The 138,287-nt window shown below is 34.7% G+C and overlaps 6 protein-coding genes and 1 pseudogene across 18 annotated transcripts; 2 read left to right on the forward strand and 5 right to left on the reverse strand.

Annotated features, from left to right (window-relative positions):
* The first annotated feature begins 9,806 nt into the window (after window positions 1-9,806).
* On the forward strand, window positions 9,807-33,398 carry LOC117916759 (serine/threonine-protein phosphatase 6 regulatory subunit 3-like). 4 transcript variants are annotated; one of them, XM_034832927.1, is made up of 19 exons: window positions 9,807-10,140; window positions 11,903-12,006; window positions 12,227-12,313; window positions 12,406-12,481; window positions 12,579-12,653; window positions 12,752-12,805; window positions 14,196-14,255; window positions 14,376-14,492; window positions 15,296-15,390; window positions 15,761-15,966; window positions 20,197-20,294; window positions 21,683-21,786; window positions 21,901-22,087; window positions 22,454-22,576; window positions 23,132-23,214; window positions 25,454-25,595; window positions 25,690-25,719; window positions 25,928-25,998; window positions 32,291-33,398. In XM_034832927.1, the coding sequence occupies exons 1-19, from the start codon at window positions 10,102-10,104 to the stop codon at window positions 33,114-33,116; spliced, it is 2,577 nt and encodes an 858-aa protein (XP_034688818.1). In that variant the 5' UTR covers window positions 9,807-10,101; the 3' UTR covers window positions 33,117-33,398. The 4 variants fall into 4 exon arrangements, with proteins under 4 accessions (XP_034688818.1, XP_034688819.1, XP_034688820.1 ...); XM_034832928.1 differs by having other exon boundaries at window positions 32,294-33,398; XM_034832929.1 differs by having other exon boundaries at window positions 21,901-22,066.
* Window positions 33,399-33,577: 179 nt separating this feature from the next.
* Window positions 33,578-34,742, forward strand: LOC117916760 (annotated as a pseudogene).
* Window positions 34,743-47,260: 12,518 nt separating this feature from the next.
* On the reverse strand, window positions 47,261-51,984 carry LOC117916451 (auxin response factor 18). 3 transcript variants are annotated; one of them, XM_034832499.1, is made up of 6 exons: window positions 51,738-51,974; window positions 51,516-51,620; window positions 50,203-51,396; window positions 48,057-48,964; window positions 47,818-47,883; window positions 47,261-47,539 (listed from the first exon to the last, which is right to left on the reverse strand). In XM_034832499.1, the coding sequence occupies exons 3-6, from the start codon at window positions 51,280-51,282 to the stop codon at window positions 47,458-47,460; spliced, it is 2,136 nt and encodes a 711-aa protein (XP_034688390.1). In that variant the 5' UTR covers window positions 51,283-51,396; window positions 51,516-51,620; window positions 51,738-51,974; the 3' UTR covers window positions 47,261-47,457. The 3 variants fall into 3 exon arrangements, with proteins under 3 accessions (XP_034688390.1, XP_034688391.1, XP_034688392.1); XM_034832500.1 differs by lacking the exon at window positions 47,818-47,883 and having other exon boundaries at window positions 51,516-51,980; XM_034832501.1 differs by lacking the exons at window positions 47,261-47,539; window positions 47,818-47,883 and having other exon boundaries at window positions 48,113-48,235; window positions 48,325-48,964; window positions 51,516-51,984.
* Window positions 51,985-60,828: 8,844 nt separating this feature from the next.
* LOC117916152 (GATA transcription factor 8-like) lies at window positions 60,829-67,010 on the reverse strand. Of its 5 annotated transcripts, none has more exons than XR_004651517.1 (5): window positions 66,833-67,010; window positions 65,657-65,905; window positions 62,785-63,975; window positions 62,646-62,682; window positions 62,434-62,545 (listed from the first exon to the last, which is right to left on the reverse strand). XR_004651517.1 is itself a non-coding variant. In XM_034832036.1 (5 exons), exons 2-3 carry the CDS (start codon window positions 65,879-65,881, stop codon window positions 62,812-62,814), a joined length of 1,389 nt encoding a protein of 462 aa, XP_034687927.1. In that variant the 5' UTR covers window positions 65,882-65,905; window positions 66,833-67,010; the 3' UTR covers window positions 62,434-62,545; window positions 62,646-62,682; window positions 62,807-62,811. The 5 variants fall into 5 exon arrangements, 4 of the variants coding, with proteins under 4 accessions (XP_034687929.1, XP_034687927.1, XP_034687928.1 ...); XM_034832036.1 differs by having other exon boundaries at window positions 62,807-63,975; XM_034832038.1 differs by lacking the exons at window positions 62,434-62,545; window positions 62,646-62,682 and adding an exon at window positions 60,829-61,557 and having other exon boundaries at window positions 62,807-63,975.
* Window positions 67,011-69,416: 2,406 nt separating this feature from the next.
* LOC117916151 (protein-tyrosine sulfotransferase) lies at window positions 69,417-110,116 on the reverse strand. 4 transcript variants are annotated; one of them, XM_034832032.1, is made up of 13 exons: window positions 109,854-110,116; window positions 108,832-108,903; window positions 108,355-108,553; window positions 108,159-108,230; window positions 105,861-106,149; window positions 104,253-104,393; window positions 93,005-93,109; window positions 92,744-92,891; window positions 81,762-81,817; window positions 81,585-81,665; window positions 81,350-81,469; window positions 70,888-71,022; window positions 69,417-70,267 (listed from the first exon to the last, which is right to left on the reverse strand). In XM_034832032.1, the coding sequence occupies exons 2-13, from the start codon at window positions 108,878-108,880 to the stop codon at window positions 70,124-70,126; spliced, it is 1,539 nt and encodes a 512-aa protein (XP_034687923.1). In that variant the 5' UTR covers window positions 108,881-108,903; window positions 109,854-110,116; the 3' UTR covers window positions 69,417-70,123. The 4 variants fall into 4 exon arrangements, with proteins under 4 accessions (XP_034687923.1, XP_034687922.1, XP_034687924.1 ...); XM_034832031.1 differs by having other exon boundaries at window positions 108,832-108,907; window positions 109,854-110,115; XM_034832033.1 differs by lacking the exon at window positions 109,854-110,116 and adding an exon at window positions 109,694-109,808 and having other exon boundaries at window positions 108,832-108,907.
* A 1,809-nt stretch (window positions 110,117-111,925) lies between these two features.
* On the reverse strand, window positions 111,926-119,920 carry LOC117916150 (protein ENHANCED DISEASE RESISTANCE 2). The gene is made up of 21 exons (XM_034832030.1): window positions 119,469-119,920; window positions 118,843-118,917; window positions 118,663-118,716; window positions 118,508-118,573; window positions 118,364-118,425; window positions 118,029-118,159; window positions 117,909-117,955; window positions 117,737-117,834; window positions 116,925-117,020; window positions 116,759-116,823; window positions 116,596-116,667; window positions 115,909-116,055; window positions 115,491-115,801; window positions 114,867-114,930; window positions 114,560-114,735; window positions 114,036-114,137; window positions 113,885-113,935; window positions 113,631-113,774; window positions 113,121-113,216; window positions 112,629-112,730; window positions 111,926-112,379 (listed from the first exon to the last, which is right to left on the reverse strand). The coding sequence occupies exons 1-21, from the start codon at window positions 119,619-119,621 to the stop codon at window positions 112,287-112,289; spliced, it is 2,205 nt and encodes a 734-aa protein (XP_034687921.1). The 5' UTR covers window positions 119,622-119,920; the 3' UTR covers window positions 111,926-112,286.
* A 14,894-nt stretch (window positions 119,921-134,814) lies between these two features.
* LOC117915913 (UDP-xylose transporter 1) lies at window positions 134,815-137,365 on the reverse strand. The gene is made up of 8 exons (XM_034831654.1): window positions 137,118-137,365; window positions 136,638-136,758; window positions 136,213-136,397; window positions 136,038-136,105; window positions 135,801-135,933; window positions 135,492-135,653; window positions 135,125-135,397; window positions 134,815-135,034 (listed from the first exon to the last, which is right to left on the reverse strand). The coding sequence occupies exons 2-8, from the start codon at window positions 136,756-136,758 to the stop codon at window positions 134,930-134,932; spliced, it is 1,047 nt and encodes a 348-aa protein (XP_034687545.1). The 5' UTR covers window positions 137,118-137,365; the 3' UTR covers window positions 134,815-134,929.
* Between the last annotated feature and the right edge of the window lie 922 nt (window positions 137,366-138,287).

Below are 138,287 nucleotides of genomic sequence, written 5' to 3' on the forward strand. Positions count from 1 at the left end.
CTCATCGGCCTTTGACAATGTTTGAAACCATTCTAGCCTGTCCTCGAGGCAGTTTCAAGATAAAATCTAAATATGAAATTCAAATCATTACGAACATACATATTTTCATTACATTTAAGTTACAATAAGCAATCAAATCCCTATTGAAATAGTTGAGTAAAAATTGGAGGTAAATGAAAAGATTAAATTTTCAATTATATTGAGAGTATGAGTATTTTCATTCATTTTTATAGGTTAGTAAGGACAACTTCAATCAAAATATGAAATCAAAATCAAGTTAAATATTAAATTTTCATTATTTTAAGTATTTCCAGTTATTCGTATATGTTTGTGGGGGCAGTTTCGATCCAATTATGAAATCAAAATCAAGTTGTCAACATTATATATTTTTGTTACATTAAGTAATTAAAACCCATGAATTAAGGCCCTAATGAAACAATTGATGGAATAGAAATTAAAGATGCAAAAAATTAAATTTTCATTTAGGTTAATTATTAGTATTAATAAGAGTATTTTTAAAGATAAAAATGTGAAAAACACATCATACTTTTGTAGGTTGTATAGATATAGATATATAGCGAGAAAAATGAGTTTGAAAGGTTTAATGTTTGAATAAAGGGGCTTTGTAGAGTCGCAGCTGCTATTATTGCGTTTGAACGGAGGTGACATTTTCCATTCAATATCGTGGACTATAACAACCAAAAGTGACATCCAACGGTATCATGATTATCGCTTGGGAGTAATCTCTAATCCTCTCAATCCCCGCCATTGGACGGTGGAGGATGGATGCCAAATTATGTGTGTGAAACCAAAGTTCGTCAAAAGATTTTTCAATTATATGTATATTTTTTAAAATAAAAAAAAATGGTAGTTATAAATCTATTTCGAAAATATAAAATTTTATGTTCACGTTGAAATCATCTTTTAAAAAAAACGATTTCTATATGAATTTATAAATTATGTTTACGTTCAAATTTTATTTTAAATATTTTTATAAACTACTTTTATATTAAACGATATTTTTTTTTTTTATGTAAAATCATTTTTTGAAAAAATAGATTCTATAAATGCCATATTTTTATAAATGTCTCACAAAATATTATTTTTAAAAATAATATTATATGAAGATCCTTGTGGTTCTATATAACCAAGATTTGGAATGAAAAAATTTGACAAATAATCGGCTTTTGCTTAGTGCTTTCAAAGAATTAAATATAACATAAAAAAAAAATTCTTAGTACTTTATGTGAATCAAGCATAGCATATGGAAAATTTGGCATGTGGCAAGTATACTGTGTGGCTAAAATCATTTAGATTAATGTTTAATGAGCAAGGTTGACAAAAAAAAAAAAAAAAACAGGCAGAGAACAAGTCACAAACTCCCAAATCCATAAACAATGAAGAAACCCTCAAATTTGTGTTCTCATTTTTTTTTTTTTTCAATTTCCTTCTCCAACTGAGAAATTTGATGGCGACAATGTTGGTGATGGTGGCTATTGCAAGCCGAGTTTCATATGAAACAACAAAGATAGGTAAATATGTGTGTTTGTGAGAGAGAGATCAGAGAAGTAGGAGAAAGAGGAAGAGAGAACCGTAAATTCTATAGAAGTAGCAACCATGAGAACCGAGAGAGAGATATTGTGGGTGAGATCATGGGAGAGATGTGGGTGAGATCATGGGAGAGATCTCAGAGGACGATGAAAATGAAGGTGGAGAAATAATTTGGGGATTAGGGTTGGTATGCAAAAGGTTTAAAAGGTAAAAATTTATTTTAAAAAAAAATTATATTAAAAATTGATACAAATTTTTTTAAATTTAAAATTACAAAAATTAATTTAAAATTTGATACAATAATTTTTTTAATATATTTAAAATATTAAGTTGATAAAAAATATTTTAAAAAAATTATTTTACAAAAAAAAAATAAACATATGAGAAAGGCTTTAAAAATATAGATTAAATCAAATTATTTTTATGTTTAAAACACATCTATTATTTTTATTTTAAAAATTAAAATAATTGGAAAAGATGTTGGAGGGATAAGGTTTGGTAGAAAGTGGGAAAAAAGAGAGAGAGAGAGAGAGAGAGAGAGTTAAGAAAATATCAAATAAATATATTATTAAAAACCATAAATCTTTGAATTAATAATATTTTTCATATTTTAAATGATAAAATATGTCTTATTTTACATAATTATCAATATTTTCTTTTAAAAATATTTACTTGCAATGTTCCTACAATTAATTTAAAGTGCAAACAAAAGTTTTAAATTTGAATTATAATATTTTATCTTTTTATTAAAAAATCTAACCATTTATTGAAGAGGATTACCTTATTGTCAATCCTCGTTTATTATGATATTTAATAGTTTATTATTAAAATATTTCATCTTCTTATTTATTGTAGTTAAAATAAAATAAAGACAAAATCAATATTTAAAATAAGATCAAATTTTAAAATAAAATAAAAAACTAAAAATGTAATTTGACACCTCATCCAAATTCCTCATCCTCTTATTATCATCTTTTGTTGATTTTTTATTTATTTATATCTTTCTTCATAATTCGAGAAGAGTTACGAAAAAACACTCAATTAAAAAGAAAAAAACCAATTTCCAAACATGTTTTTTACTTTATTAGTTATAAAACACATTTTTCTTAACTCAACAAAACATGTTTTTTGGGCTCTTGAGAACAAAGACTATTTTTTAAAATTCAATTCCGAAACACAATTCTGTTTCTAAAAATAGTAAAAACTGTTTTTCAAAAACACCAACCAACACAGACGCTTTATCTTTTATACTTACTTTTTCCGGTTTGCTCATATGCGTCTATTTGTTTATGGTGATTTAGGGATTGTTTGACAAACGTTTATAAAAATAGTATTATGTTCTTTATAACAAAAAATAGGAAAACACATTTGATAATAAAAAAATAGAAAATATGAACATGTTTGGTAACTGTTTTAAAAAATAATTTTATTTTATCAATAATAATAATAATAATAAGCAAGAAAAATCAATTTACAACAAAAAATAGAAAATATTTTTTTTCTTAAAAATAAAAAATATTTTTTAGTTGTTTTTACTTATTTTATAATGGTTGTTTTAAAAATAGTTATACAAATATAGAAAATGATTAAAAACAAAACTTTGCGTATGAAAGTTATTTCTAAAACATAAAAAAAAAACATGTTAAAAATATTTCAAATTTTCATACAAACATTTGTTATACCAAACATCAAATAACAGTTGTTAAAAACTATTTTAAAAAATGGTTACCAAATAAGGTATAATTTTCTATTTTAAAAAATAGAAACCAAATTGTTTTCAAATAACATCTTTTATTTATTTTCACTTGTTTTATAAAAGTGTTTTTAGATAATATTTTTTTAGTTATTTTTAATTGTTTTTACTTATATTTTGGGGGTTGATTTATAAAATAATAATATAAATATGAAGAATGATTATAACTTTCTAATAATAGTATAAAGAATAAACTAGTTAAACCATTCAAAATAAATGTATTTTTTTCCTCTCTTGAAGGAAAAAAAATGATAAATATGAATATTAAATAAATTTTACTGTATTTATTAAATAGACTTTACTTATTTTCTCAAAACACGCTCAAATATAATTTAAAATATTTCAAATTTGTTGTTAAGAAAAAAAAAAAAACTAAGTAAGAGAGTTCCAAATGGACCATAACCGTTCATCTTTGTTCTAAATCCAAAAAACACCATGAGACTTATCTCCTACCAAAACCAAACTTCTCTCCATAAATATTGTAAATAAACCAGACTCTTCTCCATAAATATCTTAAATAAACCATATTCCATGGTTAAGATTGATAAACATCAAATTGATGGATCATGGACGATGCGTCGAACAAGATGGAGGATGAGGTACGTGAAAATTAATGTAAAAACAATGTTTCAACGGATGATGTTATCATCTATGGTGAGGCCTCATTGACCTTTAATGTTTAAGATAAGTAGTTTGTCTCATCGGCCTTTGACAATGTTTGAATCATTTCTAGCCTGTCCTCGAGATAGTTTCAAGATAAAATCTAAATATGAAATTCAAATCGTTATGAACATCCATATTTTCATTACATTTAAGTTACAATAAGTAATCAAATCCCTATTGAAATAGTTGAGTAAAAATTTGAGGTAAATGAAAAGATTAAATTTTCAATTATATTGAGAGCATGAGTATTTCCATTCATTTTTATAGGTTAGTAAGGACAACTTCAATCGGAATATGAAATCAAAATCAAGTTAAATATTAAATTTTCATTATTTTGAGTATTTCTAGTTATTCGTATAGGTTTGTGGGGGCAATTTCGATCCAATTATGAAATCAAAATAAAGTTATCAATATTATAGATTTTTGTTACATTAAGTAATTAAAACCCTTGAATTAAGGCCCTAATGAAACAATTTATGGAATAGAAATTAAAGATGCAAAAATTAAATTTTCATTTATGTTAATTATTAGTATTAATAAGAGTATTTTTAAAGATAAAAATGTGAAAAATAGCTCATACTTTTGTAGGTTGTATAAATATAGATATATAGCGAGAAAAATGAGTTTGAAAAGTTTAATGTTTGAATAAAGGGGCTTTGTAGAGTCGCAGCTGCTATTATTGCGTTTGAACGGAGGTGACATTTTCCATTCAATATAGTGGACTATAACAACCAAAAGTGACATCCAACGGCATCATGATTATCTCTTGGGAGTCATCTCTAATCCTCTCAATCCCCGCCATTGGACGGTGGAGGATGGATGCCAAATTATGTGTGTGAAACCAAAGTTCGTCAAAAGATTTTTCAAATTTTTTTCAATTATATGTATATTTTTTTAAAAAAATGGTAGTTATAAATCTATTTCAAAAATATAAAATTTTATGTTCACGTTGAAATCATCTTAAAAAAAAAACGATTTCTATATGAATTTATAAATTATGTTTAAGTTCAAATTTTATTTTAAATATTTTTATAAACTACTTTTATATTAAACGAATTTTTTTTTTTATGTAAAATCATTTTTTGAAAAAATAGATTCTATAAATACCATATTTTTATAAATGTCTTACAAAATATTATTTTTAAAAATAATATTATATGAAGATCCTTGTGGTTCTATATGAAGAAAATTTTTCTCAGTACTTTATGTGAATCAAACATAACATAAGGAAAATTTGGCATGTGGCAAGTATACTGTTTATCTAAAATCATTTAGATTAATGTTTAATGAGCAAGGTTGACACAAAAAAAAAAAAAAAAAAAAAAAAACAGGCGGAGAACAAATCACAAACTCCCAAATCCATACACAATGAAAAAACCCTCAAATTTGTGTTCTCATTTTTTTTTTTTCCAGTTTCCTTCTCCATATGAGAAATTTGATGGCGACAATGTTGGTAATGGTGGCTATTGCAAGCTGAGTTTCATATGGAACAACAAAGGTAGGTAAATATGTGTGTTTGTGAGATAGAGATCAGAGAAGTAGGAGAAAGAGGAAAAAAGAACCGTAAATTCTATAGAAGTAGCAACCATGAGAACCGAGAGAGAGATATTGTGGGTGAGATCGTGTGGGAGAGATGTGGGTGAGATCATGGAAGAGATCTCGGAGGACGATGAAAATGAAGGTGGAGAAATAATTTGGGGATTAGGGTCGGTATGCAATAAAAAGTTATTTAAAAAAATTATATTAAAAATTGATACAAATTTTTTAAAATTTAAAATTATAAAAATTAATTTAAAAATTGATACAATAAATTTTTTAATACATTTAAAATATTAAGTTGATAAAAAATATTTTACAGAAAAAATAAACATATGAGAAAGGCTTTAAAAATATAGATTAATTTAATTATCAAAATATTTTTATGTTTAAAACACATCTATTATTTTTATTTTAAAAATTAAAATAATTGGAAAAGATGTTGGAGGGATAAGGTTTGGTAGACAGTGGGAAAAGAGAGAGAGAGAGAGAGAGTTAAGAAAATTTCAAATAAATATATTCTTAAAAACCATAAATCTTTGAATTAATAATATTTTTCATATTTAAAATGATAAAATATGTCTTATTTTACATCATTATCAATATTTTCTTTAAAAAATATTCACTTGCAATGTTTCTACAATTAATTTAGAGTGCAAACAAAAGTTTTAAAATTGAATTATAATATTTTATCTTTTTATTAAAAATTATAACCATTTATTGAAGAGGATTACCTTATTGTCAATCCTCGTTTATTATGATATTTAACAGTTTATTATTAAAATATTTCATCTTCTTATTTATTGTAATTAAAATAAAATAAAAACAAAATCAAAATTTAAAATAAGATAAGTGTTCGTAACCGGTCCATTAGTTAAACTGTTTAATAGAGTGGACCGGACCAGAAATACGACGGTTGAAATACTTGTCGGTTTTTAAAACATTGATAAAAATAAATAAATTTTAACTTTTTTTAACATGTAAATTAGTATTTTTTTAATTACATGTATACATTAAATACTCGATTATGGATAAAGTATTTTAAAATACATTGATTTTCTGTAGATAATTAGATAAGTGTTTTAAGTTTCGAATTATTTTTAAAAATTATTAAATTAATCGATAATAAAGTTATATAAATTTTTATTCACAATTTTGTGATATTAATTGAGTCACTATTTTAATTTCAATTTATTTCTAAAAATTACAAGACTCATTATAAATTCAACAACTCATTAAATCATATTTAATTTGGAGTTTATTTGTTTAGTGAAAAAAATATGATTTTGTATAAAAATAAAGAATAAAATTATTCTAAATTAATTGTTGTCTATACATTTATGGTATTAATTGAATCACTATTTAAATTTCAAGTTATTTTTAAAAATAATCAAGTTAGTAAATCCGTCACATTAAGTCTAACTTGGATTTGAAGTTTATTTGTCTAGTAAAAAAAAAATGTAAAAATATGATTCTATAAAAGAAGAAAATCGCCAAATTATTAAAAATGAATTTTGGTCTATTACTTTATGGTATTGTTGAGTTTTATTATTTTCTAAAATTGATTAAATCAATTTTTGAATTTTAAATTATTTTTAAATTTTAATAAATGTTATATATCAAAAATAGAACTTGATTTGAAATTTATTTGTTGAATTAAAATTTTAGAGAAGATAAAAAAAATTAGAAAAAATGGGTAGTTCAAATGAATATCATGTTTGAAGAATTTTTTTGTATGGAAATTGGGTGGGCCATGGAGAAAGAAGAAGAAATATATTATGTTTAATTTTATGGCTTTTTAAATTTCTCTATTGTTTTTTGTTTTAAAAAAAATGATAAAAACAACTTTTATTTATTTTTAAAAAACTGTTTTTTTATTTCATTTTGTTTTTAGAATTTGAAAATAGAGAACAACGACCCAACTGTGCTACTACTTTTTAAAACACAATTTTTTTTTTGTTTTTTTCTTTTAAATTATTTTTAAATCACATCGCAAAATATGCTCTTATCTCCCTTAAACTTTTATTATTATTATTTTTTATTTTTTATTTTAGGAAACGCATAAATTAATCCCATAGCCACCCGTGTCACGACCTGTTCAAACCGCACGTGAGCTTAGAAAAGGCGCAAGTTCGTCACACAAGGCTCCCAATCATTAAAGAGTGAAGCTGTGAAGAAATAGAAGTAATGGGCAAGGAGTCATTTGTCCGGTTGAAGATTACATAGTGGCTATTTTTATTGTTTCTTTTTGTATCAAAGGATAATAATTAATAAAAACTTATTTAGGTATCACGTATATTTTCCATTACTAAATAAGAACTTATTTAGTGCATTTATTTAATATAATAATTACTCTATTAAAGGAACATATGAATTAAAGTTTATTACAAATAACAAAATATAATTTCATAATTTTACTTTTTTAACTTCATTTATTAACTTATTTTTTGTTAGACTTCAAATTTTGTCTCTCTTTTTTTATTTAGAGTATGTTTGACAATCATTTAAAAAAATACTTTTAATTTTTATAATACTTGAAAAATAAAATTAGAAAAACCAAAAACACTTTTCGAAATTCAAACATACTCTTATTTCATAATCATGCCGACTTCTTGACTTGCACCATAATTAGGCTCATGTCATTTATAGACATCACCTAACTTGTGTCAAAATTAATTAAGTTCGACTCTTTTAAATATATATTTATTACCATATTATTTTTGCATTTTAAATGTTAAAAATAATATATTTTTGATTTGACTGTGATCAAATTTTAAAAATTTATATATTTAAAAACTCTAAATACCCCTTTGGAGGGAAGAATAATATTAGAGAGTGACCATGAGTCTCTTTTGGTAACTATTTTTAAAAACATTTTTCTATTATATATATAAAAAACACACACATTACTATTAGAAAACAAAAAAATATTTTTTATTTTTAAAAAATATAAAACATATAGGGTTGTTTAATAATTGTTTTTTAAAATAGTTTTTGAAAACAATTTTTAAAAATTATTATTTAATGTTTAGTAAAACAAAAGGTCCTTTTGGTAACATGAAATGTTAATATTTAAAAATAAATTTTATATTTTAATTTTTAATTATTATCCATATTTATATAATTATTTTTTAAAATAGCCTTCAACAAGTGGAAACAACTTAAATACACTATTTGAAAGCCTTTTTTTTTTTCAATAATAGAAATTTGGTTTTTGTTTTTTGGTTGTCAAATATATATATTTTTTAAAGAACAAAAAATTGTTTTTGAAAACATGTATTAAATATGGGTCATAGTATTCTTAGATAACATATTTTAAATATTTTTAATTGTTTTCACTGGTTTTTAAAGTCCTATTTTAGGTTTGTTTTGAAAAATAATTATATAAATATGAAAATTGGTTAAAAATAAAACATTTTAAAAAACAAAACGCATTAAAAACATTTCAAGTTCTTAAACATATGTTTGTTTTACAAAACATTAAAAAACAAAATTTAAAAAATATGTTTAAAAATTATTTTTTAAAACTGTTTCTGAAAACAATTACCAATCACGTTGTATTTTAACATTTTGGGATAAATTAAAAATAAGAGGATTAGACATTATTTGGTAACTATTTTCAAAAATAGTTTTGAAAAACAATTTTTGAAAATTATTTTAGGATGTTTTGTAAAACAAATGTTGGTTTAAAAACATGAAACGTCTTTAACCTATTTTTATATTTTTCAAATAGGTTTTAAAAATAACTTTTATTTATGGTGTTTTATTTTTATCTATTTTCATATTTGTATAATTATTTTTTAAAACATAATTAAAAAATTAAAAGATTTTCTCTACAATATCATATTTTTTATTTTAAGATAAAAAATTTTATTTTATTATTTGATTGCTAAACAAGTTTTCCTATTTTTTTTAAATAATAAAAAAATATTTTTAATAGTCCTAGACTTAGTTTGATAATCGTTTTAAAAATAGTTTTGAAAAACAATTTTTGAGAATCAAATAATTTTTTTAATGTTTTATAGAACAAATATCTCTTTAGGTACTTGAAATGTTTTTAGTCTGCTTTTTTATTTTAATTTTTATATATAATGTTTTATTTTTAATTATTTTTTAAAACAATAATTAGAAAACAAATGAAAAGAACGAAAACATCATATTTTTATTATTTTTGAAGATAATGACCAAACTGGTCCTCGGTTTTTGTTATAAAAATATTGAATTTTAAGCGAGGGCTTTAACAATACGAAACGAACGTTTTTAGAAATTTAGTTTGTGAATTCCGGACCACATTTGTACTTTTGCGCCCCCAACCCACATCATTAGCCTTCATTTTTCAGCTGCGATTTTTTTGAAGCCCTTTCTCTCTCCTCTCTCTCTCCTCTCTCGATCTCTACGGCCTCGCTCGCCTTCGATCTCAGAAAATTAGGGTTTCCAGCACCATACACCTCGCAGTAGCTGCTGCTGCTCTTTTCTTCGAACTCCACTTCTCTCCGCCTCTCATCCACACCTTGATTCCAAATTCCACTAGGGTTTGCAGATCTGCGCAGCTCCGTCTTCTTTCTCTACTGTATTTGTCGGTTTTGTCTCTTTTCGTCATGTTTTGGAAACTCACGGCTCTCTCTACCTCCTCTCCTGTGAGTGTTTCTTCGCCCAATTTCCGTTCTTCTTCTTTTTCCTCGTTTTTAGCGAGCTTTGATGCCGGAAATGGGCTTGTTTTGTATTGACTATTGAGGCTGTTGTTTTCTTCAATTCAGTGGAGTGGAATGTATTGTTGCGGGTTTTTGTTTGATTTTTGTACTGAAAATGGCAGTTATCCACGTTTTCATTCGTTGAATTGTTGTGTTGTGTTATTTTGCTGCTCCTGCTGTTCTGTTCTGTGTGATTTGGTTTTGGTGGATCAAGGTGGTGCACTGGCTTTGGTTCCTTAATTTGTCGACGGTGTATTCGAGTTGATAATCCAAAGTCTTTGCCATAATTTTTTTTTCTTTTAATTTTTTCTGAAGGGAAAGTTAGTTTGTAAATGTGTTTTGACGATGATATGCTAAGTGTGAGAAATGTTCGTGAATTGTGCTTGGGTTATTTAAATCAGCTACTGTTTTTTCTCTTGAATTTTTTCCAGCAATTAAAAAGGGGGTTTGCTTTGGGGGTCTTTGATTCGCTTTACGGAGGTGGGGTTTAATTGATATAAATGTGATTAGATTGGGAAAGACTGATTTGTTCCTTCTCAAAGCATGGTTCTGAGAAAGTGGGAGAAAAGAAAAGAAAATTAACTTTCCCTTTTTCAAAAGGTTGTTCCTGTTTTGGCATCTCTGGAAAATGCTAGACTCAACTCAGCTGATCATATTGTTATGCCTATCTCAGTCGATAGGTTGTTTTAGCATTCTCACAGTCTTTGACAGTAAAAACTATAATAGAATTTTAATTTCATTTGTTTTCCCACTTTTTCTTAGCAATGGAAATTATTCTTTTGTTCTTTTGTATTCAGATGGTTTCTCCCCTAATACACAATATTTGCTTAATCACAGTTCTTTGCAGTCCATTTACTATAGAAGTTACCGTGGAATTCTTTAGAGGAATGTTCCAATAAAAATTGTCTCCAAGGGTGACTTCCTAACAGGAAAATGGTAGCAAGACTGAAAGAGTTTCACCGATTTGAAAAGAATGCTATTTATTTATATCAAAATTTTATTAGTCCCGCAGATACATATAATTCAGTAGAATATGTGAGTGGTTCATCCACATTGATTAATGGTTTTACCAACTTATATATATTCACAAATAAGTGAAATTCGATTTCTTGATCTACGTCAATGGTATGCATTCATGTGAGTGGGAGATAGAAAATGTTTATTGTAGTTCAATTATCAGCTCTACAGCTGACTCTAAGACGAATCCAGAGAATGTTTGCTATCCTGACATTTTCTTGAATTTCCTGAATGAGGGGGAATGGGGAGAAAGTGCCATTTTGGAGTTCTATCAACAATTTGCTTGAGTTGGTAGGGATCTGGTATTTTCTAAATCATTGTGTGAGGTCTTTTCCTGAATTATAAGCTATATTTATTTATTTTTATGTTTTTAACACGAGGTCTAGTTGGTAATATATATCAGCTGCTTTCTGAGTTTGAATTTGGAGTTTCTTGAACTTGATTGAGAGTAATCTGTTAGTGCTTTTCAGGTTATGCATCTTATCAATACCATGCTAAGTTGTTTTGATAATTATAAGCATCTCTTATGCTTTAAAATGTTGTGATTCGTGATTGCATTTTTACTTTATGGAAAAAAGTTGAAAGATTATTAAATCTTGGATTTCTTACTTGCTTTTTTTTTTGTTCTGACCTAACCTTTTATTATTATGCCCTTCTGTTTTATTCTTAATTTTTTTCTTATTCTCTTTAGGTGGAGTCAGTATTAGACAAGGAAAATTTCACTTTGGAAGAGCTTCTGGATGAAGAAGAAATAATCCAAGAATGCAAAGCTTTGAATAGTCGCCTCATTAATTTGTAATTCATCTTTTCCTTGTCATTTTCAGCTTGCTTTTGTCCCATTTTGAACAATTTCTATCTTCTTCATGTATTCATTGCTGCATGTTACATGTTTCCTGCTACCAAATTTTTCACATGTACTTGATTGGTAGTCAATGTATATCATGTGACTGTAGATTGTATGTAGAATAGATAGAAACCAATCCTGAAAAGTAATATTAAAATTTTCTATTTTCAGTCTACGAGACAGAGCCCAGGTGGAGCTGTTACTGCGGTATATTGTTGAAGAACCTCCTGAGGATACTGAAAACAAAAGAGCGTTCAAGTACTTCATTCTGACTTTACACAGAGCAAATAATTTTTACAATCAATTTTCTTTCAAAATTCTTCTAATGTTGTTCTTGTTTCATGGTTTAGGTTCCCATTTATTGCCTGTGAGATATTTACTTGTGAAATTGATGTTATTTTTAAGACTTTAGTGGAGGAAGATGAGGTACTGGCTTTGTTATCCAATAAGATCACATATTATCTATAGTTGTGAAAGTTGATGTGGCAAATTCTAATTTCATATGCTTATTGAACAATTGCAGCTAATGGACTTACTTTTCTCTTTCCTGGAACCAAACCGTCCTCATAGCACCTTGCTTGCCGGATATTTCAGCAAGGTTGTTGTATGCATTGAAGATATTGTAATTTTGGTTTATCTGCATGATTGGCTTTTGGTTAAACCATTTCCTCGATGTAACTTTTGGCTGTATTCTAGGTTGTTGTGTGCCTTATGCTACGGAGGACTGTCTCTCTTATGAATTATGTTCAAGTAAGTAAATTATTCTACTTAATTCTAATTTTAAACGCTCAACATTTGCTTTTTTTGTTTGTATGTGTGTGTGTGTATTTACAGATACATATATGTGATAAACTAGAAACACACACTGACAAAGATTAGTATGCAATTATAGCTTATATAATCAAGATTGATTTAATATGTGAAATATATGGGGATGCCTTAAGAAATAGGGAAAAATCCAAACATTTGTGCATCAAAAGAAGTCATAACAATGACATTTAGGCATAATTCAACCACATTCTCTATATAAAACATTAGTAAAAAGAATCAGTCCCCAATCCATTATAAAAGAAAGAGATGCCCCCCCCTTACCAAACCCCACCCCCTGCTGCCCCCCAGTTTGAGCCAACTTTAATTGGTTTGTTAAGTGAGATATTCTCCTCCTCTGATATCTCACACTTTAACCCTAATAAAAGACAAGAATTAGTATGTATGAAAATTGAATCTTGTGCAAATGGAAGTATTCTTTTGTCTCTTTATTGTGTACGTAAAAGAATTACACTTCTGTCACAGCATGAAGGGGAACAAGGTTTGCTGAGTAGCCATGAAATATTGATAGAGTGGATCCACTAACAATGACAACAAATATTTTGGATCCAAGACTCCTCTATTAAGAGTCATACAATGCTAACTCATCTCAGGTTGTCAAGAATGAGGGGAACTAAATCTTAGCCACTTGATGCCCTTCCAGATTTGGAAAATTCTTTTTTGCACTGGGTATTTTTTTTCCTCCTACTGAAAACTCCATATCGTTATATGGAGCAACTTGATTTGGAGCCCATCGAGCCACTTTGTACTGTAATACCTAGAAAACGAAGCAAAACTATTCCCTATAAGAGTAATAATGTTTTACTTGAAATGCGGATTCTATTAATTGATGGTCATAACGTCATAATTAATATGGAAAGAGCTGGGAGTAATGGAATGGATGGTTGGGTTTTGGCTCTTAATCAGCCACGATGTGAGATGTCCTAAGACCGATTCTTCTTTTTCTTTCTTCTTTCATGCCTACATACACCTTTACTTATGGTGAAGTCATGGCTCATCAATATTGACAGTCCTTAACATCTTATAGATGGCTTGGAAAGGGAGGTGGATAGTTAAATCTATTTCACCACTAGCCAAAATTTGTTTTTCTGACATAATCTTCTCTAAACAAAATCCATTTGTCACCAATCTTTAAATTCTAGAAATAGTGCTTTGTGCTTTTAGTGTAGTACTTCTTGCATTGTTAACACAGAAATTTATTCCAAACTAGCTTGTTAATGTTCAATAGGCACACAATGGATAATTTACTGGTTTCACTCCTCATTTCCTTTCTAAAACTACTTTTATTTATAATCTAGTTGGTTTTCCACAGGCTCATCAGAATGTTTTCCGCCAACTGGTTGATTTGATAGGAATTACATCCATCATGGAGGTCAGTAACTAAGATTAACTGTTGTTTTAAGCGGTAGTCTCTCTATTGCAAGATCTTGGATATGATATATATATATATATATATATGGTTAATTTGTTTCTTGATTATCACTCAATGCAGGTTTTGGTTCGGCTTGTAGGAGCCGATGATCATGTGTATCCCGATTTTATGGATGTGATGCAATGGTTAGCTGAGAGCAACTTACTAGAAATGATTGTGGATAAATTGAGTCCATCTGTAAGTAAAAATTGCATTATGAGTTTATATTTGTAAACCTTTCTTTGAAAAATAAAGAATACTTGTTGGGCCCTTTATTTAGGGCCTTTTTATACATCTTTATTTGTCTATCAGAAAAGGAAAAAAAATTATGGTTACTTGCTGGAGAAGGAGTTCTCCATGGCCATCTATATTTTTCTGTTTGCATTGTAGCTAGTTTTCTACATGTTTAATTATTCATATGCTTGAATATTTGTTATCTTCAGATGTGAACCCATTTTGATGTTTGATGAATTTTGACATTGTTATGTGTAAATTTCAAATATTCTTAATTTTTGTCCACCCTGGGAGAGGAAGTATCTTTGTGTATTTCCGTACAGAGCTTTTATAACTTGCTTTGTTTGTGCCTATTTGGATTTGTATCTTCAATCTGGATGGCCAGAAGATGAATCGGATCTTTTTGGGAAAAAAACAATTATCTAGTATACCAATACCATATAATGAGTCTGAGATCAGTGAAGAGAACTCCCAAAATTTTGAAATTAGTTATGAGCTGCTTTCCCCTATGCTGGCCAGCAGAATTTGAAACATAATCAGTTGGACAGCCTTCCGGAATGTTTGGGAAAATATTTTTTAAAGTCATTTTCTAGCATGTAGATGTGATCATGAGGGTACATTTTGTTGCCTTTATTGGGTTTTTGTCACTTGAGGTTGGAAGGCTTGCTAAAAATGAGTTTTGAAAGAAAGTAAATTAGTTTTTGGTTCCTCAGGTCTGGATATTTTACAATAAAATTACTTGACAAGTTTCTTTTTTAATGGATCAGAGCCCTCCCGAAGTTCATGCTAATGCAGCAGAAACACTGTGTGCTATAACTCGAAATGCTCCATCAGCTCTTGCTACAAAACTTTCCAGCCCAAGGTTTGAAGCATCTTGTGTGCTTGTGTACCTTTTTTTTGCCCTCTTTGTCTCTCCTCCCTTTCCCATGTAAACTAGTATTGCTTTGTCACTTGTTTTAGGATAGTTCTATATCCCATCCACTTTTGCCTCTTCTACTTTAAATTATGATATCTTCAGTTATGCATGAAGACACATGATTAAGTGGATGATGCAAATATGGAGCAATGATGGACTACCTTTTGTTTTAATATAAAATATATATTCTTCTCTAAGTGTATCTTTCTTGTATTTCATGGGCCACTATTTTAGCGCCTCTTTTTAATAAAATTACTTTTCTTTACTTATAAAAAATATGTATATATTCTTCTCTAAGTGTGTGTGTTTTCTGCAGTTTTGTTGGAAGGATATTTGATCATGCATTGGAAGATTCACATTCAAAATCTGGCCTTGTCCACTCATTGTCTGTTTGTATTTCTTTGTTGGATCCGAAAAGAACAGTTTCTTCTCCGTTCATTCAGTCTATCCGGAGTCAGCACATGTATGAGTCACACATCCCCGTCAACCCTGAGACTGTTGGCGCAATGCTGCCTAAACTTGGTAAGAATGGAATATATGTTGTCATAGATTTGTCCCATCACATTGAAGTAGTTATTTCTTCTTTTGGATTTTTTTGTCAGTCATGTCAAATATGAATTTTGTGGAAATAGCATATGCATTTATACTTGTGCCTTGTAGCTATCACATAACCTCTCCCGCTAGAACCGTGAATCAAGTAAGCCTGGGAACTCAAACCTGAGACTTCTGGGTTGGAAATAAAGGCATCTACCAATTAAGCTACACATGAGGTGCTGGTGATAATGCCACAGAACTCTTACACACTGCAGTGGACCATCTATTTGTATTTTTTTTTTTGGGATGAGTAAAGCAAGAGAATATTTTAAATAAGAGATGCCAACGAAGCACCTACACAGGTAGTATAAAATGGACGCCCCATGGCAACTCAAAAAAAAAAAAAAAAAGGAGAAAAAAAGAGGGGTAACAAAAAATAGTGCCCTCCTCAATATGAGCCCAATCAGTCCACCAAATCTACTACAGATGAGGGACTAGAAGCTAAAAACAACTTAGACCAAGCTCAAAGATTACAAAGAAAGGAATGTTTTAGTCTTTGAACAAAATGCTCCTCATTCTCAAATGATCTACTGTTTCTTTCCTTCCAGATCATCTAGAATAAACATAAGGGAGCAGTCCGCCATGCCTTATTTCCGCTTTTTACCCACAAGAGAGCCATGTCAACCTAATAGTGTCTCTCTAAGTGAATTGGGAAGCACTCAGTACACATCAAAAAGGGAAAACAATAGATGCCACAATACCCTTGTCTTGATGCAGTGGATAAGGATGTGATCAATAAACTCTTCCTCTACCTAACAATGGAAACATTTGTTTGTTAAGGACAATCCTCTCCTCTTTAAATGATCTAAGGTTAAAACCTTTGCCCAAGTAGCCTCCCAAGCAAAAAAACCCACCTTCATCTGACCATCAAATTTTTGTTGATGTGAAATGGAGATGCCTTATGATATTGAATCTTTGTTGTTTTCTTTCATCTATATAGAAAAGAAATATCAGGTCTGATAAAAAAAAAAAAAAAAAAAAAAAAAAAAAAAAAAGAAATATCAGGATATCTATATCTTTAAAATTTGATAATAGTTCCTTATCTTGGTATTCAGTATGTGCTAAAAGGTTTCTTGTTTTTTTCATTTTACATGTTTAAATAATGATCTTGGTTTCTTATTTTGTTTTATTTTCATATAATTTACCAAATTCTATTTTTTTCATTTATCTCGCATAAAATTTATGAGCTATTTTATATGTAGATAGATTTCAGGTGATATATGGTTGAACCTCACTTGACGGTTCTCAATATTGACATTTTTTTTCAAGGTTGTATCATTTGCGAGTCTAATGACTTATTGCACATCTTTTCAGTCATTGACTATTGTATTAATTGACTGTTCGTATCAGTTGTATTTTCTAATCAGAAACAAACAACTTTCTTTCAATCAGAAACAAACAGCTTTTATTTTATAGAAAATGAATGTCATAGTACAAAAGAGTGGATGGCTGCCCTTCTAACACAGTCAAGCAAACAGTACAATGTCAAAGGAAAAGAAATCACAACAAAACTGAAGTTTTTCAGTCACTGGGAACATAAGCTGGAGCATGGAATGGAGATGACAAACATACAAGAACGTTGGAGAATTCCCTGTAAGGGTTAAGTCCTCTTCTTTGAAGGAAATTGCCCCTCCCTCACCTTTTAACCCCCACCCATTGATAGGTACACAAAGAGGCAAGTCCACTACACATTTCTAACTATGTAGCACACTTGCAGGGACATGGGACATAGTCATGGTCATATGCTATGATAACACAGACCCTTCAACTTCACCCATCGTATCTGTGTCAAACATGGCATGCTGTGAGTGCTGATATGAGATCCCTATCAGATACTCCTTTGCTTTAGATCTAGCTATTTGATTTTGATTGATTAATTTTTTTACTTTCAACTTTCTAAGTACACAATTATATTGAAAAAAAGTGTCTTGCTGGAAGTGATTTTTTTTTTTGAAAAATTAATAAAAGATAGAGATAAACGAGTTCTTATTAACAGGTTCTTTGTTTTTATTAATATTTAATTCATTTTTCTTTCTTTTTTCTTATATGCCATATTCATGTGTCTATATCTGTTATTGAGATTATGTATCCTAAAATTTGTAGGTATAAAGAATTGTACATCTAGGTGCATACCCTTACCTGACACCCAAACCCAAATCCATGCATGGTCATATCTTATATGCTAGCTATATCCATAAAAAAATCTTACATGCCAGCTATAGGTTTGACTAATGTGTATAATGTAAGTTTTTTTTTGAATCACGGACACATCTAAAGAGTGTCTGTCAGATTCCTCATAAAGGAGTTTTTAGTGCTATGTAGCTTTTCTACAACTCATGCCTATGCAAAGTTGGTCTAAATGGTCTGGCAAGGAGAATAGATTAAAGTTAAATGTGCTGAAATCTTTTGTCTCAATTCCTTTCTTCTATTTTTTTTTTTTTTATCAAAAACAAAATATATATTGATAATAGTAAAGTTGAAGAGAAGGATGAGAGGTCCTTTCCACAAAGTACAAAACTTGATCAAAGTAAGACTAAACTCCTCCATTGTACTAGGAGAAGTACTGATATAAGCATGTACACAATATATCTCAAAAACCAAAATCAAACTCTCTTAAACATTATCTACCCCTTTCGAATTACCAACTGAAAGCCAACTAAGTAGAATGACAAAGTGGAATTCCTCTAAAAGTGACAGTACAAGAAGCCCAAAAAGAGGTGTAGAAATGAATAAGATCCTATAACATCCCTTCTGTTCTGTGCTTTTCCTCAAAGATCCTAGTATTTCTCTCTTTCCACACAACCCACAATATAGTGATGCATGCAATTCCTTTCTTCTATTATTCCTGGAAGAATATTCTTCCTGCGACCATTATTTCTTTTTATGATTTAGTGAGATGTCTTTTTCCTATGTAAAAAAGAATAGGAAAGTCAAATCCAATCTACTCCTTTATGCATTGATTTATCCCTTCTTGGCCAATTATTCCAATGTGTTTAAAGTTCGAGACTTGATGCTACCTTGCAAATATGGAGAATGCATCTGATTTTTTAAAGTGACAGTGGTGATAATCTGATTCATTACATTAGATAGCTGGGAGAGGTTTAGGAGTCTCATACCCCACCATAACTCTTTCTAACATAACCCTCCATTCTCATTCTTGAAGATTAGTATAGTTGGTCACAGGAATGCAACGGTTAATGAGATGTGGGACCCAAGCCTTGGTCAAGGAGGTTGGAATCTTAGATTTCATAGAGATTTTAATGATTGGGAGCTGGACTTGATTAGAGGATTGCTTAATATGCTTAGGGACTTTAGGATATCTTCAAAGGAGGACTCAGTGCTATGGAAAGGTGGGGGTCATGGCAAATATGGGGTTAAGGATGCCTACAATGTGCTGGCTGTTCCCAATGCATGCGCCTTTCCGACTAAATGCATTTGGGTGGACAAGGTCCCAACCAAAGCGGCCTTTTTTGCATGGGAAGCTGCGTGGGGGAAGATTCTCACCTTGGATAGGCTTCAAAAGCGGGGATGGAAGCTCCCTAACCGCTGTTTTTTGTGTGGTTGTGAAGAAGAAAATGTAAATCACATTCTTTTACATTGTATAGTGGTAAGGGCCCTTTGGGAGATCGTCCTTGCCCTTGTTGGGGTTCAGTGGGTGTTCCCAGAGTTAGTTAAAGAGGCGTTATTCAGTTGGAGGGGCTCTTTTGTGAGGAAAAAAAGGAAAAAGATTTGGAATTCCATCCCGTTGTGTATTTTTTGGACGGTATGGAAGGAGATGAATAGATTAACTTTTAGGGGGAGTTTTTTAGATATACAGAAACTCAAAAATTCTTTTGTATGTACCTTGTGGAGTTGGGGCTAGGGTGTATATTGGAGAGGAGTCCTCTTCGCTCTTAGGCTTTTTGGAGTGGCTAGCGGCACTTAAGGGTGGGTGAGGGTGCTTGTTTTTTGTGTTCTTGTTTTAGACTGATTTGTATACTCCTTGTATGCTTTGTGGCCTTTGCCCTTTAATATATTTGTGATTATCTATCAAAAAAAAAAAAAAAATACCAGATGGAAAACCCTTTATATGCAATTCTTACTTTGGGACTGGTAATTTATATCTGAAATTATTCTTTGACAGCAATTGCTATAAGAACTTTGAATCTTCTGGTGCAGGTGATTTGCTTATGCTTTTGAATGTGTCATCTGATGAGAAAGTTTTACCCACAACGTATGGTGAACTGAGACCACCTCTTGGGAAGCATCGGCTGAAGGTTGGATTATCTGACAGAGATGGCTTCCTTTCATGAATTTATTTTTTTTGTGCCAACATTTATAGAATTGCTTTGATCTGAAATTAACCAATTTGCAGAGAATTTTATCATGAATAAGATATTTACATAAATGTTTATTGAGACCATCTTGTAAAACTGATAAATTTGGAACAACAGAGTTGGTTTTTATGTCCCTAGACCACATTATATGTTCACAGATTGCTTCAGAGTTCCTTCAGTCTATCTTATTTTTGGAACTAAACATGCTATTTGACCATAAATAAGACATGCAAGACAAAGTTGCTCTAATCCTGTCTTTTAAACTTACTGAATTTAGACCAGCAGAATTCAATGTTTTTTCATTTTTTATTTTTTATTTTTATTTGATTGGAAACAAAAATGTATTAAAATGGACAAAGCAAATACATGAGAAGCATGTGAAATCCTCCCCAGATTTACGAAAGTTAAACAAAAAAGAAAGAAAGACCTACTCTAGTACACTAAGAAGACCTATACATCGATGTGGAACCAAGGAGAAAAATCAGTACAAAACCTCTCAATTGAATAATCATCTTAACAACCATGGTGCATAACAGCATCTTGATCAGAGAGGATCAGTGCAAATCTTCTCTCCTTATTATTCAAATCCTTATGGCTTACACATTGAATGCCAGTCGAGTTGAATAATATTGAGAGTGATGCCCTTGAATGCTGTGGTACAAGAGGCCCAAAAAGGTGAATAGAAATGAATTAGATCCCAAATTGTCTTTAGAGTCCTTCACTTGTCCTTGAAAATCCTAGCATTTCTTTCCCTTCTTACAAACCATATTAAAAAAAGACAAGTGATTTGCCACAGGGCTTTGCCTTTGATGGAGCTCCCCATACCCTATATGAGATGGTCATCATATCTCATATGCTCCTAGGAGGAATCCAATCCAAACTAGCTAATCCGAATAGCTTTGTTGTAGCATGTCATTAGTGTTCATCTTCTTATGTGCCACTAACCAAGCAAAGGGTTGGACCTTAGATGGGACTTTAGATTTCCATAGAAATTTAGCTATGGAGAAAGGAATTGTGTCTGTAGGATTGGGCAAGGCTAATAGCAAAAGACTTTACCAAAAATAAGCCGGTGGAAGACAATGACCAAGCTCTTGTATTTGGAACAGATGGTGACAAGAGTACATGGGTGAGAGGAACTCGAAGTTGTGTTTCTGTGGCCCATTATAAAGCTTTTTTTTAGTTTTTCAGCTTTTTTAGTTTTTCATGATTGTCTCAAAGTAGGTTCAGTGTTTGCAGGAATAATTCTTTCAAATTTGGTTTTCACTGAAAGAAAGTTGTTGATCACCTTCTAATCTTGTTTTCCTTACATGGTTCTGCTATGATTTTAGATTGTGGAGTTCATTGCAGTACTATTGCGAACTGGCAATGAAATTGCAGAGAAGGAATTAGTCAGCTCTGGGACCATTCAACGAGTCCTCGATCTCTTCTTTGAGTAAGATTTTTTCTTCACTTTGTGACTTCTGAATGAATGATTGACTTTTCATTGTTGTGATTTTGGTTAAATATGATCAATTTCCAGAAATTTATTTGGTTTAAATTCATGCAGGTACCCATACAATAACTCCTTGCACCATCATGTAGAAAGCATTATATTGTCATGCTTGGAAAGCAAAAATACTATCATTGTCGATCATCTTTTCCGAGAATGTGATTTGATTGGGAAAATTCTTCAATCGGATAAACATCCCATTATTTCTGGCAATCTTAATCAGGTAGCTAGATGCATTAATCAGGTAGATGCTCATGCTTTGGTGTATGTTATTGTAAGATAGTGTATGCCACTTTGTCACAAATCTATTCCCTTTATCTCAGTAAATCTTTTGGAAGTTAAGGGTCAAGAACTTGAGACAGGAAATATCCCTGGAAAAGAAATGTTCCCCAAAATTAAAAAGGGACCAAGATGCTTGACATTCTGTATGTGGCTATTACAACCAACTTCAAGTCACTTCTTCGGCTACACTGAAATGAAGAATTTTTTTATAACCAATTTTGATTTCTTTTAGGGCATCTTTCAAGTTCATTATTCAATTATCTGTTATCTTTTTATCACTGATTAAACTAAAAAACTGGGATAAAATGAAATTATATTGATCATGCAGCCCACTATACCTGCTGCTGGAAGAAATGCACCACGGGCAGGAAACCTTGGACACATTACAAGGATTTCTAATAAGCTTGGTCAGTTGGGAAGCAGCAACAGTCGCATTCAAGCCTTTCTCCAGGTTGGCAATAAGCTGGAAAAATTATACTGTGATTTTTCTCTTTGACTTTGAGAACGGGTATTAACAAATGCATGGTACTCGTATTTCTGAAAGTTTAGGTACTTGTTTGAATTTCAAGTAGCATATGAAATTTCAGGATTTCTTAGTTAAAATTGTCTAGATCACTAGAATTTGTGCTTTAAAGCAGTCTTCCTTTTCAGACCACTGGGAGAAAAACTACAGAGCCACCTAGCTCATCCCTAACAGTGCTATCATTCAAGTCCTTATTTCCCTACAGTCATTTGCAAGAGATGGATGATAGATTGCCTGCTTTTGATTCCATAGCCCAGAATTTGTTATGTTCTTGTGTGCTGGCAAATTAGAAGTCCATCTGAGCTGTTTGCACTCTGTCTTACTGCATATTTTCTATTTGTCATTGGCAAGATTTTGAATTTGAAATTAATTTTTATTCTTGTCAAATTAAGCATGTGCTTGTGGGAGTTGGAAAGTAATTGTCTGACTTTGATCTTTAACATAGTTTTATTAATACAACTTTGATCCATTTATTCTCTCCAGGAAAATAGTGAATGGAATGAGTGGCAAACTACTGTCCTACAGGAGCGCAATGCTGTTGAAAATGTTTATCGATGGGCTTGTGGGTATGCGCCATGTCTTATCTTTATCCTGTATATTGTATATTAGAGGAAAATGTGATTAAGGTGACAGTTTGTAGAAACATATATTCAATGTTATTGACTGCAAAAATATATTAATAATTGTGGTCAAGTTCATGACTTGATTCTGGGAGAGAATCTTTCAGCCATGAGATTCCAGATGGATTCTCCTTCAACTAAAGGGGATTAAAAGACCAGGGTCTTTTTTTTGGGACTGGTTAGGAAAAGGTAAGGGAGTTGTTTTAGTTTTGTTGTGTGGAACCTCTTTTTCAGATTGACATTTACTAGGTAAAGACATTTAAATGCTTCAGATTGCATGGAACCTCTTTTAATTCAGTCATTTTATGTTTATGAGCATTGTTATTATCTTTTATGATTTCATTGTCTTTAACTTTAATTTCATTTGGTAACGTCATCATTCTCATATCCATCCAAGCCATCTCTGTGTTTTGATGGTTGGGTCACAGCAATTGGTTGGATAATGATTTCTCTTGGTTGACTTGGGTCTGGTTAGATAGAGAAATAAATACTAAAAGCTTCAATATAGTAAAAGTGTGAAGTTAGCGAGTACTGGTTTGGCTTTCTTTTCTTGAAATAAATACAAATGAATGGTTTTATGTTCTGATCTTGATGGTTGGATCAATCCAGCCTCTTCAATGGTCTAACTGGACAGCTTTGTTTTCTATAGCCACTGATATAGATGCACGAGGCTTTCTTTAGGAGACTGCAGGGTCAGGCTATTAGTAGGGAAGTAGAGGACCACATACCATTGTTGAGTTTGAAGAGAATTTCTCAGTTAAATTCCTCTCCTCCTCTTTGTCCAAAGGAAGAATGGAGGTTTGGCTAAGCTGGACTGGGTTCCTCGTGGGAGTAGTTGTGAGATGATGATCATTGCACATAAGGGATTGGGAAACTCCAGAAGAGGATTGGTACTATGGCAAAATGCTAGAATTTTTGAGGATAAGGCAAGGACTTCAGAGGTTCCTTGGGATACTATTCATTTCCTTGCTTCCTTTTGGGTATCTTGCACCACAACTTTCAAGGGCATTCCCCTTAATGTGATCCAACTTGATTGGGTGTTGGTGTGTAGGTCCAAAGGTGTGGGCTAGTAAGGAGAGGTGTTTTGTGTAATTACCTTAAGAAGTATAGGTTTTTTTAGTATTTTGGAGATGCCATTTGTTTTGTTTTTTGTTTTTGGGAGGATTTCTCATCCTTCCTTTGTACCTTTTATTCCTTAATAAATATATACTTTGTTGTTTCTTATCCAAAAAGAAAAAAATTGAAGAATGAAGGTTTTCCCTTCGAGCATGGTTTGGAACTCTTGGGTTTTGTTAAGGGTGTATTTTTTTTTTTTTTTTTTTTTTGTGGAAGTAGCATAGGGAAGAATTTTTACGTTGGAGCAACTAAAAAGGAGGGGATAGAAGATGATGAACAGTTGTTATCTTGCAAAGAAGAAGAAGAAGAAATGATGGATCACATCCTTTTTCATTGCCCAAAGGCAAGTTATCTTGTGGCAACTCATTTATGTCCTATTTGGAATAATGTGGGTGATGCCTTCCTCAGTTACAAGCATTCATTTGGATTGACATTGGATCTTTTATTAGGAAGAAAAGAAAGAAAGCTTAGAGAGCGGTTCCCATGTGTTTATTTTGGACCATTTGAAAAAAGAGAAATATTAGAGCTTTTGAAAGCATGGAAAATGCTGATCAAGCAGTCAAACATTTCTTTATGTATAATTTCTTAGGATGGGTTAGTGTACATAGGTGATCTCACTCAATGTTCACGTTCACGGTGGACTTCATTGATTGGCTGAGCTCTAAGTAGGGAGAAGGTATTGTTTTTTGTGTCTCTTTGCTTTGCATGACCTTTTGGTGTGTTTATATACACCTTGTATACTTTCATGCGGTCTTTTGTTTGGTTCTTTTAGTAGATTTGATCTTTGCCTATAAAAAAAGGGGTTGGGGTGGCGATGTGGGGGGTTTCAGGTTCAAGTTCTTACATGAACCAAAAAATGTTATATAAGAAATAAAAAGAATTGAAGGAAAAAGATGAACTATCCTCCAAATCAAACACAATGCAGGTAGTCCTACTGTGTTTTCCCCTTGGCTTCTTAGACTAACCTTTTATTTCCTCATTTGTTCCTTCAACCTTAGTTTCTCCTTGTTTTCCTTTATCATCATACTCCTGTTAATGATCATAAAAATGTTGTCTTTGGTATGTGCAGCCGCCCAACTGCTCTGCAAGACAGGACAAGGGATAGTGATGAGGATGACCTTCATGACAGAGATTATGACGTAGCAGCTCTAGCAAATAATCTAAGCCAGGCTTTTAGATATAAAATATATGGGAATGAGGATGGTGAAGAGGTATTGGTTGTTTCTATTCATTCATATTATGTAGGTTTATTCCTTTTGTCCCTGGACTTTTTAACATGCTAGATTATGGTTCTTATCATATCAGGATCATGGAGCTCTTGATCGAGATGATGAGGTAATACTTTCTGTTATTCTTTTTAACTAAATGAATTCGTTGTTGTCTTGTTGATTTAAAAGAACTTGTTGGGTGGCTATATAAAGAGTAACATGGATAAGCAGTGAAGGAGAAAAAGAATGGAAATCTTTTGAACTCTGTCTCTTTTATCTTTTTATATTTTAATTTATAGGATTTGATCCTACAAAAATGTGTTAATAAAATGCAGGATGTCTACTTTGATGATGAATCTGCTGAAGTAGTGATCTCATCCCTGAGACTTGGTGATGACCAAGGGAGGTTAGTTTTTGAGCCATTTCAATACGATAATAGCTGTTGCATGAAAAAATATGGATCCTGAATACATATGAGCAATTGGTTAAAAGGGAAATTTTTTGTTTTCTAGCAAGAGAGTGGGTGCCATATGATGGCCCCCCTAAACTTTGCCTGGCTTGTGGTTTTCTTTTTGGAATAGGGAATTCCCTTTTTATCTTTTATTATTAGAGTTTACGTTGTGATCCATGAGGTCTGGGTGGGACCTGCTACATGGTTTCCCTCCTGCAGTTCTCAAGGTGCTAGGTCCACTGCCACCACTCCAGGCTGATGAAAACTTTAGATTTCTTGCTCAAGTATTAGTTTTTTAACATCCTTGTTGCCCTGACAACTCTGGGAGAAAATATTTAAAGCATTATTGATTGAGACAAACAATATTAAAATTCTATTTTGATCCTTTGAGCTGACATGCAAGTGCAAACAACTTCGAAAAACTGAAATAGAAGTTCAAATTTTTACAAAAAATGGCCACTTTATTTTTGTAGGTGTGTACAAAAATTCAGTACCTATTCTTTTGTATGTAATTTTTGGTTTTGGACTAAGTCGATTGTAGATGAAGGACTCTTCCTTTAATCAGCTTTTTTGATTGGTTGGGTTCTAGATGAGGGCTGGTGATTTTTTGGTATCCCCTCTTCTTTTTGTTCTTGCTTTTTGGCGCTTCTTTTATACCCCTTGTATGCTTTGGGTCAGCCTTAAGGCGCCCTTTCTTCTAATATATTTTTTTTCTGTGCGTTTACTTATCAAAACAAAATTATTAAATGACTCAGTACCTTGTTGAACCTGTTTTGGTGGGTAACATGTGTCTTTTCATTAGAATGCTACTTACTAGAACCAAAAAAATTCAGTGCTCCAGGCCTGATTCAAACCCAACTTCAATCCTACACTACCTTTGAACAAGAACATAAATTTGGGAACATTAGTCATGAATATGGCAAATTAGGAAACATATGCCCTTGGGTAAGCCATCAAAAGCAGTTTTGTTGGTAATATCAGCAGGATGTTATTGTTAATATTTAAAACATTTCTTCACGGACAATATATTTGAGCATATAGTTTCTATAGCCTGTAGCTTATTGCAGTCTAATTTCAACTTTAATAATCCATAAGGCTAGTGCTGAACCATCATGAGTCTTCTTTTTGTTTTTATTTATTTTTAATCAAAAACAAAATATGCATTGATATGGTTTAAGAGTACTTGTGAAGGATGATGAATCCTTCCCAAAATTACAAAAACTGATCAAAAGAATAGGTGAGTGAACCTTCTCCAATATGGTAAGAAAACCTCTACATTGGTATGATACTGCATGAGATATACAATATAAAGCAACTCCTCACTTCTTGCGGTTAAGACATCTTCTCCAAAATGAAACTGAATCAATGCTCCTTGCCTGGCTATCCAAAATGTTTTGATGGTTCACACACCGATTACCAATCAAGCTGGATAACATCAGAGAAATGCCCTTAAATGTTGTAGTAGGTGTTTTTGTATACTTTGTGTGTATTGAGCTATGCCTCCTTTAGGTGCTTTTAATATATGTTCTCTTTTGCCTATAAAAAAAGTGTTGTAGGAGAGACCAAAAAGTGGAATAGAAATAAATTAAATCTCATAGTGTGTCTAAAGTCCTTGCCTATAAAAAAGTGTCTTTAAGGTTCTCATTAGTCTTTAGCTTTTTGCACTTGCTCACTTGTTTAGTGTATGAAGTTTTGTTTGAATAATATAATATGCTTTTTATTATCAATTAGTATATTTACACATATCTTTTTGACCTGTATACTCTTCCGCTCTTTTTGTGCTTTTTTTTAATACAATTTCTTACTTATAAAAAAAATATTTATATATATATATATATATATATATATATATTTTTTTTTTTTGATTGGTAAATAGCAATACATTAAAAACAAGACACTCCAAAAAAGCGCTCCAAAGTATATAGGAAGTATACAAAGAATGCCTAAAAGTGCCTAAAAAAAGAGCAAGGGACCAAAAAGAACAGCACCCCTCAAACAAAGCCTAACCAATCTACAAAATCCACAAAGGAAGAGGGGCCAGAAACTAAAAATCCCTTAGCCCACGCCTAAAGGCTACAAAGGAAATAACATTTACACTTTTGAACCAAATGTCCTTCATCCTTGAAAGGCCTACTATTTCTTTCCTTCCAAATTGTTCAAAAAAGGCACAAAGGGGTTGCTTGCCGCACTTTTTCCTCTTTGTCCTCACAAAAGCTTCATGCCAACTTAACGTCTTTCTAACTGAAGACGGAAGCACTCGTAGTATCCCAAACATAGAAAACAACAAGTGTCTGAGACTCCTTGCCATTTTGCAATGCAAGAGAATGTGATCAAGAGACTTCTCCTTTAAAAGACACAAATAACATCTGTTAGCTAAAGGTCTCCTTTGAATCTGATCCAAGGTTAAGACCTTATTCCAAGTAGCCTCCCAAGCAAAGAAGCCCACCCTCAGCAACACCCATGGGTTCCAAATTACACTAGAAGGAAATTCCCCTTGCCTTTCCGGTTCCAACGCTTTGTAGAGAGATTTTGATTGTAAATTTATCATCCTTCGACTTAGTCCATACCCGCCTGATCCCCGACATCCCTATACACCCTTCTTTCTTGCAATCTTTGAAAGAAATGCTTCACATCACCACCTCCCAATCGTTGAACCTCTTAGTGGAACAGGTATCCTAACCTCCCCCTCCAGAAAGGTTCCAAACATCTTCCGCCCAAGCCTCCTTGGATGAGGAAATAGCAAATAAGGAGGGAAAAGTGGTGCACAAAGGAGCGTTGCCACACCACCTGTCATTCCAAAATCTAATCCTCCTCCCATTACCCGTAAAAAAGGCCAAATTGCCACCCATCACCTCCCATTCTCTTTGGATGGCTTTCCACAAACCAACCCCAAACCTTTCCCTCACTTCACAAGAACGCCATAAACCCTCTTCCTCCCCGTACTTCCCATAAATAACTTGCCTCTAAAAGGCTTCCCTCTCCACAACAAAACGCCAACTCCATTTTATATATATGGTTATAATTTTATATTTATTTTCAAACCACCTAAAAGACAAAAAAGGAAGAGGAAAAGAAACTTTTAGTCTCTGTTTGGATACACTTTCTGTTTTTTATTTTTAAAATTAGAAACTTCGATATACAAGTAGAGCATCTTTTACAAAAAGTATAGATTTACCTTATGCCTTTAAAATTACTTTAAAAAATTTTAAAACTTGAGGTAGTAAAATTTTTTTGATACCTCAATTTTTTAAAATAGTTTTTGGAACCATTGCCTTTTCAATGTAAGTCTCTAAGAGTTCTTATATTTTATGTAAAAGTTACTACTATTTTCTAATTTTAGAAGTGTATCTAAATGAAAGCTTAAGAAATTCTTCAATAGAAGTAGGAAAAAAGGGTGATGTTAGAATATCAACAATACTTCCCTTGGCACTCTTTAAGTGGCCTTTTGGTCTTCTTAAACTACAAAATATTGTACTTCTTTATTTGGTGAGTTGGAAGTTGACTTTTTTATGCTTGTAAGCACCTAACCTTAATAAAAACAGTTTTGAAATTTTCTCTTTTCTAGTTTCGTTTTGTCCATTAGTTTTTATATCAATTTTATGAATTTGGAAACGGGAGCTTAAAACCTTAGGGTATGTTTGGTTAATGGAAAATACTAAGGAAAGAAAAAAAAATGTTAAGGAAAATGATTTTCTTATGTGTGGTTTTATCGTGAAAAAATAAGAAAGAAAACAAAGTATAATTAAAATTTATTAAAAATTTATACATTTTAAAATTATTTAATTATTACCTAGAAGAGGAAAAATAAATGAAATAAGTTCGAAGTAGCATGTAAAAATAATTTATTGATTTTAATATTTTTTATTTATTTTCCTTCACTTTTTCTTCTACTTTTTCTCTCCATTTTATTTCTTTCACATTTTCCCTCAAATTTTCCCGGACCCAAACATAGCCTTAAGGATGGCAGATTCTAGGTTGCAATAGGATTTACAACATCCACTTTCTGGCCTTGTTTGATTTGTAGAATAGCCAAGATAGATAGGAATTATATTTCTTGAGAAATTTATCCTTGGAACCCTTGTTTCAATAGACCTTTCAACGACTGGGAGTTGGAAGAAGTGGAAAGGCTATTTTGTTGCTTGGAGGGGAAGACGGTTAGGGGGGATGAGGAGGATAAGGTGAAGTGGATGGCATCAAAGGATGGGGCTTTCTCGGTGAAATCTTTGTATAGGACCATGCAGCCGGGGTCTCTTGCTTTTTTCCCTTCAAAAATTATTTAGAACTCTTGTGTGCAGCCCAAATTGAGTTTTTTTGCGTTGGAGGCTTCTTGGGGGAGAGTTCTAACCTTGGATCGCTTGCAAAAGAGAGGTTGGGTTATGGCAAATAGATGTTTTCTTTGCCATAAGAGTGAGGAGACAATTGACCACCTTCTTATCCATTGTGAAAAAACGAGGAAAGTATGGATGGTGTTCCTTTCCTTTTTTGGTGTTTCGTGGGTTTTCCCCTGTTCGGTCAAGGAAACCCTTTTAGGGTGGAGGGGTTCTTTTGTGGGAAAGAAAAGGAAGGTGACGTGACAATTGGGACCGTTATGCTTGTTTTGGGTTATTTGGAAGACTAGAAATTCAATTGCATTTGAGGATTGTTGGCTGTCCATTCAAAGGCTGAAAGTATCTTTTGTGTATTTTTTGTGGTCGGAAACCAAATTATGGATAAAAGATGGTCCTTCGACCTTAATAGGTTTTATAGACTGGGTGTGTATGCGTTAAGGGAGAGGTTTCTTTGTTTTGCCTTGTACTTTGATGTTTGGGCCCTTTTGTAGGGGGGTAAGTCCCTTTTTACTATGATTTGGTGGGTCGCTTCTTTAGCGCCTCTTTGCAATACAATCTTATACTTATTGATCAAAAAAATGATTTGATGATTCCTGTCCTTGCAAATGGTTAAGATAAGTTTTAAAATAATAAAAGATCCATTTTTGTTTTAAGTATTTGGATAGTCTAGAAATAAAAATGAACTAATATGATTAATCTACAATAGTATTCCTTCAACTCAATCTGATATATGGATTTTTAAACTATAATACATGCATTTTAAAATATGAAGTTCTTAAAATACAGAAGAAACTTATTAAGTATTATTTTGTTAATTTTAAAATCCATATGGTCCCCATAAACATTTTGTTATTTTTGAAAAACATGATTATGCTTGATGTTCTTCTATATAAAATATAATTATGGTTTATATTTATTAGATTATATATGATAGAAGATATTTTATTATTTAAAATGAAGATTAAGATGAGAAATGGTTTAATTTATATTAATTTATCTTGAATATATAATCTTCCATAAAATTTAGGATAGATAATAAAAATACTGGTGATATTCATATTAAACAAATGAAGTAACTAAAGATTAAAAGAAATAAACAATTTATTAGGTTACAAACACATTATTTCTTTGAAGATAAATATTTAAGATATAGTTGAAATTAGGTGTTTAATTGACATTTTATTTATTTAGGCTTAAATGAAGGATATGCTGATCATTGCAATTTATCATAAAAGAAAATTAGGTGAATGAGAGTATAGTTCCCAAGGAGCATAGTTAGTTTTCATCACTCATGTTTTGTGGGTGATATGATAAAGATTTCTAGGGGAATTTGTTTAAGATGGAAATATGACACCTATTTCCAAGCTTTGATTTAGTGAACCCAATCTACATGTGGCACTTGCTAGTTTTGGCATTATATTGTGGCAATATTTTATCTCATTGAAAATTTGTGAGCTTCACTTTGGTTCTGCGTGTTCTATTGGTGATGCTTGTTGTTTTGAGCACTTATTCTATGTTTGGTTCCAATAAAGTATCAAGGAAAAGAAAAAAAAAAAGAAGGAAAATGGTTTTCTCATGTTTGGTTTTACTATGAAAAGTACAAAAAAAAAAGGAAAAAAAAAAGAAGCTTATGTATTTTGAAATTACTTAATCTTTATACAAAAGAGTTAAAATAAATGAAATGTGTTTGAAGTAGTATATAAAAATAATTTATTGACTTTAAATATATAATTTATTTTCTTCTATTTTTCCTTTCTATTTTCATTTCCTTACATTTTTCCTCAAATTTTTTGGGAACCAAACATAGCCTTTATTGATTTGGTTTTTTTTTCTTTTCCTCTTCCTTTTTTCTTTTTCCTGTGACATACAAAAGAACATTTTGAAGATGTACAAATACTTGTATGCTCTCTTTGTTGCAGCAGTTTGTTCACAAATTCCAACTGGTTTGCATTCCAAGATAACAGAATTGATGAAACACCTGTAAGCACCTCGCCCGCAGAGATGATGGATGAAGTCAACTTGAATGGGACTACAAATGGTGGTAATAGCAGTAGTGATGATGAGGTAGTGGTTGGAGAGGATGAGGAGTTGGCTGAAAGCAAAGATTCAATTAATGGCACTTCCAGTTCTAACATAGACTTCCTGAACGGATTTAATAGTTCTATAAATGGAGTGATCAACACACAGAATGAGAAGCCAAGTGCTTCTGGTGATTTGAGTTTCTTCCAATTTGAAACAACAGACAATGACGACCAGTTTGGAGATAGGCCTTTACCTGAATGGGTGGGATGGGGAGAATCAGCGGATTTGCAGGTTGGTGGGTCAAGTTTGAATCCATTTGAGGATGAGAATGGAGACACTGATGTTACCCATCCTATTCCAGCTGAGGAAGCGGTGCTGAATGTTAATTCATCATCACATGGAGAATTGGTACTTCCCAATGGCTCCCCAACCGCTACGGGCAGTGAAGGGTCAGGAGGGTCTGGTTCAAGTCAGAGAGGTGCCACTGTCCCGTCTTTGTTTGAAGAAGATGTTGAATTTGTAGGCGTGGAATTAGAGGGTACTGAGAAGGCAATGGAACAGGCTCTGAAGGAGGGGATTGTTGGGGAGGCAGGGCCACTGAAGAGGAACATTATTGCAAAAGTGCCAGAAAAGGAGAATTCTGATGACGGAGGAGCTGGGATGAAGGAGTTCAATGATGCAAACTACTGGAGGGTTGATACAGAGGTTGCTGTTTTGGAGTGATGAGCGGGTTTATCCTGGTGGGGTTGAAACCTGGTAGTAGATCCCTGCAGCCAAAGATCCCATTTTTTGGTTGGCAAGAGCTCCGCAGACATATGTACAGTATATTTTTGTTTCAAGATGGGGAATGGATGGTAGGTTATGGTTATTATGGGCTATTAATTGTTACTCTGATTGTTGTTTATTATTCAAGGTTTTGTTTCTTGCTGTTACGGATTTGTGGGGTTTACCCTGTGCATCATCATATTTTATATTTTATTCTGATGGGAGTCAAAATTTTGTTCATTTCTCAGTTTTGTGACACAGGCCTTGCTATTATAGCACTTGATTGATTGAAAACTATATTATCGATCTCAGACCTTCAACCTCAGGGCATTTGGCATTAGTTTTGATAAGTTGGGGTGTATTGATTCGCAATAGAAAGTTGTTTTGGTTAACTTACAATCAGACGGCTTGGATGTAAAATATGTTATGACTTTGTTACTAAGAATGGCTGCCCTTCTTCCCTTGCATGATGAATGTTGTGCGTAATGGGTGTGGATGGAGTGCCTTGAGTTCAAGCTGAGATACGGAATCCACCTGCTTCTCTTGGTCTTGCTATTTCTTCTTGTATGAGATACGGAATTATTTGATTTGAACAAATATTTGAGTAGTCTAACATTGGAGGTAAGATTTGAAACAATAATATATCCTCAATGAAATTATGCATTAAATTAAAGAGGGGAACAGGGGTGTAAGATCAAATAAACTGAATTAAACATACAGGACGAGGAGACGGAACTGGAAGTGTGAAGTGACCGTATCACCCTTGGGTGGAACCAAGTAAATTATCAAATTCCTTTTAGGCATTGGCAAGCAGTGGTTGAAGATGACAGAAGTGGTGTTGAACGACAGGCTAGGGGGAGAAGGTGCGAGTGAAGTGCAACGAGGACGACACAATCGGAGATATGAAGAAGCTGGTGCCTGGTGGCTGCTCAGTCGGGAACCAGGGCCGACAAGATTAGGATTCAGAATCGATACACCATTTCTAAGGATCACATCACTCTCAAGGACTAGGAGATTCATGATGGCATGGGCCTCCAACTCACTACAATCAGTATCTTCTCTGTCTCCCCCACTAAAACCCTAGGGTACCGTTCTTTTCAACTTCTCCCTTACTTTGCATGTTTCACATGTTTCCATAATTTCTTTAGCTTTTTGGAGGTTGATACTTGTGTTGGAAGCTCCAGATTGTTTACGCCCAAGTAAGGTCAAGTGGACAGTGTTGGCTTGTTTCTAGATGTGATTGCTTGTGTATGTGTGCGTTTCCTGATATGACCACTTTATATTGCTTGTTTGTCCCAGGAATTAACATCTGATCTTGCAATGTCCTTGCTTTGCTGTCTCCCAGTTCCAACCATAAGGGTTCTCTGGTATACTCCTGACACGGACTCAACATAATGTAGGTGTGGGACCTCTTGAATGTTAAGCTGCAAGCAGCTAATATATCTCACTAACTAATTTTTAAGTCCCTCCTCCATGTAAAGTTCCATAGTCCTATTACCTTCTCATAAATTGTACAAGTGTTCATGAGATTGATTTTTTTTTCCCAATCAATGATCTTTGAGTTACTTTTATGCCTCTGCATCATCTCTAATTTGCCACTCCAACTCTCTTCCCTTCAGTGGACCTTACTGTTAGATTATTTGCTCTATAATATTTAATCAATCAATGAATTCCTCAGACTTGAGGCTTCCATGACTTTAGGGGTATGGTATGGTATGGATGTAAGGTTCCCATTGTTTCTTATTCCTCACAATTGGGCATCTTCGTGAACCTAGTGATGAAAAGGATTTCTGTGAAGGTGTCAATTTTGGAACTCTTCTTCTTGCACGGGTCCTCAGAACCTCACACCTCAATCCAACAATATGAGCGTCAAAGTAAAGTAACCATGTAAAGAATCAAAGAGAAATTAAGTAGTTATAGGACTTCCCACAGATGAGTTAATCCTATTACAAGACTTCTTACAAAAGATACTTAATCTTACTGTAAATTTCGGACCACTTGAAAATAAAACAGGAGAATATTTATCCTAAATAACCAAAAATAAAATTAAGAATGGATCTGTATTTTCTCTAAGTTGGGATCTACTGTTAAATATTTGGGTTGATTTCAACCTTCCTTAATAGAGAGCCAGACCTTTCCAGGTGGTTCAACACCCTCAAAAATTCACTTTCGTGTGCCATGGCTGCATTAAATACTCAAATTTTATATATTTATTTATTTATTCATTCAAACTTCATCTATCCCTTTGGATGGGTTCTTGAGGGGTTTGTAACTCCATGACCCTGTTAATTTTACCCTCTCTTAGTCTTGTGTGGCCAAAACACCTAGCCCAAGTAAAGGACATGTAAAGTTCACACGTCTTAATCAAGCTAAGCAAGTTGCATATGGTGCTCCTTTGGTACCTGCATCTTCTAGTTTCATCCATTGTATTTGTATGGACATGACATGATATGAGTGTTGGTATGAGATCCTTATATGATACTCCTATTTTGCTTTAAAGTTAGTTATTTGATTTTAATTAATTTATTTCTATTTTCAACTTTCTTAAAAGATAAGGGTTAATTTCATTTGTTTTCCTCGAAATTTTGGTTAAATACACTTAATCCTTATTGGTTTAAAATTTCATCAAATATCTCCCTTATTTTTCTCATTTGTTATTTTCAGTCACCTCCTCTCTTTTTAAAAAATAAGTATTATTTTCGGTCACCTCTCCTCTTATTTGATGAAATTTCAAATCAATGAGGGTAAAGTGTATTTAGTCAAATCCTGAGGGGATGTGAGTGAAATTAACCTTAGGAGATAATTATATTAAAAATGTGATTTTGTTGGTAGTGTATTTTTATGAAAATATTTGGGAATAAAAAACATATGATAGAGATAAAAGCAAAAAAAAAAAAGAAAAAAAAAGAAAAAAAAAAAGAGTTCTCATTAAATTTTTTTTATATTTATTTTATTGATATTTAATTAAATTTTCTATAGTTTTTCTTTCTATTTTGTTGTATCCAAATGTTCATACCCATTGTTGAGATTTTTTAGTCAAAGCCTCATATCTTAAAATTCGTAGGTATAAAAGATCAAACGTCTAGATACATATCCTAAGCCTATGCAACATAGGTTATCATTACAAATATTGTAGTCCAGTACTAGTGTTAATGTTGAGTTCTACAAAGAGCCATCAATGAAGTTGATTATTTAGGATAGATAAGTAAATATGTAACCAAAAGAATGTTAGGAGAATTTTAGATGATAAAGGAATTGAGTATCTTTGAATTGTTGGTAAATGTCTTAAAATAACATGTGGGCTCCAAAATCTCCTTGATGGGATGTTTCTAGAATTTGCTATAAGGGTTACTTATAGCCTCATTTGACCATAGTTGGGTCAACTAGGTTGACTACAACCATGGTCGAGTTGTTAAATATCATCGTATGATTGCTTATTTGCCTTACACGCGAACAATGGGAATTTTCATGGAAAATTCTGATGTATGCCTTTAGATATCTGCAGGGAGTTGAAGGACAATATTAAAACGTACGTTTTTATTGGGTTCAACTTCAAGTATGTAGAAATCCACCTTAAGTCCAAGAAGGCTTTGGGAAGGTAATAAACCTATTGACAATACCTTTTTAGGGATTGAACTTGTCGATAAGGACCACATTAAGAAACAACATTTTTGGTGTTGCTATAGGTCTCGTGTTCTTGTTTTCTCTTTAGTAAGATGAGATGAGTATGAGCAATGCTCAATTTTTGTTTGGACTGAGATTCGTACCATGTTATACTTGTCATGTGGTGGGAGCCTTTGTCTAAATAAAAAAGGGTATATACCTCAACCAAACAAATTATTTAAAATGAGAAACAAAAAAGCTAGAAATCAATTGACTAGCTCCACCTCATGAACCTCCTCTTAGCTTTCATTGAAGACTTGAACTTTATTGTCGGCCTTCTCCATAGGAACCTCTGCCTTAGTGTCGATCTCTTATTTTATTTTTGGTATGAGAGGGGTAGGGTGGTGTCTTTAGCTTTGGAAGTTGTAATAGTGTCATTGCAACACTTGGATTTTTACGCCTCCTATGTTGCAGGTATTTGGGTGCATAAAACACGAGACTGAATGTAGGGCTTGTTGGAATTGGGTTTGGGTGCCCAAATGGTCTGACCCAACATGACCCAATATTTCAAAAGTGGAGGGAGTAATTCCTAGGAGTTTTTTCAAGTACCCAAAAATTGCTACTGAAAAGAAGATAAATAAAAAAGGGGAGTAAAGAACATTTAAAAAAAAAAAAAATAATAGAAGAGAGTTTTCTCTCTAAAGGTCCTCTCTTGAAGTTTTTCGGTTTTCTCCATAAAAACAAAGGTCATGGCTCTTGTACTATGAATATCTTGAGTGATTCTCATATTCATAGTTCAATTCATGATTTGGGACAAAAAACTTACCAATGAAACAATCAAATTGAGATTCTTGGGCATCTCTTAAGGTAATCCTATTTTTTTTTTTCTTTTAACCGTAGGGCCTAATAGCTGAAGTAACTCTAACCATAGAAGGCTTACTTGCTACTACCCCATGGCTGAAATTGTTGTAAGGCAAGCGAGCCTGCATCACAGCTGAAGCTAGCATCCACACCACCTTGGATTGTTCTTGAAAGTGCCTCGTGGAAGTGGAGGGCTCCGTCTCCATCCCCTCCCTCTTTCCCCTAGGTCTCCAAGGTAGCCACTAACTCTTTTCATCATTGCCTGATAGGTTCACCATGAAGTTCTTGTGGTAGTCCATGATTGACGAAGTTTGCTTCTTCTTAGGAGGTGAGGCGTAACTCTCCTCTAGCTTATTACTCCTTTGTTGGCCTCGACCTCCTATGTTTGTGCCTCTTGGTACCTAGGCAAATCAAGCATCTTAAACTTTCTTTTTTAATTAAAATAAAAAGATAAATTAAACTAAAATGCTTGAAAAAGGAACACCGAAGTACATAGCTTGTGGATATTCTTAGTAGGTTGCCACTCTTAGATAGCTTGCACCTTCTATGGATCCATGCAAATTTGATCCTCCTCAATGAAGTGGGTAATAAAATGAATTCTCTTTCGGGGTACACATATAGCACCAAAAGACAAGTAAAACAAAAAAGGCAACAATAAACCACCACCCGATACAAACCCAACACCTTAAGTAGTTCTAACTTCTTTAATTTCCTATCAAATCTTGAGGCGGATGTAATCTTCCTCCTCTTTCTATGTTCTTGGCCCTCACCTCTTTTCTAGCCTTCATATATTTGAGGAGAGCCAAAATCTTCACCTCTTAATCTAAAACCAAAACTTCATGGGAACTTAAAAACCATTTCTTAATCACACTTTCAATGCCTTGTCTCTTTTATGCTTGATTGATTGTAATTAGCCGAGCACTCTAACTTCCACAACTCCCTATCAAAATGAGAGGCAAAGGAAGGTCTCCTCTTCTTGCTTAAAGTCGCCACCCTATGACCTTTTTCGGCTTCCATCTTTGTCAGTGGGGACACAATTTCCTTTTAATAGCCATTCACCAGCAAACCTAAAAACTTGTTGAAGGAGTCAAATTTCCTAAAAGACATATTCAAGAGGCTCCTATCTCCTAACGTGCTTTCCATTCAAAGACTAAAAGGTTCTTTTGTTTGCTTTCTTTGATCAGAGTTTAGGATTTTTGTAAATGATAGTCCTTTGAAGCTAGTTAGTTTCATTGATTGGTTGAGCTCTCATTGAGGGTGGGGTTGTTGTAGCACCTCCTTTTTTCGGCTTCTTTTTTGTTTGAGTTGTTTAAGAGTGGGTGTATTTATTTTATATACCTTGGGGCGCCTCTTTTTAATATATTTATCAAAAAAAATCTCGCATAGTGCCCTGATTGGGACTGTCATTTCTTGAAGCCACTTTCTCACTACTAGATTCTAGGTTTGCACTCTTGGCATCTTTGGAATGACGCTCCGAGAAGTCCATGACTAAGTCCTTGCTGGTGATCATTTGCAAAGGACCACCACTGCACTTGCATTCTACTGAAAACCTCTCATCTTGTTCCCTCCATGAAACCAAGCTAGTGGCCATCACGGGCAATGGGCCCCATCAGCAGAAATAGAAGGAGAAGAGACTTGGTCTTCATTCTAGGAATTGCCCATTAAACATATGGTTCTGGGTGCTTAACCAAATTTTGTACAGACAAAAGGATTCTGTGGTTCCTCACTTCAAGGTAGACACCAAAGACATGGACAAGACGATCAAACCTTGTCTTGTCAATGCAATAAACTATCCTACCTCTTTGTTTAACTTGAGTTTGGCTAGGTGGTGAGGGACGAGCTTGTCTTAGATCGATTCTTTAGGGCACTCCTACTCAAAAGACACATAAGACATGTCGTTCCCATTTTTTTGTTACTGTCCAGGTAGTCTTCCATAATCTTGAAGGACTTATCTTGGGTTGAAGAAGTAAAGTATTTTTGTTGTTAGCTTAAAATTGTACACCGAAAACCACTTCCCGCTCTAAGGTTGAATCAAAAGATTTAGACATGCACAATCCATGAGCACCTGACATACATTGAAGGGTCGAAAATGAGCTAGACCTTGGTGAAATGGAAGAATTTGCTTGGTATGGTCAAGAGAGATTGCCCGACCCTACCTTGAAACCTTCCTCCATGAAGAACTTCTCGTTCTTAGAAGAATCCTTACTATCTTACTCCTTTTTCCCCTTCCCTTCTATAGAAACTAGAAACCTATACTTCATGGGATGAAGTAGAATTGTTTGAAGTTTTCCACTTCAGGAGACTTAATAAGCATAGCTCAACTACAGGTCAGCACCCGATTCCAGTCCACCACAGTATCTTTGCCCATTATACCTGTTGTTTGCACTTTGGCTAATATAATTGTGTGATATTACAAAAGATCTCCATGACCATGTCACCAATTGGAGCTGGCACCAGTATTTTACCATGGAGCTCTAAATTGCTTGTCTTTCTCATTTTTTTTTTTCCCTCTTTCTGGTTTATTTGATCTATTGGTGCAACATGAGCATATATGTTGTTTAGTATTTGTCATTCTTTTATTCTAACTTTTGTCCAATGAAATACTGCATGGCTTTTTGTTGCCAAATTATTTCTTTATCCCTATTTAGTTTTTCCTTTTTGGTGTCTGCTAGGTAATGCCACATGTGTTTTAGGCAAGGATTAAAATTTCAAAATATCTCCAAATTATTTGTTATATTTTTTTAATATGGCTTGGGGGCAATATAAAATCAACAAAACATTTCATTTTGCTTATTTATCATCGCAAATCTAAAAAAATCATTGAAATTATTGGTGTTATTTAGAGAAAAAAAATCCTAAAGAATATGCATGCATGATGTGCCCTCTTGTTATTTTTGTTCCACATGATGTGTGCTTTTGCCACAAGTGAAATTTCATCATATTTCAATGAAAAAAGAGATTATCATTTTCTATGTTTATTTAAAAATTCTCTACTTCCTCTCCCCTCTTTTTTTTTTCCTTCATATTTTTCTCTTCCAACTCTCATTCCACTTAAATGCCTAACCTATTGATTTGATAAATATGAATGCAATGATAATAAAGAAAAACTAATTTAAAAAAAAAAATCGTTCTTCTAATTTTTTTTCCCTTCACCTCTTCCTTTTTCCACCACTTGTCTGTAAATTATTTTTTGTCCAAAAAAGAAGGTTTTGAATGTACCACTCTTTCCAAGTATCATTAAGAGAATGTTAATTGGGAGGGCTTGTTCTTTGCCCTTGAGGCTTGGCTCAAGTGGTAAAGTATTGGGACAGTTTGTGGAAGTTCGAGGTTCAAGTCCCAAAGGTTACCTCTTCAAAAAAGAAAAAGAAAAAAGGGAGTCCCAAAGGTTTATTAATTTAAAATTTTATTTTATTTAAATGGTGACCAGTTGTGACTAATGAATGACCATTTGTTTCTAAATGGCTTATCTGTATAGAAGGAAAATGAGTGTATCTCTCCATTAGTTTCTATTCAGATTCCTAATTCTACGGGATCAATTGTTATCACAATTTAAATTGGTAGCTGTGGATGTTAATCTTGATGGGGCTGGTGGTTGGCTGACATTTAAACTTTGATGGATGTTATATCATGTGGGAAATCATGCTTGCTTCTTCGTCATCTGAATTACACATTTTTGTGACTACCATAATTATTTTCCATCAAGTGCAATGGTTGTTAGCCTTGAAGATTTTGTTGGTAGGACTGTCTTTCTATACCTTCAGTTTGCAGGCTGGATTTTTGTCCTGCCAGAGAATAGGTTCCCTGCTTGCATATATGCTCTTACATGTTTCACAGTGGACTTCACCCATTTACTATGTTGCCTAACAAATTCATCTTGTTTGACATATATTGCTTGTTAGAATCTAAACTTTTGTATTTTACAGGTCCACTGTTCATTGGAAAATACATTAGGATACTGGGGGCTTGCTCAGTAGACATATTCCTGTGTCTCTTTAAGCAGTGAAGCTTAGCTAGTATTCTTCTGGTAATGGATAGTTGGATACACACATATATGCTCTATGAATAGAATGTTTAAATGTTTAATTGATGAACTACCACTGTCTGTCACTGTTTAGCACTTCTTCTCCAATGCATTTCCCTAATTTTTGTTGTGCATTTTTTGTCTGCTGAATGTAAATATTTCATCCTAGTGAATTCTAGTCTTATTCCTTTGATTGAATGGATTCTTCCCTTTTCAAGATGGGTTTTTTCTCTAGGAGGATGGCTTTGTTTCTTCTGGGTCAGTTCACTATGGTTACCAAACTGCAGACTTAACAAGATGCTTTCAAACTATGCCTTTCTGGATGAGCCAACATGTCAATTCCCATCTCCTGTTTGACTTCCAAATTGAAACTAGTCATGCAAATTCACAAACGTTATCGTTTTTCTGATATCATTTTCTTCAGTACAAAAAAAAACACACATGATGGGAAATGATGGTAATAGTTCCATTCAACTTCAAAGAAAAAAAAGGGGGAAACTAGAGCTAGGTAGAACCCGAATAATGGAGGAAAGGTGGATTGGGCCGCCCATGGGAAAGACATGGTGGGGACAAATCCCATCAGAGAACAGTGGGGGTCTTCATCCGAACACCCATAATCCATGTTTCTATAATCATGTATTTGACTATATTGTTCTACGGTTCCATTTACTAAGTGGCCTTGTTACTACTCTGAATCATTGCAATTCAGTTTGTAGAGATTATTTGTTGACCCTTAAAAAAGATCCAATTCACCTGTGTCTCTCCCATTCGATTCCTTAGTGATTCTATCCACTATATGCATGATACTCATGTCCCACCCCTACTCTTTTTTTGTCAAGTTCAATCATGAACCAAGAAAATGTGTTGCCCTCTCAACATCTTTTTCTTCTCCACAACCATACAACATATTTTCAAAAAATAACTTAATGCTTAATGATCTTGTTTTCAGCTTGTTATGGTGATCCCCCCCAAGGAATCTCCTCAGAGATCAACAGGTGGATCCCCCTCAAGCAACGTTATCTCTTGCCGGCTAGGTGTGTTTTCTTGTACTCACTCATCCTCCCTAATTGCCCATGTCCTTTTCATTAGGTTTAAAGGACTTGTTCTTCATCATTATACACATGGTTTAAAGAGTCCAACCTCTTCTTTTCCACCGATTCATCTCAGAAATCAATGAAAGAAATGAGATTTGTGTCATTTTTTCTTTCCTTTTTATCATAACTGAATAGGAAAAGAGTTTAGATATGGATACAGGATCATCCGCTCATGATAGTAAGGGAAAAACCTTAAGAAGAACAAGACAGAGTACCCAACAAACCCATAATCAAAGCCGTAATAAGAAGCCATAGAACATTTGATCATGCTTTTGTCTTATCACTTGTGGAAGGGGTGCAATCTCAAAATTGTTGCCACCTGTCCCCTAAAGAAGCATGCCACATTTCACCATCTGGATGTTTTGTCTGTTTGTTAAACCAACATTCTTTGGGTTATACAGAATCAAATTTAATTTCACAAATTTCTTTTGTTGCCAAACATGTCACTGTCCCTACCAAATAATTTGGTCAAATTGGTTTTAATTAAATACCCTTATCAACTTTTGCAAGATGTTCATCCCCCATTTAAATCTAAAATGACTTTTCCTTGTCCCCATGATTTTTTTACCAAAATTGTTTTCAATTCAGATTTTAAAGTATTCTCATTTCTAATACTACACAAAGCAAAAGCATGTTAGAGGGGCACTGGGTGTTTTTGGACGCTAACTATTTGAGTGAAAGGTCATTTTCAACCGTTGATAAAAGTATGATCATGTTTTTTTCCCTTTTTTTTTAATTTTGAAGGAGACTTATTAAATAATTAATCTTTTTTTATTTTCACTATACATTTATTAAATAATTTTATTTATTTATAAAGGGATAAACAAATATTTCTTTTTAACCTCAGCGCAGTGCATTCTTTGCATTTGGCCCGAAACCATTAAATTTGAGCATTATGATTTACTGTCATATCGTCACCACACTTGAACTTCTCCCGAGAAGTTGAATTTCTCCTCTGACTCGACCAGGGTTAGTTTGGTTGGGGCGCCAAATGTGCAACAGACGGGTAAAACGCATAAAATCGCGATTATTTGAAACGACCTAACAAGAGAAATCACAGCCGTACACGTAAGTTAGTAAAAAGAAGACTTTCACCTTTACACGTTACCGCACTGTCACCTAAAAAAAGGTTGTTAGAATTGATGGCGACGCATGAGTGACGTGTGGTCCCCACCGCACGGACGAGCATGACCGCCATGTCACCGAATCTCTGTCGTTTATGCTGTAGACTTTGTTTCATTTTTCCCCACTCCATAAATCTCTTTTTGAAAAAAAAAAAAAAAGAAGAAAAAAACGACAAATTTCTAACAGCAAATAACACACTGTAAGATGCTAAAGTACGCGGTGCGCGTGAAGACACAACAGAGACCACTTTTTCTGGTGTAGGGTAGGAAAAGGGAAAGCTTTTGAAAATGGAACTGAGTCAAAGAGGGTGGAGAGAGGGAGAAGCTAAATATTTGTGAATATGTGGAGGTTATGAAGTTGAAGTTTGTAAAGTATCCGACTTTTTTCCTCCCTTCTTATGTGTTATTTGTCTTGTGAGTTCTTATTCCTACTAAACCTACCTCACATGTCCTTGTTTCAATCATAGGTTTGCCTTTCAACCATAGAATTGATTTGATTTGCAACTTGGCTCATAAAGAAAAATGATCATGACTAAAAATAAGTTGTATGATAAAAATGTCACATTTATTAATCATATGCTTTGAGGAACCCATTACTAAAGCGGCCTAGTTTAGGATTTTGCATGCTACTATGTATGTTTTTGTGTTTGGAAAAGAAGAAACCACGAGAAAATGGGGGGGAGGGAGAGATTATTTATAGAGGAACCAAACTCCATAATTCAAGGGTTGGAACTTGAAACTCAATTTCATTATATGCATGGGAGGAAAATTTGGGAAGATGAATGCTTTGCTTCGAAAAATGTTTTTGTCTTTTGAGAATTGAGATTGATATATATGGTTCAAATTTCCAAACCTTTGACTGTTTGACTACTCCACCAATCAATTCTCCTTCGCCTCCATTAATTACCGTATCACGTGAAAATTCTAAACTTATTTATCGTGCATGTGAATCTTCTGTCATGTCTCAGTTATGCAGCGTGGGGTGGTGGGCCTTCTGGGCCCCCGGTGGGTCCAGTTAACCCCGGCCGTTGATTGCTTCATTCAGACTGAGAAAGTAGTAGAGATGGAGGGTGAATGATGGGATGGTGTTGTAGCTTAAAATTCCCTGCGGGGCCCTTTAAGTGGAGGCGAAATGGGGTGGAGTCAAATCCAACATCTAGGATGGGCCAAAGCCCAGCCACCAAAACGGCGACACATTTGGGACCGCACGTGACAACTTGATTGGTCAAGTTCAACTATCCGTGTTGGCGTGGGTCCCATCCTCACGTGTGATTAATTGTCCTCTATTAGTTGTTTTTCTTTTTATATACATTTTTTTTAGAAAAAAAAAATGTTTTCTAAAATCAAAAGTGTTTTGATTTCAAAGTCATTGAAAGCACCGGCCAAGAAGAAAGCAGAGGAAGGCGGGTGTCAAAATGGCGGAAGGGTCAACGAATCATGGTTTCCGTAATTTCGGATCCCGAGTTATAGGGAAGGTCATTTTTTGTCGGTAAAATCCACTCCATAATTTCTCATTTGCTTTCTTTCTACTGGTGAGATTAGGTAATAAATGCTACAAAAGTTGATATATTTCTATAAATATTCAATAAAAAAGGGAAAAAACCCGTAACATTATTCCATTATTGTTGTACCAGGTTCAGATGTTTAGGTTTTTGGAGCCAGCAGTAGTTCCTTCATAGCCTCTGCCTTAATTCATCTTTCAAAGTCAAAATTAGCCACTATTTGAAAACTGTTGTTATATGTATTAGAAGATTTTTTTTTTTTATCTTTCTTCATAATAATAATAATAATTATTATTATTAAAAATATGAAAAATATTTTAATTTTTTTTGCATTATTTATAAATGTGCAATAACTTTACAAAGAATTTAACGGGAAAACTATTTTTCTGAATTTTGTTCTTGAAAACAATTAAACAATTTTTAAAAATGAAAATTTGAGAATTCTTTTAAAAAATATTTTCAAATAAACTCTTACTTTTCTCCTTTTAACTTAGAAAACTAGTTTGACAAATTTTTTGAAGAATAATACTTTAAAAACTTTTGCATTATATACAAAATACACATTATTTTCACTGAGAATTAGACACGAAAGTTATTTTCATAGTTAAGTTTCAAAATAAAATCCTATTCTTAAAAATAATTAAAAAATAATTTTTAAGAATAGAAAATGATCTTCCAAGACAGTCTCAAGCAATCCTTTCAGTTTTATGGTCTCAGTTTCATGGTTTTCTTGCTGGAGTCCTCATTTTTTTTATGGTACAAGAAATGCCTGGAGACTGGATTGAAGAATGAAACTTTACATTAAGGTTATGTTTGGTTTCGAAAAATGGCAAGGAAAGAAAAACAATGCAAAGAAAAATGATTTTTTCATGTTTGATTGTCCTATAAAAAATATAAAAGAAAATCAAATAAGATTAAAACTAATTAAAAACTTATATATTTTTAAATTATTTAATCTTTATATTGATGAGTTAAAATGAATAAAATGGGTTTGAAGTAAAAAAAAAAAAAAATTATTAACTTTTAATAATTTTTTTTTCCTTCATTTTTTATTTTCTTTATATTTTCTTTCCCTTACATTTTCCTTTCAGATTTTCTGGAATAAACATAGCCTAATAATTATGACATGAGTGATGATGAGAGGACATGCTCTGAAGCCTATTAGAGCAATAAATACAAAGAAATGGCAAGATAGCAGGCATAGAGCATGCTTCTGATTTCTTTAGGAAGGAGCTGTGATGTTTGTACACTTTGTACTCTTAAAACAATGACTCCATTTTCAAAATCAACTATACTCATTAATGTGCTCTAAACTTTATCTCCCCTCCAAATACTCAAAGCTAAAGTTCGTATATGCCAGAACCAAAGACAACTCTGTACCAAACCATAATTATGAAGTAAATACAAAAAAGAGTCAAGCACAGTGTTGTCTAAGTCACAAGCACAAGCACAAGCACATTATAGCACTTTACATTGTGGTACCAGTCATAGATGCCTACAATTTAACATACGGATTTGTTTGAATCCATGGAGTACGAATGAGATCTCAGAGGGGTTTGGCCATTAATGAGCTATGGGCATTACCATTTTTTGTAAGAGTAATCTAGATTTTCTCATCAGATTCTTGCTCTACAAGTAGTATTCCAAAAGCAATTTCGTTTCCTGTTAAAGAAAAATGGGTATAGGGGGTTTTAGAGGAAGGGCAGGTGCAACATGTCTGTCATAAAGCAACCCAAGCTGCTGATATAACAAGTGTTAGTCTAGTGGAGAATTGAAACAGATTTAGTGGAAATCCCTTATGGAGCATTATAATCTTAGACTTGTAAAACTCTTCTCTACAGAGGACTCTATAATGGAGTGCGAGAAAACTCAGAAAAGCACTTGAGATTGAAACATAGAGTTGAAGAGAGAATCATGGGGCAAACATATACACCAAAAGTTACCATAATAGTAAAGTAGTAGGCATCAATGTTGAATATAACATTTAAACAGTTATTTTAAAAAGTTTGAAAGCGTGCACTAAGTCCTTACTATCCATGCTTCAACACCTATTAATGCTTTTTTTCTACATCCACTTACAAATGCCAAATTGTTCTAGGCAAATATGCTTAAAGGACCTGTCTTGTTTGAAGAATCTAGTCCATTTTCAGCGTTCCGCATACCTGTAATCCATGTCCTGCAAAAGAATGACAGTAAATAAAATAAAATAAAATAAAAATCAGTTTTAATTCAGATGAAACAAAAGTATGAACCAAAAAACACAAAGAATAGAACTTCTTAACAAAATATTCTTTTTTCTTTGAATATGCTTTATTAAATCCAGTTCTCAATATGCTAAACCGGGAAAACCAATCTTAGATGTCCAAAACTGGATTGATGATTTCCACCACTTCGAATGAGAAGAGAAGCACTGAAAAAAGATTTGAATATTTGTAGATTTATCTTTTGTCTTACCTTCCAATGTTATTGCTGCCAGAATCCATTAGAATTGTCAGTCTTTTTGCTTTTTTCGTAAAATCACTGCAATTTTGTCAAGGGTGAAAAAAAGATATATTAAGACCCAAGAAGTCAGGTGTCTTTCAAAGAAATAAGTTCTGATGTCGTGGAAATTTTACAAAGCCAAACTAATATATCCACCACAAGCAAAAGGGCAAAACAGATTGATCATGAAATAAAAACTACCCAAATGATACCTGAATGGTTCATCTCCAGTGTGTTTAACTGCTCCTGTGGCGTCTCGGTAAAGGACATGGCTGAATGTCTCTGATCTTTCTATTCCAAACATGTTGGCAAGCCTTGTATATAGCTCTTCGTAAGATCCAAGAACCGAGAGGTCAAGAGACCGTCCCACATCCTCTGACTCCATGAATACCTTGCAGTGACCCGTATCCAGGCCAATTTCAGTTGTCTGAAAACCCTGGTGCCATGAAAACCCAACATTGGATAAATTTTCTGGCTTACCTTTCTGTTCAAGTGTAGATCCCAAGGCATCAGAATTTTTTTTTGCCTTATCTGAACTCCCATCTGATGAACTTTTGCCAGTAAGAACTTGTGAGACTGCATCACTGGAGCAGGTACGAGACATCTGTTGCTCGGTTAGTATTGGCTGACCAAAGAGTAGGAACTGTGGTGTCTTTTCATTAGCAGATTTCTCCAGATTCTGGCTAGAATTCCCCATTGTAAGCAAACAAGATATACTTTCATTGTTCTTTCTGTGGGCAGTTATGATGCCATTAGTGATTCTAGAATGTTGATCGAACCGCTGGAAACTGGTTGGAAACAGCCCTGACTGCAGTTTGTTGTTAAGGTGGAGATCTGATAAAGATATTCCATATTGAGCATGCCTGGCTCCCTGTATGCCTGCAGGAGTGTTATCAGGTAGACAACACAAGGGGCTGCTGGACCCGAGGGGGTTGCTTGAAAATGACGACATTGGAAATTGGCCGTCAAAGGGAAAGTCTGGGTGTTGTGGTATCCGCAATTTCTTTCTTGGTGGTGAGAAGGGTGACAGATGGATGATGGGCATGTTTGATACCAATTCAACCAACCATGGGCTGACACGCTTCACATTTTGTAGCAAATCTGGTTCATCCCATGTCACCTGCAATGTCATTTGCACGAAGGATGGAAACAAGAAAACATCAAAAGCAAGTTCGGAGAGGTAAACAAACACATATTGCTATGACTGAGGAACAAGGACAAATCATAGGGACAATAATGAATGATCATCCAACCACAAAAAATTTCAACTCAAATCATCAGGGCAAGATCCTTTAATGGCATATTCCTATATGCATGCACCTGACACAAAAAATTGGGAAGAAACAAGAAGAAGAAAATGCATGGATGCATGCAAGTTTGGTGCATCGATCTACTCTCACCATCAAAATTTGATAGGCAGTTTGGAATGATACTAAATGTTCATCAACTTGGGGATAATAACTGACAAAAGAAAGAGTACTAATGAACTTAAAATGAGCTACCTAAAACAATGGTTATAATCTAAGAATTAGAATTTTAAACTAAATCCTTAATTTGTTTCCCTGCACATTTTTACAGGTAAATATCTCAAATTGATTATCTGATGATGACACTGAATTTTATGAAACTTGCTGTGTCAGACTAGAAGGATAAGAAATAACCAAAAATAAAAAAAATCTGTTTCCACGTGGAATCCATAAAATAACCATTGGAAAAATCTAACTTTCTCCAAGTAAAACCTACAAAGAAAAGTACCAATGCTCAACTTAAGTTCCAAGAGCAAATGCCTTTTTTTTTTTGCAATACTGTCATGAACCATACAGGATTATGTTAATTTGTGGGCTATACCAAAGTCATAAATAGAACTTGTTTCAACACTAGAAAATGAATTTTTAGACCTCAAATACAGCCACAAGGTGCTAGAAATCCAGAGTGGCACCATATTGCTAGCGGGCTATGCAGTTAATAAGTTACCAAAATAAACAAGTGGGGGGGAATGAAACAAAAACTTTCTAGCACCTCAAACATCCACAAATGAAGAAATTTGGCAAATTGATCTGAATCAGTCCTCAGATTCTAGGTGATGGATCATAAGCGTTAACAAAGCAAGCTAAGATTCCATGAAAACTAACTAAATTTTCAAGAGCACTCAGGCTTATAACTTCAGTGTGTTATTAAGTCAGAAGCTGAGTGTGGGAAAACCATAATAAAAAAACTGACTCCTAGCAGTTTCTAACCAATGAACAAAAGTCACCCAAAATTTGATAAAGAAAACAAGTAACCATCAAGATTTAGGAAAACACTGTGAGTTTGATTATTGTTTACTGAATAAGATAAGAATAAAAAAGATATTAGTACCTGGAGAAGCCGCCATGGAGAATTAGGCCAGCGGATGGGGTCGGCAACCTGAACAGAGGAAATGGTTCCCATGAACCAGCTTATCCTAGAAGAATCCTCGGTTTCAAATGGCATTTTGAACCTCATCCCGGAGCACCACTGGATCCTAACGGCTGACCTCACACCTGAAGCCTTAACACAAAACTCCGGAGTGCTTGCCCGTGGATAATAAACAACTTCAAAGGGCTGTCCATTGGCAGCAAGAGTTGCGGCTTCAACAACTGATTCAGGCCTCACCCTACGACCTCCCCTCAAACCACCACCACTGCCAGGATTCGAATTCCCACCAACTCCGTTCCGCATCAGCTTGCTCTCATCTTCCCTCAAGAACTTTGGAAATCCCGCATACGGTGATGCAGGGTTCCACCCAGACGGAGACTCAGGTCCACCCGCAATTCCCCTCTTGGCTCGCCTAATCCCAACACAGAGATCGCCATTCTCCGCCCTCAAGAACACAATCGAATCCCCTGCAACCAACTTCTTCTGATTCACAAAAGTGCTCCAACCCGTTGTCAGCAAATGCCGGCGAGGCGTCCCCCTATAGATATGCCTAAATTTCCAAATTTCACCATGAACATCTTTAGCAATCACAGTCTGCACCGGCGGATCCGCCGAGTAATCCAATCGGGGGAAGATCGTTTCCGCACAGTATCGTGGAACTGAAAAGCCCCCACCGTTGTTGGCATCAGATTGTGTCAATGTTTTTGCAAAAGAAGCCGGCTTTTCTGGAGCTTCCGACCCACTACTTCCCATAACCCCATCATCCTCACAATCAAGTTCATTATTCGCAATCGGAACCAATCTTATCTTAGCATAAACTTCGTCAGTTTCAGGGTCTGCCATGAATTTCACGGCAGCAACTCTGCAAAGCACAAGTGCTGGAATCCTTGGTGCAGCCGCAAAATCCACGTTGGTGTGGGCGTGCTCTGCGTGGCCTTGAGGGAAGTAAAACACCTTGGAGCTCACTGACGGCATCTGCACCATTCCTCCGGCGCAGGCGTGCCACAGTTGAGAGTCCAAGCTCTTTTCGGTCTCCTTCATTATCCGGTAACAAAAGTCCCGATTTCTGAACTTCAAAACGAAAACACTCGTCACAACAGCGCTTTTCAGAGCAATAACCTCCACAACAACAACCTCTTCCTCATAGCTTAAATGCTGCAAACAAGCAACAAATTCAAATAGATTAAAGCAAAGTTTCCACAATAAGTCAAGACAAAGAAACTAAAAAAGGCAAAAAAAACTTGAACAAAATCTCACACTTTCAATCTCCTTACCTCAAACAACAACCACAGTCGCAGCCCTCCCTCACAGTTCCCCTCTCTTCAACAACACTCTCCCACGGTCGACGCTCCTTACATTCACTACAAATCTGCACACTCCTTCAACTCAAAAAACTTCAGATTCAACTACCCAAATGGTTCAAAATCGATGATTCAAATCGGGACCCTCAACTCTCAACCTGAAAAACAAGATAGAAAAATTATTCCTTCACTTACTCCTATTTTCTCAGCGAACGATACACAATCTGATTGAGAAGCAGAGATTAATATAAATCCATCCCATGCCTTCTTCCATCGCTAGACTCCAAACCAACGAAGGAAAAGCAAAAAAAAAAAAGGATCAGCTCCCTTGCCTGATTTTCTTTTCTTTTCTTGCCTTCCCTTTTCTTCTTATCTTTTTCCTCAGATCTGAAAATCCAACTCTCTCTCTACAGCCGGAGCCAAACAAACAGAAAATTTTTTCATAATTTTTTAATTAAACACAGAATTTATTGCTCGTTAATACGTGGATCCTTCATCTCGTGATATGGTTTTAAAATCTCGCGAGCATGATACAGTACTGCTCTGAAATCAGAGCAGTCGTGAGTGGACGAAAGAACCGCGGTTAAAACTGGATGTGGTGGGGGTTAACTGGGGTTAACACTGCGTGAATTGTACGCACTGGTGAGGGAGGTGAGGAAGAAGTGGCCTTCGCGATCTTTTGGTCGGGCGTGAAGAAAGGTGACATCGGTTGCTTGATTTGGGGTCAGTCCGACCTGACTTCACGAGTCCAAGGGGGTCTTTTTAACAACGCATGTGACGTGGACTGGACCCCGCCACCACTCTCTATCTGGGCTCCGGGCCCATCAATCTGGGTGGACAGAACTGTTCCCTTCACCATAATGGGCTTTTAACTCCTGGCCTTTCCAAGAATTCTTTTTTCCTAATACATATCTTTTTTATATTTTATTTTTTTCTATGCTATAAAAAAACTTTTTTTTAATTCTTTTCATAATATTTGTTAATAGATGAGATTAGTTGGTCTAGGTTTATAATTTTATTCCAAATATTATTAGATTCATTCATCGTACTTTCTAGGGTTTATACCAGTCTTTAAAGACTCAAGATAATTATTTTTGACTTAGGACCATTCAGGTAAGTATGATTGAATATGTTTGATTGGAAATGACAATAAAAATTGTACATCTATTCTTTCCTTTGATGAGTAATACTAATGACTTGAATAATAGAATTTGCTGAGTAGCGCCTAAGCACCCTAAAGAAGCACTCAAGTGCTGGGATCGTTCTCACTTATTTCTATAGTTTTATGCAATTTTTTTTATTAATGTTATTGGATTTGACTCGGTAGGGTTTTCTCCAAATAAATGTCTTATGATGTTGAAAAACATATGCACCCTAAGTTACAATTATCATTGTTCTCTTGTGCATTCTCAAGAACCCAACTTGTATTTGAAGTTTAGTGGTCAATTGTATCCCTCAAATCATTGAGGAGTTCACTAACAAGCATGAGATGTTATGTCATAAACATGAAGACAAATGTAAGCACTACCGAGAATGAGAACCCTGGAAAAAGGTCATTTGATTTAAGTAAAGCTATGTACTCAGTCTTCCAAAATTAGTGAACTTGCTTTGATGTCAATTAGACTCATGATCTATAAAGTTTTTTACAAGCTTTGTAAGTGGTTTTCCACATACACCACGTGTCTCTTATGTGATTGAATTTTATTCTAATTCTTGGATATTATATTTTGATAAAAAAAAAAACTCATAATTGAGAAAAATTATATTTTTGGGCTTAAAAATCAAGAGTACCTATTCACTTCCCTTCTAGGTAGTTTCATAGATCAAGATAAGAACTTTCAATTAGTATAAGAGGATATCAAATTTTAAAAATTAAAAATTTTTAAATAACAACTTAATTTTGATTCGTAGAATCCTAGTAAGTGGGATCATCCTAAACAATCCACCATAATTTGATGGAAACAATTATCCCCATTAGAAAGCTCGTTGAAACTTTTTTTTTTAAAATGCAAAGTGAATAAGTTTGTAAAAAAGTGTTTAAATCTATAAGATGATGAATTTATAGAATTTCTTCAACTCCATGAGATAACTGTACTCAATTCTAAGAAGTCATAAACCCTAAAGGGTTATGAACGTTTCCTATGGGCTTAAGAAAATTGAGCTCATTATGGATTTAGGTTACTTAAACTAGCCTATTTTGGGTCATAATTGATTAATTAGTTCAAGTAGGTTCCAATTAATCAATTGACCCAATCCAAATAAATCATTCACAAGTTCTTGTACAATATTGCATATTTAACAAAATGTCCTTATATAAATAAGTAAATAAAGAATTCAACTAACCCTCATAAACTATGCTATCAAGGAAATGAGTTCAAATGGAGACCATTAGGAATTGAGACATAAGCGATTATGTGACATGTAAATTCTTATTCTCTTGTGTACTTCCAACATTTTTGAAAGCCAAAATCATATTGGAGGTTAAGTCATGGGGGTTGATGACATCCCTACAGTTGTTAAGGAGTTCATCAAGAAGCACGGTGTCTTGTATTGCGGACATAAACACAAGGATGGACTAGTGTAAAACCCTTAGAAAAATGTAGTGTTTAGTCTAGGTAAATTTGTGTACTAGTTCTTTCAAAAACAGTGAATTCGTTTTACGATTAATCGGACCCATAGTTTTTACATTTCATGTTCATAGCAAGCCTTTTATGTGATTGGACTTTATTAAAAAAAAAAAAAAATTAAGCTTTAGGGTTTAAAATCAAGATTCCTATTCTTCCGGAATCAAGATACCAAGTTTCCGTACAAAATATTGATTGGAATTAAATTGAAGCTTAAAATTAAATTATTAGTGAGGTAAGTTGTTCAAATATTTTTCTTTCTTTCCAAACGTGTTTCCTATCATCATTATTATATGACAACATTTTCTTTATTTCTTTCAAATTAAAATATGACACCAGTCCCTGCCTAATTGTGATGTTTGAGGTATCCCTGTGAACAAAGATATTACTCTAATTATTGCTGCAATTTTATTTGTTTCTGTGAGATTTATTTATTGCATATTTAGGCTCAGTTTGGACGCTAGGAAAATAAAACAAAACATTCTGGATGTTAATTTTTTTTAATCAATTTGTTATAAAAAAAAATATCAAGTAAAATTAAACTTTTATCCTCTGCATAAAATAATATAATTAGAGAAACATGATATTTATTGAGCTTACATTTTCTCTTGGTTTTCCATCAAGCCTCTTGTGAGGAAAAAAAATAGATATAAACAAAATTCAGAAAGATCTACGTAATTTCTAAAACAAAAAATATGAAAATTAATATGTTGATACGAAAAACTTTTTCAAATAATCCATGATTATAATTTACAATTTTTCTATTCCATTATGACTACAAAGAAGTTAGAATTAGGCGTGGCATGTATGATTATGGAATCTCAAAATTAGAAATACATACACTGAATTATCCTTATGAAACCTTTGGGGAAGACTTTTAACTTGAAATAAGTGAAAACATTTTGTTTTAACTCCTTAACAATCAATATATATATATATATATATATATATATATATATATATATATATATATGAATTTAGCACAATTATACTTTTTTTTTTCAATAAAATCATAATGAGAATGTACAATTATTAAACCCCTTGAACAAATTTTTTGTTTGAACTCCTTACAATGATTTTTTTTTGTTTATATATATATATATATATATAGACGCGTGATTACATTTTTGTGACTTTAGATGGAATTGGTTGAACTTGAATGTTAGAACATTAACACATGGTTAATGCTGACACTGTGCAAACATGCTAAAGTTTAATAACTCAATTTCTTACTCCACCTGTTGATAAGTAAGCCAAGTACAACCTTGATTAACTAGAATTGACATAAAGTTGAGCCTTAGTCAATAATTTAGGCTTAAGTAAGGATTGATCGAGGGCTTTTTTGGCCCTAAATTCTTTACTTACCTTTACTTAGGAGTTAAAACTCGTGTCACGAGACGATAAGCTAGTTACATTACTCTTTAAGTACTCTTAAGAGTAAAATGATAAAGTAATATAAATTGTAATTAATTAATGATCACTTATTCAATCTATTTATAGTTTCTTATTCGGTTTATAATCATTTATCATTTTATTCTACAAACTATCCATCATCTATCTCTTCTTCTTTATCATCCTTCATCTACAATTTGATTACTTATTTTCTTATTTCATTAATGATTTTGGATGAGATAAGTTGTTTCCTTTTCCTTCGCATGTCAATCTCTGTTTTCACTCTATCAGTTATATGTAGTGCAACTCACATCTCCCTATCGATGCTAATTTGTTGAAGTTTTTAAAATGGTCATAACTTGAAATAAGGATGTTTTAAATGTATATCACCTAGTTTATATTGAAAAACTTAAAAGAAAAATATTATGAGAATTCTATAAAAACTTATAATTTTTAAAATATTTACTACGCATATTAAAGTGAAATAATATTCAGAAAGTATAATAATAAAAAAAAATATCGAGCTTGAACTTGTTTTTTTTTTTCTTGTATTTTTCTTTCCTATAATAACTTTTTCAAGGGGTATTCATGTTAGCAAAAACCATTTCCTTCTTATTCCAAGCCCATATGAAAGATGAAGTCCAACCTAACATTGAGAAATCCTAATTTGGTCAAGTACTAGGATTAAACCTTAACAAACCAACTTCAATTTCAGCACAAAATAATACATATTTATTTTTTTATATAAATAAATTATTAAAATCAGCTTAAAATATATATTTTTAAAAATGAAAACATAGTCATATTAATATAACATTAAAATAAAAATTATATAAAAAATAACAAAATTGATTTTTTTTTATATATATAAAATCATTTTATTCCAATGAACTCAAAATCAATTATTTTCATTTTCATTGATTCTATTTGTATTCAATTTTATTTCCTTGTAAAGTAGTAAACATCCATCCCATAAGATTGTTAGGTGGAGGTGGTGGGGATTTGGGTCGGCTGGACAAGTTGAAATTGAATAGTACAGGGCTTTCAAGAAAAGAGAGATAAAAGGAATAGTGATGGAGATTGAGATACAACCACTAATAATGACAATTTTTATGAATGAATGCGACATGGCAATTCAGCTAAGAGATGAATGAATGATGACTTGTTATGAGAATGACCAAGAAAACTAAACTAAAAGCCAACCGAACAACAACTTAAAGATAGGAATGACAAATGACAAAGACAGGATGACATTGGTGAAATCAATGATTTTTTTTGTCCTTGAATGAGAAATAAACTTCCACAATTATTTTTTTCTTTTGGTGGGTGAAAACTGAAAACTGAAAACTGAATTACTCTGAATTGTGTGAAGTTCATTTTTGGTCATTGACCCATTACCCCAATGAGGAAAAAAAAATGCAGCAAATCCAGGAAAACTGCCATGGAAGACTATAAATGAAGAGATTGACAGTGGTTGGTGAAGCAACAACATTTGATACAGACATGCTACGTTCGACCAAATGTGAAATGTCGACCTTTGAATTAATTAATTAGTGTGACCCATCGTTAGTTTGGACGGCTTTTCTTTATCATTCTTATCTTATAATCTAATAACATTCTATATTTCACATTCCAGTTTCTAACATGAAAGTTGCCGTCCCATATGCATAGGCCCACAGGCCCCATGTTTTTCATCTTAAAGGGTGAATGCCTTTTAGGGCTGTCTTTATGTGGTCCTTCGGCAATTGACCTTTTGGGATGGAAAATTCCAAGGCTGAGCTCGTCTCCATTCAACCTTTTGGGTTCAATAATTGAGGGTTTCCACTTAAGTGGCCTAAGGGTTGGAAGTAGAAGGACTATGATTGGGGTGGGGTGGGTTAGCCTTGCAGTGGATTACTGTACAAACCTATCCATAGCCAACATATGGACCCATTCAATAATTAGGTTGGGCATGTGTCTACAAAAAATCAGTTCAGGGGAGTGCACCCCATTAATCCCACTAGGTAGGTACTATTTATTTATGGAGAGCATCTTTCATCTATGGTTTTCGTTTAACATGAACATTCATAGTTTCAAAATCATATTTTGCAACAATCTAATTCTCCTTTCACATGACAATTTATGTATGTCACACCATTTTCATGACACAATAAATAATATATGGAAGTCATGTTATTAGTTGCATAATTCTTATTACCATGTTTGATCATGTTAGGTCTATGATTTTGACTATTTTATCTTTATTGTTATTTTAAGAACTCAAAGAATATATATTTATCATCTTTAATACAACTCACGACATTAGTAGCCATGTCATGACATAAATGAAGTAGGAATTATATCATATGGTGAAATAAACTATGAAACATCTCTTACCTACTTTCACGGGTTAACTTATCCAATTTTTTTTCACTTCATCGGGAAAATTTCTCTGATAATAATTTCTATACCATTTCGAAGAGAAGGGTTGTGTAGTTGCATTATTATCACATTGAGAAATTTTTTACGTTTTTACTAAAGGTGTCTAATGGCTTAGTGCCAATACCCTTGCACCCATGGATTCCTATGACATATGAAATGATATGCCATATTGAAGATAAGGTAACAAGCAAGAGAGCTTACAAGACTATGTAACATCTTAGTGCAAGGGGATAAGTGTTATAAGTACTAGGTGGTTGTTTGGTTGCAACTTGAGGGTGATAGCACATGAGCATGCACACACATGACACCACATAAGTAGTTTGTCTCAACAAAAATTCAAGTGTAGGATTTCATTAGGTTTAGGATTTTTTTTAGATGTAGGTTGGACATAGCATTAATCCTACAATGTTTAGATTCGTGAAATCTTGACTAGAAATGTTTGAAAAAGACATAAAGTTTGGAGAATGTTAAGAGACGAATAAAAGGGTATACTAACAAAGGAAGAGGGTCGTTAGAATTTCAAGTAGGTGACAATATTGGTATATATTTGAATGAAAGTTAACAACAAGAAAGTAGTAAAGGACTTGATCTCTAAGTATGATTGTCCCTTTGAAGTAATAAAAAAAGATTAATATGACTACATATAGGTTAAAACTTTTGAATAGACTGAAACTTCATCATTCTTTTCATGTGGATCCCTTTCATGAAAATCAAGATCCTACCAAGATGTAGCAAAAGCATGCAGAGCAAGAGGTTTATGAGATATTGGATCATCAAACTATGAGGATAAGTAAAAGAATAGAAGAATGGATTACTTAGGTGGTGTTTTTTATTTGGCTTTTTACTGAAAACAATTTGTTTTTAGAATTTAGGTTGTTTGTTTTTCTACTTTTTCATGACTTATTATAAATTTTTTACTAAATAGAAAAAAACCAAAATATGTAGCTTTTTCTAAATAGAAAAAATAACATACTTGTTTTTCTTTACTTTTTAATACTTAATAGAAATAAAATACTACAAAAACAAACAATATAATATTTAACATTATTAAGCATTAAAGTTCTATTTAGAATTAAGTAAAAAAACAAACACCACCTTCATCTATTAGAAAGGGACTCTTGAAAGTGAAGCTAACTTAGAGAGGGATACAATCTTATGGCAATTTGAAGAGGCATCACAAAAGTATTTACAAGTCAAGTCAATAAGGGTGCTAGTTGTGTTTGATAGGGATAGTTTGTCAATACCTTGACTATGTTGATGCAAAACCAAGGTCTCATGTTGCGCACCTTGGACTTATGAGTGCCTATGGCGTGCTGACATGCCATATTGAATACAAAATAATAAACGAGGATGCTTGTGAGGCTAAGTAGCATATCAATGCAAGGGGATGAGTATTATGGGTTTTAAGTAATGGCTTGGTGGTGACTTGAGAGTGGTATTATGTCAGCATGCACATGTAAGACAAGACATGAGTGGCTTGAGTAGGCAAAAATTCAAGTGTGAGTTTTCATTTGGTTAAGATTTTTCTTCAAAAGATATGCCTTGAGAAAGATTTTTCAAGTTGTGTAATATATTTCTATTTTCTATAATTAAAGAAAATTATTATATCTATGGAAGCACCTATGATATCTCTCCTATTTATCAAAGTGATGTAGACTTAAAAAGCTCCTTAAGGGATTGAAGAGGATTGACTTTCTCTAAGAGTAGTGGTAAAATGTGGGCGACAACAACTATGCCACTTTGAAGGTACAACATGGAGCATTGTACATAAACAAGGTGTGATGATAAACCTTAGTAGTACGTATAGGTTGGTTCAACAACATAAGTGTAGTGCAACGCATGGGCGTAATGCTACATGAGCTATGCATGCCTCAAAATGAAGGAATTAGCAAGTTGACATGCATGAGCTAGCAAAGCAACAAATGTAGACCATGGGCCAAGAAGAAAACTTGGTACACATAAGCAACATTATAGTAAGAATGTGGGCAAGTGAAGGCTTGGCACATATGGGGCTACTTGTACATACATCAATGGGTTGAGTAGCATACATGGGCTTAACATGCTTGGTATAGCAATTAGCATTGGTGAAAGACAAAACAATGTTTATTAGACTACAAAAATATGATACATGGAAGTGTAAGGATGTGACACCTTGGCATTAAGGGAAGCCTAATCAAGGGTTGTTGGCACATTAAGGAGTTGATAATTCTCATGGAGTATTGTAAGGCATCAAACATGAGGCACATGGTGAGCAAAGATGTTTGTTAAACACAGAACACTGAGTTAAGCAAATCTTTGAAATAATAGGGTCGATAGCATTCAATAGTGCAACATATCCCTCCATATAAAACACAAGTTAAGCAAATCTTTGTAATAATGGGGTAGATGGCATTCAATAGTGCAACAAATCTTAGAAAGATGAAATTCCTTAGTGTAAGCTATTGAGAATTGTATAAGTGGCACGATAAGAAGCAAACTTAGTTAATTTGCTTACTAGATACTATGCTATCGGTTCATAAATAAATATGATTAAAATTAATTAGAAACTTCTTTATTTTTAAATTATTTAATTTTATATAAAAGAGTTAAAAAAAAAAGTGAAAATTTTTGAAATAATTTATTGATTTTATTTTATTTATTTTATTTTTACTTTTTTTCATATAAAAATTTGAAAATAGATCTAAAATTAATCTCATGGGTAATTAATTCTACTTTCATAAAAAAAAAAATTAAAAATACGTAAATGGGTAAATCATATGAAATCAATTCAACAAATAAAATTAAGGATAGGTAAAAGTCAAAATCAAAATAAAGTAGAAGGCGAAGTATGAAACTTGCAAAGCAACAAGTACGAAAACTCCAAATCAGAATACCCATTTAGGCGGTTGCAATGAAAAGGGTGGAATTTGGTTGGTGTAAATTTCTTCGCCCAACCCTTTTTTCACAAACAATTGAGAGCCTAAAAGTGCAAACCAAAACAGATCAAATCACGAATACCATACCATAAACCGTCACACCCGTCTCTTCACTTTTTAGTTCCATCTCCTTTTTGTTTTTGTTTTGCTTACCAGGCAATAAGCCCTCGCCTCCCACATCGGCGATTTAATCGGGCTTAACCATGGAGGCATGGACCATGGTTTGGGTCCCTACCCAAAAAGGGCGACAGCCCAACTGACGCCACTGTCACTGACGCCGATATCCTCCCTCCAGACCGCCCACGCTAACATGCGCCCCCGGTGCTCACTCATCCCCCTTGACAGCTAAGGGACAACCCAACAGTTGGAGGCCGAAGTGGTTGACCGCTGGGTGGCTGAGGAGTGTGATGTACCACGTGTTGGAGCAGCAGTGGCTTGATCTGGATTCATTAACAAGCCCCATCATTAAAGGGGTGGGGTTGGGGTGATCAAGCGAGCGATGCGACGTTTCACTGCGTGTTGGGCCCCACTTCATGGAATCTCTGTCGTTTTGTCTTCCAATGCAGCGGGGAGGTCCACCCCCTCCAGAAGGTGGACCACCCCCATGACACGTGTACGCCTGGGATCGCAGGTGGATGTGCACGCCAACTGAACAATAAATTCCTGGGACCATATGACAAGTGAGAAGGATAACAGAGAAATGTCATGCTCATGTCTTTAACCTTTTCCTGGTCGATCCTCCAAAATAATGAAACCAAATTTTATACATCAACTGATTTTTCATACACAAATCAAACGATGTTTGATCCGTATAAATAAAAGGTTGTATCATGTGTGGTACTAGAAAAAGTATTTTATAAAATTATTTCGACAATCAACGTGAACACATGGAATGCACATAGGGACCTTGTCGGAATTATTACGTTACAAATTATGATTATTATTATTATTATAATATTTGAAATCTATGAATGGTAAACAATGGCAAATTTTTAATGAAAATAATTTCTACGGACAAAATTAAGAATGAGAAGAATGTGAATGAATGAATCATTCAAAGTCAAATAATGAGTTCCAAGGCGTGGCCTGGTGGGGTGGCACCTTTAAATGGAGTCAATATACAGCTCGAGTGTTGGGGTGAACTGTGGAGTGGAGATTGGGGGTTATGGGACCAGGTCAGAGAAACATATGTACAGATGTCCTCATCGACAAGTCAGCTTTCCATCCAATTAATTAATGACGTCCTCAACGACGAGTCAGCTTTCCATCCAATTAATTAATGACACCTGGACCCCCCCCCCCCCCCCCCCCCCCCCATCAATGAAGGTTGCCCTCCACTCGGATTCCTCGTGATTCGGTCGCATTTTGGGCCTATGCTTTCGGTTTCCACGGCTGGAAGATGGTATTGGGCTTCCGTCTAATAATTCAGTCCCAGGCCCTGCAAGGGTGTGATGCTAGAGCAAAGTGTCGAGAAATTCTTAATTTACTCACTACTTAATCAATGATTTAAAAACCGAACTAACTGGCCTGGACGATTGGACCAATTCAACTCCCGGATGGGACCCTGGTCTGATTCGGTTCACCGGTTCACCTTCTGAATGAGAGAATGGCTATACCGGCAGTGAAAATGGGGTGACTAGCAGTTGAACAGCTGAACCCATCAAAGCAACAGGAAAAGGTAAATGCGAACTCTCATAAACTAAATATACCATTTAAACATTACTAATCCTAAGCCAAATTCAAATACCTACCTTTAATGTTTTCTCTACTCTTCTTTTTTGCCTTTCCCTGTTACCAAACACAAGGTCATCAAGAGTTCCAACCCTCATATGTACATAAAACAAGTTCACCCCAAATGAAAAAAAAAGACTACAGAAAACAGGAGCTCACCACCAGGAAAATGGTCTCTCACCTTCTTCATGGAATGAATTGTGAGGGGTGGGACATTGCCGTATCTGTTGCAGCCAAAGAAAGCTGTTGTTGGGTAGCCTGGTTTCTCATCTCTAAGACTTTCTTGTGGGAGTTTGAGTGCAAAGATGCAACAAAGGTAGGACTGGCAGCAGGATGGTACTCTGGGAAGAGACGGCCAGACTTGTATCGAATCCCACATGCATTGCAGAGGCTCTTGGGTCCCCATGGTCCTTGCCTCCATAAAGGGGTCTGTGTTGCCTCACAATGCATGCATTTCCTAACAGTAACTGGCTGCTGGAAGGAACATTTTTTGTGGGAGTTTGAGTGTAATGATGCAACAAAGGTAGGAGTTGTGGCCATAGCAGCCTCCTGCCCACCATTACTTCTCATCTTAATCACCTTCCTGTGGGGTGAGGGCAAAGTTGCAACAGGGATGGGACTAACTGCCGTAGAAGCCTCCATGTCAGCTTCAGTAACTTTCTCATCGGGCTTTGAATCTGAAGTTGCAAGGAAGGTAGCCCCCACCTGGATGCCTTTGTTTCTTATCTCCACAACCTCACTGCAAGAGTCCCCAGCCTGACCGGCTTTGTTGCTCATCTTTATAACCTTGTCGCTGGAATTGGTGTGCAGAGGTGTAGTAAGAAAGGTTGGACTTGCTCCAACAGCAGCCTCTTGACCAGCTTTGTGTCTCATCTCGGTAACTTTTCTGCGGGAGTTTGTGTGCAAAGATGAAACAAAAGTAGGGCTGGATGCAGGACGGTACTCTGGAAAGAGGCTGCCACGCTTGTAGCAAACTCCACATGCATTGCAAAGAGTCTTGGGCCCATTTGGTCCTTCCCTCCATTGTGGGGTCCTTGTTACATTACAGTGCATGCATCTCCCAATTGTAATCGGCTGCTGCCACCACTGTTTCTTTACCCCCATAGCGCCTGATAGCAGTGATAGCTTCTTTCTCTTTTTCTTCTTCTGCTTTCCTTTCATGAAGTTGGGATAGCCTTCTGAAGCTTCAATGGTTTGGGCAAATGGTTCAGAGGCAGATTTTCCGGATTCAGAGGTTGTAGAGTTTTGCAGCAGCAGTGATTCTTTGTCATCAGAAGAATCCCCATGGAGAGAAATATTTCCACTACAAGTATCTATGACGATTGGCTCTGTCCGAGGAGCTTCATCAGACTGAAGACATCAAAGGACAAACCAAACTAAAAAAATCAGACGAGAGGAAAGAAAATATACCACATTAGTCCAAAGAAACATTTAGCTAAAGAATTAGAATCATATTTTGTTCATTGGAGGAAAATATTCATCCTGTTCCTGTTTATGGCAAATTGAAGGTTGTTTTGCCCTTAATGTTCTAAATTTATCATCTTCCCAAGAGACATGTTCTCAAATGAATCTTTTCCATATCCTTTAATTTCTACATAAAGGTTGTGAATTTGAATTTGTATTTTCTTGTATATATGTCTTAAGCTTTCAGTAGATTTATGGACTATACAACCTGGTCCACACTAAATCCAGTTTAAAATTTCTTCTTTTTCCATCTCTTACACCAAAAATACAAAAAGACTTAAGAGTACTTTTGGTAATATTTCTATTTGAAGTGCTTTTAATTGAAGCATATTCTCTAGAAGAGTTATTGGGAGAAATACTTATCAAATGCTCATTGGTTCTCCCAAAACGCTTTCTATGCTAAATGTGTTTTCTAAAAGCACCACCCAAGGTACTTTTTTGGGACAAAGAAAGAGTTCACTTATCCCACATCCCGTGTCTACTTGAAGAAAGGACGTTATCCTTGACATCCCATGGTTTATACAAAATTAAAAAGAATTATGCATAGCTAATATGACAGAAATTCTCTCACAACGATATAAAATGGCTCACTAGAGCTAAATAAGAGATCAGCATGTGATTAATCAGTATATTATTGTAACTAAGAAAGGAAACACCATCACAATGTGATCTATATTTTTATGTTTATTGTTCGTGATAACAGAGAAAAATTGGAGAAACTATCAACCTTACTAATTAGAGTCAATCTTAAACAAACCCTTGACTTCAATGTAGCAAAGTGATATGATTTTATAGCCCCCAAACTACCCAGAGCAGCTGACACGACTTGTATGTCAGTCTACACATTGGTTGAACTAGAGTACCTTTAGAGTATCACACAGTGAATGTATTTCTCAAAGTAAACTACTCACCTTCATTGTTTTCTATATGCAAGTAAATGACAGGTTTTTCCTTGGCTTTCGACCCTCTCCAAACTACAGTTTCATAGGGAGCTTCCTTATGGCTGAGACTTATGAGAGAAGATGCCAAGCTCTCACATTTATAACAGAGAGGAAACCAACCCACTAGAGACTCTGGGTTCATGTCACAGATGAAAAATATAAATTCTTGGCAAAGACATAATAAGAGTCAAATGTGCACTGAGTTCTGTCCACCATGATCGCAGTTACTCTAACGAAGCGGAAATTTTTTAATAAGAAGTTCAAAATTATCCAATTTATGTCATTTCTTAAAATGGTAATAGAGTATATACTTCGGATTCAATTTTGAGCATATCGGCCCATCTCCCTTCATCTTCTTTCAGTTCCACAGAAGGGAAAATAGGTATTAGTTCATGTGCTAGTTCATCAAGTTCCACAGTGTTCTAGATGTCATTTTAAAGGTGTATTTCAGCTTCTCCTTCAGAAATATTCAATAGGAAGCAATTTCACTTCTAATAAAATACCGGTATGTCAAGTTACCCTACCTTTATTTACACAAAGCACAGGTTAAATGGGTCAAAACAATCCCATAGCCATTAGGTGCTCATGAACAAAAGAGTATGCAATCAAACATCAAGGAAACTCACTGGAATTGTTCGAAGGTTTGAAGTGTCATTGCAAGAATTGCCCGAGAAAGGACAGGGAAGGGCCAAGAAATCATTCAAAGGTGATGATTCACCTTGCAGCTCCTCTACCTCTCCACCAATGTCCACATCTTCCATGGGGAAATCAAAAATATCAATGATGCCATCAAACATATCATCTGAGCTATGGTCATTGCCATTCTCATCAAAAAGCCCAGAGTCAATCATATTGAACTTCTGCAACACATAATACTAAAATGCAAAGGAAGAAATAATCAAATTTAGAAAAAGAATTCAACCCCTCGTATATGCAATTCATGCACTGAACTTAAAAGGAATACTGAAAACCTTCTCTGCATAAAAGATTATCATATAGAATGGTTTGCTATATAATCATAATATTATTTACATCCATTCAAATTCTACAGAGCCCAAAACGCATAAAGCTTTTGGAACATACTAAATAAAGGACTCTCCAAATGCAGAGATATTTCATATCCGTTAATTTTGCCTATTGCTTAATGGGAATATGGTGATGACAAAAAGGTAAAATGACGTCATTTGTGTTTCAGAGAATCAATAACGTCATCCATTTTGACTGAAAACCCGCCTTTGGTTGCCGAGAAAAAGAACGGAAAGGGAAAGAAAACCAAAATTTTGAAAAACTTTCATTCTTTGGAACCCCGAAAATCAAAGCTGCGAGACTTTCTTTCTTTCCTCGGAATTGAAACAACTCAAAAGGGTAACATTTGTCCCAATTTTACCGTCAACCAAAATTTGTAGAGTTCGTTTGGTCGCTGAGAAAATGCCGAAAAAGAAAACATTATCAACATGAGGAACCTTATCTTTTGCGTCATGTGGGAGCCCAAAAAAAACCAAAATCTCCAGTTATCTAGAATTAATAATATCATTAAACTTAGCTGATTTTTTTTCCATTTCTGCTAACCAATAAACGCCCCCCCCCCCAAAAAAAAAAAAAAAACCCTTCCTCTTCTTCCCCTCTTTTTTCCATTATCTCAGAAACCAAATGGAGAGTAAAAGAAATGCAAGCAATGTGTTGAAGAAGAAAAGAATTTAACAGAAAAAAAAAATATATATATATATATATATATATATATATATATATATATATATATATATATATACACAGTAAAAGAGAAGAAGTGAGTTTGTCCGAACCTCTGATAAACCCTAAAACCCCAGTTCAGAATCCGAAGCTTGAGGGTAATGTTTGGCTGAAGAAGAGGCTGGATGTTGCTTGGGTGAGACGAAAACGCGGCTGAGTAACCATGGACAGTAGCTTTTGAAAGCCACTCATACTTTGGAATTATTCATCATAACGTTTGTTTGCCTTAAAATGCTAAACCCTGTGTAATACACAGACATTGGTTTCAAATGACAAATTTAAATACTTTCTTTTTAAATTTCCGGATAATAATTTATTTCCATTAATTCCTTTTATTTACTTTAAATATTTTATCATATTTATTTTTTTACAATAATAAAGAAATTTTGGACCCCAGTCAATTTAATTTTAATCTTAACAACCCCACCAAACAAATAAATATCATATGGTCGTACTTTTAGATATTTTATATTAATATTTTAAAATATATATATAATAAAATATTTAAATATAGGAATTTAATAATAAATTAAAAATAGTAATAATAACTATTCAATCATCGTTTATCGTGTAAATAAATGATAATTGATAATGCAAATGGCATTGGTCTAGAAAATGAGAGCCTTTCACTAACTATACCTTATTGGTTGATCTTTGTCATGAATTAGCTCACCCCATCGACTTGTTATTAATTTAGGCTTTTTTGATTAATTTTATCATTGACTTATGAAATATTTTAAATTAGTAAAGTGTAATGTGTCATGCATAAAAAGGATATCCCTAACTTTTAGTTGATATCAATCAAACCGATTGGATCATGGATTGGACTTTTATTTGATTCAATTTACATTTTGAATCATCTTATTTTATTAGTTAAAAGGAAAGAATAGAAGAATTAACGCACAACAAAACCGACCTATTTCTTCTCTATGATAGATGTCATTTATGATTGGCCTCATGAAGGAAAAATATAACCATATTTATGACATGACCTAAAAAAACATTAAAATAATATATGTAAGATAATAATTCTTAATATAATAAAATGATATATATATATAAGTGTTGAAATATTGTATTTTTTTAATATATAAATTTATATTTGTAGTATTTAATAAAACTAAAAGTATTAAAATATTATTTATATTTTATATTTGTCCTTATCATAACTTAATCTAGTAAATGTTAAAACATAAAAAAGTGAATCATCTTTCACTTCTTTTAATTACTTATATGTTATATATTTTAGTTTTTTTATAATCAATTTTAATTTTATCATAATATAAATTATATATTTATGATGATTACATGCAAACAATGAATGGTCTAACAACTTTTGACTGAGATTAAATTTCCGTTGGTCTCAAAACTCATTATTAAAAGAGAGACATAAAGGGGCTTCCACAACTTAAATTTATGAAAGTGTGAAATATGATATGGGGCCGCCTCATAACTTTTAGGTTTAATTTGTACAAACAAATACCATTCTCTTCGTCTCTTGAGTAATTTTTAGACAACACGAGAGAAATATGTTCCTTGCAAAAGCCCATTTGTTTGTTATTTGCTGAGTGTCATTACTCGAAGGCACTTCAGACTGTTCATGTTTTGTCAAACATAAGAATCTTTTCAAATCTGGTCTCCAGATTTCCAATAAGTTGGGTGATCTTATAAAAAATTAATTAACTAAATACCCACCGGTTTCTTTTATTTTTATTTTTATTTTTTTAATATTTATATTTCTATGTTTTGTATTTCCCTTCATTTGAGATTTGGGTATAATGTGCTTTTACCCGCTAGTGAGAAATAAATGGAGCGTAAAGGAGAAGGGAAAATAACAAAAAATGTGCATCCTTCTCTACATTCCTCTCATGGCTGTCATTCCTTCAACACCAGAGTACTAATTTTTTCAATTTGCTTATTAATTAATAATTATTAATTAAAAATTAATATTCAAAATGGAAATCTATGACACAAACATATATGATATATACGTCGGTGTGGACATATTTCGTATCAAGAACGAAAAAATGCGGAAGATTCAAACTCTCTTTTTTGAGAAAATCCTTTATTTTCTTTCAAGCAAAGAAAAGAATGGGGAAAGTCGCGGTATTTATTTCACTCAAGATTGGGTCTCTCTACTAGGTGTTCTGCCAGTGGCTTCTAGGGGTATTCACGATTCTAGTTGAGCCTGGACTGCTATGTGGGCAATAGTACAATTCAACTAGATTTTTGCTTATACTATTTGTAAAATTTGTGATTACATTTATTAGAGAAAAATAGGAAAAATAGAATAAGATAAAAAGTCATTTCGGGGGTGGGGGATTGTTGTGGTGGTCTATAACCAATGAAATTCATCTATGATCAAACCCTTAGGACTCTACATGGAAATCCAAACCTCGCAACAATCAATACCCATCATTAGTGATAGGATTCGTACCCAGGCGACCAACTCGACTACCCTGACGGGTAGAACAGAACATGTCTATTAGAATTGAGGAGAAACATAATTTGGAGAACATATATATTCAGGGTGATCATCAAAGCCATACATAGAATAGGCACACATTTAAAATGGCTGTCTGCAAAATTGTAAAGCTTTTAAAGTTCATAAAATGAAAAATCAGTTGATAATACTAATGATAATAATTTCATTTCGACCTATAATTGGGTTAATAACAACCTCGATGTTCTATTGAGAGGAATATGACGTACCTCTGAGATGGGAAGCCAACATTAAAGACTGTACTGAGAAGACTTGGAATGATGTTCTATTGAGAGGAATATGACGTACCTCTGAGATGGGAAGCCAACATTAAAGACTGTACTGAGAAGACTTGGAATCTTAGCTCCCCAGGGCAGATTTCACTTCATAAAATAACTAAATTCAGGTGGAGTAATGTTCCAAGACAAAATGGGAAAACCATAATAAAAACCATTTCACAACCACCTTAGGAGAGCTAGAGAGAACAGGAAATATCATATCTTTACATATTTGGAATGTGGTCAATTCATTGGGTAAAGCTTTCAGGAACTAAAGACTGGTTCACAGTGTCTAAATCTGACTAAATCTTACTAACCGCCGTTGTCAATCCAATCCCAAAATAGCATAAAATTTACAAACAAGAATAAAAAAAATACAGGATATTGTTAAAAATTGACCATATTACCTTCCCCTCATCATAAATAGTCATTTATACCAAAAATAGTCCATGATTAGTTTAAATATAAGAGTAATGAGCAACTGACTGACCATGAATAAGCACAAAAATGATCCTTACTTTCCATTGCTTCTTCCCCGCAACCTTTTCTGTCCATATCCCACAAACAGATAATGGGATGGTATTTCATATTTTAAGTTTTGATGTTCTTCTCTTTGCGTTTACAATTAGAAAGATGAGCAAAAGAAGACAGACCAGGGAAATGGCTAACGAAACAACTTTCCAAAGAGGGTTGTCATAAGCAATGTCGAATATGCTCTCCTGCATGTCCTGCAATTTAATTATATATTAAAATAATCATCCACTGCCTGAATCAAGGGAGAAAAAACATCTCTACTGCCTGGCACCAGAGAAGTTAAAGTAGAACCATGAGAGTGAAAATGACAAGCTTAAATAATGAGTTAAGCCATTCTGTTGTGGATGATATTATTATTATTTTTTTTTATAACCAAGGAACCTTCCATGACAAGCCCTTAGGACTCTCTATGGAGAGCCAAACCTCAGGATGCTGACTGCTCCACAACAACCAGCACTTGGTAAATTTAGGGTATTATACAGAACATCTAAAAGCACATTCCAAACTGCCAAGGCCCAGGGGAAGGGTTTTCATATTTTTGAAATTTCCACCTCCCCTTCCCCATTTTTCTAAAACTCTCACCTGCTCAGGTTCGGTTTCAGAAACATCAACCAGACCTCAATGTAGCTTGGGCCTCAACAAATGTGTTATTATAATACAATCCTCAATAAAACCAACCCATGCTCAACTACAAAAATAAGGGGGTTTGAAAATGAGGTTTGATTGGAGCTTGAGGGGTTGACAAGTAGCCTCCAAGCCAGCCAATCCAAATTGTAAGCCTAGGAGATTAAGTTTTAGAATGATGGGGGCTTACTGTAGTATCCAACTTCCGCATGAAGAGTTTGTGTTGCTTTGCAAAAATGCTCTGAGCATACTTATAGAGCTCTACATCAAGACTGTTGAGTGATATTATCTGCTGGAGAACCATTTGGGGAACCTGAAGACGTGTCTGCAAAAATTCAAGAAGTCAGTCATGGGAAAGTGGGCAATGCATTTTATCCAAGCCAAAAAAAAACAAAAAGAAAGAAAGAATAAGCTGAAAGGCAGACCAATAAGAACCCTCAATAAAAAGGCGTACAGATTAGTCCAAAATTCCAAAATAACCACACCCTTCTGCTTCCCCTCTGTAGAATTCATTTACCAAGTGAAACCAGCATTTTTTTTTAACCTAGACATAAATTGAAGCATTTAACAACCTAGCAAGTGAAGGCATAACCATATATACCTTATTTTTAAATAAGTTAATATAAATTAAAAGTGTATATATATATAAACAAATACAAACACACACATATAGTTGCAATTTAGAAATGGGTATCATGACAAAGGTTCAAGCATTGGCCAAGTCGTATCCGCCTCTGCAAGGTCCACAAAGAGCTCAATATCCAACACATGTTCTTGTACTAACTCCGTGGTACATTGGTAAAACTCGTTTAACTCGGACAAGTTCATGACACACCTCAGTTGTGTCAGCCAGTTCACCAAAACTAGCCCGAATAAACTTGGATCCATCACTTCAAATCCATGAAATAATACGAATCTTCTTTGTTGTTGTTAGATTGAACTTTTGCAGTGACTGCTAGCACCATGACTGGCTGAGGCATTGCAGCATCAGATTCCAGCGGTGGTAGTCCTCTTCTTCAATCTTCAGTACTTCTTTCCAATTGTTGTCAATGTTGTTAGTCCAAGGGTTCTCCTAAGTACGTTTTGAGATAACAAAACATGGTTAAGTGAACTAACGTGTTTAAAGTTTCAGGTCTTATTGAGAGAAAAAAAAAACTCAAGATCACCTAAAAGAGGTTCAAAGGACACGAAGACATGGATCATTGAAAACAAGTACTGTCTAGGAATTTGAGTAAGATGAATCCTTTGGGTGCATTTAGGATTAAATCATTTTTCATGCATTAATTCATATTCAGTTTTTCACAAAGATGACCTTAAACACTTTGAAATTGAATAAGATTTTTACATTGAAACCTTGGGCTAATTTCATTCAAAATTGACTTAGAAAGGTTTATAAATGAATTACCTAAGTGTTGGGAAGATTTGGACAGGAAAAAAGGGATTTTTTGGTTGGTTTTGGCCCAACCAGTCAAGGCCCCCCAGAACAACCAGTGGAGGATTGGTCAACTCTCCAAAAAATCTTCTCTCTTTTCCAAAACCTTGGTGATGTTGGCAAAGGCTCTGCCTTTCCCGATTGATTGTCGATTGAAGCTTAAAACCTGCAATGAATTAAATGTCCAACAGCTACTCAACCAGTTGAACCAGAGTTCAACTAATCGAGGCCAACTCCAATAAAATAGGGTGTCCGAGGTTGGTTTCCTATAAATTGAGAGCTCCTATACATTTATTAAGAGAACATGTATATTACCTTGTTTACCTACTCATTTCTTTCTTTCAAAGCTCTCAAACCCAAGTGCATTTACTCCTTCACTTGCAAATCCATTTAGATCATCCCATTGAATTCATTCTAACTTTCATTTGCATTGAGTCATATTTGTGCTAGGTTGAGAGTTGTTAAAAGCCCATTATGCTTGAAAGGTGGAGTGTTTTTAAGCTTCAAGTCGGTCTTGAACTTGAAGGGAATTGTAGTATCCATTAAAGCCATTGAATCCAAGTGTACAAGTTTGGATGCTTGGTTTGAAGCCTTAGCTAGTGAAGCCCTCATTTGGAAAGGAGATTGAGGAGAATGGACATAAGTAGGTTTGCCAAACCACTATAATTGTTGCTTAATTTTAATTATTTTTAAAAAGCATTAATCACCCAATCATACAAACCCCCCCCCCCCTCAAAAAAAATTTGGAAAGGAGATTGAGGAGAGTGGACATAAGTAGGTGTTAGATAGTGTACAGTTATTTCAGTTATTTACTTTTCCTTTTTTTTCCTTATTGTATTGTGGATCCCACTAGCATGTATATATATATACCCAAATCCAATGTGTATTATTAATAGTTTTTAATAACAAAAATTAGGGATTCTCCCTTTTCTCTCTTTTCACATGGTATCAGAGCCTAAGGAGAAAAAAAAAACCTAATTATTTTCGGTTTATCCGTAAATCAATTCTGGGAAACCTTTCGGTGACCGTGTTTCATTTCGGTCACCTTCCCCATCTCCTAAAGCTTTTTGGTCAACCATATCGCCGTCAGAAAACCCTCACTACCGGCGAAGTCCTTTTCCGACACCGGCCATACCATCAAGTGCGCAAGGAGAAGATCTTCAAGTTTTGTTAAAGCACCGGAGGGAGAATCTCAGTCACGCGCCAGCCACGCGCGTTTCTTCTCTGGCGGCCTGAACCTCACTCTCCGGCGCGTGAGGGCACATGGAGCACTTGCCGGCAATGCGCTTCCACCTCCAGCCTCGCTTGATGCCGTCTAGCCACTCTCCATCTGTGTTTGTGTCATCTGAGTCCTGCAAGTGCATTTTTTGGGGTTTTTGTCTCCGTCGGCCCTCTAAACAGCCTTTCCGATGACCTCCAGTGACTTCCTCTCCACCCCGAGCCCTGCACGTGTCTTAGGAAGTGTTCTTCTACCCTTCCAGTAGTGCCACATTTGTTTTTCTTTGCTATTTGGTCTCTCACAGCCGCAGATCCTCGGTTTTTCTTCTTTCAGCCGCGATCTGAAGTCGTATTAGGGCTCTCTTCGATCCAAACATATTTCGTTCTCCAGATAAGTAGATATGACTACTAAAAGTTCCATTTTTTCCTCTGTTATATCTGGATCTCCTATGATTACTTCGGAGAAATTGGTTGGCAGTGAAAATTATTTGTCCTGGTCTGCCTTTGTGGAGCTTTGGTTTATGGGTCAAGGTTATGAGGATCACCTTGTTACGCAGGAGGCGGATATCCCTGAGGTTGACAGAGTACAATGGAGGAAGATAGATGCACAGTTATGTAGTGTGTTATGGCAATCAGTTGATCCTAAGATTCTGCTTCATCTTCGGGCCTACAAAACATGCTTTAAATTTTGGAATCAGGCGAAAGGGTTATACACGAATGATATCCAACATCTTTATAAGGTGGCTTCTTCTATTGTCAATGTCAGACAACAAGACATGGATTTATCTACTTATATTGGTCAGATTGCCTCTCTTAAGGAGGAATTCTTGAACATGATGCCTCTTACTACTAATGTTGGGGATCAACGAACACAGATTGACAAGTTCTTCATGGTTCTTACGCTTATTGGCTTCCGTCCAGATCTTGAGACCGTCCACAATCAGATTCTTGGCAGTTCCTCTATTCCATCATTGGATGATGTGTTTACTCGCCTCCTCCGTATCTCCTCCACTCAGACTTTGCCATCTGATAACACTTCAGATTCTTCTGTGTTAGTTTCTCAAACTAACTCTCGAGGAGGACGCAGTGGTAACCGAGGTAGAGGTCAACGTCCTCATTGCACCTATTGCAATAAGCTTGGCCATACTCGTGATCGGTGTTATCAGTTACATGGGCGGCCTCCCTGCACTGCCCACGTGGCCCAGTCATTTGATCCTCAGCCACCTCAGCCTCCGAGCTCCTTCACATCTCAGGGTATTTCTCTCACTGACAGTGAGTATGATGACTATCTCTGCTATCAGGTCACTAAGTCAACTTTTGTTACTTCTGTTACCCAGACTAGTAATGCTTCTGCTTGTCTTACCCACACATCTTCTCTTGGACCTTGGATTCTAGATTCTGGAGCTTCTGATCACATATTTGATAATAAGGATTTTTTCTCTTCTATTACTACTACCTCTGTCTTACCTACTGTTACCTTAGCTAATGGTTCTCAAACTATGGCTAAAGGCATTGGTTTGGCACATCCTCTCCCTTCTCTACCTCTCACTTTTGTCCTTTATACTCCCGAGTGTTCCTTTAACCTTATCTCCATCAGCAAAATCACTCATATTCTTAACTGCTCTATTACTTTTTCTAATAAATTTATAACCTTGCAGGACCGGAGTATGGGGAAGACGATTGGCATAGTACGTGAGTCTCAAGGCTTTTATCTCCTCACCTCGCCTTCAACTCCTGCAGTTTGCATTTCCACTGATGCTCCCCTCCTCATCCATAGTCACCTGGGCCACCCTAGTCTATCCAAGTTCTAGAAAATGGTCCCTCGTTTTTCATCTTTGTCGTCGCTTGCGTGTGAGTCCTGTCAACTTGGGAAACATACTCGTGTCTCGTTCTCAAAGCGTTTGAATAATCGGGCAAAGTCTCCTTTTGAACTTGTCCACATCGATGTTTGAGGTCCTTGTCGGACCGCGTCTACTTTAGGATTTCGATATTTTGTCACTTTCATTGATGATTATTCTCGATATACTTGGTTATTTTTAATGAAAAACCGAGTTGAGTTATTCTCTATTTTCCAGAAATTTTATGCTGAAATCCAAATCCAATTCAATATTTCTATTCATATGTTACGCAGTGACATTGCCAGGGAATATTTTTCTACACCATTTACTTCATTTATGTCCCAACATGGGATCCTTCATCAGTCTTCTTGTGCTCATACTCCTCAACAAAATGGGGTAGCCGAACGTAAGAATTGACATCTTGTTGAGACAGCTCGTACTCTCCTTCTCCATAGTAATGTTCCTTTTCGTTTTTGGGGGGACACTGTTCTTACAGCATGTTATTTGATTAATCGTATGCCCTCATCTATATTACACGATCAGATTCCTCATTCCTTTCTTTTCTCTGACCAACTTCCTCCTCATGTTTTTGGTTGTACTTGCTTTGTTCATATTCTCACTCTTGGACAGGACAAACTTTTTGCCAGAGCCACCAAATGCATCTTCTTGGGATACTCTAAACTTCAAAAGGGTTATCGTTGTTATTCCTTTGAGACTCATCGCTACTTTCTCTCCGCTGATGTCACCTTCTTTGAAGACTCACCATTCTTCTCCACCTCTGAGTTTCTTCCTGTTTCTGAAGTCTTACCCCTTCCCATTATCTCCCCACCTGATGTAGTGCCTTCTCGCCCACTTCAGGTTTATCATCGCCGTCATCGTGTTGCTGGTCCTCCTTCTTTGGCCGAGGTACTTGCTGACTCACTTCTTATCCCTTCGGATTCTCCTGCCCCGACTCTACCTCCTTTTGCTGACTTACCCATTGCTCTTTGGAAAGGTAATCGATCTACTCATAATCCTCATCCCATTTACAATTTTTTGAGTTACCATCGATTATATTCACCCTATTTTGCATTTGTTTCTGCTATATCTTTTGTTTCTCTTCTCAAGAGCACCCCTGAGGCTCTTTCCCATCCAGGCTGGCGACAGGCAATGGTAGATGAAATGGCTGCTTAACACTCCAATGGCACTTGGGATCTTGTTGTTTTACCCTCTGGTAAATCTACAGTTGGTTGTCGTTGGGTCTACACAGTTAAGGTTGGCCCTGATGGTCAGGTTGATCGCCTTAAGGCCCGGTTAGTTGCTAAGGCTATACTCAAGTTTATGGTTCTGATTATGGTGACATTTTCTCTCTTGTTGCCAAGATAGCTTCTATTCGTCTATTGCTCTCCATGGCTATTATGCGTTCTTGGCCTATTTATCAGTTAGATATTAAAAATGTTTTCCTTCATGGGGATCTTGCTAAGGAAGTTTATATGAAGCAACCACCTAGTTTTGTTGCTCAAAGGGAGTCTAGTTTAGTGTGCAGGTTACGCCGTTCTCTATATGGCTTGAAACAATCTCCTCGAGCATGGTTTAGCCGTTTTAGTTATGTTGTTCAAGCGTTTGGCATGTTTCGCAATACAGTAGACCATTCCGTTTTCTATCATCATAATTCTTCGGGGCAGTGTATTTATTTGGTAATTTATGTGGACGACATCGTCATTACACACAGTGATCAGAATGGTATTCAGAAACTAAAGCAACACCTTTTCACCCACTTTCAGACTAAAGACTTGGGGAAACTGAAGTATTTCTTAGGGATTGAGATAGCTCAATCAGGTTCCGATGTGGTTCTTTCTCAAAGGAAGTATGCTTTAGACATCTTGGAAGAAACCGGTATGTTAGACTGTAAACCAGTAGACACTCCTATGGATCCAAATGTCAAACTTATATCAGGACAGGGGGAGCCTTTAGGAGATCCTGGGAGATATTGGCAACTTGTAGGTAAACTAAACTACCTCACCATTACTCGTCCAAACATTTCTTTTCCTATAAGTGTTATTAGTCAATTCCTACAGTCACCATGTGGTAGCCATTGGGATGCTGTAATCCGTATTCTTCGATATATCAAAAGCACACCAGGCCAAGGTGTGTTGTATGAGAACAAAGGTCATACCCAGGTTGTTGGTTACACAGATACAGATTGGGCTGGCTCACCCATAGATAGACGTTCCACTTCCGGGTATTGTGCTTTTATTGGAGATAACCTAATATCTTGGAAGAGTAAGAAACAAGATGTAGTGGTCAGATCTAGTGCTGAAGCCGAGTATCGAGCTATGACACTGGCAACATGTGAACTCATATGGCTGAAACATCTTCTTCGGGAGTTGAGATTTGGAAAGGATGAACAGATGAAGCTCATCTGTGACAACCAAGCCGCTTTGCATATTGCATCCAATCTAGTCTTCCATGAAAGGACTAAACACATTGAAGTTGACTGTCACTTCATTAGAGAGAAGATCACATCAAGATGTGTGACAACTAGTTTTGTCAATTCAAATGATCAACTAGCAGATATTTTTACTAAATCTCTCAGAGGTCCTAGAATTAAATACATTTGTAACAAGCTTGGTGCATATAACATATATGCTCCAACTTGAGGGGGAGTGTTAGATAGTGTACAGTTATTTACTTTTTCTTTTTTTTCCTTATTGTATTGTGGGTCCCACTAGCATATATATATATATATACCCAAATCCAATGTGTATTATTAATAGTTTTTAATATAGGGATTCTCCTTTTTCTCTCTTTTCACAGTAGGTTTGCTCTTCCCTCTTCTATTTACTTATATGTCTTTAATTGTTTTTTAAAACGCATTAATCACCCAATCACCCCCCCCCCCCCTTTTTCCAATCTTCCCTAGGTATTTTCCTTAATTAATTTAGCCCTGTTTCACCAATTTCTTGACTGAAAGGCAGTGATGTCGAAGTAACGAAAATTTGTCTTTCTTCGTTGGCAGCAAACCTCTACCTTTGCATATTTTACTTTGGTTTGGAATTTAGGATTTACAAAAGTGAGAAATTGAGAATGGATTTAGGAAAGTTAACTTTTTATCATTAATAAATGATATATTTCTAATATGTTTATTAATGTATTCCTTTTATGAAATCAACTAAACACATTAAAGAATGACGTATTCCTAATATGCTTACTATTGTATTCCTAATCAGGGATGTAAAAAAGGCTTGATGACCTGAAACCTAATTAAACCCATTCAAAAAAACTCAACCCAAAGCCCACCTAAGCCCAAAAAGCCTGAACATAAAGCCGCTCAAAATTTCATGGGTCAGTCTTGGACCGAGGATTTTTTTATGTTGGCCTAACCCGTCAATCTAGCTCGAGAGCCCAAACTAGGCTTGGCCCACCCAACCTGCAAATCATGTTTTAAAAATCCCCCATATGACTGTTGTCACCACCCATTTTATGTTTTTAAATCCTCTTATTAGGCCCCACAACACTATCAAGACATTAAGGTCAACAATAAATTACTAGCAAATATGGAAGTGATGCAACTTAATGACATCAATGATGATAATGATGTAAAGGTATATACAATTTAATCCAGCTACATGATTAAATGTACTTTTGTTATTTTAATTTAATGTGTACTATTCAGTATGGTATTTGAGATACATTACAAAAACAAAAAATTTAAAATTTATAGTGTAAAAATTTGTACATATGATTTCAATTTATGATGAAATTAATGAGGTATTTCAGATATTCAAAGTTATTATATAATTTTGCTAGCTTAAGGTTATACAAAAAAATATAATGCAAAAATATTTTTATACATACGTTTGTTTGTCTTAATTTATATTTTATAAATCTCTTTGTTTATTTTATAGTTTTCATAACTTATATGGCCTTGGATTTGGGAGAATAAACCTGGCTGGACCCAGCCTGAAAAGCTTACACAATCCCACCCAAAGCCTGAATATTTCAGGCTTGGACCGGATTGGATGGCCCGAAATTACACTCTTATTCCTAATATATATTAGAAATTTACTTATGAAATTAATTACATAGAGATATTCATTATGAATTAAAAACAACACAAATTGAAATTTTAGGAAAATTATTCCTAATTTGTAAAAAATTAGCTACCACATATAATATATAAAGATATACAATAAATTAAAAGCATGACAATTATATATCAATAAAAGTATGATAATTGTTATATGTATTAAATAACGATACATATAATAATTTTAAAATGAATATGGATATCAATAATTAATAATAATTATACTTAAATAATAAATTAAATATATAAATATATAATTTATTACAATAAAATTTGATAATAGAATTTTTTTTAAAATAGTACATTTATAGTTAAATATTTAATAATTATATAACAATGTAACTAAACATTTTTCAAAAGATTAGGTAAATTGTTAGTAAATATTATCCAAATTAGTTATGATAAATTTCAATATAAGCATTATCAAGTCTTATCAAATTATCCCATATTAAAGATATTTAATTACTTATATACACTAATCAATTAATTTCACATCCTAATATTTTTAAATTACAAAAACATAGAAATATTATCTATCAATGTGTTCTTTTGTAACTATTTAAAAAATGTTAATTTAATAATTATATACCAATTGAACTAAACATTTTTCAAAAAATTAGGTAAATTTTTAGTAATATTATCGAAATTAATTACAATAAATTTCAAAATAAGCATTATCTTAGTTCAATTGTATTAAGTCTAATCAAATTATCCCATTTTAAAAATATTTAATTACTTATACACATTAATCAATTAATTTCACATCCTAATATTTTTAAATTACAAAAACATAGAAATATTATCTATCAATGTGTTCTTTTGTAACTATTTAAAAAATGTTATATGTGAAAGAAGCTTATTTTATTAATGTCTGAGTCCAGCCAATTATATTTATTTTTCTAAAAATTGCCATAATAGTTTTTTACAATTTTTTGAGCTTTTTAATTAGTATATTGTGCATATTGCCCGATACCGATCCGAGATGTCAAGACCAATACCCTTAAAACCTCCAAGTCAATGACCAATACTGCGACTTTGAACCATAGTCAATAGTCCCTCATGATCACTCCTTCCTACTCAACAAAAGATGTTTTGAGTTACTCTTTTCTATTATTGCTTCTTTCTACCATTAACAAAGATAAAAGGGAAATTGGGGCGAAAAACAAAAAAGAGGAAGCCAAACGTGGGTAGCACATTTTGATGTCTCTTGCTCTTTGCCCAAGACAGCAATTCAATCACACAAGCTAAATCAACTAACATCTTTTGAGAATCTATGACTTTATTTCAAAATGTTGAAATAAATTTGATAGGTCATGAGTTAGGCGAATCTTTGGCTGAAATCCAATTACATAATGATTCAGATTATCCGATATCCAAGCATGTGTTAAACCATATGGAAATTAAAAAACTGACTCTCCGACTTTGGGTCCCAGCACTAAATTTTGCAACTTATGGCTTGAGGGTCATGACTTGTTATTAGCTAAGCTTAAAAATGATCCATACCGTCAACCCATACAATGCAAGCAGTCATCTCAGGCCTCAGGGTCATTTCAGACAAATTAACAGGTTAGATGTGGAGCTTCCAGGGCATTATTTAAAACAATTAACAGGTTACAAGTGGAAAATAGATACCCACATACACACAAAATAAGTGATATATGTCAGTTAACACAGCTAGCTAGATTTTGAGAAACCTGAAAATAAACAGATCAACTAGTGTAGGTTATAGAAAAACCAGCTAATAAACCAACCAGGAAGTATAGAACACACATATCGGATGATGTTAGATTTTTTAACATGGTTAACTAGGTTTTGAAAATTTTGACAAAAACAAATCAAGAAGTATAGATTTTGAAAAACCTGGTGATTAGAAAAATCAAGCACAGAACACATGCAATGGGTTATAGAAAATCATTTAACACAGCTAGTTAGGTTTCGAAAAACCTTGATGATAAAACAATAAAAAAAATGAAGTACAGACTAGACACAGCGCACGCATACACACAAGCACAAGCAACAGGTGATGGACACAGCAGGTGATATAAATCATTTAACATTGCTAGATAGGCTTTGGAAAACTTGATATCAACCATACCTCCTTTGAAAAGTTTGCTGGGGAGATTGCCTTTAAAGAATTGGTGCGTCGATATGATTGAGTTTTTCGTAAACTAGAAATGCATACTTCATAAGATTTCATGAGTTCTCCCACAGTTATCTGACATGGAAGAAGAGAGCCTCAGAATCAACTTCTTTCTTTTCCTTCCAAGAAGAACAAGTTACATCTGAATATGTCCATAGACACTATGTTGAATTACTAGAATTGAACTTACATTTTCCTTTGTCGTTTCAACATTTTCTGTTGATGGAATTGTAGAATCAATTTCACCAGCCTCTTGACCTGTACTATTATTCTGTCATGAAGACAAAATGAAGCCATAAGAATGCATTTTGATTTGATGTCACAACCGTTTTAACTTTATTGAATTGCAGAAGCCTATCATGCTTACTGGATCCTGATGATGACTATTGTCAGACTTGGAATCTGGAAAAGAAGTGCTTTGTTCTGTTGCACAAATAGAGAAATTCTTAGAAAAAAGCTAAGATCTTTTCATCATACTCAAACTTAGATTAGTTACCCAACTTCAGCACAATACGTACAACTTTTATAATGTAGAGATGCTCTGTCTGCAAGTTCTTAACTTCTTATAACGGCTTTACATTTTTTAAAATTGAAATAACAGAATTTATTGAATAACAATGTCTTAAAAGACTGGGCATATGTTGAGCAGGAAAAATGAGGTCTTAAAACCATTCCTCCATTTGAAAACGCTAGTAAGAGAAGAAGAGTATAACATAAATACAATTTTACAGGAATATATCAAGTTAAACAAATGGTCTCACACTTTGTGGAAGTCTAAGAAAAAGGCCCATAGAAGTCTAGTAAAAAATACCAAAAAAAATATAATGCTATTTGGAATTTCATAAGTTCCCCAAATCTCATAGAACCGTTGTTTCTCTCTTTCAATATTGATCAAGAATATTCTCATGATAGAACCATTTCACAAGAAATGAACCCTAAAAAACAATTAGTAAATCAAGAGGAAAGCAAGTACTCCATGATGCAAGCATGACCAACAATACCAAATCTAAGGACCTCTTTACTAGATAGTAACCAAAAAGAGGAAACAAACTGACAGTGATCCATGCATATGATATAACAAGTTGGTATCACCAACAAACTAGAAATTTATGATTGGACAAGAGTTTGACCAAGGTAATAGCCCAGATAAGGTAGAGACATTGAATAGAGATTAACTTGCTAGGAAAGAGACAAATATAAAATTTGACAAAGATGATAGATATGATTTAACCAAAAGCCAAAAGGATATCAACCAAAAGCCAATTTGTCTCTCTTTTCTTAGGATTATACTTCAATTTGTTGTGAGGGCCAAAAAGCCCAAATTTGTGTAGACTTGTATATCATTGAATATGTGAACAATTACCACACTAATCAAAGATCTTTATTCCATTATGACAACTGGCAGGTGAAACTGAAGGTTCAGATCAGACTCTAGTCTAGCCTACACATCTCCACATCTGCCTTTCACTAAAGGGCTTCCCTAAAAGTATTTTTAGGATACTACTTGAATAAAGATAATTGAATTGTACTTTTGTAGCTTCACATATGATGGGCCTACATGTCACCTTCCACTACCAGAAGAAAAATGGATCTGCAACTCCCAGAACTTAGACTCATTGGTCACTGCAAAGAAGAGCTGCTTTACTACCTATTTATCCATAAAGGCTTGAGTGCACCACTTTCCAACTGTGCCTACTTATTGCTTGAAAGTCACCCTGTGACTTCTAACTGTCCCAGTGATCAAAATTGACTTTCACCAGCACTTGATAGTGCAAACTGAACTAAAAGTCTCTTTGCAATCTGTAGCACCTGCCATCAGCTCTAGTTACTGGTGACTGCAAACCAAACAGAAAGAAGGAAAACTTCTTGAAATCCCAAGCAAGTAGAAGGAACTACTTATCCGGTTTTACTAGGGCTTCTGGAGAGTCCTCAAGCTTGATTATTGATGGAAAGGTTTGATTTTCTAAGTAAGCAAGTTTGGTATTTTATTCCTCCTTCCCAACTTTAGATTCAACTAGTCTAATTAATCCAATTACAGAATTTCCCAGCTACCATAACAAGAACAAGAAAACTCTTATCCTTTACAATTCACTTGCTGTCAGTTAGGTTATGAGATTCTTGTTCCCAGTATTTTGTATTTAAATGATTCAAAGCTTGGCCTTCAATCAAGAACAGGGACCGTGGATAAGGGAAAAGAAACATTCACTTGGATCATAAAGAGCTTTTGTTTACAAGCCTTTAGATTCAAATCTTCAAGAAAGAAGAATTTGAACAGAAGTACTAGGAAGCAAAAAAGCCTTTCTACAACAAGATCAAGAGTGCTGGTACCCATAACTAACCTAAGCAAAAAGATTGATTTCCCTAAGATATTTGAGATGAAAGTGTTTCTGACTTTAACCAGCTCTACAAACTGACTAGCCTGCTGCCCACACCCTACAATTCAAAAAGCGGAAATCTCCCTACGGCTTATAGCTCTGTCCTCTGTTTGTTAATGCAGTAGACAAAGTTATAAGAGGTGACTATTCAAAGCATGCTCCTGAGTATTGACACCTGAACTACTTGCCCCACATACTTAGCTTGACACGGATGAAATGAAAGACATTTTTATATTAATAAAAACTTTCCTTGCCTACTTTCCGACTTGGGAGTCAGGGCAACCAACTGGAACTATTCTTTACAAGTTGACAGTGTAAGAGAACAAAGTGGACTAAAAGCCAAAAGAGGAGAGGAACCAGAAGCTAATAATGCTTAGAGATTAGAGACAAAAATTTATTATTGGGGAAAAACAGAGGAGAAAAAAAAAACTCTCTTAATGAAAGACAATTTCTCTTGGTGAAGATAATTTCTCCATGGAAGACTAAAGAGAACAACTCATTTGGGCTGGAAGAATCCTAGTCAATGTGGAGACACCAAAATGATGCATCAAGGCATTATTGGCTCAAATTGCACCATGGTGACACATGCTCCTAGGACACGACAAACGATCCACCCTCTCAAACTCTCAATCAAATCATATATATTAGATCTATCCCACTCTGATAAGCCTTCGGCTGCATTTGCCAAACCAAAACCATCAACCAATTCCAGGTACTTTCTGATAGGAGGGCCTAGCTTGCTACTAAGATGCACAAAGTTCACATGGGACCCTGCTCCGGAGTTAAGGCATGCATAATAATATCTGGGTGCCATTGAAAATGGAATATCTTGGAGCAAATATGGAGATAATTGAAGTGAAAACATACAGAAATGAATTTAGGAAGTATCTTTACAAGGAAGAAATAAGACACCATCACTCATGAGAAGCATTGACAGCCTCCTCAAGAAGTCAAGTCCATACAACCCCTGAGGGGTTAGGCCTTCCTGTAACGAATCCAGTCCATACAACCTCTAAAAGGTTCAAGCTGCACTACCTTCAAAGGGTTAGACCCATACCACCTCTGAGGTTAGGTATATATGGTCTCAGAGCTTAGGTCCTCACTACCAGTCTCCTATATGTGTTATTACACTTCAACCACTAGGCCCTCTTGAGGCATCCTAACCACCTTAGGGTTAGGCCTAGGCTCATTTTTTAGGCTTAAGCCTGTCCAAAGATTAAGATATGCTTATTTTTAAATTGTATTAATTATTTATTGTAGATTTATTAGAGAAGATTAAAACTTTTAACTAAATAAAGTATTAAAATATGTTTGCATTAATTAATTAAAATATTATAACATTAATTACTTATTGCAATGTTGATTTAACGAGATTTTAATACCTTAAACTAAATGGGTGGAAGAACAAACCTTTAACTAAAGGTATTGGACGGTTATTTTGGAAAAGATACAAGTTGATTCTATGAGGAAAAGGGATGAGATGCTTCCCCCAATCAATGCGGTAGAACCTTCTTATGGTGAGCTAGGAGGAAGTAAGAGTTGATTTGTCTAGAAGAAGAGGATTCTTTTTTCTTCTGACCAGTGTGGGACAACCTTCCCCATCTCTTTTTTTCTTCAAAGCAACTCTCCCCATTTACAAATATTCAACTAGGTAACATTGGGCTTGGCTGAAGATTGAGTTAGGCTAAGGCCTAGGTTCAGGCCTGAGCTTGGGATGTTAATTCTGAGCTTGACACAAGGCCCAATATGGCCTTAAAGCTGTTAGCCCAAGCCCAAGCCCTAGGCAGCTCAAACTTAACTACCCGACTTGTTTGCACCCCTATACTGCTCCTAAGAGGTCAGGTCCTTCTGGCCTCTGAGAATTCACCTCTACCATAAAGAGGGAGTTGACCCTTTCCTTCATAATGCATTGAAGGAAAGAATACCACTTCACTAACAATTATTACAATTGACAATAGGCAGACATCCACATTATATGGGCATCCTCGCTGTGTAGGCATTCAAGACACTGGATCATCTACCCAAGGGCTAAGCACCCAAGTTGAATGTAATTTCGCCCTAATTTGAAGGTAAAAAGGAGATATGCACGTAAATCGCACATGTGGCAAATGTAAGACACATGGAGTCATGTAAGTGAAGAATTATGCAAACCACGGAATACTTGGACACTTGTCCTGTTGTAACGTGTTACAAGCAATTCAATGGGAAATCCAATAAGTTGCATAGAAGCATGTTGTGTGAGTAATAGGCACACATGAAGCAAGTGCATTTGGACATCAACAATTTAATGCTTTTCTAAAATCTCCTCACAGACGCATTCGAATGGTAGATACATATTAAAAAAAAAAGATGTAATATTTAGAAATTTCTTATTGTACAAGTTCCTATACTTTTGAACATTTCATTTTGTAAAAGCTTTTAGTTCTAGGTAAATACTCTGTTTCTCATGCATTTAATGTCTTAGATGAGAATGGTTGAGAGGAAGTCGGTGAAGGTCTTGATTGAGAGGAAGACCTTCTTGATTAGGTTGGAAGGTGAGCAAGGAGGTGAATGGTGTTCGATGACAGAGATAAGTAGAGGCTCTGTTTTTGCATTAAGTTTTGAAAAGGAGGCAGTTGGGTGGTTGGTTGAATGCTTGATGAAAGCCTTAGCATTGAAGAATCATATAGGTTTCAACAAAAAATTCAGGGGAAAATGCAGGGCTCATCTGTTGGAAGTGGGCTTCAACAACCATGGAAGGTTCATAAGGATCTCGGAGTTCGCTACCAACAGAAAACCTCCCGTTCTGATCATTCCTGAGGGTGACAAGGGCAGAGGTTGGGAGAGTATCAAAAAAGCGTTAGCTACAATGTTGGTGGTCCCATATCCGAGTGCAGCAGAGAAAGGAAGGAATATAAGAGGGGAAAGCTGGCCTCACAACAAAGTGGGTTCGATGTACAGATCATATGCCAAGACAGTTAGTGACGAAGGGCCAAGAGGAGGAGGTCTAGTTCCAGTGGGGAGGTGGGCGCGAGCTGTGGTTGTGAAAGCAAGTCCGACAGGGAGAATTGGGCTGAGGTTGGAAGATTGGTGGCGAAAAGCTTAGGGAAGAATGGCGTGGTAACGATTATACCCATTTCAGCTGGAAAGGGTGTATTTTTCGTTGAAACAACCGAGGAAGCCATATTTCTCCATGATTTGAGGAAGTTAGGGGCTGGGGAAAGGAACTTCATTCAGTTGCGAAGATGGTCGCCGAAGGAAAATGCGGAAGTAGACGGGAAATTTAGAGAAGGATGGATCGAATTAAGGGGGTTGCCATTTCACCTATGGTCGGAGGTTCACTTGAAGAAGATTGTGGAGCAATGGGGGTCTGTAAATGAAATCGATTGGCGTACGCTGAAGTTATTTGATCTCAGCAGGGCGAGGTTAAAGATCGTAATGAAGGATAGGGCAATACTTCCAGCTATGTTGGAGGTGACTGATGGAGATTGGGTGTTTACAGTCATCGTCGTTGTGGTCAGAGACGAAGAAAGACAGAGAGGTAGTGGAAACAGTGAGTCGACTCAGGTGGCTGTCGCTTCTCACACGGGGACAAGTGGAGGAAGACGAGGGGAGTGCGGCAGATCAACGGCGGAGGGAAGGTACCGTGTCGGGGAAGATAACAGACATTGGAAGGAGGGAGAAAGGGGTAAGGGCTGCTAACTCCCGTCGCAGTCTCGTCTGAAGTCAATAGATGGGATGGACGGGATTGGTGAAGAAGGAGGAGATTGGGCCGGAGAAGATGAGGCCATCGCTGATGTGGGTTGTCGGGCCCGTGAGAGGAAGGCCCAGTCGCTGACAAATCCAAGTGCAGTTACATTGGGCTGCAAGCTTAAAGGCCCGTTGGGCTTGGGCCTAAGCCCAGAAGAGGCTACCCCAGTTGAGACTGTGGCGCCGCCGCGCCGTTACCTAAGGAAGAAGAAGGCTCTTCTTCTGCAATCGAAAAGGGAAAATCAGCTCCTGGACTCCTTGAGTTTCAGTCGAGCAGGCCAGCGGAGAAGAAGGTGTTGTACGGTTCAAGGAAGTTGTGGTCAACCTTCTTTCCCCCAAGCTCAGAGCATTGACAAGGTATCCGATGCAGCAGCGAGCCCATTTTGCGTGGAAAATTCAAGGTGGACAGCAAAGAAGATCCAAAGACAGACGATTTAGGCGCCGAATCTCAGGCGAACAGAAGATCAAATGCAAGCCCTCTCTTTTCTCCGTGTTTTCCAAGGCTTCGCAAGGAGAAATTAGGGGAAAGGGATGCGTCGCCGAGAAAGGAAGCAGATCTGCACATTTTTTCATCCGACGAAGATATGGAAGGTTTTTTGGGCCGAGTGGGGTCCGATTCTCGTGGCTCAGCAGTCATGGTTAAGCCATCTTCGCCAGAAACCAAAGGTAAAGGGCCTAGCTTGAGGGGGAACTGTGATTCGAGGGTTGCGGAAATTCTGGAGGTAACGCCTTCACTTTTTAATTCCACCCATCAATATATACCCCCTTCTAGTGGCTCCACAAAATCCCTCTTGAATCCTTCCGTCCACATTCTGAGCCCCCCTACCCCCTTGCATCCCGATTCAGCTTCTCATTCTCTGGTACTTATGAAAAATCGAGTAAACTCTGAATTTTTTTTCAAAAAAATCAACAATGATGGTCAAACTTCTGTTGATATCCCTAATTTAGAGATGGAAATGGAGGTGATCCAGCCTGCTTGTCCTTACCAGATGCCTGAGGGTGTCAATTCTCTCTCAGTTAATTTAAGATCACCTGTCAAGGAGTCCAGCAAGGATACAAGTAACTTGGGAGGTATTGCGGGCTCTCCTTCGGGTGAGTTCCAAATAGAAGGACTGTCCCCTAGGAAAATGGCAAAAGTACGTGAGGTTTTAAAGACTCTGGATATCAAAGTATATTCCAGGAGGAAGAGCAGATGCTCCACAGGATTGTGAGACTAACTGGTTTTGGTTCGGAGATTAGGGTCAAAGAGTTTCACATGAAGATAATCAGTTGGAATACCAAGGGTTTGGGTTCAAAGAAAAAGAGAAGGGTGGTTAAGGATTTTTTTAGATCAGAAAAGCCGGATGTAGTGATGATTCAGGAAACAAAAAAGGAGGAGTGTGATAGAAGATTCGTGGGTAGTGTTTGGACAGTCAGAAATAAGGATTGGGCAGCCCTTCCGACATGTGGGGCTTCGGGTGGGATTTTGATCATATGGGACGCCAAAAAATTGTGCAGGGAGGAGGTAGTGTTAGGTTCTTTTTCGATCTCAATCAAATTCGCATTGGACGATTGCGAATCTGTATGGCTATCTGCAGTTTATGGTCCAAACAACTCAGCTCTCAGGAAGGATTTTTGGATGGAGCTTTCAGACATTGGTGGGCTTGCTTATCCGCGTTGGTGTGTGGGCGGGGACTTTAATGTCATAAGGAGAAGTTCAGAAAAATTGGGCGGTTCTAGATTAACCCCAAGCATGAAGGATTTTGATGATTTCATAAGAGATTGTGAATTGATTGATTTACCTTTAAGGAGTGCATCATTTACATGGTCAAACATGCAAGAAAATCCAGTTTGCAAGAGATTAGATCGTTTCCTGTACTCAAATGAGTGGGAACAAGTATTTCCTCAAAGCATTCAAGGAGTACTGCCAAGATGGACATCGGATCATTGGCCGATTGTCTTGGAAACTAATCCGTTCAAGTGGGGTCCAATGCCGTTCAGGTTTGAGAATATGTGGTTGCAACATCCTAGTTTTAAGGAGAGTTTTGGAAGATGGTGGAGGGAGTTTCAAGGAAATGGGTGGGGAAGGGCACAAGTTCATGAGGAAATTACAGTTTATTAAAGCCAAATTGAAAGAGTGGAATAAGGCTACTTTTGGAGAGCTAAGTAAAAGGAAAAAGGATATATTATCTGATTTAGTTAACTTTGATTCATTGGAGCAAGAAGGGGGCCTATCCCATGAACTTTTAGCCCAAAGAGTTGTAAGAAAAGGGGAACTAGAGGAGTTGATTTTGAGGGAAGAAATACATTGGAGACAAAAAGCTAGGGTGAAATGGGTAAAAGAAAGGGATTGCAACTCAAAATTTTTTCATAAGGTGGCCAATGGCAGGAGAAATAGGAAATTTATTGAGTTGGAGAATGAAAATGGCCTAATGATGAATGATTCAGAGAGCATAAAAGAGGAGATTTTAAGGTATTTTGAAAAGCTCTATGCGAGTCCTCCTGGAGAGCCTTGGAGAGTGGAAGGCTTAGATTGGTCCCCTATATCTGGAGAGAGTGCGCTTAGGTTGGAATCCCCCTTTACTGAAGAAGAGATTTTTAAGGCTATTTTTCAGATAGACAGGGATAAGGCTCCGGGGCCGGATGGATTTACCATTGCAGTGTTTCAAGATTGTTGGGAAGTGATAAAGGAGGATCTAGTGAAAGTGTTTGCAGAATTTCATAGGAGCGGAATTATTAATCAAAGTACCAATGCTTCCTTTATAGCTCTGATACCTAAAAAAAACATGTCAAGGAGAATCTCAGACTTTAGACCTATTAGCTTGATCACTAGTCTATACAAGATAATAGCCAAGGTGTTAGCAGGGCACATAAGAGGGGTACTTCACGAGACCATCCATTCTACTCAAAGAGCCTTTGTTCAAGGGAGACAAATTTTGGATGCAGTTCTCATAGCCAATGAGATAGTGGATGAGAAAAGAAGATTAGGGGAGGAAGGAGTTGTATTCAAAATTGACTTTGAAAAGGCCTATGATCATATAAGTTGGGATTTTTTGGATCATGTGTTGGAGATGAAAGGGTTTGGTCTTAGATGGAGGAAATGGATGAGAGGTTGCTTGTCCTCGGTTTCTTTTGCAGTCTTGGTGAATGGTAATGCGAAAGGGTGGGTAAAGGCATCTAGAGGTTTAAGACAAGGAGACCCTTTATCACCGTTCTTGTTCACCATAGTGGCAGATGTATTGAGTAGGATGTTATTGAAAGCTGAGGAGAGAAACGTCTTGGAGGGTTTCAGGGTGGGAAGGAACAGAACAAGGGTTTCCCACTTGCAATTTGCAGATGATACCATTTTCTTTTCCAGCTCTCGGGAGGAGGATATGATGACCCTTAAGAATGTCCTGCTAGTGTTTGGGCATATTTCCGGTTTGAAAGTTAATCTTGACAAAAGCAATATCTATGGTATTAACCTTGAGCAGAATCACCTTTCTAGGTTGGCCGAGATGCTTAACTGCAAGGCTTCCGGGTGGCCTATACTTTACCTAGGCCTCCCTCTGGGAGGGAATCCTAAGGCGTGTGGCTTTTGGAATCCTGTGATTGAGAGGATATCAAGGAGATTAGATGGGTGGCAGAAGGCATATTTATCTTTTGGAGGCAGAATAACCCTCATTCAATCTTGCCTCACCCATATGCCATGTTACTTTCTTTCCTTGTTTAAGATTCCCGCCTCTGTGGCAGCAAAATTGAGAGAATGCAAAGAGATTTTTATGGTCAGGCGTAGGGGAAGGCAAAAGGGACCATTTGGTTAATTGGGACGTAGTGTGTAAGCCGAAATCGAGAGGGGGATTGGGTTTGGAAAGATATCTATAAGGAATGTCGCTCTTTTAGGGAAGTGGTTGTGGAGATATCCTAGGGAGGATTCAGCTCTGTGGCATCAGGTTATTTTAAGCATTTATGGATCACACTCCAATGGCTGGGATGTTAACAACATAGTTAGATGGTCTCATCGTTGTCCTTGGAAGGCCATAGCACTAGTCTACCAAGAGTTTTCCAAGTTTACTCGGTTTGTGGTAGGTAATGGGGATAGAATTCGGTTTTGGGATGACTTGTGGTGGGGGGAACAACCTTTGGGAGTCCAATATCCAAGATTACTTAGCGTAGTCACGGATAAAAATGCTCTTATTTCATCAATTCTTGGATATACCCGCCCATTCTCTTGGAACTTCAATTTTCGTCGAAATCTTTCTGATTCTGAGATAGATGATTTAGAGGGCCTTATGCGATCTTTTGATCATCTTCACATATCACCTTCCGTTCCAGATAAGAGATCCTGGTCCTTATCTCCTTCAGGTTTCTTCACAGTCAAATTTTTCTTTCTGGCCTTATCCCAATATTCTGAGTCGCCTCCAGTTTTCCCTACCAAGATTGTCTGGAATGCTCAAGTCCCTTTTAAAGTCAAGTCCTTTGTCTGGTTGGTGGCTCACAAGAAGGTTAATACAAATGACTTGCTACAATTGAGAAGACCCTACAAAGCACTTAGCCCTGACATATGTAAGTTGTGTATGAAGAATGGAGAAACAGTAGATCACCTTTTCCTTCATTGCTCTTTGACGAAGGGGTTGTGGCACAGATTATTTCAATCAGCAAAGATGGATTGGGTTTCCCCAAGGAGCATCTCTGACATATTATCTAGTAATTTTAATGGTTTTGGATCTTCCAAGAGAGGGATTGTCTTATGGCAAAACGCGTGCATCGCGTTAATGTGGGTGGTGTGGCGGGAAAGAAATGCAAGAATTTTTTAGGACAAAGCAAGGAATGCCGAGTATCTTTGGGATTCTATTTGTTTTCTTACTTCTTTTTGGGCTTTTTGTTCTAAGGTTTTTAAGGGGATTCCTCTTAACATATTACAACTTGATTGGTTAGCGGCGTGTAACTAGAGTGTCTTCTTTTCCCTTTTTGTACTTTCTTATATTTGTTTACTTGTAGTCTTGTTTTTCTTTGTTTGGAGGATTCCTCATCCTTCTATTTGCACCTTCTTTTTATCAATATATTCCTTTGTCGTTTCCTATCAAAAAAAAAAAAAAAAAGATGTAATTGCAAGAAGGCGGGGTATTTTAATTTTCCTTGATCTGATACTGCCCAACCTGGGAAGAAGCTGGTGACAACCTTTTCACCTCCATGACATTGAATAAATTGCATGCTTCCACTTGAATATGTTTGTGTTTAATGCTAAGGACAAGGTTGACTACAGAAAATGTTTTGCAAGACTGACCTGATAAGTTATTAGCAGCACCCTCCATGCTAGAGCTCGATGCCATCAACTGTGAAATCACCTGTGCACCAACCATATTTCCGAACATTGTTGCAGATTCCTTGTGGTCTTCAGTGATGCCAACATATAACATATTATCCAACCTCTTCTGCAAGATTTACAAGATCTACCATGATTGCAACCATGAGGAAGAAACAGATCAGAGAAACAATAATATGACCCACAATACTCTATTCAACCATGAAAACCTACAGTCATTACCTTGGCAACTTCAAGCACAAATGCCCCAAGAGTCTGGTACTTTTGTACACAATGACGTACTTCATGCACTTCCACTAAATAAGAGTTGTTTGTTAGTCCTGCAACCTGTTAAACCATTGCCAGAAAATTGAAAATTGATATTTTTACTATGCAGGGGGTGAAAAATGTATTATGACCAATTTTTATACAAAATTGAGTGACTCAGTGCCACTGGGACCCACATCAGATAAGTAGTTGAATATTTTTTCACCATTTCCCCCACCACTCTACAGTGGAGTTTGACTAGTGCAGATCAAATCATGGAAGCTATAAGATTCCCAATTGGCCCCAAATCCATCACAGCCCTTAGACAAGTAACCCTGAGAGTACTGTATAGAACATGTACCCATCTACCCCACCTCCAACCCAGTAGAAGACCAAGCAAGTAATTCTGAGGAACACAACAATTTGCCCATTCTGCAAACAATTCAGTTGCTCATCCACGTTCTGACTGCAAGCCACTCGGATTCCTCATCATCCTCTTTTTACCTTTAAATCCCATTGAATATCCTACACCACAGGAGTACGGAAAAGTACTCAAAGAAGACATAATAGAAGTCCCCACTCATCACCCTCCCTAGAAAGAAGAGGAATGAACCAAAAGCGTATATGAGCACTATGAACCACAATTACCTAACTCATTGGTACTAGGAAATCAACATCCAAACTAGGAGACAAAATTGGTTCCAACTACTTCATATTCAACTTCCTTACAATGAAAGCACCCCCCATCACCCTTCCTCATAGAAGATGAATGTGTCATAGGCATACATCAGCACTGTGAACCACAATCACCCAACTCCTCAGGACTAAGGACTCAAAGTCCAAAATGGGAGGGAAAGTTAGTTCCATCCTTCAAATCCAAGCATTCAACTTCCCTATGATGAAAGCAATGGAATAGGGCTTCATAAAGCACCAGCCTAGTCAAAGCATAGGAAGATGGTTAGGACCACAAGAAGACAATTGTGGCTCTCCCACTTCAACTTGTCTAAAACCACTAATGGAGCCCTAACATTAAAAGCCAATTGATGCCCAGCCCTATTGTACCCACCACCAAGGACAAAAATGTCAAGATTTATTGTCGATATATCAACAAAAAATCATGTTTCGGTGGGATCCAATGCAATATTCAAGAGGAAATTTTGATCCCAAGATTTTTCTCAACTTTATCGGATTTATCTTTGAGATTCTCCGATATTTTGGAGTTTTCCCAATTTTTTCAGTTTTATCCTCCATGCCAATATCCAATACACGCACATGGGTGCACGCTTCATCATGCCATATCCTAGTTCATCACCAAATTGAAAAATATAAAGCATCTACCACCAAGGCAAAAATGCCCTTGTTATCATAATTGCAATATATATATTGATAGGTAGAAGCACAAAAAGATAGTTTACACAATGAATAAAGGGCACCCAAAGGCCAACCCAAAGCATACAAGGAATATACAATAGACGCCTAAAGGCAAGAGCAAAAAAGAACGAGGGAAATAAAAAACTTACCCACCCTCATCTAGAACCCAACCAATAAAATAAAAAATTGATTAAAGGTAAAGGTCCTTTAGCTATAAATAACTTAGTCCAAGACCGAAAATTACAAATAAAAGAATTTTTCATCTTTTGAATCAAATGCTCATCATTATCAAAGGCAATCCTATTTTCTTCCTTCCAAAACCATCCAAAAGAGACATAAGGGAGTTGTCATCCACGTCTTTTTATACTTCTTGCCCACAAAGGAACCATGCCAACCAAGAAGGGTATCTCTAACCGACAATGGGAGGACCCATGTCACACCAAAAAGAGCAAATAATAACTACCACAAAACCTTAGCCTTGGTACAATGGATTAGAATATGATCAATCTACTCTTCTTCAGCACAACAAATGAAACATCTATTAGCTAGGGACCTCTCCCCCCTCATTAGTTGATCCAAAGTCAAAGTCTTCCCCCACAAAGCTTCCCAAGCGAAAAAGCCCACCTTAGTAGTAACACAGGGGCTCCAAATGATGCTCCTCCAAAATGGGACTGCAGTTCTAAGCTCCAATGCATCATAAATAACAGAATTTTCCCATCCTTGGTTCCATAGCACTCTATCCTCTAAGACAATAATCACCCTCTTCCCTTGTAAAGTCACAAGGAACCTCTCCACCATCTACACCTCCCAATCATTGAAAGGCCTAGAGAACCAAGGATTCCAACCCTACTCCTCAATCGAAATGTCCCAAACCTTCACCACCCACGCCTCTTCTAAAGCCGCCAAGGCATACAAAGAGGGGAAAGAAACACACAAAGCATCATCCCCACACCACTTATCCTTCCAAAACCTCACTCTTCTACCATCCCCCACTGAGAACACAATTTTGTTATTCAATAGAAACCCTTCCTTCATGATTTCCTTCCATAACACCACACCATACCCTCATTTCACGAGTACACCACCCCCTTTCTTCCATCCCAAACTTCCTACTAATAACTTGCTTCCAAATTAGTGTTGTGGAAGAAACCTAAAGGTGTGCCATTAACCAAAATAGAGAACGTCACTGCAGAGATACACCACCTTATCTAACCTGCCCACTTCTACCTGAAACCCATTTTTTGCAGCACCAACAATAAGAAATTCCAATTTATATGATCATACGTTTTCTCTAAGTCCAGATTGCACAACACGCCACTCTTATTCCTTTTTAACAGAGAATCCATGGCCTCATTAGCAATTAACGCAACATCAAGAATTTGTCTTCCCTCAACAAAAGCGTTTTGAGACGAAGGCAACACCTTCTTTAGCTTATTAGCTAACGCTTTTGCCAACAGTTTGTACAAGCCTCCCACCAAACTAATAGGTGTGAAGTCTCTAAGGTCGTCAACTCCTTTTTTTGGGACTAATACCAAAAATGTAGTGTTCAAACTCTTAACAAAGCTTCCTTGTTCATGGAATTCTCTAAAAAAGCCCACAACCTCATCTTTCACAAACTCCTAACTAAATTGCCAAAATGCTATAAAGAAACCATCCAGGCCAGGTGCTTTGTCCCCGTTGAGCTCTACAAGGGTGGAAAAGACCTCTTCCACAGAGAATGCCTCATCCAGCCTAGCAGCATCCTCCTTTCCAATCCTTTCAAAATCCAACCCAATTAAACAAGGATGCCAATCACTAGGTTTTGTCAGCAAGTTCTATAAAGCATTGACTACACCACCTTGAATCTCATGCTCCTCTGATAACCAGGTTCCGTTAATTTTGATCTTAATTAAACAATTCCTCCTTCTATGGAAGGAAGTCATTCTATGGAAGAAGCCAATGTTCTTATCACCTTCCCTCAGTCACACTTCTCTAGATTTTTGTCTCCAAGTAATTTCCTCCATGAGAGCCCATTTCTCACACTCCTCCCTTGCCTTCTTTCTAGCTTCCATTTCCTCCACCGTTAACACTCTCAATTTCTCATGTTCATCCCAAAAAAACACTTTGTCCAACACCAAACTCTTATTAACCCCAACCTTCCCAAATGCATCCTTGTTCCAGATTCTTAAATTGGTCCTTAAAGCCTTCAACTTTGTTGCCAAAACAAAGCTATAGGAGTTGTTGAAATTGAACCCTTGCCACTAGCTCTTCAGCAACTCCTTAAATCCCTCCTCCTTCAACCACATATTTTCAAAGTGAAAAGGAATTGGGCCCTTCATCCATCTAGCAAAATGGGACAATGATCAAACACCGGTCTAGGAAGAGTGCACTGCACCACCCCACTAAAATAGCACTCCCAATCCTCCCAGACCAAAAAATGATCCAGTCTTGACATGGATTGACTATTCAATCCACCTCTCCAGGTAAGCAGACCCCCTTACAAGGGAAGGTCTCTCAAATCCAAATCATCAATCACCTCCAAGAACCTTTTCACAGCTAAAGACACCTTCCTTTCCCTACTACACTCACTAGGGAATCTAATTACATTAAAATCCTCTCCAATGAACCAAGGATCATTCCACAATCCGTGAATGGCCCCTAACTCCTCCCAGAAAAATTCTTTGCTTCTCTTCAAGGCAAGTCCATGGGCACCTGTAAAAATCCACACAAATCCATCCTTGAAATTTTAAAATGAGAAGAGATTCAGAATTGACCCACCTCCATCCCAACCACCTCTAGCAATCTGTTGTCCCAGAATGCTACGACCCCACCAACTACACCCCTTGCATTCACTACTCCCCACTCTAGAAATCTCTCCACTCTTAGACTTCACACCACCCCAAGGGACATATCCTGAATTTTAGTCTTCTGCAAACAAACCAATTCCACCCTTTAAGACTCGATTAATGCCTTGATTAACTTCTTCTTATTATTGTTGTTAACCCCTCTTACATTCCATTATAAGATTTTTATCTTCATCTAAGGCTCGAGACTCTAGCCCCTCCTCCTTTGTCCATCCCACTTTTTCTGCTCACTCCATTGTAATTAATCAAACATTTTGACTTTTTTAGTTCACGTTCAAACCTAGTAGAAGTTGAACATCCCTTTTTTTTTTTTGCACTATTCCCTTCTACTTTTCATCCTTTAGGGCAAGTTCAGAATTTCCTCATCAAATCCTTCTATCAAGAATCCCAAAAACTTACTAAACTTCGCCAAACAACTATCATCCTAATGACCACAGGACCAACCGCCCCCCCGCCCCCTCCTTCCCCTTTTGCGGCTTCCTGCAAAGGTCCCTCATCCTCGATCCTTTCAATGATATCCCCCACTCTCACCTCAACCAAAGCCTTCCGCCCCAGTGTCATTACCTCCCACGAGCTATCGTCGGCTAAAATGATCCTCAACAAATCCTTCCCCTCTCTTTCCACAGCTACCAACCCCCCCTAGGCCGGAAGACCCATTGGCCACCAAGGCCCGACTAAAAATAGAGGAAGGAGTAGAAGAGGAATCCCATGCCCCCACAGAGAAGGAAAGAGGATCAACATACCTAGATGATTCAGCCAACAGTGCTTTGTCGATTATCACGACTCTAACGTTCACCGCACTAGTCGCCACCATCGGATCTTCCCTCGAGACCCCAACGAAGAGACCTTCATTGCCCCTTTCTTTTCCTAAATTGCCTCGCGAAGACCTCTCTAGTGCCCTAGCTCCAAAAACACCCAGGGAGTTGGTTCTTTTAATAACCCCCCACCCGCACAGCCCACAACACTAGGCCCAAAACCCACTCCAAACTCCACCTTACAACCCACTAATTCAGCCTAAAAACTCCTTTCTCCCAGCCCCTTTTCTTTGAAGGCTCCAAGCCATGCAAAAGACTAGGCCTCCAAATGACCTAGACCAAACAACCCGCTTCTAACGCCACCCGACCCACTTTTGTACCCACCCATATGTTTAGGACTAGAAACGTTGACCCCTATACCATTACCTCTGCACTTTAGATTCCCTTCCCCATCACCCTCCTCAGACCCACCATAAGACGCCCTTACAGAGTAAGTAGCAGTAAAGGTTGCAACTCTCTTTGACTTTCCTCCAAAGGGCAACACGACTTGTACCTCAAACTGCCCCTCAATCTACAACCCCCTACCCTTAGGGCTTCCACTGGAAGAAGTGTGTGGGCTTCCCCCATCTTCTTCCCTGGCCACTATAACTCTGTTCACGCAGTTCCCTCTTGAGGACACCACCTACACAAACCAAGGCGGAATTTCCCACCACAACTAAATAGAGAAACACCCCAACCCCACCACAACCTGAATAGAATTGGATAAGTCCCTTCCCACCATCTTCACCAACATTTTGACCCATTACAACCCAAACAAAAATGTGGCATCTTCATCCACAACAATAAAACCTCCACACCCATCACTAATTTTTTTGAACACCTCACGGGTCCACAGATGAAGTGGGAGAGCAACCAACCACACCCAAGCCTCTTTAGATGAGCTCCCCTACAAAAACATCCCACCTCCAGATTCCATCTTTCCAAATTCAAGAAATTCTCTTTATCCTTCTTTTGCCTCTGGCAAGGACCCACTCAACCTTACTCAAACAAAAATAGCCCTCTTCCCAAAACAACAATTCCCAATCTTCCCTTTAAGAGCCAATGGTGATTCGCCCACTTCCTCACAAACTCCAACTCAAGAAACGGAACCAAAAAATCACCCCACCAACCCACTAAACAGCAATCCATCTGTTCCATCCTTCTTAGTAACTTTTTTTCTCCTATTTCCAACTAGACCGAATCTCCTATCCTCCTTGGCTTCAACTTTGTAACCTCCACAAGCATCCTTGACTTCGACCCCTTTTCACTCAGAGAAACCTTTAGGTTACTAAAAAACCTTTAATCCTTCAAATGGAACCACTCCAAGGCCTCACAACCTCTCTACTAGAGTATTCCAACCTCCAATCAACCCCTTCCCTTCTAGGAAAACAAGACAAAATCTTTGTCTCAAAATCATGAACTGAGCAAAGATGGAACCTTCCCACCTCGTTTGAGCGACGCTCCAACCTATACTTCCTTCCTTCCCTCCCTCCAGTTAATAAGCCACCTTCTATTTCCATTCTCCCTACAACAAGCCTCAACTCCATCCAACAAAAAGCATAAGCTTGCATCCCCAAACCCAATCTAAGAGGAAACACCTCTACATCTCTCCCAAATGCACCTTCTCAACTTCCCTCCCACATCCTCAACCGAAAGCTCAAAAGATTTAAACTCCACAACAAACCAACTTCTTCTACCCCTTGAGGCTTCACTCATCTCTTTGATCTTCCCCCTTAATTGACAGGGAAGAAGAAAAGGTAAGGGAAAAGAGAACTCCACGACCCATACTTGTTGACTTCTTGAAGCTTGGATCCTTACACTTCCTTATATATATATATATATATATATATATATATATATAAATGCAATTTTTAAATTCCATTTAATATATCATTGCAAATATAAAAACTATAATGAAGAATTAAATATAAAATAAGTTACATAAATTAAAAAATATTTTCAAATAAAAAAATATCATGCAAATACAATCATATTTTTATATGCTTAAATATATCTAAAATAAATATACATCATTATTTTAGCATTAAAATATTTTCAAGTTCTATATATTATTATTGATCACAAATTACATATTTATATATAATATTGATATTGTTTCTTCTATCATTTTTTGCAATTTTTCCTAACATTTCTATAAATTTTGATTGTCATTCTATCAACTTTTTTGCATTAAATTTTCCATCAATACTTCTCAATATTTCCATAAAATCCAACTATCTATATTTCCATGAAAATGGATTCTTTAATCCTTTTTTTTTTTTTTTTTTCTGATAACCGATGAACCTTCCATGGTCAAGCCCTTAGAACTCTCCATGGGGACCTAAACCTTGGGTGTTAACCGCTTTGCAACAACCAACATTGGGTAAATTCTGGGTATCATTAGTGGTAGGATTTGAACCCAGGACCATATGCCACTACCTAGGACCACACTTCCCAATGTGTTCGCAATGACCAACTAGGCTACCTTGGTGGGTCGATTCTTTAATCCTTGTCCGCCACTACAATGAATATGAGAACTCAACCTCATTTCATTTGGACTTTTAGGCTTTCAACTTGCTTCAACATGCCCAAAATTGCAGTACCCCTATGGGTACTAGTACAATACACGCCCTAGAGGCTCACTCACTAATCCCTACCAAAGAAGGTTTTGAATTTGAAAATGCATGAAGCCATATTGCACTCCCTTCTTACACTCTCACTATCTCCATTTAGAAGAGAGGCCTTTCTCAGATTGAAGGACCATGTTAACCATCTAGGTTATGGCACCTCATAGTTGAATTGATTTATTTAGTACTTTGAAGGTCCCTATATGTTTTTTGTGTAGTTTGTTTTTTTGGAGAATTCCTCATCCTTCTATTGTACATCTTGTTACTTATCTTAATATATTAAATTGTTGTTTCCCATCAAAAAAGAAACTTCTTCCATGGACACCCTTCAAAAAAAGCGGGCACCCAACAAAATCTTCAACCTCTCAATGGTGGGCACCTAACAACATCTTCAACTTCTCAATGGTGGCTAGAAGCCCTGGCTTCAATAGAAGAGCTACAAACATAAGTTAATGTCCTTACCAATGTCAATTATCAAAGAAGGGGACTCCCACCATAAAGCATTGCAAAGCAAGTGCTACCATGACAACCTCCATTTCCCATGACACCAATTTGCCATTTAGCTACACCAAAATCCTGCCCAGCTAAGGTGTCATAGTGCAATGTCTTCACCCACCACCACAAAACCCAAAAGCATCCCCTAACTTTTTTAACAAGTCTTTTCCACACAAATGGACAAGCAATCCAACCAACCAAACCCATGATTCTTTAACTAGAACGACCCTAAAGAACAACCTAACACTAGGTCCCATATATCAAGAAATGAAGGCTTACAAAGATAAAACCTTCAATCATTTTGCAAAGCATGACTCGCTTCTATAGAAAAGAAATAAAACAAGAGAAGGGCACCATCAAATAGCAACCACTTCCCCCTTTCCCTTCATCCTCCAATTCTATTAGCCAATTGTTCCAAAGCAATTTAATTCAAGAACAAGTCAACTAGATATCCTAATTAACTAAAGGGTAGTTTCAACAAATTTCAAGAATTAGATATCAAATAAATAACCACTGTCCATACTGAAGTTATTTTTTTATGGGCAAAGCAAGTGAGTGTTACAAAAAGAAACGTCAATAGTTCACCCTAAAGTACACAAGAAGTATACAACAGACGCCTACTGAAGCCACCAAAAGAAAAAAAGGGCAACAAAAAACACCACCCCCATAAAAAGAGCCCAACCAATCAACAAAATCTACTATGGAAGGAGGACCTAAAATTATAAACAATTTAGACCAAGCCAAAAGATTACAAAGAAAATAGTGTTTTAGCCCTTAAAAGGAATGTTCCACATTTTCAAATGATCTACAGTTTCTTTTCTTCCCAATTGTCCAAAATAAGCATAAGGAAGCAATCTGTCACACCTTTTTCTGTTTTTTTAACCACGAAAGAGTCATGTCATCCTAATAGTGTCTCTCTAATCGAGGAGGAAAGCACCCATAACACGCCAAACAAGGAAAACAGTAAATATCATAAAGCCCTTGTCTTGACACAGTGAATGAGGATGCGATCAATGAATTCTTCCTTTAAATGACATAGGAAATATATATTTGTCAAAAACCATCATCTCCTCTATAAAATAATCCAAGGTTAAAACCTTATAACATGTAGCCTCCCAAACAAAAAAGCCCACCTTCGGTGGCACCCAAGAGTTCCAAATAACACCTGTCGAAAAAGAGGTTGGACTTCCTGACTCTAAAGCCGAGTATAAGGCTTTGCAGAAAATTTACCATTCTTTGACTTTGTCCAAATCACCTTATCTTCCTCATCCCAACGCACCTTCCTCCCTTATAGTCTCATAAGGAAACGCCCCACAATTTCCACCCCTCAATCATTGAAAAGCCTAGAGGAGTGGGGGGGCCAACACCCCCTTCGTCTGATGGGTTCCAAACATCTGCTACGAGCTATCTAAGCCTCCTTAAAAACAGCAATAGAAAATAAAAAGGGAAAAGTAATACATATCGATTTGTCACCACATCACTTATCCTTCCAAAATCTAACCCTTCGCCCATTACCCATTGAGAAGGCAACTTTACTAGTCAAAAGATCTCAATCCTTCCTAATGACTTTCCACAACCCAACCCCATACCCTTCTCTCACTTCACGAGAGCGTCACCCTCCTTATTCTTCCACATATTTTCCACTTATGACTTGCTTCTAAAAGGCCCCCCTATCCTTAGCATAACACCAACTTCATTTACAAAGCGGGGCTTTGTTAAGTGTCGAGAGATTCCTAACCCCTAGATAATCCTTAGTTTTGTTTGAACAAACAATAGCTCACCTTATTAAATGCGGTTTCTACTCCAAGGTCCCTCCTCCCCATAGGAAACCCCTTTGAATGTGCTCCAACCTCAACCCTGATTGTCCTTGAAATGCAAAATAAAGACAAAAAATAAATAGGAATACTAGATAAGGTGCTATGAATCGAGGTTAGCCTCCCACCGTTAGAGATGTGTTATCTTTTCCACATAGCTAGTCTTTTGCAAAACCTCTACTCCACTTCATCCCACATTGCCACAAACTTAAACAAAGCACCCAATGGAAAACCCAAGTAAGAGGACAAGACCACACCCACCCTTCAACCGAACTCTGGAACCAACTCTTGTAAGTTCTCCATCCTCCCCAATGGAATTAGTTCACTATTTTCCAAAAGAATTCCCAACCTCAATTAGCCTCAAACCACATGAGCATCCAACTCAAATAAGTCAATTGGTCCTAAGATCACTCACAAAAGACTAAAGTAAAATCGACAAAGAACAAATGGGAAACTTCCACCCCCTCTCCACCTCTGCCTCTCACTCTATAAAGCAAACAATTGAGAACCCCCATGGTCATCACAAATAAATAGGGTGAAGGAGGGTCCACTTACCTCAAACCTCGAGAGCTTTGGAAAAAGCTAGGTGGAGTGCCATTAACAAGCACAAAACATCTTATTGCAGAACACACGATTTAATTCAATTGATCCACTTCTCCCCAAAACCCATCTTTTTTATAATCAAGTCACAAGTCTTAATTAACATGATCATAAGCCTTTTCAATATCAAGCTTACAAATTAAACCACAATCATTGCTTTTCATCAATGAGTCAATAACCTCATTAACGATAAGCACTACATCAAAAATTTGTCTTCCCTCCACAAAGGCATTTTGGGATTTTGATACCACCTTACCCACCACCTTCTTAAGTCTATTGGCTAACATTTCCGTTAACAACTTGTAGAGGCCACCCACCAAGCTGATCGGCCTAAAATCCTTAAGGTCTTCTACTCCCCCTTCTTAGGAATTAAAACCAAAAAAAATTGCATTCAAGCTCTTTACGAATCCACCTTGTTCCACACTAAAGTTCATGCATGCAAACACAAGGAATCTAACCATTTTTCTTTAATGTGAAATTGAATAATAGGGGAGAATAAGGTCATGTCATTAGTTTTATGAATAAAATGACCCCACAAAGAGCCTAATGAAGACTAACATTTTATATCTAATCCATGGTTTTGTCGTAAGTAAATACAAGTTAAGAAAGAGATTTTTAAAACAATTAAACAACATATATATATACACACACATACACAAGTGAAATAAATGCTAGTGTACCTGGAATGTAGCTCCATTGTGAATAATGTCTCGAGCAATAGGATCATTAATGTATTCATGTAATGGCATGACAATCTCTTCCATGTTGTACGAATCATTGCCTTTAACATAATCTGGACCCTTGTCCTTTCTAGCATCTCTCTATCCATTGAAACAAAAGAAATAATAACTAGGAATAATAATAAGGTTGTTCCATAGATAACACCAAAAAAAAAATAATTGACATCCAAGTAAATGGAAAAACATGACAGGATTATTTATTCTCCTAGATTATGACATATAGATGGTATGCACACACAAGGTTGTGAGCCTAGAGAAAGAATTATAGGTGAGGTTAGCAAGTGTCTAACCTCTCTTTGTGGAGGTTTCCAAGATTTTACATAAGTTTTGAGGTTTCAAAATCAACAGAATGTTCTAATTCTCACATAGAGTGGTTGGCCCAAAAAAGAGAGAGCCCTTTGTAGATAAATCAAGAAACTCAAACAGTCAACCTCTTCCCAACTTCAAGAAATTGATTTATCACACTACTTATCTGCATAAATATTAGACCTTGCACTTCCCTCTTAAGCTGAAATTGCAAGATAAGCCAAGGAAAAGCCAAAGAAATTTTTGCATTTTCTGGTATAGTTTCTTTTGAAGGTCTGCCTTCCAAAGGATATATAATTAAATCATGTGGGAGAGGGATGGATCCATATCTGATATAAGATAACTAGCTCTCTTATTTTAATGAAAATTACAAGAAAGTGCAAAAGCATAAATGAAAACTGATGAATAACAGAATTTGTTAACGCACTTCTACATGAGATGTTCTAACGATCATTATTCAGCAGTCAGTTGTATATATTACTGAGTTAATATTATAAAATTACTTACAAACATTCCTATTTGCCAAGTTACTACTCTTTGCAACATACTAACGATCATTATTCAGCAGTCAGTTGTATATATTACTGAATTAATATTACAAAATTACTTTTGAAAATTCCTATTTGCCAAGTTAGTACTCTTTGCAACATACTAGCATGTTATTAGTATTATTATTATCAGCATTTAACAATACTACTACTACTACTACTATTATGCACATAGTATTTGATTTTTCTAATAATTTATGGCAACACAGAGTAAAAAAATGTATATTCTCATGAATAAATAACTGAATTTTTAAAATTTCATTATATTGGCTGGAGCATTTATGTCTTTAAATTGGGAAGGGCAGAGCAATTTACAAGATCTTTTGGGAATTTTATTCAAATAGTGAGACTACTTTTATGATAACCAGCATTCATATCAGGGGCCAAATGACAAGAGTTTTTTTTGTGGGTGCATTGTCTTACTACAACAACTTTGATTTAGTCATCTATCTTTTAGAGAACCCCCTCTTCCCTTTGAATTCATCATCTTTCTCTTCTAAGATAATCATTTAGAGGAAAAAAGAAAAGTGTAATGAGAACTGCAAAATAATTTAAAAGTGGGATTTGCAAGGATCGCTCGTGGACCCATTGCTGAAGAAAGAAAGGGTAGTGTGTGGCACCAGGGTAAAGAAGAAGAAAGAAAAAATAAGAATTAAGGAGAAACACCCAGCAGAAAAAGTAAAGTTAAACATACCCGAGCAAAGAGGTCATCTCTCATCCATGGAACCAAATACTTCCATGGCCAAATATCCAGTGTACTTACTCCTTTAGTTTTTGAACGTATGCGTAGAGCCATTTGTTTGGCAGAAGTTAAGTTAGGATGCACCAAAAACCTAGCTGCAACCTCTACTGAAAATTCATAAGCGCTAAAGACTCGATCAAGTGGATTCCTCAGAATTGTAACTACTGAAGTTTTCTCCCTGGGAAGCTTAGACATCATGCTATAATCATCATGAGTAACCAACAACCTGCAATTTGGTTTGCTGCATAGAAAACACATTGCATCATTTGAAGTGCCTTACAGAAGCAAAATTAGTATAAAGTGTAAAGTATTTCTAAACAAAAATTGGAACGGCAAGCTACCTTATACTAACAAAAATTAATGAACAGCATAATGTAGACAAAGCAATTGCAATATTGCATCAAAAGAACACCTGAGAATACAAATGCTCAGGATGGGAAGGAAATGCCCCATCATTGAAAACCCCCCACTGAAGATCCTCACTTGCCACATGGTCCACCATCTGATCAGCTGCCCCCAGCATCCAATTGGAAGAACAGCCTAGAATTATTCATGGAACAACAATCATGCCATCATATTATCCAATTTCCATGGGTCCCCTCCTCCCCTGAGACACTCAAGAGAGGACAATGAGCAGATCCTCCTCACACTAGAATTATCTAAAAGATCCATATAAGCTGCCTTAACTAAACCTTCCAGTAAAGTTAGAATTTCAGCCTCTTGGCCAAACCAAAACTAGCTGGTTCAGAGAAAGTTTAACTATAGTGCTTTCATGAACTCTAACCATTCCATCAATCTCCATCTATCCCGCATTAACAAATTGTTTATCATATACCCTAGGTATGTGCAGGGGTGTTGGGGGGGCTGGGTCGGTGAAGCTGGTTTGAGAGTCCACTTGTTCATTATCACTAAAACAATTCTGTTCAACTAATACACCTTTTTCCAATACGACATATTGAAACTAATGGGAGTATCTATGAACTTGCTAATAATCAACCCCAAAAAGAAGTGAGATCAATGGCACCCCACAAGGACCCATTTTATCCTAAAAGGTTCCAAATTGCTCGAAAAATGTTAAGCATGGCCCCACCTGCCAAAGCACTCTTCCTCTTAAGCTACTCCCAGAAAGCATCAATTAAATCAACATCAGTTTGGCTATACCTCTGCAGGGAACCCAAGAAATATTTGTCAGCCTAAATAATCTCTACCAGATATCCATAGTTACAGGTCAATAGAACAAAAAGTGATTCACTGTCTCACCATTGCTTGAGCATAGAACAAAAAGGGTCGAGGTTGAAAGCTTTATAAAGCATCCTAGTAGGTAAAAAGTAATTAGCATTAACCTTTTTATCATCCACTTTCCAAATGAAGACTCTAACTATGAAGGAGTTTTCAGTTTCCAAGCATAATTAGATTTAGAAAAGGTAAACTAAAGTAGCACTCCGATAGAAGGCACCAAAAAAGCAAAAGAAACAAACAAACTTGAGGAAAACACCCAATGCAGTCGAACTACACACCCTTTCATCAAAATGATTAGATATGCATGCTGCAAATATTGAATATGAGAGGAAACAACAAAAATTTCCAGGTAACAATGCCCTTGCTCCAATTCCCAATAATATGTATTAATTATAATTTGAGCATAAAAACACTTCCAAAAAAATAGCTTACCCCATAAAGTGAACGGGTCACACCAAAAACCTTTTTGATAGGTGGGTCACACCAAAAACCTATCACAACTCACTTCTCAATTCTCACATGACACATGCATTTGACTAGTAATTACTAGATGATAGATTAAACCAAGTGATTAGTGCTTGCCAAGAAAGGAAAAGGATAAAAAAAATGCACACACACAAACATTAGCAGTTGCAGCAGTATGAGAGCAATGAAGACCTTGCTGATTTCATACCAGAGATGTAGCATAAAACCATCTTTTGTTAAATAAATATCTCTTCCTTGAACTCTGTAATATATTTCTGTTCAAACCTTATTGCTTTGCAGCAAAGATGACATGAAAGACATTATTACCAAGAAAGGAAGCAAAAAGGGGAACATATATAGTGATATTGCACAGATTACAAAAATAAATAAGTAAATCATAACAGAATAAATGTACCACCATATGGAGAGTAAAGGTCCAAACAGGCCAAAATACATAAGGCATAAAGAAAAAATCCAAACAGAAGAAAGATTAATAATTAAATATGTGCAGTATGAATATAAGAATGACAAACAGAAAAACAATACCTAGGATCAAATCGCAGCTTATCGTAAGAACGCGGACATTCCAGAGAACTAGGGTACAGCCTTTTCAAGAAACTGCAACCATTAAAAGAAAACAAAAAAAAATAGCCACAAGCAGGGAACGTCATTGTTATTGAACTATTGGAACTCAAACTTTAGGGATAACATTATCCTGTGTTTCACAACAGTTGAAAATTACCAGTGGAAATATGTTCGGCCTCCTGTTCTTGGGACATGGAGGAAAAACAGCAAATCTTGAAGTGTATGTTTGTCTTCTTTCACTTCTAAATCAAGCGAAGAAGATGCCCATTTTTTCACAGTTCTTTCACAATGCCCAAAATCATGTTTTGCAGGAGAAGCATTCACTAAACTAGAAACTGGGAAAACATCCCAAATCACTGCAATTAACCAAAAGACCAACTATAACCAAGTTTCCTTACGTATCGAATGAAATTGATCAAAGAGTCCAACCAAATATTTAGGCACATACGCTAAAAGTTTAGTACAGATAGAAATGATATCTCACGGAGTAAAATGCAAATCATATCACAAGCTACCTTTTAGTTATCTTAGCAAGTCTAAAATGCAATTACAAGCCACCTTTTAGTCTTAGCAAGCCACTGTGAAAAGAGAGTAAAAAAGAGAAAGAGAGGAAATATACTCTGTTAATACATACCCCATCCAAGAAGGATTAACAACATGGCATATTTCAGGGCAGGATCCATCTATCTCCTGCCTACTCTGCCCACTTCCTAAGGAGAAAATAACAGAAAGAAGAACAACAACATTAGCAGGGAAAAGAAAAAAGAAGAAAGCAACAGGAAGTATAACCCAGTTTAATGATCACAGAAAATAGCGGAGAAAGGCTGAGATAATAGAAAATGCATCCCAATGGTACAGAAAAGAAGGCAGTGAAGCACTATTTGATTACTGAGAAATTGCAGGAAATTTTAAAATAATAATAATATCTCCTACATTTATCATAATTTGGAATCTTCAAAGAAACAAAAATCTGCACTAATTGGCTTACTTGAAGCTATCCTCAAAACAACATTAAACATGAGATTTCAAGATTTTATTTTCCTCTTTCTTATTTATCCCAGTTTTCTCAACAATCAAATAGGGGTGAACAAAAAGAAAACAAATTTGATTCACCTATTCTAAACCCTAATTTCCAGTCCTCCAACATTTCTGTTTAATATAACTCGAATGAAGATAACTCGAATTAATACAAAAACAAAACCGCATGCCACCACTTAGCCGCTGACAGACTGAGAAAAAGAAAAAAAAAAGCCCTTAAATCATAACATTTACATCGCCTTTTACAAGAAAGTTTTTGTCTTAAGTGCAGAAATAAATTCAGAAAAAAAAAAAAAAAAGATTTGTATCATGTTAAAGTAGCTGTAAGAGACAAAAACCGAATTCTCTCGTTACCCTTTTTCCACAATCAAACAGCGGAATAAGAAAAACAAAAAGCAAAAAATGAAAACCAAAAGAGGGAAAATGAAACGAAGAGAAGCAACATTAACTTCACGAACCACAAAGAGAAAGACGTTCTGAGTCCACAAAACACACCAACAAGCGAAACCCTAACCAAACCGAGGATAAGAAAAGAGCGCGAATCCAGGCATGTATGGAGACAGGTAATAAAGTCCAAAAAGAGAACAAGATTTAAGGGAATTGAAAATTTTGGCCTACCTGTTCCGATTTTCGGGATCTCGTGCTCATAAATAGCCCCAACTGTGTTGGGACTTCACCAGACAACGTTCACAATAGCAAATGGCCCATTGGAACCTTCCGGAAGTGAAAATATACCCTAAATTTCTTACCAGACCCAAAAATTCCCGGGAAAACAATCCTAGATTTTCTAGGCCACTCCGTGTGTCCAAGAAAACCAAGAGAGCCCCCAACGACGACCGAGACAAATGCCAGCGGGTCTGCAGGGGCAAAAGAGTCAAATAATTTAGTAGCCTGCGTTTTGATAATGTGCGCCGTTGGGTTGTTGATGCACTGAGCTCGGACCGAGGGCTTTAGTTGGCGGGCGATTGAGGATTTTTCAAGGCAGTTGAATGACCAAAATACCCTAATGTGGTGGACAGCCATGATGGAAAATTTTATTTTATTTATACTTATTTCGTTGTTTATTGTTGCCCGTTTGGTAATATGGGAAATAGGGGCCCACCACACCATACTTTCAAATTTTATTGGCGTCATGACTGCGCTACACAAATCGTGAGATGTTTCGACTTTCAAGCGCGTAAGAGCCACTCTTAAGACCTTTTAAGGCCGCGTTTGTTTTTGCTCACATAATACTTTGAATGGGAATGAAAACGTGGGATATAATATTGTAACTCGTTTTCTCTTACGTATATAATGACAGGATCCATTCCTAGATTCATTCTAGATACCAAACATCGCCTTAAATCATGTAATGGAGATGAGAATTAATAATTCTTTTGGGTTGGAATATGGATGATTAAAGAAAGGTGCAGTCAGGGGTTTGACGATTATTTGGGTGAAAAGCGATACGTCATTGCAATTTATGGGGAGATTTGCCAAATATTATAATTGGACTCAAGAGGAATTAACATGGAGTACATGATAAGAGTTCAAAAAAAAATTGGTATGGTCCTACTCATACATCTACTGTGACCATGTTCATGTGCCAACCAATTAAATGTGATAAATAGGGGAATCAGACTATAAGGTTAATGGCTAGGTGGGCACGAATCACTTTAGGTCATAGTTTAAATGAGATAATGACTAAAAAAATTATGTTGGAAGCAAGGTGATAAACTGCTTTATTTGTTCTAACTCTCTGTCGATACATCCGAGTTTGGGGGTTGAAAATCCACACATATGAACCAAGAATTGTGCTTCATTCCTGAGAAAGGGCTTTGTATAAGCATGTTGACAAATTTCATCCTGCATTTTTAATGATTATAGGAAAAATAATATTATGAATAAGAGAAAATAAGATTTGAATAATGAAGCCAAGGCCTGTTAAAGTACAGGGGAATATGTAAAGTGTGTCGAATAAAACAAGAAATGAGAAAATGGTACAATATCTTTTGCAATTTACTTAAAACCCGTTTGATAGTTATTCTAAAAAACGTTTTTAATATTTTTAATACTTAAAAAAAATTATTATTCAAGTGATAAAAATGTTTTCTAAAATCATTCTTAAAGACATCCTTATTACTTAACTAATCAATAAAATTCATCCTTCTAAATATATCGAATAAAGATGTGATTGATGTATTCATCTTTCCTTTTACGTGCATAACATTTATTCGATAAAGACCTTCATCTTATTTTTACTTATCCAAAGTCAACATCCTTTCTCATGTTGCTTCCCATTCAAAAAGAGCTTAAATTCCTTGGATCCACAAGTTCCAAATGACTAATTGGAAAAACCTTTGAACCTCTAGAAACCAACAAAAAGTATAAATATTTAATCGATAACTTTTTTTACCCCTTGAATCCAACTAGGTCCTTTATTATACTTCGCTGTCTCTAACTCTCAATTATGAAACTCTTAGGTGCTCTAGTGAACCCCAACTTATTTTTCTCCTACATACATGATGCCCACGACTCTTTTGATAAGGTAAAGGTTGTATCACCATGTCACTTGTTCAACCAAAATTTAGCTCTCCTCCCATTTTTTTACAATGGAGAGAACAATAGAATTTGAATTTCTTCCCAGTTTTTCTTATTTCTCTGGCTCTTAAGCCTAATATTTGTATTAGGCACATTAGAAGCCAAAACTATTCAGCGCCAACACACCAAAAATATGTTATTGGCACCCAGCAATCACCAAACCTACACTTTGAGCACCTTGGCCATATTTTGTGGGATTTCACTCTATGGCAAAAAACGAAAAAATGTTAACAACAGTTTTGAACATCTCACCAACAATATACATTGAAGAACGCCCATTAGCTTCAAGAAACTTTCTTTCTTTACAAAGGTTGGGTTATGCCCTCATGACAATTTCAACAAAGGCCCTCCTCCTGCCAGTATGAATTTGTTAAATGAAAGAATGGCATCCACAAGTTGGTTTGCAGACCACTGCATCTACATTTTGTATTTGATCAAAAGACCCCAGCTAAAAACAAGGTTGGGAGACAATCACGGTTTCACTAAAACTGATTTTGAGGCATCCAGATGGTTAAGGCGGCAGGTTCCAAGAAGATATTCTGGGAGTTCCTCCGGCGTGTTAGCCTGCAAGATACATTTAATCACATTTAGACTTGGAGTATGGATTAATAAAATCACCAAGCGAGGTACAATCACAGAGAATTTGGTATAAACCATAAAGGTAGCTCATATATCAGAGAACTTGGTTTATGCATACTCATTCATGAGGAAATTTCAAATTGCTTCTACTCTCGATAAAATTGGCACTGAGGCATATAACTAAGCGATAATTTGAAGAACACATGTCACATGTGGAAGATATAGTCGTGTTACCTGTATCAGAAATGTCATTTCAATAACCAGATTGTTAAGGTAACCGAGAACAAGACTGACCACACCCCTTGCAACTGTTGATGACCCAATGTCGATTCCAAGCTGAAATTACAATGTTTAGAATTAGCATCTTACAACATGACAATTAACCATTTTATACACAAATTGTCTTTGATACAGCTCTCCTTCCTGTAAGAGTACTTCCATGTGGTTCTATTACCAATCTAGCTAGCAGCATAGCATCAAGGCACAGAGTGGCAGTAACATGATTTCAATATATATACACATATAGCAGAGAGCCAAACAATTCATCCTTTTTCCTTTATTCTCTCCTTGTTTTTTTTTTTTTTTTTTTGAATGAAATTGACTAGTATATTGTGGTTTCATAGGAAGATTCCAAATTGATCAGTGCAAAAATGAAAGATATGCAAGTAATGGATTGAAAAATGCCCACCCTCATGAACTATAAATATGATTACGCCTGTACTTTACCTCCAAGTAGTTCTTCCCATGGAAATAATTAATTTCAAGCGCTTGACCCACTAGGCATGCTTTCTTTCCAACGCTCTGCTTAACGATCCAGGACCCCTGAGAAATTAAGCTTACAGTCCTCATTATATTACGCCAAATTTGAAGTCAATTCTAAAGACCTAAAAGCAAAATATTGTTTTAAGAAATAATAAGTCTTTCCTTGTTATTTATAAGATGTTTTTGTGTGTGTGTGTTTGTATGTATGCATGCATATGTGTGTGTGTGTGTGTGAGAGAGAGAGAGAGAGAGTTTAAACTAACTTTAGCAAAGGTACTTTATAAACATGAGTAAGAATATATAATGGCTTCTTGTGGATAATTGATTGTATAAGCATATGGCTCGTTTGTTTTTAGTGTATCTTAAAGGCCACAAACGAAAGAGATGACTGATCTTAATAAGAAATGTAATTTCATGCAATCATACCCTTGGGCTTAAACTAATATGGCTGAAAGAATTGTTACAAGTTCTAACCTGAGATATGTAAGGAATGAGCTTAAACCTCGAATTTCTATATGCATCATCTCCCTTGATAAAGCTTTCAAGCAAAGGTGAGTCTTCCACAGGAGTATTCATCATGTAATATAGTGCTAGACTGTATGTTGTCGAACCTGGAACCTGGTTCATTGTAATATTAGTGGTAAATATCTTGGTTCTTGTCAATAGCAAGATCAGAAAATAAAAATAAAAAGAAAGAAAAAGCAAATTAAACGGAAGAGAGAATCCACCTGGATGTTTACAATGAAGAAGAACTCAGGGCCACCTTGCGCCGCATATTTCTGCAGAATAGGACTACTTGTAAATTTGCTCACAGGACAACTTGTGACAAGAAAACCTTAATGTTAAATAAAAAATATTTATGTGCAATCACAAATCAACCTGAACAATGCTCTCAGGACGGCCACCAAGATCATCTTCCCTCTTGTCAGATCTTAACCAATCTGCAGCAACCATTTTCATCAAAGTTCCCTTTGCCTTAACCTGGAAAGAAGAGACAAAAAAAATAATGAAGCAATAAAATAAGAAACAGCACCTAAAACTCTATCTCATTCAAGCTTTGCAGTTGTTTTAAAATGTAAACAACATTACCAAAGATAGACTGAATTAATAAGTATCCTTGATTCAGATATGCAATAGTTCATAATGTCTGACAATTTAGCAAATTCACTGTACCAAGAAAGTAAAACTTCTCGTGGCTTTTTTGCTGCTCAATTGCTGGATATGATAAAACATTTCATGGATGACAAATAAACAATCTACTGTATGAGTTTACTTCAACTTTAATTATCACTACAGTGTTGCTTTTACAGGAGCTCAAACTCCTGCAGACAGCAGATCATTCCTGGAGAGATGATACATTGCATCTTTGAGCTTTCAAAATTAGAATAAAATATGTAGAGTACCTTCTGATGGTCTTCTAGATAATTCTTTCCACGGATTAAAAATGTAGAGGGATCTGCTTCTGTCCAACTGCAAGCCAGATTACATGTTGGATCTTTTGGAAGTGTAGCTCCATAGCAGCATGGAATACGGTCTTCCCTTGCCACCTCTTGTAAGTCCATATAACCTCTCTTCTGAACTGCAGAATAAAGAAGCCTCAAGCCATCAATAAATTAAATCATGAAAAGCTCTTTTCTTTAACAAAATTAAGTCATGGAAAGATATTTGCAAATGTGAAATCAGACATTGATTGCCTAAAATTAGACTCACTTGCAAGATCATGCAATTTTTTTACAAAACCAGCAGCAGTAGATAACTTAGGATGCCGAATGTCCTGCAACAATTAATACAAATAGAGACAAAGTGAGGGAACTGAAGCAAGCAAAAACAAAATATAACAGCATGTTATGACAGCAGAGTAACACCTACATAAAAAAAGAGCAATGGATGGCAATATGGAAGAATCTAGATGGACAAGTTTTGGAAAGTGAATCATGTGTAAGATGCAGAAAAAACATCCATTGGAAATTGATGCATAAAGGCATTCCTGCCTCACAGAAGGAAAGAACATGACATATGTTTGTGGTGGATATGTGGGTGCCTGAACCTATAGATCACACACATATCACAAAGCTAAAATTTCAAACATATTTTATACCCCAACCCACCCCCTGGGTAAAAATACAGCAGGGAGTAAGGATTAACATTTGACTCTTTCAATTTTAGACAAATACAATTTAAGAAGAGTTTTGAATCTTGAGTAGCTGCTACCCATCATTCCATTATGATTCTACCACAACTTGTATGTCCAGTAAAAATGATAATCAATTGATTCAAATATGAATGATACGATAAATAAAGCTGGTCATTAACAACCAACCCAAATTCTAATACCTGAGAGTACATTTCTGAACCAAAATCAGAAGGCCAACCATTTTCAGCTAGGTCAGAATCTGATGGTTCTGGAACATCAAAGAACTCATCAGCCGCATCATTCAGGCCTACAAGGCTTGCATGTTCTGAAGGTGTTTTATCCACTTCTCTATCTTCTATATCCTCCTCAGTCTTCTCCTCTGTGAGTGTTTGAGCTTCAGTTTTGACATCCTGCTCACTTTGAGGCAACCTAACATTGCTTGTCAACTCTCCAGATGAGAAATCAGAGGAAGGGTAGTTCCCTAGCTTTGCTCTAAACAACTCTCGTAATGCTGCAAATGCAAAATGTAGAGGTTTTTATTTTAATACAGACAGAATTCATAAAATTATAAGAAGAAAGCATTGTTAAAATACACAAAATCCAATTAGCATAAACTACCAGCAACTCTCCCAAGCATCCGGATGGTTATAGATCGAGCTGAAGATGTTTGTAGATAAGATCTCCAGAATTTCCAGTCAATAGCAAGCATGTGTTTTACAACTGATTGTTTCCCCTGGTTTACAGGAGATACCACATATCCTCCACCTGCAAAAGAGTGCAAAATGTCATACTCAATGCATTACTTTCTAAACCATGAAATTCCTCCAGTAAATATTGGGTATTCACAGTCCTTTGCTGAGAAAAAGACCAATAGTGAACACAGCATACATCTCAAATTATGATATTATGAGTTGGATGACGATAATAAAAACAATGGCAACAACAATGATATTAATTGTTGATTATGATAAAGCAACAGAAGAATTAGTTAACCTAGCAGGTTTCACAGCTGACAAAGCATGCCAAATTGTAAGATCATTTGATAAAAATGAATAAAAGGAGAAAGCACATGGTTAAACTAGCAGGTTTCAGAGCCAACAATGCATGCTAAATTGTAACGTCTTTTGAAAAAGATCAATAAATGCTACGTGTACGACTGAGAGAGAGAGAGAGAGAGAGCACATAGTTAACTTGCATATCACTAGCCCATATGTCAAAAAGCTATAGTTGTTTTGAGACAACATTCTTCTGGAAACTACAAAAAGACTAGGAGAGCATTCTATTTCCACTGTAAGCATACATTACTTTTAAGGCAGGCACGAACATAGCCTCTCTGGGGTGGACACTTCTTGTGAATCACAGAGTGGTAGAGTATAACTGTGACAGAATAAACCAAAGAAAGTTATTTTCTAATTGAAATGGATCTAATATCCGACAATTTTTCTGAAGATTTCCTCCAGAAGATTACCATATGTTCCATCATCCTCTCTTCTCCAATACCGCCGCAATAATAGATCTCTTCTTTTCATTCCCCTGCAAGGTATGATGATTCAATAAAATGACATGTATTATATGGAGACCTTAGAAAATTGTGACATGAATATTTGCTATAAACATAAAGGTTTGAATCGAACCAAGGTAACCAATCTCTATATAATTGCTTGTGAACAATATCCGTATGACCATCAAGGTGCTCCACCACATTTCCCTTATAAAAACAGAAGTCCCATCTGCAAGACCAGTTGCAACATTAAATTGTTAATGCTTAACACCCACTATCAATTAAAAAGAAAAGGCCAAAATGCTAGATGGGATTAATCAATTTCAAATATATAGTATCCATACCAAGTATGTAAGTTTATTCAAAATACATGACTATCTTTCTCAAGCTATAGCATATATCGCAAGAGTCAAAGTCACTGTTCCAGTTAGTTTGGGATTTCATTTGAGTCACAATCTTGGTTTTAGCAAGTATGGTTTTTGTACTCTATAATTTCTACTCTTCAAAGGGAGCCCTCAGACCAGAAGTAGTCGACACAAAGCTTGGTTGAGCTAAGTTGATTTGGGTCGAGTTGAGTTCAGAATACTCTTTATGGTGAGAATTATCTGTATTCTTTCATGGATACAATTACTAATGTGACTAACCATGAAAATTCTAATGTTTCTGTTTATGTTACTCCTTCTGTTTAAATTTTCCAGGTTCTGTTGATCCTAAAATCGCATTTCTGCACAGCTATAGGTTCCCAATTGGACAAGGTAATGGCAATATTGCCATTACAAAAGCTTTAACAATATAAATGTTTAACTGTCAGCAGATAGAAGAAATATCTGAGAAGGAACAAATGCAGTTAACACTAACACCATGGCCACTATAATCTAATAAATAAATTAATTAATTAAAAAAAAATCATCAACATGAGATAAGAGGGATGCTCAACAAACTTACTCTGATCTTGAGGGACCAAGAGACATAAGTGTCTGAAAAATGGCCTCTGAAGTCCCATCAACCACACCCACAGCCATTATTGCAGGATGATCATCCCACTGTTGAAGATAAAGCATGTTCAATGTGATGTTCATATTTTAACAACAGGCAGTCAATTAGAAAAGCTACCAACCTTTCCATGAGAACCCCTATCTTTTGCTTCTTTAAATAGCCGTAAACCTGTATACCACCCATAATTTTAAACATGGAACTTCAGCCATCTCAAAAGGCAGATCACTATTTTACCACTAACCATTTTGACAACCAAAGATTGTCCAAGGTGAAGGTGCGATAACATCAGATGTCATTGGATCCATGTGTGTGGATGAACAAAGAGTCCAGTCTATGGAGTTTGTACGATGTATCCTATTAGAACAGATCAACCTGTGAGCAACATATGGAATTGTAAGGATACCACAGGAAAGAAGTATGAACACAAGGTATCACCAAAATTTCCAAACAATTTCAACATAGTTAATATTCATGCCAAATAGAAATGACCCAAAGAAAATGGCATGCAGCCATAAGAATGTAAAAGTGGGAAATTATAGTTTGTTACACAATATATTGGATCAAGAATTAATTTACCGAAAAGACGGCCATTTACTCTTGGAACAACCCATGCCACCACCTCTTGTGTTTGGACCTGCCTGCATGTATGCACAAGCATTAGTCCATTGGCTTGAACATAATACTTCTTTAGTTTATTGATGAAACCAATCAGTTTAGAACCTTTAAAGCTGCTTCCTGAAATGACTGCATCCATCTTGCAGCTTCCTCTGGACTGCTTGCTCCCAACTATGTCATATGAAATTTAGATTTCATAAGAACTTATACATGTAAACTTTAGACTGAAAATTCCAATTTTAACGAGAAAGTTGCAGTACCTTAAGTTGATCATTGTGGTTGGAAGTATTATAAAGAGTGAAAATGAAGAACACCTGCAAGTTGCACATTGAAATGTCATTCCAATCTAAAAGAAAAAAGAAAACCAAACACATTCTCGCAGAGAGTATAAGCCAAAAAATAATCACAACCCACAAGAAAAACTGGCATAATATTCTCACTTTTCTATGAATGCTCTCCCTTCCATTGTCGGTGGCCCGAATACAGGAATCTATAATTGCACTTCTAACAGGAACCTGTCACAAGAAACGATGTCTTTGTTTTAATTCTGATAACTGAGAAAATTGCTAATCTCTGAAATGCTAGAAACCTAATAGACAGCAAACTGCAAAAAATAATTTTTGTGACCAGAAACAAACAAAAAAATAAATAAAAAGAGAGAGATAAATAAACTAGAATCATCTAACAATACTGAAAAGAAAAAGGAAATCCATTTTCCACCAAATGAGTTAACTGAAAGAATACATAGATCAAACAATCGAATTCATGCAGAATATCTCAACCATTCAAAGAGTATTTATAATTATATTCATCTTCTACCCTTTAATTTAGTACATAAGAACAATCAAACAAACTCCAATACCTAAGATCAAACAAACAAAAACAATGCAAAAATCCATTGATTTTCATACAATAAACAACGCCCCAAATAGAAATAAATAAATAAATAAACAAAAACAAAAGAAGCAGCTCAAAAAAAGGCTACACGAATTAACCAGTTCAGCAATAGGAGTTTTTATTATATCAACCAAAACCAAGACATAGGGAATGAGAGGAGGTCATGAACCTCATCCTTTGAAATGGGTACTGATTTGAAGCTCTTAAGATAGTGATCCTCAAGAACAAAGTACCGTTTTCTTGAATACTGCAAACCAAACCGATTGGAACGTATGAGAAACAACCAACCCTCCATTCGTCCGTCATTCTGAGAGACACCCATTAGAAAAAACCCCCAATTCTCCAACACCCCCACCTCTTTGCTTCCTCAAAATCACAAGTCCATAGAAAAAAAAGATTCCAATTCCAAAGCCCAGCTTTCACCAGCAGAGCCAAAGATTCCAGCACCAGATGGGAATGGAGAGATGAGGGGTCAAGAAAAAAGAAAAAGGGAGATGAGAAGATGATTCTCCGATTCCAGCAAAGAGGAACCGGAGAACGAAATTTCACAAAAAATGAAAAGCGCTTTGGAATTGCAGGTGAAGCTGTTTCAGTTTCTCTCTCTTCTCGTTCTGTTTCTCTCTGTTAAAGCAACTGAATTGGTGCGTAAATAAGACAAATATTGACAGACAATTATACATTCCGAAATTACTTTATTGCCCTTCCATTTGAACTTTCCATGGACTTGGAATCTCCCCTTTTTGCCTTTTCTTTTTCTTTTTAATAAATTATTGTTTTAGAAGAATCCAGGGCAGCTCTTATTCTAAAATCAATTTTTAGAGCAAATATATGATAAATAATTATTTATTGAGTTGATACTCATTTAATTCATTCCCTGGCAAAAAAAGTTTTGACTTTTTCAAATACTCACGAGCCTTAAACTAAAAGATTTAAATTAAATTAAATTAATTTTTTTCAAATATATTTTAATAACTATTCTTCTGATAAATTTTAATTAATCCTTTGCATATTAATTATTTTTATCAAGAAAGGGTCGGGTTTGACTCCATTAGGCTCAGTAATTTCAAAATTTATACAACGAAAAATGATTAGTAACTTCTCGAGGTAATCCATATTATGATTTTGTCCACTAGAGTCACTCAAAATTCTTCATTACTTTTAATAGGGTTTTTTACTACTAATTATGTTGATTATGCTATTTATTATGTTTGTCAAAAAAGGGTATTTTGGTAAAACAAGAGTCCATATGACCCCTCCATTTGCCGCTGCTACATCAGTTTTAGTGCAGTTGTAATAACAAAATATTAAAATGATAAAAATTTTAAATTTTTTATAATAACCATACATCATAAATATTAAATAAATATTTTAATTAATAAATAAATATTTTATTTATTTATTATTTGTTGTTTTGCAGATGCATCTTTTTAGGGACAGTGACCTAGATTGGACTGTGAGAAGAGTGTAATGCAAGACTTGGGACACTAGAGACTAAGGGAGGTACATTGGTTTTCCTTGTAAAGGCCTGCATATTTTAATTATAATGTAATTTTTCCTCAGGGTGGTTAGAACTTAGAAGAATACTAGGAAGGCGTTACTCTATATTTTGTTTAAATCTTAATGAGTACCACAGGTTATTACTTGAATGAAAATATATTTTTATCATATATAAAATGCTTTTAAAACCATCCGATGAAAATCGAAAAGTTGATCAAACTGATTCGATTTATAATAATTAATAACTATAAAAGTCGATCCGATTTGAAAATTTTAAAAATTAACTTTTATTCTATTGGAGTTGCCATATAAATATTTATGATTATATATATATTGCAAACTTTATATAAGTAATTCATTTGTTATTAAATTAAGATTAATTTAATTTTTAAATGCATTCATTGCATTTTGAGTTAAAGATTTTAAATATATTTTAAATTTCAAACTTAATTTATTTTAAATTTCTTTTAAAAATAAATTAGATTTAAAGTTTACATTACTTTATATCTAATTCATCGTCTAATCTAGATCAAGTCGATCTAACATAAGTTTTGTTTGGTTTAGTTTTTTAATCACTAAAGGGTTAATTTGATTTTGATTGAAAATATAAATCGATCATGTCTATTTTTTTACACCCATAACAACCCACACAAGGATTTGAAGATTGAGTATGGTTTCATTTTTTACTCATTAAAAAAATTGGTTTGGATTTTTATTTAAGTGGAAATCGATCATATCTATTATCCTAACACATGTCCAAACAGGGATTAGGGTTTTGATACATTGTAGATATTATTCACGGGTAATTAGGCCTATGATATACCAAATTATGTAAATATTATAAATTATTGGCTCAAATAAGCTCTTTCGGCTTTAAAACCAATTAATATCTATCACTATAAAAGTTTTCTATTTTATCCGATGTGAGATATCACTCCTAAAAATAAAATAAATAAAATTTTATTTCCTAGACAATGCTAAAATCAATTCAATTAAAACTAATTTAGGATTAAAAATTTGTTGATCATTTTTAACCGTAATAAGTTACTATTTATTTTTATTTTTTAGTTTTTCTCTAAAACTAACAATCTAATTCATTCCTCGTCCCATCTCTTCATTCTCACTTTTTTCACAATAATGACAATAGGTGTTCTGAGTTATGAATGGATCTAAATACTTTTATTATCACCTAATATTTTAGGCCAAATATCAATTTTTTATTAATTATATAATTTGTATTTAATTATTTAATATTAAAATAAGCTTGTGGGGCTTCCATTTTTTAAAAAAATATGTATTTTTTTGTTTTTTTAAATGAAATGAATAAAATTGTAAAAAAGTGGAATGGAGTTTGGTTGATTTAATAATTAAATGGGTTTTAAATTTTAATTTAATGAAATCAACTAACATGATTTGATTCTGAACCAAATGTGAAGCCAATCCAGGCCTATGACTTTCTCACAGCTACCTTAAAAATGATTCTCCTTTTTAAATATTAATATCTTCTCAATCAATAAAATAAATTATCTTTGGATCCCAAATCTAAATTAATCGAATTACATATCTAAACAAAATTACACTTGATTAAATTAATTAAATAATAAATCTTAAAAATAAAAAATAAAAAATTGTACTTTGGAGCTGAGATTCTCTTTGTTCAACCTTTTCTTCTTACGAAACTCATTATTTCAAATTCCAAGGAAGGCATATTGTAATAGCTTTTTCAGAGCAATATCTGAGCGTATATTATTTTTATTTTTTATTTTTATAAATTAATTTTATTTTTTACCTTTATGACCGTTACACCATATTTCCCAAATAATATACCAATTACATTTTCTTCCTTTTTTTTTTTATTATTAAAATTTGCTTGCACATGGAAAATGATTATAAGGCCGTTTGATAACTATTTTTTAAAATAGTTTTAAAAAATAGAAATATTCTATAATATTTTATAAAATAAAAAATTGTTTGAGAACCTAAAATACTTTTAATTTATTTTAAATATTTTTAAAAACAATTTTTACATATAATATTTATATAATTATTTTTTTAAATAATTGTAAAATAAGTGGAAACAATGAAAAACAACTAAAAGTTATTATATAAAAATACCTTATTTTATATTCTTAAAAATATAACAAAAAAATAAGTTTTTGATTGTGAAACATGTTTTTCAGTTTTTTTTTTTAATTTTGGATAATATAAAATTGTTTTAAAAAACTACTGCTAAACAAACCCTAAAGTTCTCAAATCTTTTCAAATGCTACAAATGTAGACGTCCTAGAAAGAGAGTTATAGTTTAATAAAATATTTTTATAACTTTATTTCATTTAAGATATAACATTTCAACACTTTCTATTTTATATATTTTTAAATAACATAGGGGGAAATTCTAAGAGTTGAAGTCTCATACCCAAAAAAAAATATAATAAAATTAAAATCCGAAAGTAATTTGCTTTTAGATTTCAAATCATTTGTTTTTATTTTTATTTTTTATTTTTTATTAACTTATTATCTACTTTTTAAAATCTTTTAACAAAATAAAAAAGTAAACAAATATTCTACTTTTCTAAGTGCTAAAAGCGATGGTTAGTTTTTTTTTTTTTTTTTTTTTAATTTCTTAATATTAAATAGAAATAAAATATTAAAAAACGAATAACTTAAAACCTAATGTATACGCTAATGTATATGAAACCAATCATACGAATAATGCGACTGAGATGTTGTTGCATGGCATATGGGCCAGAGGGTCAAAGTGTGTAGCTGCACACAAAGACAAAAAAGGCCAGAGGTGGGCGGTGTGGTGTCCCTTTGATTCCTCGTTCTTTTCATTGGTGTCCTAAATTCATGTTCTCCCTTCTTTCTTCTCTTTCATTATTTATTTTATTTATTTATTTATTTTTATTTTTCTTACTTGTTCAAATGAAAGACCATTATGTATGTTGAAATGGGTTGAATTTTAATTATTTTTTTTGGTCAAAAACCAATCATATGACTTTGTGGGGTGTGCTCTCCCATTCACTTTGATTGGAAGTTTCTTCCTACGTTCAACCCCATGATGACATTCTTGAAAGTGGGGTACCTACCATGAAAACACAATGAAGATGTAAAAATCATACCAAAGAAATTTCCATAACAATTCTCTTTCACTTTAGAGCTTTTGCTTTTGTCGACCTAGGGATTGAGAAGAGGGAGAAGGAGCTTTAATGATAAAAATGGCATTGAGTAGAATTTTAATTTTGGGAGGCATGTAGAGAATGAGAGTGATGGTACACACAAAGCCCATATTGTATTGGGTACAAAAGATGTTTCGAAATCAGGAAACAACATGGAAGGCAGGCATGCATGGATCAACAATCATCAGCCTACCATTGATTTTCCCAACGTACTCAAAAAGGAATTGTTGGACCACTGCACCACTACAAACATTTCATCTTTGTTATCAATAATAAAGGGAGGTCTTTTTACTTTTTACTTTTTACTTTTTTCTTTTCTGCATTGTTAAAGAAAATTTTGTATAAATGGTAAGTGTGTCAATACATATGATGATGATTGTTAATTTCAAATTTTATCGATCACTATTTTTATTTTTTAAAAATTTTAGAGAGATGTGTTTAACGATTTTTTAACAAGTAAATTTTATAGATGAAATATGTTTATATGACTGTTAATTGATAAAATTTGAAATCAATAATGACTTGGCATATTTGTATTAAACATTAAGGAGTGTTAATGAAATTAACACTTATCATAATTTAAATGAATACATTGGTTATGTTTTTATTTTTAAAATAAAAATAGTAACTTTTGTATAAGATATGAAAAAACCCTTCTAGGATTGCATAGAAAAGTAATAACCTTTTTTATCATGTGATTTAAAAATAGTTTTTTTATTTTTAAAAATAAAAACTCTTTTTAAAATTTTTTAACACCATTTGATCGTTGTTTTTTAGAAATAATTTTTAAAAATAAAGCAAAATAGATGTGTTTAACGATTGTTTAAAAAATAAATAGTAATTTTTATATAAGATATAAAAAAACACTTTCAAGTTTGTATCCAAAAATAATAATTTTTTTTAAATCATGTATATATCTCAAATTTTAAAGTTTTTAGTACCTCAAATTTTGATATATATATATATATATATATATATATATATATATATATATATATATATATATATATATATATATATATATTTGTTATAATTGTAGTAATGAATGCCACCACATTAATGTTAATTAACTATTATTTATGACTTCCATTAATACTCATTAATGGAAACCATTAATGTTATTTATGAGTTTCATTAATATTCATTAATGGGGATATTAATGGAAGCCATTTGGAAAGCCTATAAAAGGGTTTCCCGTCTCTTGTAATATACATCCCGAGAAAAGAAAGAAATTTTCTTCCTCTCATTCTCTCTATTTTTCATTATCTCAACTTTCTCAACTCTCTTATCTGATTTATTCTTCTCTATTATATATCAAAGTAAGATATATTTTATCTCTACTACTTTGATTGACATTGTATTTGTCATTGTTTTTCAACAAGTTATCAGCACGAATTGCTCTAAAGGTAATTTTCGTATTTTAAACTTGAAGTTATTTATATAGATAAAAATTTTACATATTTATATTATTGTTGATTTGTTTTGTTACATATTCTTAAAAGTTATAAACAAATTATTTGATTCTGTTTATAATCAAAGTTATACCAATACTAAATTTATTATAATTGATTTTAATAATATTGTTTTGTCATATATTTGAAATTATTTGACAATGTCGAATCTCACAAAACTCAAATTTGTGGCACTGAACATTTCGAGAAATAACTTTTTATCTTGGATTCTTGATGTTGAAATACATCTTGATGTAATAATCTTGGAGTTATGATCAAAGAAGGAAATCAAGCATCCCTGCAGGATCGCACAAAAACACTGATTTTCTTTCGTCATCATCTCCATGAAGGTTTAAAAAAAAAAAAAAAAAAAGAGCTTTTGATGAAAAATCACCAGTCTCATCCAACTAGATTTGAATCATTCCCTGAAGTGAATGCAATATCGTCCCAAACTCATGGACGTGGATGAGAACGTGGTTGTGGTCGTGGAAGAAATCCCCGATACCATGGTTCTTGTAATAATAATTCTTAGAAAATGGAAGCCTCATTGCACCACCAGAAGTGGAACAATATGAAATGGAACAATACTGAGGCAAAAACAATAAAATGGGAAGCGTTTACAAGATAAACCTCCTAAAAACCATGAGAATAATTGTTATAGATGTGGTATGAAGGGACATTGGTCACGTACTAGTCGTACGCCCAAACATTTGGTCGACCTTTACCAAGCATCAATAAAAGCAAAAGGAAAAGAGATAGATATGAACTTTACCGATGATGATGAATTGGACCTAACCTACCATGACATTGATTTCTTTGGAGGTCCCAATGAAAAAACAGACCATTTGATAAATGATGAGAAAATTAACATTGATTGATGTTACTTTATATATGAAATAATATATTATTATGTCTTATATTTACATTTGATTTTCTTTTGTTATTTACATTATGCTTATTTTTTTAGTTATATCTAAAATCCATGAGTTATTTGGTCTCAAGATGAATGAGGATGATGTATGTCTCGCAGACTGTGCAACCACACACACGATTCTTTGAGATAAAAGATATTTCCTCGACTTGACATTAATAAAAGCTAATGTAAGTATCATATCTGGTACTACAAACTTAGTTGAAGGATCTGGAAGAGCAAACATAACGTTGCCAAATGGAACTAGATTCCATATAAATGACGCTTTATATTCTAGCAAATCCATAAGAAATTTGCTCAGTTTTAAAGATATCCGCAGAAATGGATATCATATTAAAACTATGAATGAAGATAATGTAGAATATTTTTACATTACTTCCATTATATCTGGCCAGAAGCTTATAATGGAAAAATTCCCGGCTTTCTCCTATGGGTTGTATCATACAACTATAAAGCCTATTGAATAATATGTTGTCGTGAACCAGAAGTTCAACGACCCAAAAGTTTTTGTCCTTTGGCATGACAGGCTAGGTCACCCAGGGTCTTCAATGATGCGTCGAATAATCGAACACTCACATGGGCATCCACTAAAGAACTAGGAGATTCTTTCGCCCAATGAATACTCATGTGCTGCCTGCTCACAAGGTAAATTGATAATCAGACCATCTTTTACTAAAGTCATATCTGAGTCACTAGTCTTTTTAGAAAGAATACATGGGGACATATGTGGGCCTATCCATCCACCATGTGGACCATTCCATTATTTTATGATCTTAATAGATGCTTCTACTAGGTGGTCACATGTTTGTCTCATTTCTACACGTAACACTGCCTTTGCTAGACTCCTTGCACAAATAATCAGATTACGAGCACAATTTCCAGATTATCCAATTAAGACAACACGTCTTGATAATGCTGGCGAATTTACTTTTCAAACATTCTTTGACTATTGCATGTCAGTAGAGATAAATATTGAGCATTCTATTGCTCGTACTCATACCCAAAATGGTTTAGCAGAATCCTTCATCAAACGTCTCCAATTAATAACTCGACCTTTACTAATGAAAACCAAATTACATACTTCCGCCTGGGGACATGCTATTATGCATGCTGCAGCTTTAGTCCGCATTCGACCTACAACTTACCATGAATACTCCCTTTCATAACTTGTGCTTGGAAAACAACCAAATATCTCTCACTTACTAGTATTTGGTTGTGCAGTATATGTACCAATTGCACCTACACAACGCACTAAAATGGGTCCCCAACGAAGACTTGGGATTTATGTAGGTTTTGATTCTCCATTTATCATAAGATATCTTGAACTTTTGACAGACGATGTTTTTATAGCCCGCTTTGCGGATTGTCATTTTAATGAGAGTGTTTTCCCGCCATTAGGAGGAGAAAGGTCGATTCTTGAAGAACGACGAGAAATTAGTTGGAAGACATCTACTATGACCCATCTTGATTCTCGTACAAATCAATGTGAACTAGAAGTTCAAAGGATCATTCATTTGCAAAATTTTGCAAATCAATTACCAGATGCATTCATTGATACAAAGAAAGTGACAAAGTCACATATCCTGACTGCAAATACTCCAGCATGGATTGATGTTCTTGTATGACAGTTAACAAATGAATCTAAGATATGCCTGAAACGTGGTAGACCTATTGACTCAAAGGATGTAATTCCCCGGAAGAGGAGAACCCAAGAAAAACTTAGCACTCTAGAAGGGGTCATCAAAATGACTGATCGGTTTAAAATTGATAAATCTATAGCCCTATAAGAGGCACAAATAATGCAGAAAGCCCTTGAAGAGGCACATATTGAACAAGAAGCCCCCGAAGAGGCACATATTGAATAAGAAACCCTTGGAGAGACACAAGTACTTGAAAATTGTGAGATCTCAGTAAGTTATGTACACACGGGAGAAAAATGAGATCGAAATAATATTGTTATTAACAATATTTTTGCTTTCCAAGTGGCCTTTGAAGTCATAAGAAATGATGAAGATCCTGAACCACGAAATGTGGAAGAATGTCGACATAGAAATGATTGGCCAAAATGGAAAGAAGCTATACAGGCAGAGTTAAACTCATTAACAAAACGATAAGTTTTTGGACCTGTAGTCCAAACACCTGAAGATGTAAAACCTGTTGGGTACAAATAGGTATTTGTACGAAATCGCAATGAAAATAATGAGATCATAAGATATAAAACGCGATTAGTAGCACAAGGTTTCTCGCAGAGACCTGGTATTGACTACGAGGAAACATATTCTTTCGTCATGGACACAATCACATTTCGTTTCTTAATTAGTTTGACAGCCTCAGAAGGATTGGATATGCATCTCATGGATGTTATTACAACATATTTATACGGATCCATAGATAATGATATATACATGAAAATCCTTGAAGGATTTAAATTGCCTGAAGCAAATAATACAAAGTCTCGTAACATGTACTTAATCAAGTTACAACAATCCTTATATGGATTAAAGCAATTTGGACGTATGTAGTACAATCGCCTTAGCGAATACTTGCTAAAAGAAAGGTATGTGAATAACCTTATATGCATCTTCATTAAGAAATCAGAAACCGAATTTGCAATTATTGTAGTGTATGTTGATGACTTAAATCTGGTTGAAACTCCTGAAGAGCTCATAAGAATAACAAATTACTTGAAAAATGAATTTGAGATGAAAGATCTTGGAAAAACAAAATTTTGTCTTGGCCTGTAGATCAAACATTTTTCAAATGGAGTTTTAGTACATCAACATACATTAAGAAAGTTTTGAAGCATTTTTATATGGATAAAGCGCATCCTTTAAGTTCTCTAATGGTTGTCCGATCACTTAATGTGAAAAAGGACCAATTTCGTCCTTACGAAAAGGATGAAGAGTTACTTGGTCCTGAAGTACCATATCTTAGTGCTATTGATGCACTTATGTATCTTGCCAATCGTACACGTCCAAACATTGCTTTTTCTATCAATTTATTAGTAAGATACAGTTCCGCTCCAACTCGAAGACATTGGAATGGTATTAAACATATATTGCGTTATCTTCATGGAACTACTGATATGGGTTTATACTCAAGGGAATCAAAACAACAATTGCTTGGATATGCAGATGTAGGATATCTTTCAGATCCACATAAAGGTAGGTCACAAACAGGGTATGTGTTTAATTGCAATGGTACTGCTATTTCATGGAGATCTGTCAAATAAACAATGGTGGCCACATCATCAAATCATTCGGAAATATTGGCAATTCATGAAGCAAGTCATGAATGTATATGACTAAGATCTATGATCCAGCATATTCGGGAATCATGTGGACTCTCCTCTATCAAAGGTGACCCGACAATATTATTTGAAGATAATGTTGTATGCATTGCACAAATAACAGGGGGTTATATTAAAGGAGATAGAATTAAATACATTTCACCAAAATTCTTTTATACACATGAATTTCAGAAGAGTGGTGAAATTGATGTGCAACAAATATGCTCAAGTGATAATCTAGCAGATTTATTCACAAAATCATTACCAACCTCAACATTCAAGAAGTTAATAAACAAGATTGGAATGTGTCAATTCAAGGATATTGATATGAGGGAGAGTATGCTTGTAAAAGGGTGTTAGTGTATTGTACTCTTTTTTCTTTCGTCCAGGTTTTGTCCTACTGGGTTTTACTGGTAAGGTTTTTAACGATGCAGTCCTAATATATCAAGAAAATAATATTATACTCTTTTTTCCTTCGCTAGGTTTTTCCTATAGGGTTTTTTACTAGCAAGGTTTTAATGAGGCATATTCTTTCAATGTGGTGGACATCTAAGGGGGAGTGTTATAATTGTAGTAATGAATGCCACCACATTAATTTTAATTAAGTATTATTTATGACTTCCATTAATACTCATTAATGGAAACCATTAATGTTATTTATGAGTTTCATTAATATTCATTAATGGGGATATTAATGGAAGCCATTTGGAAAACCTATAAAAGGGCTTCCCGTCTCCAGTAATATACATCCCGAGAAAAGAAAGAAATTTTCTTCCTCTCATTCTCTCTGTTTTTCATTCTCTTAAGTTTCTCAACCCTCTTCTCTAATTTCTTCTTCCCTATTATATATCAAAGTAAGATATATTCATCTCTACTACATTGATTGACATTGTATTTGTCCTTATTTTACAACAATATTAAAGATATTGGGATGTTTATATTTTTTTTTATTTACAAAATTAGATTTGTTACACGTGCAAAGCACATTAATTGCTAGCTAATAGGGTATTTTTCTATATTTAAATTTAAAGTTAATTATTTAATTAAATTTTTAAAAAATTAATGTTCACCTATTTTATAAGTGTATCTGAATTTTAAATTATTTATATTTATTAAATGATTATATTAATATATCAAATTATAACTGTTTTTTTGAGAGTAGATAAGATTAAACTTTATTTATAATTTTTTAAAAAAAAAATATTTCAAATTTTAATCCAATAATGTACCATTGGAAATAATTTTTATAATAAATTAAAAAAATCTTTATTTATTTTCAATATTTTTATTGTTTTTGAATAGAAAATTTCAATATTAAATAAAAATAATTAATTATTTTTTATTAAATTAATTAATTATAATGAATAAAATATAGTTATTTAATAAACAAATACATTTTACTATTTATTGAATTTTAAAGCTAAAATAATAATCTTATTCAAATTACGTATATAACTCTTATCAAACTAAAAAATATTGTTCTCTCCCACGCTTTTTTGTTCATGGTTTGATATTTGTACGAAAGTGGAGACATTTATAAATATTGAAAAAAAATAGATCTTAATGTTGCACACCTATTATAATTAGAATATTAGTATGTTTTAAATTAAAAAAAATTAAATTTGGTAAGTATTAATTTTACCGTCATTATTATTCATGTGTGATGAATATTTTTAAAATTTTATTTTAATTAAAAATAAAAATGAAAAAGAGGATGTGATTGGGATTTTCTTTTTGTAAAAATATATTATTTTATTCAAATAAGTGTAATTATTTTATGTTATATAATTTCTTCATTTTCCGCTTTTCAAATGTGAGAAATTTCTAATTTTGAGAAATATATTTGAATTTTTAATATAAATTATATAATAATTTAAAAATAATAATTTAGGAATGGTTTTTATTTCATATAAATAAAGAAATTATTTATAAAAAAACAAAAGGTGAAAAAAGTGTACCTAATGCATATAATGACATAAATAGAGGAGACGACATATTTTTTAGAAACACATACTAAACACTTTCTCTCTTCTAGGGTTTCGGCTTTGCCATTCTCATGTCATGACGCATTCAACGGAGATCAACTCTTGATTGGTTCGAATTTCTTGGTTCTGCCATTTTTTTTTTATTGTTGTTGTTGGTTATGGTAATCGAGTTTTTTTTTTTTTTTTTTTGTGGGAATAAAATTGGTTTGCTTTTGGTGAGGTTTTTTTTTTCATTTGGGAGGCTTGGAAAGTGCTTTAGAAATAGTGATGAAGCGGTACGTATGTTGTTTGTTTTTCTCGGATTCTATTGATGCTTGGAAGTAGTGGTGCTTTTGGTTTTCGATGTTAATAAATGTTGAACATCCCTTGTGTTTTGTGAGAGTTGAGTAATGATGGATTCAAGTGGAGCGTTTTTTGAGGCTTTGGGTTCAACGGTGGTGTTAAACAAAATAAGAAGAAACCTAAATCGAGTTTTCTAATACGAAAAAAAAAAAATCAGGTTTTGATATAAATGAATGACAAATGAGTAAATATCTTAAGGAAATATGGCTAAAAAACAGTCATAATAACTGCTTGCATTCCGACATTTATATATATATATATATATATATATATATATATATATATATATATATATATATATATATATATATTTTAATAATTTTTTATTAAAAAGAAAATTAAAAAGAAATACATACAAATAAACACTAAAGTTTGGCATCTATTAGTAAGCGTAACTTTTGGGAGCAAAGCTATAACTTTTGTTGATGTCAAACATCTTTAAGAATAAATTAACCTTTAACCTTTAATTTGACATAAAGAAGGGATTGAAAAGAATAAGTATTTGTATACAATAATCCTACTTTAAAAAATAAATTTTTGCTTTTTAAATACATTTTTCTTAAGTGTTTACGTGAGATAAATATAAAAATTGATGAACATAATCCCCAAATATTATAATTTATCTAAGAAGGCCTATATTACTATTCTCTTAGTATGTAAAAAATATGATTTGATCAATTTTTTGAGAAAAAATCAACTTATTTTTAACATCAATTTGATTTGATTTGATTTGAATAACTGATTTGATGCAAGTTAATTTAAATCTTAAATTCAACTTATTTTAAAAATTAATTAAACCCAATTTAGGTATTGGGTTTAAAATTTCAAACATAAGATATAATAAATCCATTTAAAAGTTAATCTAAAATTTTTAAAAAATTCTACAATATGTTTCCACTATAAAAACCAAATTTCTTTTCATCAATGGGTTGAATTATTTTTATCAATTTTTTTTTTTTTTAAATTTCACTTATAACCCCAATTTGACTAAAAAGAGCAAAAAGACAAAGCAAGATAGCATTACACCCATCATCCTCTTTGCATTGGATTTGATGGTATTCTTAATGGGCAAAATTTTGGGCCCACAATTAAGCCCTACCACCAACCAATGAACCAACCAACTTGGAATTTGATTTGCTAAAGTAATTATCAATCCTTTAATATTATGCTGGGCTTTTCATTTCTTAAATATTACTTTTCCCTTTCCATCTCAGCCCTAATTTGAGGGCACTAAAGCCAATCAGAACAGATGAGATGTTTTAGAATCATGTTGTTGGTCGGTGCACGTCATGTCTTGATAAATGCCACTACAATCGATCATTAAAAAATTGTAAGGTGGCAGACTTCAATTTTAATAAGTGATTTCTAACAAATCTTTGACCAAAACTTTGTAACGTTAATAAACAATTAATATGAGTCAGTTATTATTATTATTATTAATTGAATTCTTTTGATATTTTAATATTTTTAAGATTACAAGTGTGGGATATTTATGGGTACTTGGTATCTTATTCATTGGTAAAAGTTTAAATTTGTGAAGCAATCCCAATTCCTTGAGAGCAATTATCTCACCAAACATGGCCCACCAAACTTGCATTTGGACTTTTGTAGGTTTTGTTGGCATCTCACCCTCTGGCTTGATTTGCTGCTAAAAGTTTTTATTTATTTATTTTTTATTTTTGGAAATAAATGTATAATATGAGAAATCTCAAAAAATTATGTAAGAAAACATTTATCAAAAATGAGTTTTCTTTTTAAAGAAAGAAAGAAAGAAATATTCCTTTTTGAAAAATTGAGTTTTCATGCACTTATATAAAAATAATTATAAAATATGAATTTTTAAAAAATAATTCAACTTTCATACACTCACCAATTAAAAATAGTATTTAAGATAGTCAAATATAATACTAAGTCATTAAAATACGGTATTTGAATGATCAAATGTAACATTTTTAATAAAAAAATGTATAAAATGTTAATTATTTTTAAATACCTGCTTAAAATTTGTATTTTATAAATTTGATTGCCTATTTTATGGGTTTTTTTTTTTTTTTTTTTTTTTTTTTTTTATGAGTGTATGAAAATACACTTTTCTTGTTCTTTTTTTTTTTTGAACTATGAATTTGGGGTTTTTGTTTAATCACAATTTTTTGAATAAAATGTGTGTAATATAAATTAAAAAAAAAAGAAGAGAAAATGGATGAGAAAAATAAATTAATCATAGTGTGTATCTCATATCCTAATTTAAGATTATCACATTTCATGCAAAGGAGTTACGAGGGGTTTGGGGATTAACTTACTACGAAGTAGCCCGTGGCCCATGGCCCATGGGCTGATATCTGAACCCATTGCGATATCGGGACTAGAGGCCCACTTTCGATTTCGAATGGACTAGTGTTGAAACAGTCTTGTATGATTTTTTTTTTAAATGTTTTTGATTCCATAAATATGAGTACAAAAGTTAAAAGGGTATATATGAAAATTATTTTTAAAATTGTTTTTTGATTTTATAAATAGAAATTTAAAACAATTCTTAAAAATAGAAAATTATTTCAAAATTCGAAATATGTTTGGTAATTTTTTTTATAATATATATATAATTTGGTATAAAAATAGTGTTTTCTAAGAATATATTATAATTTTTTTCTTGTTTTCAATTACTTTTTTTTAAAAAAAAACTATTTAAAAAAATTATAATAAAAATTATGTTTTAAAAAATATTTAAAAACATAGAAAGTACTTTTAAACATATTTTTGTTTTGAAAAATATGTAAGAGAACTGTTTTCGGAAGTCTAAGACTAAAAATCTGGAATATGACAAAGTGGGGAAAGATGGAAAAATTGAATGAATGGGGAAAGGGAGAAGGAGTTTATTATTCAAAGAATGAGAATGATTTACACTCAACAAAATCTGAATACATGAAATTTTTATCACAATCAAAGCTCCGGGCATTACTCAAACAAGAGAGTCCTTGGTTGCTTTCTTCACCTCATGACTTTCTTTATCTTCATAACCCATGTTCTTCCCTGCCAAAAGGGGTGCAGTTTCCCTATCCTTGATCTGAAACCCAACACATCACACCAATGTCTCATCAGTTCCAATACTAACCCCATTGAAAAAACTGTGTACATCAGAGATATGTATATATACCTGAGACACTGTGGAAAGATCTCCCAATTGTTTCTTTTTGTTCTCATGAGTGCAGAAATATGAATACAAGCCCATGCCCAGAATGGCTATCAGTATCCCAATGATGTTTCTCTCTGTGAAGGGGTCATGCAGCAGTGTATAGCCAAAGCCAAGAACAAGGCATGTTTTCAAGTGGCCAAGCACTTGATATGTGACCGGAGACGTCTTCCCGATCACTAGGAAGGTGCTGAAGTTCACAGAGACGGAGATTATGCATGAAAGTATGATGAATGCCTGCAGATATTATAGAAAGATTAGTAGTCATGGTATGCAGACATGGACATGAAGATGAATGAATGAAAAGACGAAGGGTAGGGTCGCTTAGTACCAAGACTATAGGAGAATATTTGTATGCAAATACATTTTGCTTGGTGAGGCATTGGTCCACCACAGGGCCTGAGACAAAGAGGATAGCTGCTTGAAATGGGGCTGACTGGTACAGGAGCTGTGTAGAAGAGACATTGAGCCTCTTTTGTATGGTGTTTGTCAGCTGAATTCAGCACTTGGTTAAGAAAATTCCAAGAAATATATTAGCAATAGATATCAAAATTCACTCATCTTGGTGAGATTTAAGTTAATATTCAGCTGGGATTTTTGCTCAGAATGAGGAGAAATTAATGGGAGAAGAAAAGGATACAATTTGACCAACACAGGTTGTTGCTATGGCTAGAAGAGAGAGAATGGTTCCAACAAGATTGAGCTGCAGATCAGTCACTGAGGCAATGGCAACTCCAACGAGTAAAAGGAAGAGGGAGAACTTTATCTTCTGGCTGCAAACCAGTGAAAAAAAATCAAACACAAGCGCTTAAATCTTTCAATGAGCTCAGAAAATTATGAACAAGTGTAATCCGTAAATTCATCATATGCATATAACCTGAATTGCTTTTTCAAGAAAAGGGTTTCCAGTAGTACAGTGAATGGTATGATGGCAAGTTTGGTCATCTGCAAAATATATAGGAGCCATAAATAACACATCAATTGAATTCCATAGATTTATGGAGTGATTCATTGTTGAATTATTTCAAATATATATATATGAAAATTTGTACCTGGTAGAAACCAATGGAATTGAATCCGAGGCTCAAGTTGAGAAGGCCAATGGAAACACCATTCAGAATGCCGAAGAGCATCACAGTTTTCATGTCAACCGACTTACTTTCGAACACATTGAAGCGTTGTGCCACATGAAGAGTGCAGAATGTTACCATCAGATGCCAACTAGTGAGTGTTGTAGCTGCACCCAGAAAAACAAAGCAGCTGAAAAACATGAAAACAAATCCGGGTATTGTAAATTGAACAATTTGGGGATCAAGAGGCTTTGTTTTATGTATCAAGAAAGAAGATTTGTGTTGAAAACAGGTTGCCTATATTCCAAGAAGCAAAACATATTTTGAAAACATTTGGAATGTTTGATGTAGTAGAAAAAACCAATTAACAAACTCATGATTAATTGTTGAAGGAACGAAATAGTTACCAAAAGGGAAGCCAAGATTGCTCATCAGGGCTTTGTTGCAGATGACAATGGAGACAGATGATGCCACTGATAGAAAAAGTGCTCCTATCACACCCAATTGGAAGCCTGACATTTCTCCCATCTTTCATGACAATTCAGCAAACACAGAGAAGTAGAGGATTAGACGGATTATATCCACAGCATATTTCGTTTCTTGATTTCAACCACACTTTTAAACAACTTTACGGTAATGGGTGTTTGGCAGCAATTTGACTCCATAATCCATCACTACTAGAAACTCTAGAATATTTAAATTTCAAACACTCACATATTCATGCATGGTTTTTGCCTCTAAATTCATTCACGTACGTTTCTGAATTATTAATCATAAAAGAACTAAACACATTTATTGATAGCTGAAAGAATCAATGGAGAATGAATCATTGAATCATTGTAGTTCTTCAGGAACTGAAAAATTAATGACATGGCCAAGTACATTACCTTAAAGAAAATGATTCTTGGGTGTGTTAGGAGCCCTGGAAAATAGTCAGAAGAAATGGACTCCTTAGACCCCAAAGGAAGACAAAATCACCAGGAATAAAAAATGGGTAATGGTGGGAGAGAATTGGATGAAGGAATTGATAGCTCTGAGCCTCTGAGAGTGTGTTGGTGTGGCTTGTATGAGAATGTTGATGTTGTACCACCCTTTTATTTTTGGAAGCAGAATGGTTGTTGGTTGGGCCTAACGCCGTTAAACTAAGGGATCCAGGGTGGGTTTTGTGAGCACGGGGTTTACTTCCAGAAGTTGCTCAGTGTAGACATGGGCGTTAAGGTGGTAACTGGTAAGACTTGTGATTCCAGTGACACAATTACCCTTCATATTTCAGTGTGTTGGAGGGTTTCAAATTGGGTGGAAGAGAGGGTGTTTTAGTCCAATGGATGAAGGCCCTAATTGTTTTGAGAGTTGATGAAAGAGGCTTAGCAGACAAGGCAGGAAGGTGAGCTGAATATTTTCTGGAAATGCAAGCAAAAGATCCAAATTTGAATTGAAGTTTGGTGGGGAGACTCAGACTTCAATCACACTCCAAAAATGTCCTTTTTCTTGGCGCCCTTCTAACATCACCAACCAGGCCCTTTGAAATATACACATCAAGATTCAGCAGCATAAAATAAAAATAAAATAAAATAAAATAAAATAACGGAGATACCCAAGAAGTGATTATGTATTTCAAACACATTTCATCTTTTTAGTAATCAAGGGACCAATGTATCTTTAATGATGCAGTGATTCTACGACATTTAAAGGCATGATTTGGAATTGGAGTTGAATTTGAAAAAGTGATCAGTTATTGCAGTCTTGATGGTGTAGACCCTGGTCAGAGAATTTGGTACATGAATTTAGTGTATCTCAATTTCAATTGACTTATACAAAGCAGTTAAGAAATGTTGCAGGTCTGCCCAACAGCCTCTCTCATCAAATGGGGTTGTTCGCTGTTTTATTTACCACATTTATCGTTGTTTTTTACACTGGGTTGTCTCAGCAGTTTTTGAGAGTTCTCTTTTCTCTTTAAAGTTTAAACCCACTTCCTTTTTCAGGTTCATACCATCCGAAGAATGGTTTGGTAAATTGGTATTGTCCAACTCCAAGGGATCATCTGGAAGTTGATGGCT

This window comes from Vitis riparia, chromosome 6 (genome assembly GCF_004353265.1).
Source record: "Vitis riparia cultivar Riparia Gloire de Montpellier isolate 1030 chromosome 6, EGFV_Vit.rip_1.0, whole genome shotgun sequence".
NCBI lineage: Eukaryota > Viridiplantae > Streptophyta > Magnoliopsida > Vitales > Vitaceae > Vitis > Vitis riparia.

Excerpts from the sequence above, each read along its gene's own strand:
- LOC117915913 (XM_034831654.1), bottom strand. The coding sequence starts at position 136,758 with ATGGGAGAAATGTCAGGCTTCCAATTGGGTGTGATAGGAGCACTTTTT. Across the intron at positions 136,106-136,212 it reads ATTCCATTGGTTTCTACCAG|ATGACCAAACTTGCCATCAT; the intron begins GTACAAATTTTC and ends TATATTTTGCAG. Across the intron at positions 135,934-136,037 it reads TTCTTGAAAAAGCAATTCAG|CCAGAAGATAAAGTTCTCCC; the intron begins GTTATATGCATA and ends ACTGGTTTGCAG.
- LOC117916451 (XM_034832499.1), bottom strand. The coding sequence starts at position 51,282 with ATGAAGGAGACCGAAAAGAGCTTGGACTCTCAACTGTGGCACGCCTGC. Across the intron at positions 47,884-48,056 it reads ACTGGAGATGAACCATTCAG|TGATTTTACGAAAAAAGCAA; the intron begins GTATCATTTGGG and ends ACAAAATTGCAG. Across the intron at positions 47,540-47,817 it reads GGCAGCAATAACATTGGAAG|GACATGGATTACAGGTATGC; the intron begins GTAAGACAAAAG and ends ATTCTTTTGCAG.
- LOC117916152 (XM_034832038.1), bottom strand. The coding sequence starts at position 65,881 with ATGATTGACTCTGGGCTTTTTGATGAGAATGGCAATGACCATAGCTCA. Across the intron at positions 63,976-65,656 it reads CAAACCTTCGAACAATTCCA|TCTGATGAAGCTCCTCGGAC; the intron begins GTGAGTTTCCTT and ends TGATGTCTTCAG.
- LOC117916151 (XM_034832032.1), bottom strand. The coding sequence starts at position 108,880 with ATGGATCCTGCCCTGAAATATGCCATGTTGTTAATCCTTCTTGGATGG. Across the intron at positions 81,470-81,584 it reads TTGAAACGACAAAGGAAAAT|ATAACTGTGGGAGAACTCAT; the intron begins GTAAGTTCAATT and ends CTTCCATGTCAG. Across the intron at positions 70,268-70,887 it reads TGCGGAAGTTGGATACTACA|GACATGCAGGAGAGCATATT; the intron begins GTAAGCCCCCAT and ends ATTAAATTGCAG.
- LOC117916759 (XM_034832927.1), top strand. The coding sequence starts at position 10,102 with ATGTTTTGGAAACTCACGGCTCTCTCTACCTCCTCTCCT. Across the intron at positions 12,654-12,751 it reads TTGCCGGATATTTCAGCAAG|GTTGTTGTGTGCCTTATGCT; the intron begins GTTGTTGTATGC and ends GCTGTATTCTAG. Across the intron at positions 25,720-25,927 it reads CTCTTGATCGAGATGATGAG|GATGTCTACTTTGATGATGA; the intron begins GTAATACTTTCT and ends AATAAAATGCAG.
- LOC117916150 (XM_034832030.1), bottom strand. The coding sequence starts at position 119,621 with ATGGGTGTCTCTCAGAATGACGGACGAATGGAGGGTTGGTTGTTTCTC. Across the intron at positions 116,824-116,924 it reads TATAGAGATTGGTTACCTTG|GGGAATGAAAAGAAGAGATC; the intron begins GTTCGATTCAAA and ends CATACCTTGCAG. Across the intron at positions 116,668-116,758 it reads AGAGGATGATGGAACATATG|TTATACTCTACCACTCTGTG; the intron begins GTAATCTTCTGG and ends ATTCTGTCACAG.